A 144,179-nucleotide genomic window follows, 5' to 3' on the forward strand; every position below is an offset into this window, starting at 1 on the left:
GGAGAGAAAATATATGATGATATCATGAAGGGAACCATGCTTAGCAATGCTCTAGTGGATATGTATGTCAAATGCAATGCTCTAGTGAAGACAACACAAGTCCTTGATGATGATCTATTTGCACGAGAAATTTTGTTTTGGTCCTCACTTATAGTTGTTCAGGTTGATTAAGAGTAGATTCTAGAGACTCTAAGTTGTTTTGAGAAATTACAGTAGGAGGGCCACCCTCCAAATACAATCACCTATACTAAAAGCCTATGGCAACTTAGAAGCAACCAAGAAAGTTAAAAGAGAGCATATTATCATACATATTAATGAGAGCATTACTACTTTCTGAAACACCCCATACCTAGTTGAGCTTAACTTGCAATCAGAGCACTCCAAGAAAGGATGATAACATGAAGGTAGAGCAAGTTGCATCTCACCAAAAAATTTTCCTGCCATGTGAATAACCCAACTCCAATACACACAAGCATTGGTTGATTGATTTACAAGAATAACAAAGAGCCTGTTGGCCTCAACTAGCTTCAAATATAGTCTTGCTTAGAAAAGGGAACAACCGTCAACATACATGTCCATGAGAGTATTTACCTAGCACATTCCGATGCTTCAGCAACACTTCATTGAGATCTAGCCATGGAACTCACCTCCACTACCAATCATAACACAAAATAGGCAATCCCTACCTAGCAATCTCATCATGGATATACATTCCCTTGTCAATGGTATATACATCCACAGGAGTATCATATTTGCCACCAATGAGTTGCTCAGGATGAAAGAGCTATCTAGAATTAGTAATGGTTAGAACTTCATCAATCAGGGTGGGCTCCAAATCGACAAGCAAAGCTCAAGGAACATACTTTTTGTCCCTTGTATTACTGAAGAATGTGTTAAAGGCTTCATCACCATCCCCAACATCCTTTGCGTGTGAATATGTTAATAGTTGCCATATCAATCAATTTCCCTCAACCATAATAATTTCCCCCCAACATATGTGGGGCTCCTAGGTCTCAACACACGGAAGGCTTAATTGGTAGGCATAGAATCTGGGATTTGATTTCGACTTGAGTGAACACTCATGGTTGGGACCAATAAACTTTTTAATTGTGACTTTGATTTTTAGGTATTAACACCACATTAGCTAACGAGTGTCGTCGCCATACACGATTTGGGGTCAGAATCATCAATTAAAATTGACTTTGAGGGTGAAGGATCTGAGTTAAATCTTAGTACAAATGTGGGGAAAAACCATTCAGGGCCCAGTGGTACCCTAGATGAAAATCTATCCAAGGGAGCAAAAGATACAAGTAGTGATTCATCTAGTGCCTCTTCACTAGAGATCGGCCGTAATTGAAAATTAGACAAGAAACATAAGAGATATAAGAGGCGATGATATCTAGCAAATGTGCATGTTAGAATAAATGAAAAGAAATTTATCACAAAATGGCTTAATTATATAGGGGCATGTGATGCTCATCGAAAGCTAGTAGATAACTGGGATAAATACCTTCAAAGCGTTATGTGGTGTAGTCCACAACCCATTGACATCGCACAACTAGAGGCTACACAGAAGCCAAAGTTGAGCCGTACCGTAAGGAGACGACAAAATCAAGAGTTAGCTCAACAAAAAAAGGAATCGGAAGTGAAATCACAGTCCACAAAACAACAGGACCCCACAGACTTACACCTTGCACCTGAACATTTCAAATCCTACCCCACAGAGGAACGTAAGGTTGTGTATACAAAGGCTCAAAGAAAACCTATCGACGGAAGCAATGGAGTTTATGTCTAGTGATAGTTAAGGAAAGAGAGTTAGCAGACCCAGAAGAAGAGTCCAAACCTCTGTTTTCATTGCCCAAGATCTGACAGAGACTGAGGAGTGTGTACTTAAAGAACTTCTCAAGGAATTCAGAGATATATTTGCTTGGATATATCATGATATGAAAGGTTCCACCTTTCATGGTGCAACACACAATCCCCATGAATAGCATGACTAAACCAGTTCAGCAATGACCCTACCCAATGCATCCTAAATAGTCTAAGATCGTTCAAGAAGAGATTGAAAATCTTGTGAAATGCGGATTCATATACCCTATTGAGCACTCAGAATGGGTGTCTCCAATAGTGATTGTGCCAAAAAAAATGGGAAAGTCAAAGTGTGCGTGGATCTCAAGAAGGTCAATGCCGCCACTAGGAGGGATCATTACCCCTTGCCATATATCAAAACATGTGTTTGAAAGAGTTGTAGGGAAGGAATCTTATAGATTTTTAGATGGGTACATTGGCTACAATCAAATCACAATTGCACTAGAAGACCAAGCTAAAATAGCCTTTATAACCGAATTTGAATTCCTAAAAAACTATTGGAAGCCCAAGGCTACTTTGAAGGAAATGATCAAATCTGGGTGCCAAAACATAAATTGAGTTGTTACATGTCACTTGACCCATGTGAGCCCAATCCTGTAGCTCCAAAATGAATTGACGATTGAGGAAAGAAAAAATTCACAGAATGCTACGCACGTGCTCCAGAGCTAGTTTGGGTACCAAAGAAAGAACAATTTGTTCCACCTAGCTTAGGAACAAGGAATTCAAATCAAGCTTCTTGCTCCTCATGTAGTTCCTATACGAAATAGAAACTTCGACACAACCTCCACCTACCATTGTACATATCCATACAAGCAAGGAAGAGTTTGCACCTCCCGTTGTAAGTTCACTACCTACAACAACGTTGCAAATAAAATCATGCGAGAGTACCTTACTACTGTTCCAGATAGATGAAATGCATAGGGTGGTTGAAAACTATTGGTTAAAGCCTTCATCCATAACAACTTGGAGCAATTGGTTTCAAAAGGTGACGACATCATTCCAAAATGTATGATCTACCCAAGGAAGGGGGGAGTGTTTGCTGACATCCATCATTCATTTGCTTCCCTCTCAACCTTTCTTCCTGACATCTCAATTTTCAATCTTATGGAATGTATATATAAAGCCTTATACTCACAAAGACAAAAATAAAAAAGTAAAAGAGCAAGAGCCACCAAATAATAATCTGGAAACTTATAAGTTCTATACATAACACAAAATCATAAAAACACATTATGCAAAAGGACACGACCTTTTGACACGACCCTTGTAATATTTGCACTCTAACCATCATCTATCTGTGTGTACTGATATGGCTAGTTCGCTAGTCATCCACTCCTACCTTGGGTGAGAGGTACCCTCGTTACTTCTCACAAGTGTTTCACATGGTCTTTACGGTGCTTGCCTGTGAATGGGATTTGGTAGGTACGCTAGCATGTGAGATAAAATTTAACGAGTTAGAATGGCTTATACGTCTCTTGACCACAATTGATCCATACTTAGTAGAGAGTGTTTCTCCCATTGCACAAGCCTATCTTTTTGACCAAGATGACTATAGATGTCTAGTGACCTTCTTAGTAAACATTGGTACCTCTAATGATGAAGACAATTTACATGATTACATGGATGACACATATGGTCTCACGGATGATGACTTTGTTTTTCTCAACGACGAGGATAGGGGTTTAGCCTTATGATTCCCCCCCAAATCTCTACAGCATCCTATTTCCTTGACTCTCTAGGGGGAGTGCAATAATTAGGTTAGGGTTCCTTAAGTTTTTTAATTGTGTTCAATAAGGGTTGGTACATTTTCCCACTGATGTGCCTCTGGAAGGTGGATGTTTGGTGGTTACTATTGTGCAGTTTGTGACTACATAAGGAATTCTTTGAAGGACAACGACAATGGATGTTTACATGTTACAATAGATGTTCTCCATTATATCAGATATACTACTTCCTTTTATCTATGCCTTCCACAGTTACATGCTTGCATCTTGTCATTTGAGTTTCTAACAATGCATAAAATTTATGAAATTGTGACATTGCCAATTTAGATGCTATAATTTTTTCAAACTTCTAGTACCTTGTTCTTCTCTTTGAGTTTGGTCTATTAGTTGGCTTTAAGTAGGTATTAGGACCTTAGGCTAAACTAAGCCACTTAATTGCTGACTTTAATTCCTAAATAGTCTATTAGTTGTCGTAACTTTAGTAATGTTTTAGGCTACGAGGATATAGTTCTCTCTAGCTTATTCCACCTATGTGTGACTTGTGTTGTGGAAGTCCATGTGTTAAGCTACTATTTAAGACCTCGAGTCTCCCGGGGCTAGTTTATGCTCAAGCTAGTATTTGAGACCTCGAGTCTCCTAGCTACTGGTATTTGAGACCTCGAGTCCCCCAGTGACTTGTAGCAACTATGACAACAACAAAAATGAAAAAAAAGAAAAGAAAAGAGAAAGCAAATAGCACAAACTTCCTTGTATTTTAGGTTGATCACACTTAAGTGATATAAGTGATAAGATCACTAGTCTTTAGACCCCGACGAGCATTCCTAGGGTTAACTACTCTTTTGTTGACATCTTTTAATTAACGTTGGTCAATCTAGTACTTACTTTAGCCCTAAGTCTTGTGTACTTATCTTAGAATCTACCTAATAGACCTTAACTCAATTGCATTTTATTCAGATACTACGCCTGTTCTAGTTGGCAATGTTACAATTCATGAAGTTTTTTTTGCATTTCCTAGAATATCATGTATGCATCTCACTTATTGCACGCCTGCACATGCTACCTTTGAGCTTTCAGAGTGTTGTTTTTCTTCTGCTATAGGTACTCCTATCGTGGATCCCGATGCTGCACTGTAATATTCCGAGGATGGAATCTTCATCAGGAAGGGGGGCATGTTAACCATCGGCGTCCACTTCTAGTAGTCATGTGTTGGGCTTGTCGGTCCAATAGGAAAAGGGTAAGAGTGATCGTCAATGAGAGGCGCACTCTGACAAGAACATTCAAGGGTTAGTTGGCTAAGTATGGGCGCCCAAGTGTGAATGGGGCAAGCTCATATAAAAGTCATCTAAACCTAAAAATCACTCATTGTCTCATTTGTACAATTGAAGAGTGCTCTTGATCTATCTTCATCTTCTTTTTCATCTCCCTGTGTGTGTGTGTATGTGTGTATGTATGCGTGAGAGAGACACAGTGTGTGAGTGATCGAGCATTGCGACGGCACGACGGCAACGAGGCGGTTGAGCGCGGCATGATCGCGGCGAGGAATCCTCCACGAAGGTGAGCATAGGCCGATGAGTGACACACCCTTTCTCTCTTGAGCTTGCTAGATTAGTCTGGTTGTGTGCTTGCAGCCTTTGTGGCTTGCACACAGTGTACGGAAAGTCTGTTGCTTTCACACGTGCGACAGAAGTGCACATTTTTGGTGATGTTGTCGGGGAAATGCCCTGCATTAAGCTCGAATAGCACTCTATGCTGCTTTTGGTGCAATTTGAAATGTAGGAAAGGTAGAGAAAGAAGGTGTGTGGCTTGTTGAGAAGGATTTGTAAACTTTTTTCTTGTTGCAGTGTACTATTTTTGTTAATAAAGTGTTGCAATGTATTGTTTTTTCTATTCATAAGGTGTTAGAATTAAGGTTTTAGATCTATAATGTTAGATCTGTAAGGTATAGTAAGTAGATTTGTTAGTTAATTAGTTGTTGTAGTACTGTGTTAGTGTGTAACAGTAGCTCTGTTAGTTGCAAGTAGGTAGGTTGGGTGTGTGTGTGTGCTAGCGCACGCGGTGTGGCCATGGCGACCCACGCCCAAGCCCAAGAAAAAGATAGGAACTTATCCAAACCCTATAGAGGAGATCGAGCGAGTCAAGCAATTAAGGAGTTTGGTAGAAGATACCCAAAGGGATCTAGAACCAGCACCTAGGTAGATCCAGATTACAGACACAGTGTTTCCTACGCAACAACAACCTCACCAAGTCCATAGACCCTTAGCCATACCTAGTGTCATCCAAGAAGAGAGTGATTTAAATTCATGGGAAAGTGGGTGTAGTCACTTTTTTTTGGAAAGAATGTTTACAGAGGGACTACCTGACCCTATCAAAGAAATGGAGATCCCATATTCCCCACGTCAAGGATTGAAGCCCAAAAGATGTCGTTAAATATTGCCAAATGATGGATTTCATGGCTTCAGAATTCAAAACCACCATCATGTCCAAACTGTATGGAAACCCTGAGCTATTCTTAGCTCTTTGAGATTTCCTCAATGGAGAACTGAAGGTCGGGCTACCACAATTTTCACAGATGGATGGAGCTAGGGAGATGCCAATAGAGGAGGAACACTTAGATCCACAACCCAACCTAAATGAGAACCTTGTTGTAGAAATACCTGTTAACAAATTGGGACAATACTCTGAGGGCGATGGATCCAATGCAACCATACCAATCACTACCAAGAGATTAACTCTAATGGGAATCCTTGATGGTGGCACTGGGGTAAGCATTGTGACTAGAAATTGCTGGGAAACTATGGGAAGACCTCACCTTGGGACCACAACCATAGTAATAAAGATGGCCAATGGGTCTATTGTTAAACCTATTGGGATGCTAGAAGATCTCAAGATCAAGGTCTTTGGACATAAAATAAGAAATACCTTCATTTTTATGGATTCTTCCAAGCACACTATGGCATCTGAGATGATCTTAGGATGTCCTTTCATGAGGGAAGCAAAAATGGTGCATGACTGGTCTAAAAACCATGTCTACTTGCAATTCCAAGACTCTGTCATTCGAGTGGATCTTGTAACTGGTCGAGCACATCTCAAGGAAACATGTTTATAATTGATCATAGATCTGACACCACAACTCACTCGGCCCCATTGCAACATGTAAAATGGACACTGATGTTGGGGAAGATTCTCCTTATATGGATGTACTACCTGGGATGACTAAGTCTGACAATGTGGATTGTGGAACCAGTAGCGTCTCACAAGACAATAGCCCGCACGATTTGGGATCAGAATCATCAATTGAAATTGACTCCGAGGAAGAAGAATCTGAGTTAAATCTTAGTATAAATGTGGTGACAAACAATTCATGGCCCAGTGGTACCCTAGATGACAATCTATCCAAGGGAGCAGAAGACACAAGTAGTGATTCATCTAGTGCCGCTTCACTAGAGATCGGCCGTAATCAAGCACTAGACAAGAAGAGTAAGAGATATAAGAGGCGTCGATATCGAGCAAATGTGCGTGCTAGAATAAATGAAAAGAAATCTACCACAAAATGGCTTAATTATATAGGGGTATGTGATGCTCATCAAAAGTTGGTAGATAACTGGGGTGAATACCTTCAAAGCATTCTGTGGTGTAATCCACAACCCATTGACATCGCACAACTAGAGGCTACAGAGAAGCCAAATTTGAGCCTACCATAAGGAGACAACAAAATCGAGAGTTAGCTCAACAATAAAAGGAATCATAAGTGAAATCACAGTCCACAGAACAACAGGACCCCACAGACTTACACCCTGCACCTGAACATTTCAAATCCTACACCACAGAGGAATGTAAGGTTGTGTATACAAAGGCTCAAAGAAAACCTACCGACGGAAGAAATGGAGTTTATGACGGTCCAGTGATAGTTAAGGAAATATAGTTAACAGACCCAAGAGAAGAGTCCAAACATGTTTTCATTGCCCAAGATCTGACAGATAGTGAGGAGTATGTACTTAAAGAACTTCTCAAGGAATTCCGGGATATATTTTCTGAGACATATCATGATATGAAAGGTGTTCCACCTTCCTTGGTGCAACACACAATCCCCATGAATAGCGTGGCTAAACCAGTTCAGCAACAACCCTATCCAGTGAATCCTAAATATGCAAAGATCATTCAAGAAGAGATTGAAAAGCTTGTGAAATGCGGATTCATATACCCTATTGAGCACTCAGAATGGGTGTCTCCAATAGTGATTGTGCCAAAAAAGAATAGAAAACTCAGAGTGTGCGTGGATCTCAAGAAGGTCAATTCTGCCACTAGGAGGGACCATTACCCCTTGCCATATTCAAATCATGTGCTTGAAAGAGTTGCAGGGAAGGAAGCTTATAGCTTTTTAGATAGGTACTCTGGCTACAATCAAATCACAATTGCACTAGAAGACCAAGCTAAAATATCCTTTATGATTGAATTTGGAGTGTTCGCATTTCGTGTTATGGCTTTTGCCTTAACCAATGCCCTTGGTACCTTTCAAAGATTAATAAACATTGCTTTTAGAGAATATTTGAGGGAGTTTGCAAAGCTTTCTTAGATGATCTTTGTGTTTATTCCTCTTGGAAAGAACATCTATCGTGCTTACGGAAAGTGTTTGAGAAGTGCATATTGTATCGCATCTCCTTAAACCCTTTCAATTTCAATTTTGGGTTAAACATGGAGTCATTTTAGGGCATATAGTGTCCAAAAATGGGATTTCCACAGATGAGAGCAAAATTAAAGCCATTGCTGAATTGCCACCACCTACAAACTATAAAGGAGTTCAAAGGTTCATGGGCCATGTTGGTTATTGCTGACAGTTTCTTTTAAACTTTGCCGAAATAGCTCGCCCATTGTACAAACTTCTCATTGATTTTCACTAGACCGCGGAGTGTGACCATGCTTATGAGTTATTTAAAAAGACCTTGACTAGCACTCCTATTCTACAAGTGCCCGATTGGAATGTAATTTTCCATGTGCATATTGATGCATCAAACTTTGCTATTGGGTGTGTTCTAGCTCAACCAGGAGAACATGAATTGGAGTACCCCATTAGCTTTACAAGTCTTCAATTGAATGATGCCAAGAGAAACTACACCACTACAGAGCGGGAATGTTTAGCTATGATTTACGTAGTGAAGAAATTTTGCTATTACCTTTTTGCCAACAAGTTTGTTTTCTACCTGAATCATCAAGACTTATTGTATCTAGTAAATAAACCTTGTTCCACATGAAGAATTACACGATGGTTGTTAATTCTCCTTGAGTTTGATTATACCATTGTGGTGAGACCTGGTAAAAGACATGTCATGGTGGATCATTTGTCTCGCATACCCAATGGTGAAGCCTCTACTGGAGTCGATGATGAATTGCACGATACTTCCTTATTTCTAGTCGAGACAATGCCTGAATATAGTGAGAAGATTGTGAACTTTCTAGATAATGGTTTTCCACCAGAAAAGCTTTGTAAGGACATAGCTTGAAAACAGTTAAAAGAATGTGAATCTTATTCTCTCGTTGTAGAAACTCTCTACAGGCTAGGGAAGGATGATATTCTTAGACATTGTGCCTGTGAGGATTAGTATCTATACATATTGCAAGAAGCCCACATGGGTAAAGCCGGAGGACATTTCTCAGGGAACTAATAGCTAGAAAGATGTTGCATTCGGGCTATTGGTGGCCTACCTTATTTAAGGATGCATCACTTTTTGCAAAAGGATGTGATGAATGCCAACACTACAAGATCACACAACGAAAGGATAAGATGCCCTTACATCCTGTTAAAGTGACTCAACCATTTGAAAAATGGGGTTTAGACTTTGTAGGCCCAATTAGTCAGGCAGCTTGTAGCACTCAATCTTGATATATTATCGTTGCCACTGACTATGTAACAAAGTGGACGGAAGCCAGGGCGATACGTAAGGCTGATGCAAGGTCAACTTGCCAAGTTTCTCTTTGAGGATATTATTACAAGATTTGGTTGTCCCTTTGAGATTGTAAGTGACAATGGCAGTCATTTTATAAATGGAGTGATAAAATAACTCACTACCAACTTCATGATAGCTCACCGTAAGTCCACTCCTTATTATCTAGAAGCAAATGGCCAAGATAAGAGTACCAACAAAACTTTCATCTTCATTTTGACAAAGACAATTGAGGCTCATCGTACATATTGGGATTAAAAGCTTACCTCAGCTCTATGGGCTTATCGTACTTCTTACAAAGTGACTATTAATTGTACACCATTCAAAATGGTATATGGCCAAGAAGCAATTATGCCATGGGAGTTTGTAATTCCTAGTCTATGCGTAGCTTCACAAGAAGGTTGGGATGGTAACCCTTTAGTTGAGTGCTTATATATCCTTGAGAGGTTAGATGAAGAAAGGCAACTGGCTGTGCAAAACGCACTTTTGGAGAAAGATAGAAGGAAGAAATGGTTTGATCGTCATCTAAAGAACAAAGATCATATCAATGTTGGTGATAAAGTCCTTATGTATGGAGTGCGTAACGAAAAGAAAAAGTTGAAATATGCGGGAAAAGGACCACATAGAGTATGTGAAGACTCTTGATAAAGTTGAAACCATCGGATTTCTCAATGGAAGCAAATTTAAAAGATACTATGGTCCTTTAAGCCAAGAGGAGCTACGTGCCATCCATCAAAAAAAGACAGCCAAGGCACAAACAGAATTGAAGAAGATACAAGCTCAAGCTGAGGCTAAAGAGCGACAACAACGCATAAGACGCCAACGAGAGGACAACCTTGGAGTTACACATGCATTCCACGTTGAAATAGAGGATGATTGGTTGGACTCTGACACACCTCTACGATACGCTATTGAACTAAATAGTGCCTATGGAAAAGTGCTATATAACGCCTTTTTAGACACGGGTGCAAAATATAATCTGTTGTCATATGGGGTGTGGTGTCAGTTGGGAAAGCCACCTCTATCTGAGAGTATTATCCAAGTCAAGGATATCAACAAGAAAAAACTGCGGTTTTTGAAATCTGACACACTTCTGTCAGTTTTGACAATGGGGTTGTAGCTCAAGACTTTTTGGTCATGCCTGCTAGAACTATGGAGCGTAATATAAACCTAGGACACATGTGGATGCTAGCCACCAAATGCACTATTGATTGGGGGACAGGGGGTGTCACAACGCAGAAACCAACTCTTAGACCTGCCACTCAAGCCATAGTCCCTGAGATATTGCCTCTAAAGGAAATAAAACCCAAAACATTGCATGTCCAAGAGGTTGAACTATATGTCTCCATAGCCCAACTCTCTAGAGCTTCAAGTGATGTAGTTGAAATAAAGCTTGAGACACACAAGACCCATCCTAATATAACAAAGAAAACATACAAGGGGTCCATAAAGCTTCTTAGCGACCATAGCTAGTGCTAAAAGACAGGAGCCTAGTAAGAGACGTCCCATTCGCCCCAAAAAATGTAAAGAAACGTTCCGTTGGATTCCTAAAAAACTATTGGAAGCCCAAGGTGCCAAAACGTAAATTGTGCTCTTACTTGTCACTTGGCCCATGTGAATCCAATCTTGTAGCTCCAAAACAAATTGAAGATCGCGGAAAGGAAAAAATCACGGAATGCTACACACCCGCTCCAGAGCTAGTTCGGGTACCAAAAAAAGAACGATTTGTTCCACGTAACTCAGGAACAGAGAAGTCAAATGAAGCTTCTTGCTCTTCATGTAGTTCCTATACAGAAATAAAGGCTTCGACACAACCTCCACCTACCATTGTACATATCCATATAAACAAGAAAGAGTTTGCACCTCTCGTTGTAAGTTCCCCACCTACAACAACATTGCAAATAAAATCATGGGAGAGTACCTTACCACCCTTGCAACTAGATGAAATGCATACGGTGGTTGAAAACTATTGACTAAAGCCTTCACCCATAATAACTTGAAACAATTGGTTTTAAAAGGTGATGACATCATTCCAAAAGGTATGATCAACCCAAGGAAGGATAGAGTGTTTGCTGACAGTCATTGTTCACTCACTCCTCTCTCAACCTTCCTCCCTGACCTCTCAATGTCCAATCTAGGGAATGTATATATGTGGGACGCATGTCTAACCTCACCATTCTATCTTACTGCAGTATTAGCGAGAACCACGATTAAATCGTCAATCCATGGGACGAAGCTGACTTTACTAGTGCAAAGAGGCTACAAGAGGCTGTCAATCTCTCGGAAAACAACTAACAACTCGCATCTAACTCAAGCTACACTCAAGTGACTGAAATCACCAAAAGCCAATCGCTCATCGGAAAACAAATCACATCCGTTAAGAGAGAAAGCTGCCTTAAGCAGGGTTGATTTTTGATGGGTACTTTAGTCCCTTAAATTTTAAGGATTTTATGGTTTTTTTGCCCTATAAAAGGCCATAAAGAAGGGACGTGTTTGGGCATCGAGATCTTCCCCATCAAGATCTTCCTACCCAAGGTCGAGAATGCAAGTAACTAACCTCCTGCAGTTGAGAAGAGTACTTCACTTGTAAGCTTACTTTATTTTCTTGTGGCTCAAAGCTTGCGCCATCTATTGTAGATTCTCTCTCTTTCTTTGCATGATGTTAAATTAGCCACCATCACTACCTTCAAATGAAAGCCTTTTCTGTCCACACTTAAAGAGCAATAACGTTCATCCTCCGATAGATGATGCTTGTCAAAGTCCAATAGACCTACCTATTGCTGTTTATAACTTCAAAAGCACCTCAAGTCTATCGCCATTAGGTCATTGTGTGTGTGTGTGTGTGTGTGTGTGTGTGTGTGTGTGCGTGCGTGTGTGTGTGTGTGTGTGTGTGTGTGTATGAGAGAGAGAGAGAGAGAGAGAGAGAGAGAGAGAGAAAGAGAGAGAGATGCTGAGTAAAGAGAATCCCTTCGCCTTTGTTATATATTGATTGAAGAAAGTTTGGACAATGGCAAGTCTTCACCTTTATATGTTGGCATTAGGAACGATTGTGTTATGCAAAGCAACATCGTAACCTTCAGGGTCTGCAATTTCTATGTGTGCCTTTTCTATCCATTTTTAATTACAGGCTCTTTATCTAGCACCCCAGGGCCCAGCCATGGCAAGCTGCTTCCTCTATTGCAACACTTAGGTCGTGGTTTTGATGTGAAATATTATGTAAACCATGACCATCAGTATGTAAACCATGGCCATCAGCATGTAAAGCAGGAAGAACACATAGGGGGTTGACAAGAAGAGCCTGCATGCGGCTTTACTTTCCTCTCTCTCTCTCTGTCTCTCTCTCTCTCTCTCTCTCTCTCTCTCTCTCTCTCTCTCTCTCGCCTAGAGCCTCTCCATGCACTGTTATTGCGAAGAGCTCTTAACAACATAAGAGCATGTGTCTAAATGGCGCATGCATTCAATGACATTTCCCATGTACGTAGCAATAGTCTGATGGGTAGCTTCATACTTACCTCTACATTCATTAGACTTGCCATGACTTTGATCCTTCCATCTTGATTGCGCAGATGTTACCAATTGAATGGAGACTACTCGCTGATGATTATTGCACCCGCACTTTTACCGTTGACTATGCACAAACAAAGACATGCTTGAAGGTGATTCTCTCCCCCCTGATTGTGGAGGATGCATGCAGTCTCCTACAAAGTGATGCTTGAAGCAAATTCTCTCCCTTTTCTTGTTCATGATGCATGTCTTCTTCAAAGTGCACACAGCATATACCTCTCAAGGGTAGGCCTTGTGATTTTATCACTTGTTTTTATTAGAAATGGGATCTACTTGCGTGTAGGGCCCATGTGTTTGCAAGGCAATGACTTGCCAATGGTCACTGAAGCACTTATCATTACTTTAAAAAGGTGACTCCTAGGTCTGTTTATGCATGATCAAGAAGTCCAATGCCTTACCATGTGTGAAACTTGTGTTTTGTTTACATTCCTCTACCTCTGTGCATGTGTATATGGGTGGGAAATTAAGCACGCAGCCATGTGTTGTATTAATGATAAAGGTGATGGCATGGGGCCTAATGCCATTAAAAGCAAAAAGCAACGCCGCAATTTTGGAAAAGAAGAAGAAGAAAAAAAAGCAACCCTCCGCCTTTGAATCGTAGTCGAGCTTTTTACACGCCAAGAGAGTGAGTAGTTGAGCTTTTTACACGCCAGGAGAGTGAGTAGTCGTCTGCCTGAACCCGAGCTTGTTACAAGCCAGGGAGAGTGATTAGTCGTATGCCTGAACCGGAGCTTGTTACACGCTAGGGAGTGAGTAGTCGTAACCCGAGCTTTTTACACGCCAAGGAGAGTTGCACAACAACGTGCCATGGCTGAGCATGACGATCTCTACAGCATTCTAGATAGTAAGACTTCTTGCGCTCTATTTCACATTTGTTTTTCTTTCTCTCTAGTCATTACTCGCATATGCTTATCTTTCTTCACTATTCACAGGTGTCCTTAATGATTTTCGTGCTGTTGATGGTGGTGCATCCAATCCGAGGTAGCTGTCATTTGCATCTTGCTATGTTCTATTCGATTTGTTTTTCCTTCATGCTATTGTTTTTTCAGGGTGTCAGAGGAGACCAAGACCTTAGGGCAAGGTTTAGGGCTCGGGCTTCCTGCTTTGGGACCAAGGAAAAGAAGAGGAGTCTTGGCAAAAGCCAAATCAAATGGTAAGACCTCCTCTACCTCCAAAGAGGATAAGAAATCTGCAAATGGTGGACGCTTGTCGGAGACACTTGAAGAGCTCGCTCAACAAACTCGACAGACGTTGGAAGACATGGAAACGGATGATCAAGAGGCTATGGCGAACAAGCCGACTGAAAGCATTGTAAATCAATTCAAGGAATTGAGAAGCTCTAAGGTATAGTTTAAAGTATATTTCCATGTTCTAAAAGATTTTTGTATTTAACTTTTTGTATATGTGGTCACATGTGAAAGTTTGTATGAAAATGCATAGCTGTTATATTGATTGGTAGTTTGGTATCCTGAACGAGTTTTATGGATGTAGGCATAAATGTTTAATTCTTCTTAGAAAATGGTTAAGATAATGCTAATCGAGAGTGCTTATTTATGGAGAAGAGTATGTTATAAACGATTGAATATGTGTGATTTCCTTTTTTTCCTTCTGACGTTGAGTATGGTGGTTGATGTGCGCTAAATCTTGTAGATTGGAGTTGTGTGATGTTGGATACCTCTCTTTGTTCCAAATTTGTGCCACGTGCACATCTAACCCTATGTGCATGTGGACAAGCTGACTCCTATTTCTGGGGTTTAGGACAGCCTGGGAAGTGTTCTGACACCCTTGTGAGCCTGTACCAAGGACATGCATGTCCAGACACTTTAGAGTAGTTGGATTCTCTCTAATTGTCCATGAGTACATTCAATGTCTGCTAGGTGTAGGCATTTTGGAGTGCTTCCATACAGTTGCATTAGTATTTATTCTAGGTATTTATTTTCATGTGAAGCACCTCTTAAAGGCGAGTTTATTAACTCATTAATAAGTGACATTTTTAAAAATCGTGGATTTTTAGTTACATTGCCTGTCACCAACGTGTGACTACTATCTATCCTTTTTGTTGATTTCTTTCTTATTATCTATTTACTTTCACTTTTTGGAAACACCCCTCAGGAAATCTAACTGCCCTGCATTGCATAGCTAGTGTGGAACTGCCCAGAGGGAGTCCAGGCCTGAGGGCAAGAGAGCACTAAGGTTGGACAAGGACTATGGTTAGCCAAGTGGGGTCATTGACTAGCCAAAGTGGAATCCTTTGCTACAGAGGCTACATTTCAATTCTGGGTGTGGCCACAGTGTACAAAGAGGGTCGGATGACCTAGAAAGATACAATGGCAGCATCTCCTAAAATTTAGGGAACTGCTATTTTGGGACCTGAAAATGTGTTGACGTCATTACCTCCGGAATGACAAAGGGAACATTTTCTTACTCTGCCGTGAAGTCAACTGGGCAGCCGGTTGGGAGATTTTTAGGCGGCAACCCCGAAACGGGAAAATGCTTATAAATGTGCCAAGTGGCACCTTCTGGTGCACTTGCCTCATGCATCAAGAAGTGGCGCTGAATTTAGGAGGGGGAGAGCCTCATTTTCAGTTTTTGTCACAGGTTAAGAGCTATGGAGTGCTTGCTTTCCCTCTTATGCACAGTGCGGTGCCAGGAGTGATGCCCTGCACGCTACGCACTGCCCTCTCTCTCCCCTTTGGCAATATGTTATGCCCCTCTAGTGGGCTTTTCATTTGACCAATGTACAGTTGTGTGGGTTCATGCGCGATTGCCAAGGCAAGAGCCTCTTGCACAGGTACTGGATTAGCTAGCGGCTAATCCCCCCGCAGGTACAGGTGAATTCGGAGAGGTTTCACGCCAGAAATCTCGTCCGATTCAAAGGGCAAGTAGCCCTACAGGTGCGGGAGCTCGAGGACTTGCTACGGATGCGACCGGCACGCGAAACGAAGCCCGAAACAGTGAATTACAGCCTGCTGTGTATTTTTGCAGGTTTAGGGTTTTGGCCCTAAACGGACCCTAATACCCCCAGGAGGTTCGGGGACGCAAGGGGACCGCTGTACAGGTGATCTGGCGCATTTTCAGGGCTGAAAACAGAGAATTCAGCGTGCTGCAGATTCTCGCCAGGTTTTGCAAAGCGCCCGTATGCGTCGGGAAGGTCGGCCAATGCGTGGGAATACTGACTGTGAAGGGTTCTAGTACAGTTATGCTGCCGAAATCAAGCTGGAACAGTGGAAATTCAGCCGAGTTTGTGCGGGGCAGCTTGGAAAGAACCACAGCGTATATTCCCTCTTTTGAACAATAAAGAAATACCGAAAGGGGCGCCTAAGTTAGGGGCCAATCTGGTGTATGTCTTCTCATACAGGTGCATTCTAGCATCTGTATCCCATTCCCCTCTCTTGTGTCTTGAAAGTACAGGTAAAATAGACGACTAATAATGGGTGAAAGCTAAATCAAGGTTTGAAGTAAAGTCTACTGTCCTTTTTGGATTGAACAGGCCGGTTTCATTGCCTGATCCAGATTTAATTCCCTGTAGAAGTGACTTCTCAAGCTTAAGTTAGTGCCCTCAATACCAGCACCAAGTACCTACAGTATCCTCAAGCATTTTTGCTAGCAGTACTCTCATGGCGTTTTTGTATCAGCGTTTTCAGCCATGATTAGCAGAACATCAACGTTTTCGGCCATCAATAGCAGATTTTCATCGCCAACAATTTTTTTCTTTTTTTCCGAGAAAAAGATCCTTCTATTAGTTAATGAAAGCTACCCGTAGGGCTACAACCACCTCTGCAAGAGAGGGCTACAACAAACATGATGGGGAGACTCTCCCAATGAAAGAACAACATATATACAATGAGGCTAAATCAAGGGATGGGAGGAGGGAAGAGCCACACAGGTGGTCGGTAGTGCCATCTGAGCACACCCTGGAAAATGGTATAGAAAGGCCCAGGGCGCTAGAGTCGAAGGAAAGCCTCGCGGCGCTCCCGCATGCGGTCGGAGCTGCCCTATAGTCCCTCAAGTTGTCCTCTGAGAGTATGGATCAGCTCTAGCCAAAAGTCACGAACAGTCTCTGCTGGCGGCACAGAGCTGGCCTCAAAAATGCGAAAACAGCGGCCCTGCCAGATGAACCACAGTGTCAGGCCACTGATGAGCTCCCAGCACTTCTCTCTCTCACTGCACCACTCCTGTGGAGTAAGCTCTGTAGGAGGCTGGAGTGTAGGACGCCCCCCCTGTATCACTATCATCCTGCTGGAAGATAGCTCAAACTGAAGTGCCGGCCCCGTGAGAGTGGACCAAGCCGCTGCCCTCCAAGTGTACTGTCTAGCCGTGGAGAGAGTAGGCATCAGTCGAAGAACTCGCAGGTGTGAGTTGAAGAACTCGTAGCCACACCTGCTGGGCCGAGGGATAGTCCCAAAGACAATGATGCTGACTCTCTACCAACTGGTCACAGGCTGCACGCCGCCGAGAGACCACTATGCACAAGCCAGCTCCCTACTGCTGTAGCTTTGTGTGCAACCAGCCACTGAAACAAAGTGACGCGCCTCGGTGGTCTGGAGTCCCATAGCCTCTGCCAAAAGACTGCCAAGAACTCGACTGTGAGGCCCTCCTCCTGCCAATGACGTGCTGCAGCGGGGCGGGCCTCTCTCTGTGCTGCAAGTATATGACGTCCAAGCCGAACAGTGTACTGAAAGAAGGGGACTCCTGGGTGGTCTGCAGAAGAGAAGGGGTCCCTCCATAGCCACTCACCAGGATCCCACTGTACTTGTGCCAATGGACAACACTCCCAAGCCCATAGCCTCCAGTGTCCAATCTCAAGAGCTGCTGGGTCAGGGTCTATGATGCAAGTCCTCCCACAGATGCCCACAACTCGGATCCTCTGAAAACAACACTCTGCTACTTGTGGGGCCTTTACTGCAACTCGCTGTAATCGTCCCCCACCCTGAAGCTCGAAGAATAGGGCTGGGACAGTCTCTGAGCAGGCCCTGATTGAAATGAGAACCTCCAGTTGTGTGAAGTCTCCCATCCACCGGGGTGCTACTGGCTCGAGAGGCGTGAGCCACTCAGCTGGAACTGACTATGAGATGTCCTGACACATGCTCTGCGCCCCTCTCATGCCCTGCAGCTGGAAACCCTGCACCTCCTCTGACAAACCTGTGAACTCTAGCCAATCACCTAGAGAGCACGCTGGACCTGCTGCCATGGGACCCCAGGAAACATGAGGCCGACTACCAACCAAGTGGCCTCTCTGAGTGCTAACCATGGGGTTCCAGACGAGGGGCTTCCGTAGGCGCTCTTCCGTGCACATCGACTGTCGCTGCTCCAGGCCACGCCGTAAGAGCTCCCAAGTACAAAGCAAACTCACAGCGAAGCGGTCCTCCAGTCTTCTGCTCCAACCAACTCGGCGCATCTCTGTAAAGATCCATCTGGTCGAAGGTTGACAAGGGCCTCCTGACTGAGGCACCCTGGCACGAAGCCTCTGCAACAAGAACTCCTTTCAGGGCTCCTCACCTGGAAGAAGTCCTCTGACTATGAACTTCCCTAGAAGGGCTCTGCTCTGCTGTGCTGGATCAATGATCCCAAGCCCTCCTTGAGAACAAGGAAGCGTGATGACCGACCAAGCCACCTTGGCTCGGACCATCTAAGTGCCACGTCCTGACCAAAGGAAGTTCCTGATCAGCCTCTCTACCTGGCTGATACAAGAACTCGAGAAGATCCAGCAGGAAGTGATGTACCACATAGTCGCCAACAACACCTGGTTGGCAACTATTACTCTACCAGCCAGCGAAAGTCGTGCTGAGCTCCAATGTAACATCTTTCTCCTGATGGACAGGAGAAGAGGAGCAATCTGCTGCTCGGGAGACAAGTCCAAACCAACTTGACAACCCAAGTACCGAACTTTAGTCCCTGGGGGAATCCACCTGAAACCCTCTCCTGGCATCCAATTTGGCAAGGGAGCACTACCAACCGAGAAAGCCACTGTCTTTCTCCAGTTGATCAATGCGCCCGATGCACAACAGAAGGTCTCCAGAGCCTGCTCACATCTGTGAAGATTGGCCTCCTGGCCATCTAAGTACAAGGCCGAGTCATTGGAAAACTCAACGTCCAGTAGCTCCTCTCCCCGAATAGGGAGTGCTAAGCCTTGAAGACCAACCTGCTGTGACACCAAAAATCTGCTCATCGCCTCCGCATAGAACAGAAAGAGAAAGGGGGCAAGAGGACAACCCTGTCTGACTGAGCGTGTGAGCATGAAGCGCTCACCTCTCCCCCCTGCCAAAAGCACCTGACTGTGACCCTGTCTGTACAAAGCTGACACCCCTCTAATCCAAGCATCTGAGAAGCCCATCCTGCGAAGAGTGCCCTCTAGAAAGTCCCACTCAACTCGGTCGTATGCCTTCTCAAAATCGAGAAAAAGAATCACAAGGTCCTCACCACGGAGCCGTGCCAGGGCAAAAGCCTCCTAGAAAGTAAAGATGTCAAGGATACTACGTTCCTTGACAAAACCTGTCTGAGTCCCATGTATAAGGCTCTCTAAAAGTGGTTGAATCCTCAAACTCAGAGCCTTGGCAAGGCTGAGTTGAGGATGGTGATGGGGCACCACTGTCGAATCTCATCCAAGGAGCCACCCTCCTTAGGAATGAGGTAGATTAGGCCCTCACTCATGCTGTCAGGCATCACTCCTGTGTGCAAAATGTACTGAAAAGCACTACAAAGGTCTGGGCCAAGCAGGTCCCAGTACTCCAAGAAAAAGCTGGGAGTCAACCCATCCTCACCTGGACAGCTACCACGAGGGAGGGCCCTAAGAGTTGTGTGCAGCTCCTCAAGCTGAAGTGGCATCTCTAGCCTCTGGCGCATCTCCTCTGTCACAAGGCATGGCATATGTGCCCAAACCTGCTCCCTGCATGTATCCTGCCGCTTTGACTGAGGCCCAGCCGACAATAACTCACAGTAAAAGTCAGTAGCAACTGCACGCATATCCTTGGGCTCACAAGCAACTGACCCATCGGGCCGCCTCAACAGAATGACCTTGGCATGCGAGTGCCGAGGTCCCACTGTCTCAAAAAAGGCACCAGTCACTCTGTCACCCACATGAGTCCACTGAGATTCCTGTCGGTGAAAGGCAAACTCATGACGGCTCTCCTCTGTGCTAGCAAGCTCCTGTCGAGCCTGCTGTAACTGCTCCTCCAACCATGGACTATCTGGATGCTGCTCCTGCATCCTCTGTAGTGAAGCAATGCCTCGTCTGAGAAGCTGCTCTGCCTCCCTCACTGCAGCCCGGCGAGCCAGAGACTCTTGAAGGAAAAAGTGGCTAAGCTGAGCTAGACCTGAGGCCACTCTGTCTGCAGGTGAGACCTGGCTGTCCATGCCCTCTGTACAGAGAGCCTCTACCCTCTCTCTGAGTGTTGAGTCCAACAAGACCCTCTCTGGGATGCGAAGCATCGTGCTCCCAATCCTCTGCTTGTCTGCCACCGTGAGGATCACTGGAGCATGGTCCGAGAAGGAAGTCCCTGCCAGGATGCCCACTGAACTCCCCAAGTCACTGAAGTGGTCACTAGTGTAGAAGCGATCTATCCACGATAGATTCACTCCTCCCACTCTGCGGTCCGATCTAGAGAAGGCAAGACTGTCTGGGGGCCTCACAAAACCAGAGTGCTGCCAAGTATCCGAGACCCTCAAAATCATACAAAACCTCTCCCAAGTTGTCAACTTGACTACATGCACAGTAGCATGGCATCCACCAATCCTGTCAAAAGGGTCCTCCAACATGTTGAAGTCCCCTCCTATACACTAATGATCGGCCTCCGGCAAAGACTCAACAATCTGTGACCAAAACTCTACATGAGCACTCGCCACATTGGGCGCATAGATATTCAGGAAGCCCACAAGGCCACCCTGAACCTGCATAGTAGTCCACTGAGCCCTGCCTGGCACAATAATCCCTCTGCCCACAATGGCCTGCTGCAATGAGTCCGCAATAGTCATACATACCCCACCCTGGATGCATCCAGGTCCAAAAGCAGCTGACCAAAAGATATCATAACGTCCACGCAAAATCTGACCACATTGCTAAATGCGGCTCTCACATAGATGGTGCTCCTGAAGCATAAGGAGATCAATCTCTCCTCCCACAAGGCAACGCTGAAGCTCCTGATGCAATCGGCCCTGCTGTCGCTGAAACTGGGGCCACCTAGTCCCTGCACGTTCCATGAGACGATCCTCATGGGGAGCGAGAGAGAACAGAGGCTGCCGTAGCAGCAAGACGAGCTATCTTCGAGGCAGGCTTGGATGGGGAGTAATCCGCATCCGAGCGTCCTCTAGATAGGCGTGACTGCAGTGAGTGCCTAACCCAAGCCCAAGCAAAGCGAGCCGTGCGTAATGCAACCTCCTCTGTCCAGGAGTCCTCATGAATGTATACATAGCAAGGCAAACACTGCATATCAGCAAAGAAGTACACCACAATGTGCCTACATCTTGCTGAGTCTGGGGTGTCACCGCAAACTTGGCCAATGGCCACAAAGTCTGCAGCATATCTGTAACTCCAAGTTCTCCCATATGGTGAGAGAACTCTAAGACCTGTGTATGCAACCATCCCACCACTGAGTCAAGGGACCACTCTATCCCGGCCCTACCACAGAGGGGGAAGGAGAAACCAACTGCTAAGTTCAGGGCCTCTGTCCCCCTAGCGGCGAGGAACAAAACATGGACCCTGAAACAGGCTGCCTCATGGTCTGCTGCAGAATCGCCGAGAAAACGGGTGAACCCGTAGTCGAAGAAGTCCCAGCGGCGTCGGATGTCAATGCTCGCCAGCCCACGAGGGATGGCTGCAAGGGAGGATGTCTGAATCTGCAGAGGGGGCTGCAAGAAGGCTGACCCTCTCTCACTAGGCGACTCGCGGCAAAGGCGCTGCCAAGAGATCTCCTAGCCGCCGGAGAGGGACCAGTCTCCTGAGCCGACTGAGGAACTGGAGCAGGAGGGGGGGGGAGAAGGAGCTGGGGAGAGTGGAGGAGAAGAGGGGCGCGATGGGGCGACAAAGGTAGAGGGGTGAGGTGGAGAGGCGACGGGAGCAGAAGGCGGGGAGGATGAGGCGAAGGGGGGAAACTCTGGGGGGGAAGCGGCTGTCGAAGGAGAAGCGGAGGTGGGGGCTGGTGCGGGGATCTCCTCCTGCTCAAGAGGACCAAAACGGTTCCCCGTGGGAACCCACTACTGCTGAGTAGGCACCTGAGGGCCACTCTGAGTGCCAAGCTGACGCTGTGGCCCCTGGCGTCGGCGGCCACGGGTCTGCTGCCACCCCTCCTCTACTGGAGCCCCAGGCTCGGAGGGTGGCTCTGCATCTGTACGGTGTGCCGTTGGTTGTGGCTGCGGGCCAGCCCTGGTAGGCTGGGGCTGAGGCTGTGGTGCAAGTCGTGGCCTCCTCCGTGGACAGGCCTTTGCTAGATGGCCCATCTGTCGGCAAATGAAGCACTAGTTCGGGAGACCCGAGTACTCCACACTCTGTCAAAACCAACCCCCACTCACCCGAGGTAAAAGGATAACCTTCGGCAGCGTGTGGGTATCTCTGACCAAAACTCGAACTGAGGGAATGCCAGCCGCCTTGGCAGCTACTGATGCTGCCGTGCGAGATGTTTCCAAGACAGTCCCAATGGCGGAACCGATCCTGGAAAGAAGTGGTAGGTACTCCCTCCGTAAACCCGAAAAGCAGACTGAGATGGGGATGTCCGCCTCCTCTACTAGAACATCCGAAGCTGGGTCAAAACCATGTCGCCACTGTCGAAAGTGGGCACGTGATGCTCGAATGGCCAGTGGACTCATAGCTATGACCTTGGATGCCATCTCGGAGGACTCAAACTCGATCTGATAGTAACCCCGTCCGAGAATCTGGACATCCAAAATCTTTCCCACCTCTGCGAGAAGGCGGGCCTGGAGAAGGTCTCGCAGCTCTCCTCTGCTAGGTCGGATGCCGAGAATCTTGCAGATGACCGAGGTCGCCTGCAATCGCTCTACCTCTGCGGCAAGGCTCGCTTGCTCTGTAGGCAAGAGAGCAAGTCGAATGGTGGGCTCAGCGGGGTCGGGCGAGGGGGCTTCTGGCGAGTCCCTCTGTGGCGAAGCTGGAGCCTCCATCTGTGTCTACTACTGTGGCGTAAGAAGGGGACAACGGGAGGGCGTTGCAATTGGGCACGCCAACACTGCTCCAAGTAGTTGAAACAATGCCGAAAGTGCCAAACTGCAAGGAGTAACCGAGGAGAAGGACCCAAACGGGCGGGCGAACGGGCCGAGGTGGGGGGGGGAAAACTTTGCGGGTTGTGGTAAGCGGGCAGGTAGCGAAAACAAAAGCTGGGGCTGAGGGCGGGCTAGGATAGGGGCAGCGCGAGGGGGGGCAGCGGGGGCTGAGGGCAGGCGGGAGGGGGGAGGCAACCAGCGGGATGGCAAGGTAGCAGCGGGTAGCGCTGGGAGGGGGGGAGGAGGGCAGCGGGCAGCGCTGGGGGGGGGGGGGGGGGGGGGGGGGGGGGGGGGGGGGGGGGGGGGGGGGGTGGGTGGGTGGGTGGGTGGGTGGCGATGGCGCAACGAAGAGTTCACAGCAGCATCGAGCGCGCGGAGCAATCTCTCTCTCTCTCTCTCTCTCTCTCTCTCTCTCTCTCTCTCTCTCTCTCTCTCTCTCTCTCCTGCAAGCCTGTTGACTTATCGCCAACAAATTTTAGCCCTAGCGATTCCAGAAGTTGCAAATTTCAACCATAACACCAACGCTTTTAGATTCAACTTTGACATCAGCCAGTGTTTTTGAGTTTCCCGTCCATCGTTGACAGTAGTTCAGTCGACAGCCTCGTAGTAGTTGCAGATCCCATTTAGCATCACTAGTGTTTTGCATTTTCAGCCCTTAGCCTCGCAGATCCAAGAATCTACCGCAAGATCCCATTAGTATCTCAGCATCTTGGACCATTCTATCAGGATTTGTGCAATCTAAATCAAATACCTCCCTAGCGAGAGAGAGAGAGAGAGAGAGAGAGAGAGAGAGAGAGAGAGAGAGAGAGAGGGGGGGTCCCTTGGAGGGGGATTTGGGACCCTGTGTCAGGTGCAGCGGATTTCCTCGACCGTTATCTAGATCCAGATCTAGATCTAGCTAGGAGTAGATGCACCAGATCTATACATGTTGGAGGTGATGCACATGTGGAGACTATGTCAGTGCCCTCCTACTTAGCTTCTTGCTTTACCATACTCATAGCATTCACTTGAGGGGTAAAGTCAGAAGTTGATGCAGTAGAGGTTTTTTTTTTTAGATTCTTTCTTAGGACAATCCTTTTTCATGTGACCTATGAGTAAACAATGGAAGCGCCTACGTTCCTTTGAATACAATGCTTGTTCTTCTCTACTCAATTGACCAACTAAAACTCCTTGTGTAACAAACTTGGGCACCCCAAGTCTAGATTCTGTCACGACACAAGAGATAATCACTTAAAATACTTCACAACTTTAGAATCACAATTCAATTTGGTCGACATGGCCCGGCGTAGTTCCGTGCCAAGAGAGTTTGGCCCCAAAGACTGACGCCCCTTTCGGTATTTCTTTTATATTAATCTTTGAGCAAAGTACAACTCTCGCAGGGACCTCTGCTATCAGACTCTGCATCGAGATGCCATGAAGAGTGAGGCCCTGAGGGCTCTTTTATTCTTACAAGGGATGCCAAAAGTAGAGCCCAAAAATCAAAAGCTCTCAAACTTAAAAGCTTCTCAAACTAAAAGCAATTGTTCCAAAAGCAACTGATCCCAAAAATCTGCCCAAAAAAGCATCAGTGTGATTTGCGTAATTCCGTACAGCAGCCAACACAAAAACCTGGCCATGTCCGTACAGGATTGCCACGTCAGCATGTCAGCGGAATTTTCGGGGGTCCGTAGTACTTGCCGTACTGCTACGTCAGCATCCGTCCATACTGCCACGTCAACACTTTAGCGTATGTGTGTTTGTTCGAGCCTTGCCACGTCACCAGTTTGAGACATACCCCCTCTTGAAAGAATTGTAATCGCCCGTGATTACGCCTGCCAAACAAACAGAGGCTATAAACTGTCTTAGTAGACACTGATTGTTAGTACCGACGCACTAGACACAACACATCTAGCACATGTACAAAGATGACAGTCACATCACTGCACATGACATCATAGGACATCACATGACAATCAATCACAGAAACATTCATTCCAAATCTCAAACCATGACTGCCAGCAATGTATTTAGTAACCACATCTAGATCCATTCCGGACTCATTGATGTCGGGTTAACTAATCCCATATTGCAATCATGTCTACAAAAGTTTTCTTTTTCTTTTAATTTCCAACTGAAGCACTATCATGTGCGAGAATCTGTCGCCTCAAGCACTGTCATGTGCGAGAATCATTTCCAAGGATTCCAATGTCACGTAACACATCCCAACCCTATGTGTCCGTGGGCAAGCTACACCACATCAGGGTTCAGTCAGTTCATATTAGCCGTAATCTGGCACTTTTGTGAGTCTATTCATAGACCGTGCATGTCCAGTCACTTAGCATAGATGCATATCCTCCGGTTGCACACAGCATGATCGTCGGAATTCCCACCAGAATCCATTAGCATCAGTTAGGGGAATTTTCCAGTGCATTTAGCCTATTTTCCTATTTATTGGGATTTTCACTTATTATTTTTAAGTGACTTTTCAACAAAAGTAGGTAGGGCAATTTTGCTAAGTTAATATATAAGCAAACCAAAGTTCACACTTTCTGGCAGAAGAGGTAGCAGGAGCTTCTCGCTCAACAGGCAACTTCTCAGCAGTACCCCCCGCAGCACCATCGCCAGCAGATCCCGCTTCCATCCTTGGCGTTTTTACCAGATCCTCACCTTGGCGTTTTCCCCACAGCATCAGCCTCGCCAGACCAGCCTCATTATCCTAGCGTTAGCAGATCTCCACCATCGTAGGATAACTCAGCTTTGCTAGCGTTTTCTCACAGCAGCCCACTAGCATTTTTGGTCTCAACAGCCATCGTTTTTGGCAAGAGGTACAGATTCAGCCAGTGTTTAGTTTTCAGCACTAACCTACAGCATATCCTCGCAGTTTTCAGCCATGACACAGTAGCAGATTCCCCCCAAGAAGGTTGCAGACTGATCCCCCAATTTCAGCCATAAAAACGCAGCCAAAACAGTCATTTTCAGCCACCGAAACAGTCCCCGAAATCAGCGATTAGAAGACCTCAGATTTCAGCCATCAAGTCGTCGTCGTCATCGGCATAGTCACATTGCATCAGTCCATTGCATTCGCATTGTACACCTTTATGCAATCAAAGTAGACCACTCTCGCCGACGAGAGTGGGGCCTTCGGAGGAGGGTTTTACAACCTCTCGGTGTCGTATCTCTTCTCTCTCCTTCTCTCAGTCTCATTCACTTGCACGCACAATATCCAGTCACTTTGTTCGTGACCACAGCACTCTACAAGACGGAAAGCTCTCTCTTTCCCTAAAGAACTAAAAGGAATCTTGAGCAATAAAGATCACTAATCTTGAGAAAATACAACATTCATTCCGCTGCACCTTACACCCAATCCATCACTAAGTTCATCAAATCAGTCCTGATTTGTTATCAGGTTCATTCAGGAGCTGTCATTGCCCCATGTCATTCTTAATCCTATTCTTTTTCCAGAATTAACAGATTCTTTAAGAAAACATCAGTTTTATTTAAAATTCAAAATCTTCCAAAAAATAGTTTTGTTTCATAAATTTATAATGACTAATTCAAAAAGCTGTTCTGGAACGAGTATCGCCTCGTCCTGCTGTTCTTTCAATGTGCTAGTCATTCTGATTCTTGTGCCCTTTTAGGACACTTTGTAGCAATATGTCCTTGTTCTCCACATTCAAAACACTTCCCTGCTTTGAAATATTAATCTCTTTGGTCTTCTATGAGTGAAGGTCATCTATCTCTTCGTCGATTGTTTCTGCTCTGACTTGTTGAAGGTTCATCTGATGGATAAGTCAATTTACCCGAATGTATAGCAAATCCCCGCTTTGCGTGTCCCATCAACTGTTGTATAGCATCGGACTTCCTTTCGACACAATAATCTCGAATTTCTTTGGGAAGCCCATAACAAAATCGTTCAATCTGCTCCTTAAATTTGATCTTCTTAAAGGATGAAACAAGTAGAAAAATTTCCCAAAATCTCTTATAGTAAGAATCCAAAGATTCTGTCTTGACCATCCGAATGTGGTTCCAGTCAGTAATCATGTCTCGTTCGTACTCTTGTGTGTGCTTTTTCCCTTGTCGGCGCTTTTTCCCTTAACAACAGAGTGGACCACCATGTCCGTGCATTGCCTTTCAGAAAGGATGCCGCCCGTCTGATCTTGGAGTGCTTTGTATAGCGGCCTCCAAAAAATGCTATGTCAAACTGTTAGACAAAGGCTAAAGCCTTGGGAGCATCTCGAAACCCTGAAAAGTCCTCAAACTTTACAGTTTGTCCTCCCTCTTTGAATTCTTTGGGCTTTTTGCCCTTGTCATCGAGAAAATCATATTGATTGGCTTTGTAAAAATGCTTTCTTTTTTCATAAAACAAGTGCTTTGTCCGTCGTTTCTTGCCTTTCCTGTCCTCATCACTTGAACCAAAAGAAGATGAGATGTCCGAGCTATCTAAAGATGAGGACGAACTGGGCAATCCTTCGAAGCGTACACGCTTCTTCTGTTTTCTGGCGTTTTCAAAAGTGGATTTTTGACCCAAGAAACCGGGGAAATTACTTCACTTGTTACGTTGTTTCAATTGCTTTTCCGTCGGCTTCTTCGTATCCAGAATCTGATTGATTCGGGCTTGGACTATATCCTGGATTTCTTCTTGAGTAACATTCTTGGAGTAAGAGGCTCCTTGATCACCAGTTTTGTCACGTGACACATCCAACCTTGTGTGTTTGTGGACAAGCTACAGCATGATCAGGGTTCAGTCAGTCCAGTCAAGTCTAGATTAGCAGTCCAGTCACTTAGCATAGATGCATATCCTCTGGTTGCACACAACATGATCATCAGTATTCCCTTCAGAATCCATCTGATTCAGTCAGGGGAATTTTCTAGTGCATTTAGCCTATTTTCCCTATTTTTGACATTTTTCACTTATTAATTTAAGTGACTTTCCAACAAAAGTAGGTAGGGTAAATTGGGTAAGTTATCCTAGGCTAGCACTCTTGGGAAGATGAGCAAGGAGCAAAACAGGCCCCCAGGCAGCAGGTACTCCCTCTCTCTCAGCAAGAATCCCTCAGCACCCATAAGCACCTATAAGCACCTGGCGTTTTTGGACATACCCTCATCGCCAACATTCAGCCTAGCATTTGGTCATCGCCCACAACCCCTAACCCCTGGTGTTTTCAGCTTTGTCTTGATCGCCAACAGTACCCTTGCACCTAGCGTCCAGATCAGCCAAAACGCAGCAGTCGCATTAGCATTTTTCAGCCCCAAATGAAGCAGACAAAAACAGCGTTTTTCAGCCTAAAAACGCAGCAGCAAGCCAGTGTTTTCATCAGGCTATTCCAGCATTTTCAGCAGCATAAAAACGCAGCCATACCAGCGTTTTCAGCAGGCCGAATCAGTCCCAGATTTTCAGCCATAGCGTTTTTATAGACAGCGGATAGAAGGTCACAGATTTCAGCCCTTATGTCGTCATCGTCGTTCCCATCATCGTCACCGACATAGTCCCAAGTTGCATCAGTTCCCTGCATCGTCATTGTACCACTTTGTGCAATCAATAGTAGACCACTCTCGCCGACGAGAGTGGGGCCTTCGGAGGAGGGTTTTACGTCGTCTTTGGTGTCGTACCTCTCTTCTCTCTATCTCTCAGTCTCATACACTTGCACGCACAGTGTCCATTCACTTTGTTTGTGATCATAGCATTCTCTCATTAAGAACGGAAGGCTCTACCTTCCATAAGAACAAAAGGAACCTTGAGCACAGTTCGGAGCACTCATCTTGAGCAAAGCGCAAACATTCATTCCGCTGCACCTAACATTGGTATCAGAGCTTTGGCAGTGTTCTGTATCACTTAAGGAAAGAACCACAAGAACCACAAGAATTTTTTTGCTTGTTGAGGTCGCACAACCCAAGTTCGCTTGGTCGTGTCGATGCCTAATCGTGTATTTTGAAGAGTGACAGGAATCCCAAGAAGGAAGGGCTTGTCCAACCTCCCCTTGTGTCTCTTTTCACTCATTGAGAGAGGACCGTGCACTCAGTGGCCGGACAATCGACGTGAGGTGGGAAAAAGCAACCTTGGTGTGAGTGCAAGGCCGCCTAGGGATGCACCCGCGGAAAAGAGTAGAACTCGGGTGAAGAGAAGATCCTTCTCAAACGCGATTTGTAAGCAAAAGAAAACCTCAAGAACCCCAAGAACCCAAGACCCTCAAGAACCCAATTTCCTCGTGAACTTAAGAATCAAAGATCATAGTGCATGGTCGTCACCCGAAGCGGAATGGATATTTCGCATACAGGTGATGAGCATGAAAGAGGCGACGAAGGATTCTCCCCACCAGGAGATTTTTCCAACCCTCCCCCTTCGCCATCTACGCCACGAGTTGGACCCACATCTATGGAGGCGATGGTCAAGTCGATGTTGGACATGATGGAACAACAACAAGAAACGAATCGAGTTGCGTTGGCACAACTCGCAAGCAAAGCAGAACAACAAGAAGCTAAGGACCGCGAGCGCGACGAAAGAAACGCAAGAATTGCCGCACAACAAGAAGAAAATCGCATTGCTTTAGAACGCGAACGCGACGCACGAAAAGAACTAAGAAAGGAGGAAGCGGCAACACGAAGCACGGCCTTGGAGATCGAGCGAGAGGCTCAAAGAGAACTACGAACTCAAGGATTGGTTCGACAGATACTTGCCTCAAAATCCGAACCACCCAAGGATCATGGGAGTTCATCAAGTGGCGCAAGACACGATGCGGATTCCAACCATCCAGTCACAAAGAAGTTGACTTCCAGTAAGTATGATGGTAAGATGGATGCTACGGTTATTCATTCTTGGTTGCATCAATTTAATGCTTATTTTGCGACAACTAAGAAGATAGAAAATAGCAAAGTTTTGACGACAGCTATGTACCTTGCCGATGATGCCATTAATTGGTACCACGCATGACAAGAGGCACAGTTAGCCGCGCACCTAGAGGAAGCCGACGAATTCACGCCCGTTTCCTTCAATTGGGCTGATTTCCAAGACAAGCTCAAGACGCGGTTTATGCCACCTCAATACCTCGCACGATTGAAGGAGGATTGACGCGCTCTCAAGCAAAATGGTATGCTGGTTATGTCTTTTTCTAATCGTGTTTTGCAACTAGGTACCCAATTACGCCAGTCGGATGATGAACGCAAAGAGGCATTCCTCTATGGATTGGACGAGTATATCAAGTACGATGTCGAGGTGCTCGAGCCAATCAATCTCAACAAGGCGGTAGTGATTTCTCTCGCACAGGAGATGAAGCACAATAAGGGAAAGCCTAAGGAGAACAAGACTTCCACAAGTACCTCGCAGAATTCTCAGAATGGTAAGAACGGTAAGAATGGTAAGAATGGTAACTCTTCTAACCAATCTTCCACCAGTCTCTCAGAAAAGAATTCTTCCAATGAATCTAAGGGTAAGGCTAACACAATTGCTAAACTTAAGCTTACTCCAGATGAAAAGGTAGCACAAGGAATTGTAGGAGGATACATCACGTCGGAAGAGCAAAGCACTTATTCTAAGGAAGGTCGTTGTTTTCATTGTCACATTAAGGGTCACATAAAACGAACATGTCCTAAGCTTGAATCGAATGAATCTAAAGAATCCACATAATCCACTTCCTCTGTCAATGCAATTACTTATAACACGAGTGTGCCCCAAGTTTCTCATGACCCTCCCATTGATGATTCTCTCATTAAATGTTATGATCGTACGTCGGAGCAGCATTTTGTCATATTGTTTGACCCAAGTAGTATGCATGATGTGATTAGTCCCTCTCTTGTTGAGAGAGCCCGCCTCGAAGTTAGTCCGAGATCTCCTATCGAGGTCTCTGGCTTTCTTCCCGGTATGGACGCTCTCATCACGGAGGAGTGCCTTGATGTGTTGTTTGCAATTCAACAAACTGCCTTCACTAGAAGATTTGTTGTTTCTCCTCTCTCAAGATGTGATATGATTTTGGGCATTCGATGGTTTCGTGATAATGACGCTCTCATGAAATTTGTGGCTAACACTATAACTCTCAATGCCGACAATGATTCTCCTATTGTCATTCATGGAGAGGACATTGCTCATTCTCCATCTCTCATTGCTAATATGCAGGACAAGATTGAAAGAATTCAGGAAAAGGAGACTCTCTCAGTCTCTTTTTCTCCACAGCATGACACACAGGATTTGCATGATGATTTGGATGACAATGACAAGTATGATGATTTGCATGATCAAGATGTGATTTCTCACAAGCATGATGAGTTGCATGAAGAAGATGTGATTGTTCACCAGGATGATGTGTTAGTGGATGCTAACCTCGTTGCAGATTTGATCAATCATGAAGGATCGATCTTGGCTCTTGAACCTAGGTCTCAAGAACCCTCACAGGAAGTATTATGTGTTCGTATGATTGATACGCACGCATTGTTCGAATGTTTCATTCGTGATCGTTTCCTATATTTTAGTCAGCATCATTATGTGATCCCTTTTACTAGGCATGACATATTGTATGTTGAGCACGTTTCTCTCATGGATGAGCACGAATGTATGCACATTTTTTGTGAAAAGCTGAAAAGTATATATGTAAGGAAGTCACATTCCATGTCTCTTTCTTGGCATGACATAGTTTTCGAACGAGCACATGAAAGTATGAGCACCAAGCATAGGCATTTCCATTTTGATTTGCCACAGTTGATTGATTTCGATCAAACAAAAAAGATTCGATCTCATTGTTTGCATGTACGTGGTGAACGGTTTGGCACTCCTTCTATTTGTTCATCTACATTGCATGCACATTCTATTAGGCCGACAATATTTTTTCCACTCACTTTACATGGAATAGGATGTTCATGTTTTTGTGTTGGAAGTGGTTTCAGGAATTTTCAACCATGGAGATTCTTGAAGATGGAAGAAGCATGACTCTAGACGAAGTTGAAGCAAGGAAGAAGATTCAAAAGATTTTGTCGCTTTCGGAGCGGCCCAAAGAAGCAAGCATTGCAGACCTTTATGAAGTTCAAGTACCGCACGACCCACACATCAACGTGGGTCGGTGCAGAGTCCCTTCCAAGATTCCGGAGGCTATTGGCGATCTCCCTCGACGCCATACTGTTCGGTACCAGTACCTCGCTTTGAAAAGGAGGGGATGTCACGTGACACATCCAACCCTATGTGTCCGTGGACAAGCTACAGCATGATCAGGGTTCAGTCAGTCCAGTCAAGTCTAGATTAGCAGTGATCTGGCACTTTTGTGAGTCTATTCGTAGACCGTGCATGTCCAGTCACTTAGCATAGATGTATATCCTCTAGTTGCACACATCATGATCATCAGTATTCCCTTCAGAATCCATCAGATTCAGTCAGGGGAATTTTCTAGTGCATTTAACCTATTTTCCCTATTTTTGACATTTTTCACTTATTAATTTAAGCGACTTTCCAACAAAAGTAGGTAGGGCAAAATGGGTAAGTTAATATATAAGAAACCCTAAGCTAGCACTCTTGGGAAGATGAGCAAGGAGCACAACAGGCCCCCAGGCAGCAGGTACTCCCTCTCTCTCAGCAAGAACCCCTCAGCACCCATAAGCACCTGGCGTTTTGACATACCCTCATCGCCAACATTCAGCCTAGCATTTCGTCATCGCCCACAACCCCTAACCCCTAGTGTTTTCAGCTTTGTCTTGATCGCCAACAGTACCCTTGCACCTAGCATTCCAGATCAGCCAAAACAGAGCAGTTCCATTAGCATTTTTCAGCCCCAAACAAAGCAGAAAAACACAGTGTTTTTCAGCCTAAAAACGCAACAGCAGGCCAGCGTTTTCATCAGGCTATTCCAGCGTTTTCAACAGCATAAAAACGCAGCCATACCAATGCTTTCAGCAGGCTGAATCAGTCCCAGATTTTCAGCCATAGCGTTTTTATAGATAGCGGATAGAAGGTCGCAGATTTCAGCCCTTATGTCGTCATCGTCGTCCCCGTCATCGTCACCGACATAGTCCCAAGTTGCATCAGTTCCATGCATCATCATTGTACCACTTCGTGCAATCAATAGTAGACCACTCTCGCCGATGAGAGTGGGGCCTTCAGAGGAGGGTTTTACAACGTCTCTAGTGTCGTATCTCTCTTCTCTCTATCTCTCAGTCTCATACACTTGCACACACAGTGTCCATTCACTTTGTTTGTGATCATAGCATTCTCTCGTTAAGAACGGAAGGCTCTACCTTCCATAAGAACAAAAGGAACCTTGAGGACAGTTCGGAGCATTCATCTTGAGCAACGCGCAAAGATTCATTCCGTTGCACCTAACAGGTTTGATTGGTGGCTGGGTGGTGACCACAACTTCATTGCAGTGACTCGAGCAAGAATCCCAACTCTTGGCCATTGCGAGCGATGCAAGAACAAGCTATTTGTAGATGCATTATAAGCCAAGTTGAAAATGGTTAATAAATTGCAATTGAATTTGTATTCATTGCAATTGTGGTAATGGGTGCTAAATGTTAAATGTAAATCTTATCAAAGGCACCACCTTGCCTACCCTTGCAGACTGTAGTGGCAATAGGGGCGCCAAATAAGCTTGCTTGTAATATGTACCCTTATACTTCCATCTTCTCGGAAGATGAGCTTTGTCTTATCCAATGGTATGTGGCCTCTTGATGCCAGGTGGAATAGCTCATGACGAGAAGTGATGTGTTGTGGGTCTTACTGGAGCTTGTCTTCTTTTCCTCCGTTCTCTTCATATCCTCAGGATAGTTGTCTTGGATTGTCGTTTAGGAGGGAGGCTCATCCTTTACTACGTATGCTTAGATGGAATAGTTGGACTGATGATATTGATTGGGAGGTATTGGGGTTACCTTGTGGCCGGTCCTTGGATGTGGATAAGTCTCTCGTATTCTCTTCGCAACAGGATCACGGAGTTGCTCGAGCTTTCTTTGTGAAAGTTGTGGCAGGTGAGGCGAGGATTGTACATCCGTTTGATCCTCTCCTCTCTCAAGACACTTATCTTTTTTGGCTTCTGGGATTTTGAGCCAATATTATTGCTAAACTCACCATTGAATCACTCCTGTTCACATCGTGGCTGTTCGTTTCTAGCCCATGGGTTTGTCATCTCTCTTTCGGGAGATGCCCATATGGTAGAGGTCAAAAGTGCACTTCCATATGGAGTAATGATGGACCATGTGTTCTTTCAATGCTTCCTTTTCAGATCTCTCATCACCCCCTCACGTAATTACATAAGGTGCTATTGAATATGCAATTCAGTTTCCTCGTTCGAGGCCTCATCGCTACCCTACAAATTGCTCTCTCTCTTCTAGACTTAAAGAAAGATGTCAAATGCGATAAGATGCTGAAATGTATCGCAACTCGGTTGCTGCCATGCAGCAATGAGCTCTGTAAGGGGGGTCATGCTCTAAGGAAGATTGTGGCTACATGCAGGATTAAGGGAAGATTGATAAGACATTCGATTCAAATGGCCATTACTTAAATCCAGGAGGCATAGAACTATGCTACCAATGGTTTAGGAAAAAGATGTATGCAATTTCATGTACAAAGGAGTCAACAACATCCGATGGTTTAGGAAAAAGATGATGAAATTCCATGTAGAAAGGAGTCCTTCTGTTTGGTTATAAAGGAGAAATTTATGCTTTGATTATGCCTCAGCTTCCCTAAGTAATAGAAGAAATCAAGGGGGTGGTCAATAATACCAGACTTGACTGAATAGTACCATATTGATAACATAACTAATCAAATGCATTGTCTTTGAACATAAAGAAGTTTATGCTATTCCAAATCTTACGACATAAAATAAAATGCTCATCAAAAGATCACAACGGACTAATTGTGGAATTTATTGATAATGAACCCAATTAGGGAGTACATTGAGGTGTGTAGTAGATATAGTTTCACATTGCCTATTATTGCTTGGGCGCTCAAGCACTGTACGACCCGCTTATTATTGCTTGGATGCATTGTGCAAAGCTCGAGCACTCTTTACCACCTGAACTCGTCGACTTCATTCAAAATCAAGTCTGCATCAAATCACAGAAGTAAATGGATGTTACTACTGCTCTTACAAAAAATTACAAGATGCACCCTCCCATTAAAAATTTCTCTGATTAGAGAATAAGATAAATAGAAAAATCAGACAGTCAGAAAGCGGAACCTTGGAAGTCCTTGCTTACCTTGATAGCCACATTCACCGGGACTCAGATTGCATCGTTGCAGCAGGCGGGATGCCTTCTCCTCTACCCCAGCTTGCATGCCATTAAAGCCATATGTTTCTTGCATCCTGCCACCATAGACCTCCCTAAGGGCACGACATCTATCCTGGGAAGAGATGCGCTGCAGACTCTGGCAGCATTGTTGGCTGGGCTGGTCCCGTGGATTGTCTCCTGCTTGTTGCATGCTGCTGCAACCAGGGGCAGCCTCTTCAGGCCCATTTGTCTGGTGTTGACGCATGTCTTCATTACAGGAGCGAAGCTGCTGCAGCCACTGCTCGCGGCGAGGCTGCTGATTGGTGCACTAGGGGCCTCTGTTGGCGGAAGCCGCAACAGCAGCAAAGAAGAGCGTAAACAAGGCAAGGCCCAAAGCATGCATTAGCCTACAGGAAGCCATCTTGTGTATATTAGGCAGATGAAAAATTCTAGGGGCGCAGTAGTGAGGAAGGGATGGGAGACGGCTGCTGACATTTAAAGACGTCTGGCCATACGCTTCCACATACATACGCTGTCCTCCTCATTTGGAATCCACAACACGAAGTGGAGCTCACCCATTCCCATGCCTTCTTATCAATTAACTTTGCCGGCTCGGGAGTGGACATGGATGCCAACTGTGGTGCTCTTTGCCACACCCACAAATTTCTATTTTGGACCTTCAAAGCACACGATGGAAACTTCTAAATGATGCAATAAATATCCATGGTTAGAGTATGTGCCAACGTTTAAAAAAAAAAAAAGCAACATGCGAATCTTTGACGGATGCCCATTGTGGAGCTCGGAAAAGAAAAGAAGGGGAATGAAGCGCAGCCTGCACAGCAGGTCGTGCGAGGCGAGGGATGATCAAGAAGGATGTTGCAAGGTGGGGGAAAGACCAACAGAGGCTAGTGCTTTGAAGAGCTGGCAAGTGCAGAGAAGTTTTGTTTAATTTTATGGTTCAATGCTACACACAACCAGACGCGTCAGTTGATGTGGTTAGATGATGAGATCACAGTCGTGTATTGTCAAGGGTATGAGCTCGAATCCTGGTCCGAAAGTTTTACAATGCAACACAAAGGGTAAGGTTGGAACGGTGGGATCGAAGACGAATCTTCTCTAGAAATGAATATAATTTGGAATGAACAGTATGTGCCCATGATCATGAGAAAGAGTTTGAGCCAAATGTACTAAAAGCGATATTGTAGTGGTAGATGTTCTTGTCGACCATGCAAGCCCTTTATGAAGGGTGAGGGAGGGAAGAGGGGACAGGCCACGTGCAGGGCATGCCCCTCTCTTTCCCTTTGCCATGCATTTTTTTACTTTTTTCCCAATTTGGGTCTGTGTGTGTGTGTGTGTGTGTGTGTGCGCGTGCGCTCCCGCATTGCGTCTGAATCAAGCTCCATGAGGCTTCTCTCTCTCTCTCTCTCTCTCTCTCTCTCTCTCTCTCTCTCTCTCTCTCTCTCTGTGTGTGTGTGTGTGTGTGTGTGCGCTCCCGCACTTCGTCTGAATCAAGCTCCGTGAGCAGGGTGTGTTTGGTAGATGAAGAGAAGGAAAGAAGGAAGCGTTGATGAGTAGAGAGGAGGTGGGCGTCGTGCATTAGAAGAGCTGCAGATGGGGAGGGGGAAGGCAATCGGAGGCAAGGAGCAGCCTGCGTCTCTTCGCACGCGAGAGAGAGAGAGAGAGAGAGAGAGAGAGAGAGAGAGAGAGAGAGGTCGGGTCGAAGATGTTGGGGGGAGGGGGAATCTTTAGAGGAAGTGGATTTTATTTTCACTTCTACCAGTATGTGGTACCCAGCCGGAAAAAATGCGAAAAGATCCCCGTTTAAGAGAATGTTCGTTTTGTTTGCAGCATAGAGAACATTTTGTTTAAGGCCATGCAGCACGTGTGGTACCGAAGGCTGGCTGCTTTTAGAAGTTGCTTCACCTTTGACTCATTGCGTGGAATTGTCGTGGCAGTGCTATATGGGGCAGTCATTGCTTAAATCAATGCATCGCTCATCCACGCCAAATGAGCGCACCTCCTGTAATTTGCTGCAGCAGTGGACAGCGATAGGTCGACAGAAGAGCATGTTGAGGTGTTGCAGGTTTGATGAATGGAGCTGCTATTGCTATAGTAGCGGACACCGAAATGCAGGTAGAATAGCTTGCTGAGCGCTGCTGCCACCTGTTTGGTGCAGGCCTGATGAGTTTACCTACTGTTTGTTGCAGTAGTGGACATTGACACACACGTAGGATAGCCTGTTGACGGAAGTTGCGAGCTCTTTGCTACAACAGGACGTAGATTGTGCAGGCAAGCAAATTTATGGAAGGAGGTAAACATGCGTACCATGTATTCTTTGTGTATATTGGCTATGAATTGTTCCCGCATGGATAGTGATACTGTTAATGCATGTCGTAGTTAAGTGCGTTGCATCTCTAGGTTATTTTGAAATGGCGAGGATGAAGCATCTCGCCCGGTCAGGAGACGCTGCTCCCTCTAGTTCAAAGAGACCTCGAGGGAGGCCTAGGCTCTCAGAACAAGAGAGAATCGCTCGTACAAAAGGCAACAAGCCGAAAAAGATGCTTGAGCTGAGCATAACAGTGTCTACATGCGGTAGTGATGTGGACGTTGCTCTTTTTCCGAGGTTGAAAGCTTTTGTGGAGGAGGAAGTGGTCGCCGGAATGTGCTCGATCAAGCGTGGTGGCAGTGTCTTCCACCTCTACTTTCAGATGGTTGCTCGGATCATGGCGACGTCCATTGTTGCAGTGAGCAAGAAAATAAAGCAATACCTAGGGTGGGATGTTGATAGTCCCAATGGAGCGAACATTCTTTGTCGTGCCCTCAACCAGAAGAATATGCATACCTTTTACGGTATGCTAGGGTATTGCATGAAAGACATGGACCAACCACATTTTGAGAACTTCTCCCACAATGTAACGGTTGACGATATCAACAAGGGAATCGAGTTGTACACAGAGTACGGGGCAGATGAGCTAAAGAACAGGGTTTGTCTAACGCATGCGAATATTTTTTATCGTGCACTCATGTACTGGAAATTCCACTTGAAGCACCCAATTGGTAACAACTTCTTATGGACATTGCACCATATGCTAAAGTCTGGCAAGTACTATCCGTCTTCCTCGTGGATAACACCTTTTCAGGGGCGCGTGATGCTGTTGAAGAAGATCAAAGCGTTATGGCAAACCATGATTTTCCCTTCTTCTACCACATATCAAGATGTGGTTGATATTTTTGTTCTTGATGAGGCTTACATGAACGCGCAACCTCGCATCGATTGGTTTCTCAGAAGGTGGCAGGAAACCCACAGGTACATTTATTTCTTCCCCTTAATGTTACTTGTGCTGCAACACTAAATGTCACTACTAACGTTCTTAATTTTTACCAACTTATTGACAGTGATCAAGGGAATTGGCCAAGGTCTCCTCAATAGGTCAATCCTCCCAAGGCTTGCAGAGAAGAACGCAGTCGCCTCTCCAATAGATGCTTGCGAGGGGTTAATCGGAAATCCTTCAAGTTTAAAAGGCAAAGAAAAGGTTGTCGTACTGGACAGTGAAGACGAAGAGGATGCACCTCTCGACGCAGATGCTCGCTAGTGCTTAACCGGCAATCCTTCAAGTTTAAAAGGCAAAGAAAAGGTTGTCGTGCTTGACATTGAAGACGAAGAGGATGCACCTCTCGGTGCAGAATTCATTCCACTCTTCACTAGAAGAGGGGTCACTACTATTGCTAGTTGAAATGATGTATATAATATGTTACGATTAACTCCTTGGCAGGTAGCATTCTAGCATCCTTCTCTGAAACCTCCATGATGTTTTGCAGGTTCAATGGAGCAATCTATCCCTTTGGATAGTGCAAAAACACAGCCTCCGGAAGCGCATGCATTGGATGAGGATGCAACTCTCGAGAGACTCCACGACATACTCCTTCAAACATGGTGCCAGTTACATTGAGCAGATTGAATAATATTACTAATAAATTTCATTGCTAATACTCTTTGCATCTCCCTTCTTTAAAACCTGTCTCCTTCTCTTTTTATGTTAAGCTTTCTGTACGTGTTTCTTGCCAACAAATTCATTTCGATTCCTTTGGAGACATTCTATGCCATGTGTTATTCTTCCGTGCTAAATTGATGGATATGTTTTTCGTGTTAAGTGTCCTTTAGTCATTGTGGTCTTGCTTAAGGGTGTCCAATGTGGGTGAAACTTGCCACTTTTTAATGCTTGTGCGTTCACGTTCCTTCAACCTTATATAGGTGCCAAAGAATCTTCAATGTAATGCATCTCTTTTCTTCTCTCCCAGCAGGTGGGCTTTGAAAACAAAAGCTAAAGCTAGATCAAAAGAAAATCATGGGAAGCCTATGTCCATGAGAAAAATTTTGTGGCGCAAGCTCTTGGAGTACACAAAAATGGAGATGCAGAACAAGAATCTCAAGGGCACGCAAAACAAAAGATAAGGTGTGAGGGGAAAAAAGTGTTTAGTGAAAGGACTAGGGAACTCAACATGCTCATCACCACCCAGCCATGCCCTATATAGGCCCTTGGCCTTCTAAATATAGGGGCCCCCTTGACTGCATGTCCGTCCTGGCCCTTGGCCCGGACTGGTCCTACCCTTTTCCTGACATTACTCCCCCCTTGGAGAAGCGTTTTCATCCGCGAAAACACAAGTGATGGTATCTTCAAAAGAACACTAATGTTTTCTACCATAACATCCCACATGGATCCAACGGTTCATTTGAGTGAAACCCGATTCAGTAGGAGGTTCAATGAAACCAAGAGTAACATCTTGATTTTCTACATTGTTGTCCATTTGTAACCATCTGATGGTACCGGTTCCTATCCAAACCTAGTGTGTAGACTCCATTTAGAACTCTCATGAGCATGGTAAACAAGTTTATCACAACATAGGTGTACCAAAAAGAGTACCTCTTGTCACTTTCCATGAAAGTAACTTGCTGACATAACTCATCAGCCAATTTTAAGTCCTTGACTTGGCTCTCTTCTTCATCATCAGTACACAACCCCACCCTAACGAGTGTTCAAGGTTGAGAACCTGAGTTATACATAAAGAGACTACCTAGCAACATGCGTTAACTGATAGTAAGTAAACTCCAAAAAGAGCAATAAATGCTTATGAAGCTAATATACGCACTTTTCATATCCTTTAGCCCAAGATTACACTTTGTAATCTATCAATCTTCTTGGATACTGACAGTACTGAGGTGTGTTTCCCCCACGTTTACAGACAGTCTTCCCAGATGGCTGGTAAACGAGAAATCACAATAGCGTATAACATTGTTGAGGAATCAACAATGTGTGAAATAATTATCGTGGTTAACTTAAAAATTTCACAAACACCCAAACCAAGCCATGACCTCTATTGGTGATTAGTAGACTCAAAGGTAATCTCATAGAGATAGTGCACATAAAGTGCCAAATGCTTCATAAGCAACAACTTGAGGAATATGCATGTCGTTCCAAATCAGCCTTTGCTAAACACTAGGACCCATAACACCTATTGTGCATGCATTTAGCAAAAAACAGATCCGAACCTGTATTTCCATGGTAATTCTTGCCAATACTTATGGCAAATGTGATGCGCCTAGCACACATCAACAGGAATGTAAATAGTTCTGAAAAGAAACTAAATACTTTCATTTGCAATCTTTTGCAAGCTTTGCTTAAACGTCTGAACCATAATAGAAGGTGAAACAGTGATCACTCCTAGATACAAACAATGAAACTTTTTCATTTGCTATATGTATAAACAACCATCTATAATGTTGTTTAGCAATACTTGTACCTTAACAAGTCATTCTAAGTATCCAACAATTTCTGGCCACGAAATTGCTCCTGGTACGTCGTGCTAAAAATGGTCTAGAAAACAGATGTAACTAGCACACTTAGGGACTTTGTCGTGAGACATATTTGAAATAGGGGGCGCCAGTGTCAGTTCCAGAGACTCATATTCGCCACATGTGGAATATGTCTCAACTAAGGATGTCTGAAAAAGAACATCCTACAAGTACAAGATGTACTTGTGTGTGGAGGTATCTCTAAACACTTTACGACAAGAGTGAGAGGGACCCTCATTCATTGCTCTACACTGGCTAAACCGAACTCCTTGAGTTCCTAGACCAACCGAACATGCTCATCACCACCCAGCCATGCCCTATATAGGCCCTTGGACTTCTAAATATAGGGACCCCGTTGACTGCATGTCCGTCCTGGCCCTTGGCCCGGATTGGTCCTACCCTTGTCCTGACATTTAGACACATCACCACCATATTATGGTAGCAAATCACCTTTAGGAGTGATGCAATGAACATGAGTTGGCACTCATGTACAGGGGAATTCGAGACCTTGTTAAATGTGATTGGTCTACAAAGGCAATTAAGCCAAATCTTTGCAAGAATCCATTAGCCATTGGTCTCTCTGATCAGCTACCAAAGCAGGGAGCGACAACTTTAGAAGACAATATTCTTTGCCTTTAGAACGTGTTGCTGATAATGATATAGAGGTTTCTATTTTAGGTTGCTCTAGTGTGCAACTGGTTAAAACACCCATGGATCATGTTTTGCTTGAAGGAGGAATCTTTGGGATGGTGCAGATGGTTCATATAGCAATATGCACAAATCCACACATGAACTTGCAGACACGCTCTACCTAACCCCTATATCATGTTCTTCACTTTCGTTCCTTATTCAAAAATTTCTTGGTGTTTAGCCCATTTATCAAAATTTCAATAACTTCGTATATATATCCCTTTCATGGAGAAGTCTTGAGCATGATTTGATCTAGAGTATGACTTGTTTCCCCATGAAGTACAACCTACCTAGTCCCTAAATTATGTTATCCACTTTAGTTTCATGCTTGCATGTTGATGGCACTGGTGTTTTGCGCATTTTTCCTTGAGGGGGTCACTCACAATATGTAACATTTAGGAGTTTTTTAAATCAATATTCTACATGTCTCAGATATAGAAGAGCCTTATTTCAAGGGGGTACTAACAAATTGAACAGGTAAAGGGTATACATATTATTCATTAAAAACTTATAGATAGAAGTTTTTATATTAGGTCTTGATTGCAAGTGTTTATAAGTAGTGAAACCCCGAACGATAAGCACAAGGGATGTTACTTAAGACAACAATAAATAGACGAGCTTTCTAGCTCATTGATTTAAACAATAGTCAAGAGAAAGTGAAACTAGTGGTCTTCTTGTGATGGATCAAGTTTGCGATATTAAAAATGCCTCTCATTAAGAGCTCCGATTTGTGGGCTCCTTCATAAACAATACTTTTTTTTCCACAATTATCAAGTAATTAAATTGTCGGTTCTTTAGATAGGGGGATCTTGTCAAGAAATAGAGGAAAGAGGAACAAAAATAGAAATTTAGTGTACCACATGTAAAAGTGTGCAACATAAGGGAAATATGAGATCTCTCTCTCTCTCTCTCTCTCTCTCTCTCTCTCTCTCTCTCTCTCTCGATAAGCTAGCAATTCAAACTTTAAAATAATTTCAAAATGTTTTACATGTTTTCACCTTATCACATACTTATGTGCGTGTTGTTGCACCCTTGGTGTGTCCTACTTGCATATGGGATTTGTGTATGATAAACAAACATTACTTGAAATGTTTGATTCACCATCAGGTGTGCCCTACCCTAGAGGTATTCTTAGGATTGGGGTTTAGATATCATTTAGATATTACTATGGGTTCTTTTGGCTCTGCAAATTTTTTGACTGCCACAGTAATTTGGGATAAATATGAAGTTTGACACCTCGTTTTTGACTCGCCCATGGGGTTTCCCCAGTTGGAGTCTTATGATACACTGAGAAAAATTTATCGAGCGAATGGTAAAACCGAGCAAGACCCACCAGAAAGAATACAGTTAAACACTACCCTGTGTCCATGCTTAGGGGAGAGATCTATGGTTGCAACAGATCGAGTGCTTGATTTAATTACATAAGTTTTTTTCAAACTCTACCATACGAGTTGACAATAGGTCACTCTACTAGCACAAATGTAGCCACACCACTTACTGCCACTACCTCTTCTTGATTTTTCATGGATCTGCGACAATCAAACATCACATACATTCCCTATGACGCTCCTCCAAGGATCCTAGGGTCGTAATACTCGACCACTGCTTTAACTAGAGCTTTTTGAAAAAATAATCTTTAAGATATTATCACTATCTTAAAAGTCAAAAGGCAAACTAGATTTCAAGAAGAAAACTAGTTTAAAAATTGGATGAAATTAAATTTACACTTTTTTGTTCGATAACTGAAAAGTAGTTGCACTAGATGGTTGTGTGCCAACCCAATGAGGGATCTCTCTCTCTCTCTCTCTCTCTCTCTCTCTCTCTCTCACACACACACACACACACACACACACACACACACACACACACACAAACAATGTCACTCTATTGTGGAGACATCTTGGTATACATGAGAGATAGACATGAGCAGGTACCCAATAGTATATATGGGTCTTACTGGGAGAAAGAGATGCTAAAAAACATTACTAAACCCCACTCTAGATCAATAGTTTAAACCATGTTATAACATTGGTTACATACAAATTATTAACTTGAGGCACACTCATCATCTATGAAGAGACGACGTCTTTGAGGCCTATCTTTTGGACAACCATTGTAACATGGGTCCAATGTCATGCGTCTTGCCTGCACCTCGACGTATTCAGGTAATGCACTTCAACAAACAAAATACACACAAAATTTCAATTCAACAAAACAACCATGGCCCATAAATTCATACACAAAAAAACCTACAAGTGGTAATAGCAATGTTTATCCATGACTCATACAATGTTTTGGAAGACAAGAAAAAGATAATCCACCATAAATGTTTGCTAACATAACCCAAACAAAAGAAAAACACTATGAATGTCTTGTGGTAAGTGGGGAATGGGAATCTCACAAATCAGCAAAAGGGTTCCGACCCACAGGTCGGTCTCCATCGTCCACCACATCTATGGATGTGGTCGCATCCTCTCTCCCTTGCTTCTTTGGTCGAAGTAAGGGCTGCAGGCAAGCGGAAACAAGTGCCAATGTCACAAGGAAATCCTCCTTTGGTACCTATGGTGCAATATGTTTAGGTCCATGAAGAAGTGATTCTAGGACTAAAGAATTACATAAGGTTTTGGCAGAATTTAGGAGGTGGTATAAGTATGCCAAGGTACTATAGACCTGTGATAGATCATTGGAGTAAGGTGATTGAAGAGATTGGAAAAGACATCAGATCAGAAGCATTGTTGTATGAACATTTCTGGCCAAAAACTCATAAACATCATCAATTAAAAAGCAACTTGATGAATTTTCAACAAGGAACATAGAGATTTTTAGGTTGGAAGAGTTGAATGATCATTTTTGTGGACCTCAACAAGATAGACCAAGGGAAGAATTTGACCCCATGATTGACGTGTAACAGGGTGACTTTGTAATGCTACTCCCAAGTGACACAAGAATATATCATGTTTGGCTTGTCATGGCTTTGTCAAACATTGACCAAGAGCATACATCACCAAAAAATAGAAAGCTTTTGATTCAATATTTTGGCACCTTGTGCTGGAAAGAGTCGTATGACTGATGCTCAATCTTACACCACTTGTTGGAAGGGTTTTTGGGCTTAAACTACAAGGACCCACAAGTGTGGAAATATGTTGATGCAATTGCTTCGTCTTGGAGACGAAGCAAACAAAGGACATTTTCCATAATTAAAATTCCCAAAAGGCATGCTCTAAAAGCCAAAGCAGGGCTGACCCGTGCACATCAACCATGTTTGAATCAAAGGCTTCATATGGCATGAAATGAGGAATAAATATATGGGAGTTTATATTGACATTTTACTACTCAATTTTATAAACAAGATCAGTGGTTGTATCTTTTCTGCTTTAATTATTCATGGTTTTCTTCTAATTCCTTCTTATGTACTTTTAAGTTTTGGTGTTCATCAATACCACAATTTACAAGATTATCATCTATAGCTACCAACAGTAGATGAATATAGTTACCTCATTTTTTTGTGAAATTCCCAAATTACATGAATATGCTTGATTTGAAGATTCCCATAATTATGCGAGATTTTTACCATAATACCTAATATGGTTTTATTGGTTCCTTTATGATTCTGGTTTCGTATAGTTGGCATATTACATTTTACCATACCACATGACCTTTCGGGAATGAAAAATGCTCTTTTTCCTTCTTTCCTTGGATGTGCAAATCAAGGGTAGTCACATTTATGGGAAAAAATACTTGAAAGAACGCTTTGCAGAAACGAAACAACCTAATGCAACGCTGAATGTAAAGCTTGGCTTAGCAACAACCACTGTTAGCTTAACTTTGTTGTGGTTCAAATAGAGGAGGATAACGAAACAAGTTAGGTTCACAAGTTGAAAATGATTAATAAATTGCAATTGAATTTGTATTCATTGCAATTGTGGTAATGGGTGCTAAATGTTAAATGTAAATCTTATCAAAGGCACCATCTTGCCTACCCTTGCGGACTGTAGTTGCAATAGGGGGGCCAAATAAGCTTGCTTGTAATCTGTACCCTTGTACTTCCATCTTCTCGGAAGATGAGTTTTGTCTTATCCAATGATATATGGCCTCTTGATGCCAGGTGGAATAGCTCATGACGAGAAGTGGTGATGTGTTGTGGATCTTGCTGGAGCTTGTCTTCTTTTCCCCCGTTCTCTTCATATCCTCAGGATAGTGGTCTTGGATTGTTGTTTAGGAGAGAGGATCATCCTTTACTATGTATGATTAGATGGAATAGTTAGATTGATGATATTGATTGGGAGGTATTGGGGGTACCTTGTGGCCGGTCGTTTGTGAAAGTTGTGGCAGGTAAGGCGAGGATTGTACATCCGTTTGATCCTCTCTCCTCTCTCAAGACACTTATCTTTTTTGGCTTCTGGGATTTTGAGCCAATATTATTGTGAGTATTTTTTATCAACTCGCCATTGAATCACTCCTGTTCACATCGTGACTGTCCGTTTCTAGCCCATGGGTTTGTCATCTCTTTTTCGGGAGATGCCTATATGGTAGAGGTCAAAAGTGCACTTCCTTGTGGAGTAATGATGACCATGTGTTCATTCAATGTTTCCTTTTCAGATCTCTCATCATCCCCTCACGATTACATAAGTTGATATTGAATTTGCAATTCAATTTCCTCGTTTGGGGCGTCATCGCTACCCTACAAATTGCTTTTTTTCTCCTCTAGACTTAAAGAAAGATGTCACAGCCAAACCCTACATGTGCATACCGTTGTCATGCGATAAGATGCTGAAATGTATCGCAACTCGGTTGCTGCCATGCAGCAATGAGCTCTGTAAGGGGGGTCATGCTCTAAGGAAGATTGTGGCTACATGCAGGATTAAGGGAAGATTGATAGACATTCGATTCAAATGGCCATTACTTAAATCCAGGAGGCATAGAACTATGCTACCAATGGTTTAGGAAAAAGATGTATGCAATTTCATGTACAAAGGAGTCTTAACAACATCCGATGGTTTAGGAAAAAGATGATGAAATTCCATGTAGAAAGGAGTCCTTCTGTTTGGTTATAAAGGAGAAATTTATGCTTTGATTATGCCTCAGCTTCCCTAAGTAATAGAAGAAATCAAGGGGGTGGTCAATAATACCAGACTTGACTGAATAGTACCATATTGATAACATAACTAATCAAATGCATTGTCTTTGAACATAAAGAAGTTTATGCTATTGCAAATCTTACGACATAAAATAAAATGCTCATCAAAAGATCACAACGGACTAATTGTGGAATTTATTGATAATGAACCCAATTAGGGAGTACATTGAGGTGTGTAGTAGATATAGTTTCACATTGCCTATTATTGCTTGGGCGCATCGTGCAAAGCTCGAGCACTGACGTACGACCGGCTTATTATTGCTTGGATGCATTGTGCAAAGCTCGAGCACTCTTTACCACCTGAACTCGACCTCATTCACAATCAAGTCTACATCAAATCACAGAAGTAAATGGATGTTACTACTGCTCTTACAAAAAATTACAAGATGCACCCTCCCATTAAAAATTTCTCTGATTAGAGAATAAGATAAATAGAAAAATCAAACAGTCAGAAAGCGGAACCTTGGAAGTCCTTGCTTACCTTGATAGCCACATTCACCGGGACTCAGATTGCATCGTTGCAGCAGGCGGGATGCCTTCTCCTCTACCCCAGCTTGCATGCCATCAAAGCCATATGTTTCTTGCATCCTGCCACCATAGACCTCCCTAAGGGCACGACATCTATCCTGGGAAGAGATGCGCTGCAGACTCTGGCATAGACCTCCCTAAGGGCACGACATCTATCCTGGGAAGAGATGCGCTGCAGACTCTGGCAGCATTGTTGGCTGGGCTGGTCCCGTGGATTGTCTCCTGCTTGTTGCATGCTGCTGCAACCAGGGGCAGCCTCTTCAGGCCCATTTGTCTGGTGTTGACGCATGTCTTCATTACAGGAGCGAAGCTGCTGCAGCCACTGCTCGCGGCGAGGCTGCTGATTGGTGCACTAGGGGCCTCTGTTGGCGGAAGCCGCAACAGCAGCAAAGAAGAGCGTAAGCAAGGCAAGGCCCAAAGCATGCATTAGCCTACAGGAAGCCATCTTGTGTATATTAGGCAGATGACAAGTTCTAGGGGCGCAGTAATGAGGAAGGGATGGGAGACGGCTGCTGACATTTAAAGACGTCTGGCCATACGCTTCCACATACATACGCTGTCCTCCTCATTTGGAATCCACAACACGAAGTGGAGCTCACCCATTCCCATGCCTTCTTATCAATTAACTTTACCGGCTCGGGAGTGGACATGGATGCCAACTGTGGTGCTCTTTGCCAAACCCACAAATTTCTATTTTGGCCTGAAAGCCACGATTTGCGATTAGATATGTAGCCCAAAACATGGATGTGTGGACCTTCAAAGCACACGATGGAAACTTTTAAATGATGCAATAAATTTCCATGGTTAGAGTTTGAGCCAAATGTACTTAAAGCGATATTGTAACTTGTTGGATCAAAATTTTTGCAAATTGGGGATCCTTAGCAAATTCAATCATTTGTGTCGTTGCCTCGTCAACCTATTGTCGACGTTCCATCTCTTCAAGTTTATACTAAGTAGGCTGAGGTGGGCGTACTCTTCCTCTGTTTGATCATGAGAATCTTCTCCGCGATCTCCTCCCGCATTCCCAGATGCAGAAGGAGTCGATTGATCTCTGTTGGAATCCATAAGTATCATGAGAAAAGGATCGGATCTCTCGGTAGAAGAGAAATCGACCGTGCTCTGATACCATTGTAACAAACTTGGGCACTCCAAGTTTAGATTCTGTCATGACACGAGAGAGAATACTTAAAATACCTCACAACTTTAGAATCACAGTTCAATTTGGTCGACACGGCCCGGCGTAGTCCAGTGCCAAGAGAGATTGGCCCCAAAGACTGGCGCCCCTTTCGGTATTTCTTTCATATTAATCTTTGAGCAAAGTACAACTTCCACAGGGACCTCTGCTCTCAGACTCTACGTCCAAATGCCCTGAAGAGTGAGGCCCTGAGGGCTCTTTTATTCTTACAAGGGATGCCAAAAGCAGAGCCCCAAAATCAAAAGCTCTCAAACTAAAAGCAATTGTTTCAAAAGCAACCGATCCCAAAAATCTACCCAAAAAAGCATCAGCGCGATTTGCGGAATTCCGTACAACAGCCAGCGCAAAATCTGGCCCTATCTGTACGGGATTTCCACGTCAGCATATCAACGGAATTTTCGGGGGTCTGTAGTGCTGGCCATACTGCCACGTCAGCATCTTTCCGTACTGCCACGTCAGCACTTCAGCATGTGTGTGTGTTTGTCCGGGGCTTACCACGACACCAGTTTGTTACACCTTGAGCAATCTTTTCATCAAGCGCAACTTGAGGTTTATCAGATTTTCCTTTACACTTAACCTTAGATTTATCGCTCTTTTCTTGAAATTGAGATGGAGAATTAGATTGAGAAGAAGAACTTGAAGAATTAGTTATTGTTATTTTTTTTAGTTGTAAATTCTCGTCCTTGTCCTGTGAGGAGGGATGGAGAAAGGGAAGTTTACATTACCTAAGGGTCGTTGACTTACACTTAGTGTGTCATCTCTTGGAGTTGAGCCAACGTATTGCTTCTAATGTCTTCGGATGATCACATTAACTTTGATGGTGACCAATCCAAAGAGAAAGACCTTCAACCTTTCCGCACTGATTTCCTCAATTGCTTATTGACACAAGGTTAGCATGCGACATCAGGCTAGCTTGTTGAGACAAAGCTCGAAAATTCTGCTTCAATCGCTTCAGATACTGTGGAGGCAAGAAACGCATCTTCAAATCCTCCTCAAATTGCTCCCAACTAAGCTCGAGAGGGGAAACGAGGAGACACGCGGAGTGGGCCGCCTTGTGGGCTTCTCCTCCTCCTCCATCCACTCATCCTGCTAGGTGATGGTGTCACTCATGAGATGCATGGAAGCTAAGAGAACTTTGTTTTTATCATACTTGTGAATAACTGCAAAAGAAATGTAAATTGGTGCAACCAAGACTAAATGACAATAGCATCCGTCTTACTGAATGTAATATTCTCGGAATTGGTTCATTGGCTGATCGTGTAGCCTTGATCGCCTCTGCGATGGTCTTGACAAGCTTTTCATAATCTGGCTCTAGGGATGGGGTATCGGACATGACCACCAAAGATGCGATAAGATCATACATGGTTGCCCTCTCTAGTATACGAGCCTTGGCGACGCTCCTCACACTCCGCCACTTGTCGACTTGTTCTTGCCGCATCATCATCTCCATCGTATCATAGCAACCATGGGATTTGGTGGCAAAGATGGAGGGGTAGGAGGAGGGCTAACGGGAGGATCTGGTGGTGGGACTTGCTCGCCTTCTTGATCGGTGGAGGTCTCCATACCGCTACGATTCTTGACAATGCAAGGGTTTCTGCTCTTGGTTCAAGGAAGGTCACAGAGACTAATCATCGGGATACTATCTAGCTTCTCGTCGACGCACCCTGCATGCAACACCCGGTATTCAATTGGTTACTATTTTCCGACGCTCAAGGCGCATGGTCCTACGCTTAGCAGGCCTGTTGTTCCAAGAGAGGGAGGAGTATACACTGAAGGGCTACCAACACAACCAAAAACACGAGAAAGAAAAAACTTTTTGGGGATTAGCGGATTCGTGCAGAATATTCAAAGCTCTGATACCAATGTATTTGCAATGGAATTGAAATGGTGAAAATCTAGTTTTACACTTCCACAAATCCTTTCCTTTCTTTCCTCATTGATTCCTTTTAACTTGAATGATGGTTCCTTTTATCTTTCCTTGAAGAGAGGGAATGAGAAAGTGCAGTAGAGATGTGTAGAGGGAGAGAGAAAGAGAGAGAAGAGTAGAGTGACACCCGATGTCTCAAGGGCCCCCACACTGTTGCCGATGTGGTATTTGCTTTAGATTGCATAAATGGAATGTACACACAATGCAATACCTCATGTGCAGACTGTACTGACTTGAATGATGGCGGTTGCTATGGTAACTCCTTAATACGAGGGACTTCCGGGGCTGATTTGATGCACCTTTGGATCCTGCTTGATTTAGGATTATTGATGGACACCAAGGGGTAGATCTGGGGCTGATATGCGCTTCCGATGTGAGAGGAATGAAGGGCTGAAAGCTTGGCTGCAAGCATAAAACGCAGCAGATCTCTCACGTAAAGTAGGGCTGAAAATGTAGATCTTGATGATGCTGATGATGGACAACAATGGATCACTCAATGCCGGCGAGGGAAGGGCCGAGGGGAGGCTCAATGGGCCGCGGAAGTACCGGACCGCATTTGGGACGCTGGTGCTCCGTGGATCTCGCACACTTCCGGCGACGGAAGGGCTGAAAATTGAAAATGGTGGCTGATTTGCAAGAGGATGGCTGGCGCTAGGGCTGAAAACTGCAAACGCTGGTTTATTTGCTGCCGAAAACACCAAGACTGATTTGGAGTTGGAAAACGCTAGGGCTGATTTGGTACTGCAAATGCTGAGGCTCTCCTCCAACTAGCGCTCCCAATTCTAGCTTCAAATGCTAGAAGCTTTGCTCCCTTTATAGGCAAGGTTTTTGGCTTGATGCCCTCTATAGTGTACTAACTTTTGTCAAAATGTGTAAACAAACCATTGGTGCAAGAGGGTTTGAAAACTGGAAAACCTAATCCAATGGACTCGTCCAGACATGCAGATCCTGCGAACAGGCTCACAAAATTGCCAGTATAATCCTCCTAGGATTCTAGACGCTCATTTCTAGTTAGAAGAGGAAAATTGGCTTTGGAAGTCGATGAAGCATGTCCATGTGGCACATAGAGCCATGTGCACGTGACACCTCATCTGGTGTTACTTCACTTTCTCTCTCTCGTACACTCACAAAATCTTCACGCACAGTATCATTCTCTCCTCTCTAGTCGTTGCACATCTCTTATGAAGTAAGAGAAACCCTCTCATGAATTGAAAGAAACCTTGAGCATGCACCGAGCCCTCATCCTGAGCATTCACCATAAATCACTTCCTTTGCACATTACATTGGTATCAGATCTCTATGGCAATGTTTGGTATCACAACTCAAGAAAAGACCCTAAAGAAGCTCTCTCAGATTTATTTATCAAAGAATCTTCGTGTCCTTGCCCCATACTTGTTAGCCGCTCCCACCCTTAGTCCATCGCGCATCGGACGCGCTCTGTCTTAAGGGCAATTAAACCATAAAGATCCACATGATTTTTTTTTGCTTGTTTGAGATTGAACGTAGCCCAAGACCACTTGGATGTCTCTATCTCTCTAATCTATGTTTTTGAAGATTGGCAAGTAATCCAAAAAAGAAGGGTCTCCCCTCGTTCTTCTTTTCCACTCATTGAGAGCGGACCTTGCACTTAGCGGCAGACCAATCGACGTGAGGTGGGAGAAAGCAACCTTGGTGTGAGTGCAAGGCCACCAACAGGTGCACCCACAGGAAGGAGTTGAACTTGGGTTAAAGAAAAACCTTCTTAAATGCAGATTGCAGGTAGTACTAGATATCAAGAACCCCATGTACCTAAAGTATCCTAAGTACCCAAGAACACAAGAACACAAGAACTCAAGTATTCCAAGTACCCTAGTACTCAGTGTATGGTCATCAATAGAAACAAGATGGATACTTTGCATGAAGCTGATGAGAGTGAAATTGGAGAAGAAGAAATCCCTACACCAGGAGGACTGTTTCTGAATCCTCTTCCATCCCCATTCTTGCCACGGATTGCAGCAAGATTAGTGGAGGTCTTGATGATGATGCTATAATAGGAGGCTCAGATGCCCGTAGTCAAAAGGGAAAGAATGGCTCTAGAGAAAGAACACATGCAATACCTCAAGTGCAGACTCTACCTCGGTAACTCTTCAAGATGAAGCACCTCCGGGGCTGATTTGATGCACCTTTGGATCCGTCTTGATGTGGGAGTGCGGATGGTCACCAAGGGGTAGATTTCGGGCTGAATTGCACACCTAGTGTGAGAGGAATGAAGGGCTAAAAACACAGATCTTGATGATGCCATTGATGGGCAGCAATGGGAGCACTTGATGTGGCGAGGGAATGGCCAAGGAGAAACTCAATGGGCTACCGAAGTATTGGACTACAACTTCACCAATGCTTCTATAACGCGATGGCATCACATGCCAACAAAAAACATTGGAATAGACTTCCAGCACTTGAACTGGAGAGAGAGAGAGAGAGAGAGAGAGAGAGAGAGAGAGAATCCACATGAGACATGGCCTGGTGGATATCTACTCCATATGACATTGGCTCCAAACCTTCGCACTCCTTGCGGTAATCGTCACGTGCACATCTAACCCTATGTGTACGTGGACTACGTGGACAAGCTGATCCTACTTCTAGGGTTTAGGTAGCCTAGGAAGTGTTATGGAACCCTTGTGAGCCTGTACGTAAGCCATGAATGTCCAGGCACTTAGAGTAGCTGCATACCCTCTGATTGCACACAACATGATCATTAGCATGAGCATTTCCACCGCTGGATCGAGTTTCTGACCTCGCTTGTGAAACACCTCTTATAGGTCATTTATTAATAAGTGACTTTTCATTTACCGTCGTTGGAATGTAGGTAGGGAAAATCGCTAAGGGAACCTCTAAAGAAACCCATTGGGAACTTAGTTGAAGCAGAAGACAGAAGGGGAGCACATGCAATCATGTGCACAGGCCTCCCAGCGTTTTTTGAAGACAAGGACCAACGTTTTCAGCCACAGCCATCAGCATTTTCAGTTTTCAGCCCTTAGCCTCGCATGAACCCGCACCATCCCTTGCAGATCCTAATCGTCACGACCCTCGCACCCATCCCAGCATGGCGTTTTCTGTTTTCAGCGAACATGAGCCAGCGTTTTGCAAATTCGGCCCATATCAGCAAGCGTTTTGCAATTCAGCCAAGATCAGCTGGCATTTTGCATTCTCAGCCCTGGCGCACTCCGGCGGTTGCAGATCAGCCCCGCAATACCGCTACAAATGCAGATTCCATCATCATGACCTAGCGTTTCCAGTTTTCAGTCATTAGCATCTCAGATCCCGAACTTGACAATGACGCCATCGCCATCATCATCACGTCACCATCATCGTCATCGACATCATCGTCAAACATCGGCATCATCAAGTACCACATCATTTACAAGTATTGTACCAGACTTTGTACAATCTAAAGCAAATATTATCACAAACTGCTGACGTGTCAAGTCACTGAAGAACGGAGCTACTGGGCGAGGGGCCTAAACCTTAAGAAGCCGAAGCAATAGAAGAAAATGACGTGGTAGATTGTACGAAATCCCCCGTTTCACGCTGATTACTGATGTGGAAGACTGTAGCTAATCGCGCGTTTCACGTTGACTCCTGACGTGGCAAATTTGTCAAAGGTGGCAGCGGAAGATGCAATGAGGATAAGACCTGGCTCGTGATCCAGTGGGTACCTCGACTCCGATCTAGAACACCTGCAATGCCAAATACATGAGCAAGGTACACTTGTGGAGAAGAGAGATCACATAGGTAGAATGAGACAGGACATCTGAGAATGAGAGAGAGAGAGAGAGAGAAAGAGAGAGAGAGAGAGATCTGGGAAAGGCTCTCCGGTAGGAAGTAAGGCCTGCTGTCCATGATGTGCTGGCCAAGGAATACGCTAGGGCTGAACTGATGTGCGGGAAAGCGCCGGGCTGATCCAAGCTAAAAACGCTGGTTGATTTGCATAAAAACGTTGGGCTGCTCTGTAGAAGAAACGCTAGGGCTGCAAACAAAAAACGCTAGGCAGATCTGCCCCTCCTACCCGTCACCAATGAAAGGGCTGCCCTCTAGGGGCACCCTCCTGCCCCCAAGGCACTGCACATTGTAAAAGAAGTTGACTCTGTCACAAAGTGATGATGTGGCGGACAGCAAAAACCCTAATTTCTAACAAACACCCTAAAATTCTTGCAAACCCTAATTTCTGCCAAAAACCCTAATTTCCAGAAATCGCGGAGGCTGAAAAAAAAATTAAAAATTTAAAAAAAATGATGAGCGACGCGAATTTCTCTTTTTACTCTACGCAAGAGAAAAGGAAGAGAATGCTTTTTTTTAACAAAAAAAAGGAGAGCTTGAGAGAGAAGAGCTTTTGAGCTCTTATGATTTTAACTGGAAAGCTTTTGGGGCTCTGCTTTTGGGCATCCCTTGTACCTTTAAATAAGTGGTGAGGGCTTCACTTCTCAGAGCATCTGGACGCAGAGTCTGAGAGTGAAACCCTAGCCACTCTCTTGTACTTTGATCTGATTAATATAAAAAGAAATACCGAAAGGGGTGCCAGTCTTTGGGGCCAATATCTCTAGGCACGGAACTCCGCCGGGCCAGTGCAAATCTATTGTGACCTGTGAATTGTTTTGAAGTGGTTATTTGGTGCTGTCGTGGTTGATTCTTGACTTGGAGTGTCCAAGTTTGTTACAAACTCCCCCCTGCTCCCTATATAGGGCCATCCGTAAACTGCCCGACCAGCCCTCAGCCCTCACGACCTCGGTAAATGTGGGAAAATAGGGGAAGGGTGGAAAGTGGCACCAGATATCCATAGGCTCAAGGGGGAAAAATACCTAGGGCACTAGGAGCATGCAAGGACATGGAGCTGAGCCAAAACCCGAGCTAAACATGGGTAGACATGACCAACATGAGAGAACAACCTTACACTGGCCGGGCACAGCCACAAAACAGCCCTCACTTCCTAATCTGCTCTTGGGAGATGTAGGATCTACCATCAGACAGGAATATGAACTCTAACACCCCCTCTCAAATCTTGGACGAGAAATGGGTCCAAGGAGCTGGAGTGAGCAATCTGCAACTGTAAAGAGAGGGTTTCGTGGACGAGGATATCTACTACAAACTGTACATTGGGAAAGTATCCTGCAGTAAATACGATCCAACTGCTACCCTCGAAAGACGTCTGGGAAGTATAATGTTGTCTGTGAAAGTAAATCCAGCTCTATCAAGAATCTCCTCAAGCCAACCGACTCACAAGTCGCGCAACCAGCATCTACAGAAAGTACTGTTGCTGACCACTCCAAGAGTATACAATCAAGCTGAGGGTAAAAGGCATAAAAAATTGGTATCCGGATCATTTTCCAACTCTAAAGTACTCCACCCTCAAGGAAAGAGTCGGAAATCTGCACCTCCGGTCATATACCACATGCCAAAAAAAACTCCAAGTTGCAACAGAAGTCCAAGGAAAGAAACAATGCGAGGCTAATATGGAACTATATATCCGATGATGAGGAACCAAAGAACTGCACCAACCACCATATAGAATGATAATCTGCTAACTATATCTGAAGAAACTTCATCGGAACTGAGAGTGAAACTATAACTGTTCTATCTTGAACACCACCTGTGAGAATATCACCCCACTCTCAGAGTGAATCAGCAACAAACATCCAGCAGAAAGGGAAACACGCATCAATACTGAGACTGCAGCTAACACGGCAAGATCAAAGGAAGATCCTGCTCCCAAGCTCTGTAAGAAAAGAACAGGGTGCTATAGGAAGCAACCAAATAGACTGTCAATCCTGTCTGCTGCACATGGAACCACAAGAACTGTATGGAGGCAGTCCATGGAAACTGACTCCCAAGCTGGCTCCATACCCCCCTCTGAAGGGAGAACACTCAAACCATGGATAACTGTCATAACTCTCCAACAGTCTCTGCTTTTGTAGGTGGATCACCAAGGATAGGTGTATCCGAAAGGAAAAAAAAAATGTTAATGATATACCTGTGGAACCTGGAACCAAATCTGGGAGAAGCAAGGAGATTGTCTCCCCTCTTTGAAGAATGCCATGGATAACTGTAGCTAGTTCCTAGTCCGAGAAGGACCACTATCCACCTGTACAAAAGAGAACATGCCGGTCTAAGGATAAGGGAAGTAGGTGTGTCCTGTATAGTACAGTCTCCAGGGATCAATCTGGCAGAGGAGACATAGGTACTACTGCTCGGGTGCACTGTGAAGAGCAATCGTCACACCACAAATCCGAAAGACGGGGCAACCACCGAAATGGCTAAGGAAAAACATCCGCCAAGATAATAACTGCACCGTGGGCTCAAGCACACCATCTAAAACCGCAAGAAATGGGCAAGGGAAACCTCGGACGGAAAAACACCATGCGTGGTACTCCATTGAATGGAGCACCGGTGGTCGCCTAAAGATAATAACCTGGAAGCCCCCTCTGAAAGAGAAGCATCCTCAAAAGTATGCTATGAGGTAGCAAGTGACTCAACCCATGTCGGAATAGAGCAAACACTGACACTGAAAGCTCAAGAGCTAAAGTTGAGAGCTTCCCTAAAGATAGGAAGTCCCCTCCGGCTCAATCCTAGGAAATGAGAATAAGTACCACCAGAAATAAATCTGAGACAACGTGGAGTAAAACTGATTCCTTTGAAAATGAATAGCAAAGCCTGAATCTCATGAAACTCGAGACTCAAAGAGAATCACAGCATCGGTAAACTCGGACTGCGAAGAACAAGAAGGCCTGAAATGGTCGTCACCTGAGGATCATGTTTGCCAAAGAAGCCGTCGAGGTCCAAAAAGAACCTAGCTACTCAAGCAAACTCCCTGAAATAACCAAATGTCCGTCATATCTCTGCATATGCCAAGATCAAACCGGTTGGTACAATCAAATACAATATGCCAAACTGCATACAGACTCGGAAGAGCACACATACTGCCACTGTTGTAACTTGCTTCCTTAAAATCTTCATTAGAAAACTGTCCTTTGTACTTGTGCTGAAGAGATCATACCCACAACTGAACTGTGCAATCAACATCCAGTACACAACATAACTCCAATACTCAAATGGAGAGTGAAGGAACCGGCTCGGGGAACTAGCCCGTGGAGGACGCTGAGCTGATTTGTAACATGCCAAAGAAGCTGGACAAAAAACTGCAAGGTAAGAACCTGCTATACTAGACATCCGCTGCCAAATCTGTACACCGGAAGAAAGGGCTGCCCCCAAGGTTGGAGCTCTCCAAAGAGATGTATGGAAGAAGCATCCAAATGTTGCTAACTGCACCAGTAGGAACTAGATGTCCCCACTAACTGCCGACACTACGTGAAAACTTGTCATCCAAAGGATCTCGACAAATCTGTAGTCGATCATCAAGAAAAACAATCCATAAAGGGTTGTAAACCTGTCCCAAAACTGGTGTAGGCTAGCTGACAAGGATCGTAAACTGTCCCACAACTGATACTGACAAGCTCACAAGAGCAAGGAAGTGACCAGCTCTATAGGGCCACACTACCACTGGGGAAAGGAGAAAACATGGAGAAAGGAAGGGTCCATACTCCAACATAACCTCCTCATACTATTGTCATTGTTGGCTAAGGGTCTGGCACCACATGCTTCACCTCTAAACCTCATCCAAGGAAGTCAGATGATCAAACAAGAAGTGGTTCTGGAGGTAGAAGTATCCCCCTTTGCCTGTTAAAGCCAACTCCAACACATCCACTGGAACATGTACCTGAACTGCTGCATACCGGATAAACAAGAGTCTATTGAAGACGGAACTGGAACTTCCATCCTTAGATGGAAAATGAAAAATCATGTAACATCCGTTGCTTCATTAAGGGAAGAAATCCCCCTCTGTCATCCATAATCCACAATCTAGAAAAGAGTACAACCGAATCATCAACCTGCTACCCAAAGGATAGGAAGCTCCATCGACAATTACAAGAAAGACGTGCATTTGCAAAAGGCAAAGCAAATCTGCCAATCTATCTTCTCGAAGAAAACACAACCATAGAAAGCTCCTTCAAAAGGGATGAAGAAGGTCCTACTGCCGTCCAAACACTTCTCTTTGAAGAAGAAGACGGAAATGAGTAGCTCCCCCTCTGGATCCAACAATTGCATGCTTGCTCTCCTTGCGGGAAAGCACGGGAACATGATTCCATCTTGGGTAACTAAAACAATCCAGCACTACTACACATCCTCGAGTCTTCATCGGGTTCCCCTCAATGAAGAGAGGTTGGGGTAATCAAGGGTAAAGGCAGGGAAGTCGTAGACGAGGATCCAAGGCCTCCACATACCCAAAGCTGCCCCAAACTTAGAGAAAACCAGAAAAAAAACAGCAAGCTTCTTCTCTCTCAATCATGTCCAAGACCACACCGGATAAGCCATATCCGAGCACTCAAGTGGTCGTAACACCATAGAGCTCTGATACCATGTCAAAGGTGGCAACGGAAGATGCAATGAGGACAAGACCTGGCTCAAGATCCGGTGCGTACCTCGACTCCGATCTGGAACACCTACAATGCCAAACACATGAACAAGGCACACATCTCGAGAAGAGAGATCACATAGGTAGAATGAGACAGGACATCTGAGAATGAGAGAGAGAGAGAGAGAGAGAGAGAAAGAGAGGGAGAGAGATCTGGGAAAGGCTCTCCATGATGATAACAATCTACTCATACAAGGGACCAAGGGTGGTCCGACATAGAACGGACATGCCAATAGATAGACCCGAGGACACACACTATTGCGATTGCTACTGACACTGCCAACTGCTTTTGTACACGAGACCACTGTCACCGTCTTCACATGGACTGAACTGAGCTGCATCTCCTCGGGGCAGCAGGATGGATCTGGAGAGAGAGGAATCAAGGCTCAAGGCTGCCGTCGTATGGCTGTCCTCTAGAGGAAGAAGGAGTCCTCTGCTCTCCTATACCTGCATCAGAGATGCAGGGCCTCTGCAAGAGATCGTCCACCATAGGGATGCCCTGAGGAGAAAACGCTAGGAAGTAAGGCCTGCTATCCATGATGTGCTGCCCAAGGAAAAACTCTGGGGCTGAACTGATGTGCGGGAAAGCGTCGGGCTGATCCAAGCCTAAAACGTTGGATGATCTGTAGAAAAACGCTGGGGTGCTCTGTAGAAGAAACGCCAGGGCTGCAAACAGAAAACGCTGGGCAGATCTGCCCCTCCTGCCAATCACCAGTGAAAGGGCGGCCCTCTAGGGGCGCCCTCTTGCTCCCAAGGAACTGCACACTATAAAAGAAGTGACTCCCCCCTGCTCCCTATATAGGGCCATCCGCAAACTGCCCGACCCAGCTCTCAGCCCTCACGACCTTGCTAAATAGGGGAAGGGTGGAAAGTGGCACCAGATTTCCATAGGTTCAAGAGGGAAAAATACCTAGGGCACCAGGAGCATGCAAGGAGATGGAACTGAGCCAAAACCCGAGCTAAACATGGCTAGACATGACCGACATGAGAGAACAACCTAACACTGGCCGGGCACAGCCACAAAACAGCCCTCACTTCTTACTCTGCTCCTCGGAGATACCGGAGCTACCATTGCACAGGAATATTAACTCTAACAAGACTGTACTAATTTTCATGATTTGCACTGACAGGTGCGGACGTGGCACTATACGGATTTTCGTAATTTGTGTTGGCAGCTTTTAGACAAGATGCTTTTGCACTGGATGCTTTTGAGTTTAAGGCTTTTCATGCAAGCTGCTTTTGGGCCTAGGGACTTTAGATATGAGGCCATAGGCTCATTCTTTGCCATGCTTCTGGACGAAGGTGCAGAGGATGGAGTACCGGCTTGTACTCTGATGATACAATATAAAGAAATACCGAAAGGGGCGCCAAGGTTTGGGGCTAATACTCTCTGGGGTGGAATTCCACCACTCCGTGTCGCGTGTCGTCTCTCTCTCTCTCTCTCTCTCTCTCTCTCTCTCTCAGTTCAGTTGTTATTAAAGTGCTAAAAGTCTGTTCAGTTTGTTCTTTTCTATTGGCACGTGGTGCCCCTCTTGTGACAAATACCTCTCTAGATTCAGCCCATATTAGCCAGTGTTTTGCATTCTCAGCCCTAGCGCACTCCGGCGGTTGCAGATCAGCTCCGCAATACCGCCATAGATGCAGATTCCATGAGCATGACCTAGCGTTTCCAGTTTTCAGTCATTAGCATCTTAGATGACAAACTTGACGACGACACCATCGTCTTCATCATCATAGTCACCATCGTCGTCGTTGGCATCGTCGTCAAACATTGGCATCATCAAGTACCACAACATCTAGAAGCATTGTACTAGACTTTGTGAAATCTAAAGAAAATATCTCTCTAGCAATAAAGAGGGGGGGCCCTGGAGGGGGGTTCGGGACCCCATTTGGTGTCGTCTCTTCTCTGTCTCTCTCTAGCACTCTCTTGCACTTTCACTCACAGTTTACATTCCACTCTCTTTCTTATTTTGGTCATTGCATATTCTCTCAGTAAAGCACGAAAGGCTCTTCTTTTTGCTAAGTAAAAGGTTTCTTGAACACCACTGATCACTCATCCTGAGCCATACACCATCATTAACTTCCGTTGCACATTACATTGGTATCATATATTTTTGGCAGTGTTCGGTATCATCACTCAAGGAAAGAAGCATAAGAACTACAAGAATTTTTTTTGCTTGTTGTGGTCACACGTAACCCAAGACCACTTCGGCGTGTCGATCCCTAATCTGTGTTTTTGAAGAGTGGCAGGTAACCCAAGAAAGAAGGGCTTGTCCAACCTCCCCTCGTTCCTCTTTTCCACTCATTGAGAGCGGACCTTGCACTTAGCTGCATACCAATCGACGTGAGGTGGGAAAAAGCAACCTTGGTGTGAGCGCAAGGCCACCAAGGGGTACACCCGCAAGAAGGAGTTGAGCTTGGCTAAGAGAAAAGCCTTCTTAAATGCAGATTTAAGGTAGTACAAGGTACCAAGAACCCCAAGTACCCAAGAACACAAAAACACAAGAACTCAAGTATTCCAAGTACCCGAGTATTCAATGTATGGTCATCAATAGAAGTGGGATGGATACTTTGCATGAAGGTGATGAGAGTGAAATTGGAGAAGAAGAAATCCCTACAGCAGGAGGACTGTTTCTGAATCCTCTTCCATCCCCCATTCTATCACAAACATGTGACGTGGCAGGCCCCCGGACACACACACACACATACCCGGCTGACTGCCCGTGAAATGTGCCGATTGGCTGACGTGGCAAATTGTACGGATTTTTGCAAATTGTGCTGATTGCTGATGTGGCAGATTTCCGCAAAACATGCTGATTTGCTGACGTGGCAGTACATACGGATTTTCAAAAATTACGCTGGCTGAATTTGGTAGCTTTTGGTTATAGTTGCTTTTGAGTTTGAGAAGCTTTTGAGTTTAAAAGATTCTGGGGCTTTCCTTTTGGGCATCCCTTGTAAGAAAAAATACGTCCAAGGGCCTCATTACTCAGAGCATCTGGACGTAGAGTCTGAGAGTGAGTACCCGCGGACTCTCTTGTATTTTGCACACATTAATATAAAAAGAAATACTGAAAGGGGCACCAGTCTTTGGGGCCAATACCTCTTGGCACGGAACTACGCCCGGGCCGTGTCATCTTTTGTGAACCATTTTAAAGTGAATCTCTATTGTGTCGCAATAGAATCTTGACTTGGAGTGTCCAAGTTTGTTACAGTGGTATCTTAGTGCGGCCGATTTCTCTTCTATCGGGAAATCCGATCCTTTTCTCGCGACAGTTATGGATTCCAACAAGAATCGTTTGACTTCTTCTGCATCTGCTGATGCGGGAGGAGATCACAAAGAAGATTCGACCGAATTAATGGAGGAAGAGTACGGGCCACCTCGGCCTACTTAGTACGAACTTCAAGAGATGGAACGTTGATAGCATGTTGACGAGTGCATGAAGTAGATGATTAAATTTGCGAAGGACCCTCAATTTGCAAAATTTGTCTCAGCAATCTATCACCGAAGTACACACTCAGTGGCAGAAAGCCATAGAACCACCAATCAAAACCGGCACTCAAGAAACCTCCTTCTCTGAGGATGTTTACAAAACAAGAACTTCAAGAGGTGGTTCAAACGCAAATCTGTCAGCATTGATGCAAACAATCAATCCAAAAAGGAAGTGAAAAAGCGCAAGAAGGGGACTGACTACCCTGGTTATTTGGGCCATCAATCTTCTTTTGCTTCTGCAAGAAAGCAGAAGAAGCGTGTACGCTTTGAAAGACTACTCAGTTCTTCTTCTTCCTCTTCTTCTGACAGATCTTCTAGCTCTTCTGACTCAAGCGAGGAGGACAGAAAAGGCAAAAAGCGAAGCAAAAAGCAAAGCATCGAAAAGGGCAAGAAAAAGGCAAAGAAACCTAGATTTCGCCCAGTTTCTGACAGTTCTATAGAGGAGTCATTCTCTGACAGTTCGGACTCTGATGACCATATGTTTTATGCAAAGAAGAAGCATTTTCACAAAGCCAACCAATATGACTTCCTCAAAGACAGAAGCAAGAAAGCAAAAAGCGTCACCACAAGATGCGGGTTTTCAAATGTGGTGACAAGGATGTCAAGTTTGACAGTTAGATAGGACGGAGAGACATCTCCAAGGCACTGTCTTTTATCAAACCATTTGAAGAGCAAGGAAAAGTAAAAATAACTCTTTGCGCTGAATGAAAGCAGGGATGTCTCTATCTCTTCTCCATCATACTCTTCTGATTATACTACTGCTTCCACTTCTTATACGGTATCTAAGCCTTCTTCCAAGACGAGGAAAAGATGCAAAAATTTGAAACAGGCCTTCAACCACCGCTTTGAAAGAGCATGAAGGTGTATCCCCATGATACCCGTTAGTGGATGATGGAGTCGACAACCATTACCTAGGATCTACATTCCATTGGTACCCCCAGATGGATGGAACGTGCTCCAAAGCATACATCATGCAAGGCAAGAGCGTTCAATGATGACCATGGCGACCAAGGCAAAAAGCATCCCCCTGAGGACCCGGATCATCGGTTTGGGCTTCTCCTTAGTATTACGTAGGGAAGTAGTAGGTGTTATCTTCTTGGAAGAAGGCTTGAATATTGTATTAGAAATGGATGTAGTAGTATAATCAGGAGAGTATGATGGACAAGAGATAGAGACATCCTTTCTTTCATTTAGCAGAGAGAGTTCTTTTTTCTTGGCCATTTGTTCCGATCCGGAGATCCCTTGTGCGCCTCGGCACCTCTTTCTGTGTTTCCCTCCTACGGATTGTTACCACTGGCAAGCTTTTCCTGACGCCCACCGGCATCTGTTCCTTCCTGATTCTCGATTTCGTCCAAAGCCTTCTGGACAGCCGGCAGTGTGAGAAGCTGCTGCAATTCCGCAAGTTGAACTCGTACTTGCTGAAGTTCTTCTTTGGCAGTTCTCCCTTGACTCGTCATGGTTCTTTCCATTCCTTCCCGGAATCGTCCTCCTTTACAGAAAAAGAGAGGCGACTAAGCTATGATACCATTGTCACGAATGGGAGCGCACATGGATAATCAATAAGCTGAAAATAAATAGATTTTTGACCAAAAGAGATGAGGGAGAAGATTGACATAGTATTGGGGACCAAAAGATGGGCTAGCCCCCCCCTAAAGAGAAGCTTTATTCAGGGAGAATCTTTTTACAAGCACAAGAACCGAAGAAAATCCCTATGTTTTAGATCTTAGACTCGATGGTCGTTTCCTTCCTGTTGGGGAGATCCAAGAGAGGAACTCTCAATTCCTTTTCCATCTATACTAAGAGCATAAAGCTCCGCAGACCATTCTGGATTCCGTTTCCAAAATCCCCAAGGAAGGCCAAAGCCTCCTTGCTCCTTCTCCGCGATGGAGTACTTGCAAAAAGCACAAACAACAAAAGCAACAACTCGTAGAGCGTATTCACAAGCTTTACCTTTCACTTGAAGTACGGAAAAGTGGCCTCTACACATCGACTTCACGCGATCACTTGCAGATTCCCAACGGAAGAATCTCTTCTAGGTAGCGCTAGCAAATCTGTGTGGAGAGTGAGGACTAGGGCTAATTTTTTAGGCTCCGGCAAGCGCAAGGATAGCTAGCAAAACTTTAGTAGTTTTAGCAGAATAGCAGGAGAAAAGAGAGAGTTGGCGTTAATTTTCTAGAGAGAGGAGAGAGAGATCGCTGTTTTCAGCCTGCAAAAGGGGTGCCTTCTATTTTATGATTTTTAAAAAAAGTGGGCAGGCAGTCACATTTTAAAAATAATGTGAACCTGTTCAAAAACTCAATAAAAACTCTATGAGCTGAAAAGTTGTGCTGCACAGCACTTCTCAGGCGTCCCTGAATGCAACCTCATGCACGGATGCAATGCAGACATAGATTTCCTCGCACGAAAGCAGCTGCTTCTCAAAACCCATCTTTATTCCTGTGCCTACGTCTTTACGCGTATCATTTTTCTTTTCTTTTATCTGGAAAGGGCCATAATACCTCATGCTAAGCTTTGGAAAAAGCCGCTCCTTTCCCTTTTTCTTTCTTAGGCGTGCCTTCTTAAAACGTAAGAGCACCTAATTGTCTTCCTTTAATTTTAAATCACGACGGTATCAATCTACTGCCTTCTTGTGTCGTTCCTCAGGTTTCGTTAAAGCCTCCCGGACCTTGGCAAATGCAGTGTCCAAGTCCCTTGTGTACACTGGTCGGCTTCAAAAAAATTATCTTTTGTGCTAAGGAAGGGTGAAACCTTCGGAGCACTTTTAATGATCTCAAATGGCGCCTTCCCCGTCGAAGAGTGGATCGTGTTATTGTAGGTAAATTCCACCAAGGGCAAAAAAAATTCCCATTGAGTCTTCTGATCAGAAATGTAAGACTTCAATAAATCTAGTACAATTGTCTGCGGCTGGAAAGATGACGAGAACTACAACTGTATGCCAATGTTCTCCCAAATAGCCCTCCAAAACAAACTCGTGAATTGGGGATCTCTATCAGAGACTATTGTCTTAGGCATGCCATGTAGTCTAAAAATTTGTGCAATGAACAGTCGTGCTAAATGATCCGGCTTGAATGTTTTCTTCACTGGAATGAAGTAAGCCCGGTTCCAGGAATCAGATCAATGGTGTGATCCTCAAGTCGAGATGGAGGCAACTCGCCTGGCAGGCCCTCAGAGAAGCAATCGACATGAGTGTGGAGAAAATCTTGGCGTCCTCTATCAAGTTCAGACATGTTCGTTCTGTGTTCATCATTTAACTCTTTCAAGTAGATCGAGTAAACAAAGAGACTGGATTTCATTAATTTGGAAATGGCCGAAGCCAATACAATAGGGACGGACTCGCCCTTTAGTTTTACATCAAGTACAATTTTTCGGCCCTTTTCATTTTTCAAAGTCGCTTTGTTTGCCCGTTAGTCGACCACGGTGTTGTTCTTATGGTACCAAGGGACTCCTTAGGAGGACATCACAACCTTCCAAGAGCATTATGTAGAAGTCCTCGTGCCCTAAATACCCCTGACAATGCAGCCGAAGTTTGCCAATGACAGGTGTAATGGCTATGTCCCATACGGGTGCCGCTAAAACTGCCTTTGCTGGTGGTCCCATCCTGTAAGGTGTAATCTCGAGCCACACCGCCAATTCAGGTGAAATGAAGTTGGCCTTGGCTCCTCCATCGAATAAAATCAGGGCTTCTTGATCTTTCACTTTGTCCCAAGCTCGGAAAAGTTCTATGCTTTCATCGATCAGGCTTGGGTCAGTACCCATGCAATCTGGCACCGATCCCGCTTTCATCTTGCCTCTTCTGCCACATTTCTCTGCTCCTCCTCTCTGGCCTGTCTTCAGTTTGTTCTTGCTGTGTATTTTTGGGACACTTTGAAGTTTGCGGAGATGTGCCCATGTTTCCCGCAACCAAAACACTTCCCCTCTCTGATGTAATTGGCTCTTTCTTGAAGAGTCAGACGGGGTCGTGCATCCTTATCCTTCTTTTCTTGGGAACTCTTTTTCTTTCTACTTTCATTGTTGGAGGTCTGTCGGGTTCTCTGAGTCAGAATCTCATCAGTGGGGTAAGTCAAATTTCCCGAATGTATCGAGAAACCCCGTTTCGCATGACCCATCAATTCTTTAATAGAATTTGACTTTTGTTCAAGGCAGTAGTCTCGGATCTCTGTAGGGAGTCCGCAACAAAACCGCTCAATCTATTCCTTAAAAGAGACCTTCTTAAATGAAGAGGTTGGTAGAAAAGAGTCCCAAAATCTCTCGCAATAAGCGTCCAAAGAATCTCCCTTGGTCATCCGAAGATGGTTCCAAGCAGTTCGTATATCCCGTTCGTACTCTCGAGCCGACTGCCCCGTTCGACAACAATGGCAAGAACAAGCATCTTCAAATAAATAACAAGCGAAGAAGAAACCCGCTCCAATGAGCTCGAATTCTGTTCGTGGTGTTCAAGGGAATACGAAAACCGAGAAAGGGAAGTGTCAGCTTCTAAAGGGTTGGGGATCTGAAACCGGCCCGTAGGGCGGTAGACTTTGGCTTTCACCCAAAACTTTACTTGAGACTTTAGGACAAAGAGAAACTTTGCAAATAAAACCTGTAATTGGAATTAACACTTCAAATGAACAAACGCCGATCGAGTTGCCCAAACCTATCCGTGACTGTAATTGTAGGTTTTTGACCCAATGTCGCCAGCATAACGGCGTAAAACCCCTATAGGTCAGAATTACACGTCAAAGACACTTTTCCTTGTGGTTTGGAAGCTCTCCAGTGAGCTGCAGGTCAATTTCAGCGTGTTGTAATTCCCTGTTTTGTCACTATCAGATGTCCAAAGCCCTGTCTATGCATCCCAAGGCTTTCTTGAGGCTCCTTGAGCATTGCCGTGCAGTCTAGGTGTGAAACCCTAAACCTACAGAAAAACACAGCAGGCTATAATTCTCTGTTTTGGATCGTTTTGGGCGGAGCGAGCACGCCTACGTGTGTCTCAGGTGCTTCCTCACGTAATGGGACAGTTCCCCTATGAAACGGACGAATTTTCACACGAGAAAACTCTCCGTTTTTGCAATCCCTACTGTGCGTACCTGTGGGGGATTAGCAATTAGCCAATCCGGTTCCAGTATAGAAGGCTCTTGCCTCGGCAATCGCGCATGAACCCACACAACTGTACATATAGATGAAACAGATGAAAAGCCCTCGAGTGGGGCATCACGTTTTTGTGTTCAAAGGGGGAGAGAGATGCACGAGAGCGGAATCATCGCGCTACATAAGACAAGGGAGAAGGCAAGCTTTCCATTAAAGCTGCGAAACCTGCACCCACTACTCACCCACACTCTGTAGTCACTTATGGGCAAAAATCAACCCCCTCATTTTGGGCGCTCCATCTTCATGCAGACTTGGCAAAATCATCTGTGGCCGCCAAGTGTTCACTTTGCCTCTTTTGAGTCAATTTCCTAGTACCCAATGACTTATAAGTGTAGTGAGGGGACCTAAATGACTTTGAACTGAGCCTAGACACCCTTTTACTGCTTCGATTCCAGTGCCGGTCAGCCCGACCAACCCGTCTCAACAAGGCTTTTTCGTTTGCGGGTGAAACTCTCAACCATCGGCCGTTTCACACTGGCTACACAATGTCCAGCCATTTGTGACTTCAAAAAGAGGGTCCAAATAAAAATCATTGGAAAGAAACCAACAACTAAGGTTAGCAGTTGCCACGTCCTCGTGATAGCAGTCGCCACGTCCTTGTGACAGGATCTGTGAATAACTAGCGGGTATTGATTCTCTATGATCTTGGATCAACGGACAACTTCATCTCATTGGATACTACAGAACGCTTGGGTCTCGCACCGGCTCATCTTCGAAATCCGGGCACTTTCGAATCAGCATTTGAGGGGACTACTATCAATGCAACTCTCGTGCAAGGAAAACTCAATCTTTGGATTAGCGAGCACAAGGACTACGAATCATTTTTGATGTCATCCATTGAGGAATGTGATATCATCTTGGGTATGCCATGGCAATATATGCAACCGATCCCAGATTATGTATAACGGGAAGGTACAACATGCCGACGGAAAAGAACAGACTGAACACACTTTGGAAGCTTCAAAACAATATAACTCAAAGAGATGCACGGCACATGAGACACGAGATGGCATAGTTCCACCCCAAGAGAGCACTGGCCCCAAAACTATGACTCCGCTTTCGGTATTTCTTTATATTGCTTCACCATAGTAAAACGTTTGTGGCTTTGCTCTGCATCTGCTCGCGGTAGAATGCTAGAGAGAGAGAGAGTCCACAGTTGATATTTAAAGGTCACTAGGCCATCTAAAAGCAGTTTACATGAAAATCATTAAACCCAAAGCATCTGGTCTAGAAGCTGGTGGCCAAAAGCTTCCAGCATAAAATCCAGAAATCCTGCCACATCAACAACGCAATTCGCAAAAGTTTATACAGTCTTCCACGTCAGCGTGTCAGCGTGAAATCCAGGTCATCATCAGTTTTTATGCAAGGAATTTTGTGTGCGTGTGTGTCCTTTAATTTTAGGCCCATCGGCCAGGGTCCCATAAGTTAGCTGGGGTTAGGATTATTCATCTGAAACCTTCTTTGGGCCACTCGACTAGGAACTGTATACTGGTAAAGACTTCTTCTTCTTCTGCTTTTGCTTCTGCTAGGGTTTAGGCCCCTCGATCAAGATCTGGAGGTTAGCTAGGGTTAGGCTCGGAAAGCCCTAACCTAGTCCGTCTTAAGTGGCTTGACACATCGGCAATTTGTGACCTCCCTGCTTCTTGAAGAAGAGTAGTCATCCGCGATTACATTATATCTGCAAAACAACTCAAGTTAGCTCAAAAATATCCGAGGGTCAATCTCGTGGGTCATTCAATTTTCTTGTTTCATATCGGAGCTCTTAATATTTTGGCATAGCAAAATTAGCCATCACACCCAGACTGCGCTGATCCGTAACGGGTGTCTCAATACTCTAAAATTACATACCCAGGCAATCTCACCCAATTCCTAATGTTTAGTGGTTGGCTGTCACAAATTAATGACATGGCAGTGCAGCCCGGACACAACACTGGCTGACGTGGCTGACTGTATGGACGTTCAGAAAAGGCATTGGCTGTAGGATGCTCGAAAAACGTGCTGGCTGGTTGACGTGGCAGTGTATGGATTTTTCATGTTTTATGCTGGCTGCTGACGTGGCGTGGTTGTACGGATTTCCATAATTAGCGTTGGCTGCTTTTGCTGGCAGATTTTAGCCAAGACGCTTTTGGAGCTCATTGCTTTTGAGTTTAATGCTTTTGGGGCTCTGCTTTTAGCAACCCTTGTAAACCTTTATAAGTGACCCAAGGGGCTCATTTCTTAGAGCATCTGGACGCAAAGTCTAAGAACGAGCACCTGCGGGCAGTTGTACTTTGCTCAAAGATTGATATAAAAGAAATACCGAAAGGGGTGCCAGTCTTTGGGGCCAATCTCTCGTAGCATGGAACTACGCCCGGCGGTGTCAACTGTTAAATTTGTAGAGTATTTTGAAATGAATCTCTGCTGTGTCGCGACATATCACAAGGTAATATGGATGTTTACATATGCATGTTACATCACAAGGTAATATGGATGTTTACATATGCATGTTACAAGACACATAAACATATAGTCGTCAATGAATACCCCACCCCACAAATAACCATCCCGGTCTAGGCCATGAGTTGTTCAGCGACTCTCTCATCACTCTTCCCACAAATAACCTAAAGAGGTTTGGGCCATGAGATATAGAGGCCTTTTACATCCAAACACTCCCCAGACCGCAACCAATGTCGCTTGGAGGTGCTGAGAGTAACCACTACTCAGACTCTTCTTCAATACTCCCCCCGTAAATAACCATCTAGGTCCGAGCCATGAATAAAACCAACACTTTTCAAACATTCAATACTCCCTCTGCAAATAACCCCAAGGGTCTGGGCCATGAGCATGTGTAGACATTATCAAGCATCAATTCTCTCAATACCCCTCCCGAGAGAAAATAACAAATCATTGAAACCAGTATCAAAACCAGAGTTAAGCAATTTTCAAAGCGGCACCACGACAAGTTTAAAACAGATAACATCCATTTCAAACAATTCCAAACAGTATTTCAAACAAAGCTCAAAAAGTAGACATACAAAGCACTTTAAAAAATTCATTCAAGATTTTGTTTGGACAATCGAACTTCAAGGACGATTGGCTTGTCCTTTTAGATCAAAGTGATCCTGCAATTCCGAAATTGCAGTCTCGCGTCATTCTTGTCGTGCCAAGGCATGCCCAAGAGAGCGTCGCAATTGCCCAACTTCATGATATGAAAATCTACTTTCCCATGGTATCCTTGGATGGTTACTGGAAGAGCACCAATGAGAGGTATCACCTTCTGAGTTTTTCATGATATGAAAATCTACTTTCCCATGGTATCCTTGGATGGTTACTAGAAGAGCACCAATGAGAGGTATCACCTTCTGAGTTTGCCCACTGGCTAGCTCGGCTTTAATTTCTCGTCATTGGGAATCGTAATCAAAGTCCATCTGCTTGAGGAAGTCGGGATGGATGAAATTCTCGGTAGATCAGGTAAAGGAGGCTTTGTAGAAGTCTCAAGAATGGCATGAGAAGGCAGTAGACAAGCATCGACGTGATGTGCAAGGGGAGTGATTGGGTGCTACTCTGGTAAGAGAAAGCACGCCTACAAAAGCAGGAGGGTAAGGAGAGGCTTTTCCCAATGCTTAATATGTGATACTATGGGCCCTTCTAGGTACAAGAAAAGATAATTGATGCATCCTTTCCACTGAAGGTGATTCTCGTTTCAGAACAGGTTCTAGCACATACGGAAAGTGAAGGTAAGCTGGTCTGCCATTATTTGGTCAAGTTGAAGAACTATCCGGCTCTTGATGCTAAGTGGATGGAGAAGGACTTAGCAGATTCTTTTGTGATACTAGAGCTTCACCTTGAGGCTTTTGGTTTAGTATCGACGATTCCAAAAGAATCAACAGGTTGAATCTAGTGCGGTGCCAATCCACTCTTTTGTCAAAGATTACCTCAACGGAAATTAATTGATTGATTTCTCTCCGGAATTTTAGGGATATTGGCAAGCTGAGAGTGTTTTGCCGAATGACTTTATGAAAAGATATATATATTGAAATGGAAATTTTTAAAATGAACTTGTTAATGTTGTGTCAAAAAGATGAAATGACTGCAACATTTTATCTAGTCACCTATAGTAACAATTTTGTAGATCAAGACATCCAACAAAAAATCAGCCTTGTTTGGATGTGATTACTAAATAAGTTACGATGATCATGATTCTCATTTGAGATCTCAACGGGGATAATGATGTGAATGCTTAGTGACTATTGTCTTTGTGCAAGTGTTGGATGTGTGCATAAGTACTTAGAGTATGTCACAAAATTTGTGATGTGGCATGCCCCAACTGAAAAGATTGACCGACCGAGGGACCAAAGGGTTAGGGTTTAATAACCTAATCCTCCCAACTTATCAAAAGATGGCCGAGGGGCCCAAACCCTAGAAATAAAATCAAAGTGCAAGACCTACGATGTGACTGTTGTACGGACGATTGGAAAGCGCGGAAGCTGCTCATGTTGCCAACTGTACGAATTTTTGCCAAACGCGGAGAGTCCTTTGGGCGTTGTCTTTTCAGGCAACAGCTTTTAGAAGCAGTAGCTTTTGGGGGTGCCCCGTTTTTGGGCCCCCTTGTACTCTTTATAAGCACAGTCTTCTCTAGCAGATTTGCTTGGGAGCACTGTAGAGAGGACCTTCGAACATTGTACCTTGTGAATCATCAATAAAAAAGAAATGCCGAAAGGGGCGCGAGTCTTTAGGGCGAGTGTATCTGGACGCAGAACTCTGCCGCTTCGTGTTGGCTCTCTCTCTCTCTCTCACACACACACACACACACACACACACACACACACACACACACACACACACACACACACACACACACACACACACACACATACACACACACACACACACACACACACACACTGACGAAGGAAATTTGGAATGGCGGCCTCTACACCAAAACAACCTCCATTGCGCCACAAGGGAAATGAGATGAGGGAACCACCTAGTCTTGGAAGCGTGGACTAGGACCGCTACACAAAGAGAGAGAGAGAGAGAGAGAGAGAGAGAGAGAGAGAGAGAGAGAGAGAGAGAGATCACTATGAATGAAGCATTAACCGTAGTGTGTGTACAAGGAATGGATGACTTTAAACACTCCCAACACAAATAGCATATAGATTACCAAACAATCACTCAAGGATTAGCCAAGATCACATCAAGGACTCTCACACGTATATAAAACATTTCTCTTAATTAACATAAGTAAGAGGAGGAGAGGTTACTAGCATGAAACAATTTGCACTCTAGGATGTGCAAGAATAGAGTGAATGAATGAGCTTATGGGCTCATGGTGAGTGATACAAAGGCTCAATGGGGCTGAGGGAGGCTTGAAATTGCAAAGGGGAAGGCCTCTTTATATAGGAAAGAGAGTGATTAGGAGTGAGGTTAAGATCCAAGTGTAATTTGTACAAATGAAGCTTGATTAGGGACATTCAACCAATGAAGAAGCTCCTTCCAAGTGATTTGTTGACCAATTAGCTCCATCATCACTTGTGTTGTCTTCACTCCTTCCTCCATAGCTTGAGTCCAAGAGCTTCCTTATTTTAAAATGTAAAGAATCTACATAAAATCAATACATATCTAGTAATAATAGAAAGGGGTTGAATGAGAACTTATGAATTACAACAAGATTAAGCATGACTTGAGAGGTGATTAGAAGAGGAACTTTGATGGGTTTTTGAGCTTGAGAGAGAGGAGGAAGGAGAGGAGGGTGAGAAGACTAATGGCTGATTTTAGAGAAGGTCTCAATGTGGAAAAGGAAGGGTGTGTGTGTGTAAAGGTAGAGGGGGTGGTCTCCACCACAGTTGAAAAAACTGGCGTCCACCATTTTGGCCATATCTCCTCGATCGTAGATGCAAAAATTATAACAAAAATATGGCCAGAATCTCCAGCTCATCAGCTACAACTTTGATGAAGACAACTTTTCTTGGATCGGAGTGGAAGTATTTTTTAAAAATTCAGCAAAATCATGTGTCTAGTTTCTTCCTTTACCAAGTCTTCCACTTGGGTCCCATTTGTTTGAATCATCATATGGCTCCAAAGCCATGATGATATGAGCCACTCATGACCCTTGAATCATGGGTGCATGGCTCCACAACCACATCATATCTTTTCTTTTCACATTTACATATTTTCCCTTCCCTTTACCACTAGGTTCTCCCTCTACCTTTCACCTCCGGTGAACTAGTCAAGAAAAAATCATTTTTTTTAAAATTTTTCCAAGAGGTTGTTCTCACTCTTTCTTTTATTGTAAAACTCTAGAAGCAAGGAAAACCAACAAAATATGATAAACAAAAATTTGTGATAGGCTCGGATCATAGCCCCCCCAAACCTGGCTAGGGGTATTTATGCCTCTAGCCTACTTTCTTCGATCTTGAGCTGACCTTATCCTGATGTGATAAGGCTTCAGACGCCGTCCATTTGTCCTGGTCTTGTGCACTTTACCATCAATGTCTTGAAGTCTGTAAGAGCCATTTTTGAACTTTTTGGTGACCAAGAACGGGCCTTCCTATCGGAAAAGAAACTTTCCATCCTTACGAGTGTCGAAGCGATTGTCATATCGAAGCACCAGAGATCCCTTTTTGATGTCTTTGGATGCTAGCTTTTTGTTGAACTTTTCTCTGCGCTTCTCTGCTTCTTGAGAATAGTGGTTGATGGCTTCTTCACGATCCAATTGCAGCCTCTCTAGATCCATGATCCTTTGATGTACTTTCTCCTTTTGAGAGCCTACCTGGCTACCCAATATTCGAAGACTTGTTAACTTCACTTCAATGGGCAAAAGCGCCTCCTTTCCATAAACCAAATGAAAGGGTGTGTACCCTAATGTGGTTTTGAAGGAGGTTCTATAGGCCCATAGAGCTCCATTCAGATGTTTGTCCCAATCTTGGCGCCTGGATGTACCTGTTTGGTGAGAATTTTGCAAATGATTCCATTTACCTTTTCCACCAAACCATTGCACTGAGGGTAGTAAGGAGTAGAGTGTTGATGCTGAATATTTAGCTTCTACATGAGTTCTCCTACCAAGTCTGCTCTAAACCCTGGTCCTCTATCAGATAGTATTTCAAGAGGGGTGCCAAACCGGCAACAGATGTGGTCAAAGATGAACTGACTCACATCCTTAGCAGTAATTCTATTGGTAGGCATAGCCTCAGCCCATCTAGTCATGTAGTCTACTCCCATGATGATGTACTCTTTACCTGACTGAGTGCGTGGTAGAGGCCCTATGGCATCAATTCCCCACTTCTCAAAGGGCCCATATACCTTTATTGGGTTCTGAGGTTCAGCTATGAGCCGTCGTGGTCCTGCTTTCTGACATTCATCACATGTTTGACACCAGTATTTGACATCACGATGAAGACTTGGCCAAGTATACCTAGCTTGTAGAACCTTTCTACTAGTGACGTCGTGTGCAAAGTGTCCTCCGCACATATCATCGTGACAAGCTTTTAAAATCTCTTCAATTTCACTCTTCAAAGGAACTCTCCTAAGCACACCATCCTTACCAAGACAATATAAGTCATCGTTTACTATGCGATACCTGGTAGCCTTCCTAGCTAACCATCGCCTTTCCCCTGCATTCAAGTGTTTAGGAGCCTCTCCTTGCTCCAGAATGTGCATAATATCTTCCAAGTCCTCCTTGCCTTGCTGAAGTGGAAGTTTGATGGCCACTGCTCCCACTATTGACTCATTTAACTTTGATGATGCTAGGTGGTCTGCATCCTTGTTCTGGTCTCTTGGCACATGATGTACTTGTGCCTCCCTAAATCTCCTCATAAGAGCTTTTGCTTCTCTCATTTTAGTAGAGAGACGGCCATTTTTGCAAGCCCATGTACCTTGCATTTGCCTTACCAAAAGCATGGAGTCACCAAAAGCGTTTAATCTCTTAATTGAATTATCGAGGCACCAACAAAGGCCATGAATTAGAGCATGATATTCTGCTTCATTGTTGGAGTGGACATCTTCTAGAGTGATCCCTTCACCATGGATCCTCTCTCCCAATGGGGATAAGACCACGATGCCTGCAGCTGCCTTATCCTTGGTTCTCTTGTATGCTCCATCAAAGTAGAGGCTATAAGCATTGACCAAAGCCTCTGGAGCTGGAGGTGGTGGAAGTTCCTTTCTCTTCAAATGGAAAACTTTTTCATAGCACTTGTTTGTTAAAATGTCGGCTAAGCATGCTCGAGTTGTTCTTTCAACCTGTATTGTATAATCAAACTCTTGAAGTCGCACCACCCACTTTTGCTATTTTGTCAGAGATTTCCATATGTTGTAGTGCATAGGGAAACATATCCTCCACAGTGATAATTACAAACCTCTTTGGCAGCAAGTATGGCCGAAATTTGGTTACCGCAAACATGAGAGCTAACACTAACTGTTCCATCAGGGTGTAGGCCTTCTCTGTGTTTTCCATGAGGCGGCTAGCAAAATACACAGGCCTCATAAAGGATGTTTTCGGATCTTTTTGTAGGAGGGCAGCACCAATGGCCTCTTCTCCCACACTAGGGTTTACAAAGAATGTTTCTTCCCAACAAGGTTGGAGGATTACAGGGAGTGACCCTAACATTTTTTTAATCTCTCTAAAATGCCCATCACTTTCTTCACTCCAAACAAGAGTCTCTTGACGAGTCAGCTGTTGTAGAGGAAATATCACTTGGGAGAGTAAGTGTATGAATCTACTCAAATATCTTAGCTTTTGCAAGAAAGAGATTAATTGTTTGATGGAAGTTGGGGAAGGTAGATTTAGCAATGTTTCTATCTTTTCAGGATCTACCTCGATTCCATCAATGGACACTACATGCCCTAATAGTGTAACCTTGCTTTCCCCAATGTGACATTTGTCCTTGTTTAGTTGTCCACCCAGCTTAGCTAAACGAGTAAATCCTTCATCAATCTTGCCGAGATGCATACTTTTGGAGCTGTAAATACAAAAGTCATCTATGAAAACCCTTATGGACTTACCAAAGTAAGGTTGGAAGACCATGTTCATGAATCGTTGAAAGGTGGCTGGAGCGTTGGTGAGACCAAAAGGCATGACTCGAAATGCAAAACATCCCCATGGTGTGATGAAAGTAGTCTTTTTCTGGTCCTCCTCTGCAATGCGTATTTGAAAGTAGCCAGAGTAGTCATCACACACTGTGTATCTCTCATGGCCTGCTACTTCATTTAGAATCTCATCTTGAAATGGGAGAGGGAAGTGGTCCCTCTTTGTTGCAGCATTTAGTGGCTTGTAATCCACGCACACTCGCCATTTACCATTCTTCTTTGGCCTCACCACTACTGGGGAGACCCATTCTGAATCTTCTACTGGGTATATGAATCCTGCTTCTAAGAGTCTCTTCACCTCAGACAACAGTGCATTTTGTTGCACAACTCCTAATCTTCTTAGTTTTTTGCACTATTGGCTTGCTCCCTTCTTTTAGATGGATATGATGCTTCACTGCAGTGACACCTGTAATGTGAGTGTAATCAGAAATAAACAATGATGCATGCTTCTTGAGAACATTTACATAACCCTCCTTTTCTTCTTCCTTTATATCCTTGGATAACATCTCCTCTAGGCTGGCATCCCACACATTCTCCATTTGGATCCTTGGGTTGTCTTCTGATGAGGTAGTTTCCTTTATGGTGACGCCCATGACTTCGAGAGTGCTATCACTCTCTTCACTTGAACTCTCTTCCTCGTCCATGGATGAGGAGCATCCACTTGAGCTCCACTCATCAGCTGACGTCTCTAGTTCAAGGTTCTCTTGTCGCCCATTCTTTAGGTTATAAACCACCTTCCGACTATGGCCACCCATGCGAGGCCTCAACTCCAAGTCTCCTGTTGCCCAATCTTGCCTAGCCCCTATACCCATGAGCCAAGGTCGTCCTAAAATAAGGGGGTATCCTTCTCCCTTTACTGGCATCACATAAGCATCAACCTCTGTAGTGATTCCAAAGACAGAAACTCTCAAAGCTTTCACTACACCCACAGAAGTGACAGAGACATTATTGGCCATTTTTGCCCTAAAGTTTGATGATTCCATTACCTCCAAACCCAATTGATGCATTAGCTTTTCTGTCATGACACAAACCTCTGCTCCACTGTCAATGTAAGTTTTTGGAATCCGTTGTCCCTTGATTTGAGCCTCCACCAAAGGCACTATATCCTTGAGACCATATTCTTTGATTACACTTACTAGCTTACTTCGCTTTGCCCTCGTGCTCACCATTTTTGACCATTGTCGTCGAAGCTTTGGGGAGATATGAAGTAGTTGTGGCCAAGTAATCTTTGGTCCTTGAGAACTCACATCAGCTGTCAAGTCATAAGGTTGTGTCCGAGATCCCATAGGGAAATCAGAGATGTCAATTTGAGACCTAGTACGGGTCTTTCTCTTCTTGGCTTCATCTTTAGTTGCCCGAGATGTACTTGCTTCATTGCTTGCATCCTTGCTTGTTTCTTTACCTACTTCATCTTGGACACGCACACGTTTGATAGGCATTGTAGCCACTTCATCTATCTTCATCTTCCCTTTAGCTATTTCTTCCTGGTTGCTTCTGCCCTTGAGGCCCTCCTCCATCCTTATGATGCTCACATTTGGTTGAGTAGCAGGGGCTTGAGCTTGAGCACGAGGTGGCTGCAAAATTTGAGGTTGCGGTTGCTCTTGTGCTTGAGCTCTAGCACGGGGTGGACTTACTTGTTGTCGAGGACCTCTGACAGGGTAGTCATATCTTCTGGGATGAGGGCAATTATACATGCCGTGGCCAATTTCCCCACAGTTGTAACACAACATTTCCCTTGCTTGACGTTGCATTGGTGGCCGATTCCCACCATTTCCCTCAATAGGCCTTCTTGCACCCTGCACAAGATTTACTCTCAACCCCTCTAGCTGGTTTGTGAGATTGTTTATTTGTTGGAGCATATCTTCTTGTTGACCTCTATTGAGGTCTGGTGCATTAGGCACATTTGGAGGTATGTGAGAAGCTTCCATAGTTGTGATATTGCCTCCCAAAGCTAGCTGGCCAGCTTGGGCTTGATAGAGAATCTTTCTATTCTTTTCCCTAGCAATTCTTAAGGCATCTTCAAAAGCATTTGGAAATTTTCTCTTTACCTTCTCCCTTAGCAAGGGGTACAAACCTGAGATAAATCCATCCTTTTGGAAGCAATTGGGAGCTCGCTCACCAGGGTTTAGTGAGTCTGACCATTGCTGCCAAAGTTTCAAAAAACCTTCCTCATAGGTTGCATAACCATGAGGGTCAACTTGATGAAGGGCCAGAAGCTGTTGCCATAGTTCTTCTGCCGAATTGGCTCGTTGAAATCTTCGTAGGAAAGCCACCTTCAATCCCTCCCAATCAATTCTTTGGGTTGGATCTAGAGCCTGGAACCATACCCTAGCTTCTTCTTTGAGCACCAAAGGAAAAGCTCTCAATTTCAATGCTTCGTCATCCCTCCCGGAGACAAGGAAAGCCATCTCCAAGTTATCCAAAAAAATTTGGGAAAGCCATCATAAAAGTGGGTTGCCTTCCTCTCAATACAGCACAAAGATGAAAACATCTAAGCCCAAATCATATCTTATTAAGGGTAGAATAAATGGATTGATAGATGCATTAATCTCAGCTAGACGACGAGGGCCTAGTAAGTCCCTTATGATGTTTTGGAACCTAAGCTTTGTGCTAGCTATTATATGCACAGTTTGTCTAGCAAGAGGTTGGAAAGGTCCATATAAATCCTTATGATTCATGGAGTATGCTTAAAGCAAGATGAAGATGTGAACATCAAAAGATACATTATACTCCAAAATAGGAAATATTATAGGGTCAGGGGACAGCAATATCTCTCTCAACCTCTCAGCTCCAAAATAGAAGACCAATCTTTGTTGGAAAACAATCTTTCTATCAATGCGCACATTCACCCTAATATTCTGAACTGATTGAAAGTTGTAGAAAATGGGATTATTCATTGGTGCATTAATTACAAACTTCCATGAAGCACTTCATTGAAGTTGAGCTCTCTCGGATCCCACCATTTGAGAGATGCGAAGAATTTGCTCACCAGTGATTAGCCTAGCTTTGGTGTGACCATCTTCAGCTTTGTAGAGTTCATAGGGTTCGATGGCTACCCTCTCAACCACCTTGAGCCTTCTTGCTAGTAGTAGTTGGAGTGCATCACCATATGTAGCCTCTTGCCAATACCGCACCCCATTGATGTGTAGCTCCCCCTCCAAAAACTTGTTAATACCCGAGTTTGAGAGTGCTTTCACCACCTGAAGTCGAGGCTTCAAAGGAAGTGTCTTCACACTAGCCACAAAGCACTCAACACAATTTTTTGACCTAGGGACTTGATGACTACAAGATTTTCCTTGAAGCAAAGAAGGGTGTGTGTAGTTAACTCTCTTTACCCGCATACGTGCCGTTTGTCGATAAAGACGCTTCTTTTCTCGAGCTTCTTGGGGAGACCATAGTGGAAGTCTCGGAGAATTTGATGGATCTTCCTTCATAGGATTGATAGAGTGTTTCTTGAGAACTCCTCAGTGGGGGCACCAATTTATGACGAAGGAAATTTGGAATGGCGGCCTCTATACCAAAACAACCTCCATTGCGCCACAAGGGAAATGAGATGAGGGCACCACCTAGTCTTGGAAGCGTGGACTAGGACCGCTACACAAAGAGAGAGAGAGAGAGAGAGAGAGAGAGAGAGAGAGAGAGAGAGAGAGAGAGAGAGAGAGAGAGAGAGAGAGAGATCACTATGAATGAAGCATTAACCGTAGTGTGTGTACAAGGAATGGATGACTTTAAACACTCCCAACACAAATAGCATATAGATTACCAAAGAATCACTCAAGGATTAGCCAAGATCACATCAAGGACTCTCACACGCATATAAAACATTTCTCTTAATTAACATAAGTAAGAGGAGGAGAGGTTACTAGCATGAAACAATTTGCACTCTAGGATGTGCAAGAATAGAGTGAATGAATGAGCTTATGGGCTCATGGTGAGTGATACAAAGGCTCAATGGGGCTGAGGGAGGCTTGAAATTGCAAAGGGGAAGGCCTCTTTATATAGGAAAGAGAGTGATTAGGAGTGAGGTTAAGATCCAAGTGTAATTTGTACAAATGAAGCTTGATTAGGGACATTCAACCAATGAAGAAGCTCCTTCCAAGTGATTTGTTGACCAATTAGCTCCATCATCATTTGTGTTGTCTTCACTCCTTCCTCCATAGCTTGAGTCCAAGAGCTTCCTTATTTTAAAATGTAAAGAATCTACATAAAATCAATACATATCTAGTAATAATAGAAAGGGGTTGAATGAGAACTTATGAATTACAACAAGATTAAGCATGACTTGAGAGGTGATTAGAAGAGGAACTTTGATGGGTTTTTGAGCTTGAGAGAGAGGAGGAAGGAGAGGAGGGTGAGAAGACTAATGGCTGATTTTAGAGAAGGTCTCAATGTGGAAAAGGAAGGGTGTGTGTGTGTAAAGGTAGAGGGGGTGGTCTCCACCACAGTTGAAAAAACTGGCGTCCACCATTTTGGCCATATCTCCTAGATCGTAGATGCAAAAATTATAAAAAAAATATGGCCAGAATCTCCAGCTCATTAGCTAAAACTTTGATGACAACTTTTCTTGGATCGGAGTGGAAGTATTTTTTAAAAATTCGGCAAAATCATGTGTCTAGTTTCTTCCTTTACCAAGTCTTGCACTTGGGTCCCATTTGTTTGAATCATCATATGGCTCCAAAGCCATGATGATATGAGCCACTCATGACCCTTGAATCATGGGTGCATGGCTCCACAACCACATCATATCTTTTCTTTTCACATTTACATATTTTCCCTTCCCTTTACCACTAGGTTCTCCCTCTACCTTTCACCTCCGGTGAACTAGTCAAGAAAAAATCATTTTTTTAAAATTTTTTCCAAGAGGTTGTTCTCACTCTTTCTTTTATTGTAAAACTCTAGAAGCAAGGAAAACCAACAAAATATGATAAACAAAAACTTGTGATAGGCTCGGATCATAGCCCCCCCAAACCTGGCTAGGGGTATTTATGCCTCTAGCCTACTTTCTTTGATCTTGAGCTGACGTTATCGTGATTTGATAAGGCTTTAGACGCCATCCATTTGTCCTGGTCTTGTGCACTTTACCATCAATGTCTTGAAGTCTGTAAGAGCCAGTTTTGAACTTTTTGGTGACAAAGAAAGGGCCTTCCCATCGGAAAAGAAACTTTCCATCCTTACGAGTGTCGAAGCGATTGTCATATCGAAGCACCAGAGATCCCTTTTTGATATCTTTGGATGCTAGCTTTTTGTTGAACTTTTCTCTGCGCTTCTCTGCTTCTTGAGAATAGTGGTTGATGGCTTCTTCACGATCCAATTGCAGCCTCTCTAGATCCATGATCCTTTGATGTACTTTCTCCTTTTGAGAGCCTACCTGGCTACCCAATATTCGAAGACTTGTTAACTTCACTTTAATGGGCAAAAGCGCCTCCTTTCCATAAACCAAATGAAAGGGTGTGTACCCTAATGTGGTTTTGAAGGAGGTTCTATAGGCCCATAGAGCTCCATTCAGATGTTTGTCCCAATCTTGGCGCCTGGATGTACCTGTTTGGTGAGAATTTTGCAAATGATTCCATTTACCTTTTCCACCAAACCATTGCACTGAGGGTAGTAAGGAGTAGAGTGTTGATGCTGAATATTTAGCTTCTTCATGAGTTCTCCTACCAAGTCTGCTCTAAACCCTGGTCCTCTATCAGATAGTATTTCAAGAGGGGTGCCAAACCGGCAACAGATGTGGTCAAAGATGAACTGACTCACATCCTTAGCAGTAATTCTATTGGTAGGCATAGCCTCAGCCCATCTAGTCATGTAGTCTACTCCCATGATGATGTACTCTTTACCTGACTGAGTGCGTGGTAGAGGCCCTATGGCATCAATTCCCCACTTCTCAAAGGGCCCATATACCTTTATTGGGTTCTGAGGTTCAGCTATGAGCCGTCGTGGTCCTGCTTTCTGACATTCATCACATGTTTGACACCAGTATTTGACATCACGATGAAGACTTGGCCAAGTAAACCTAGCTTGTAGAACCTTTCTACTAGTGACGTCGTGTGCAAAGTGTCCTCCGCACATATCATCGTGACAAGCTTTTAAAATCTCTTCAATTTCACTCTTCAAAGGAACTCTCCTAAGCACACCATCCTTACCAAGACAATATAAGTCATCGTTTACTATGCGATACCTGGTAGCCTTCCTAGCTAACCATCGCCTTTCCCCTGCATTCAAGTGTTTAGGAGCCTCTCCTTGCTCCAGAATGTGCATAATATCTTCCAAGTCCTCCTTGCCTTGCTGAAGTGGAAGTTTGATGGCCACTGCTCCCACTATTGACTCATTTAACTTTGATGATGCTAGGTGGTCTGCATCCTTGTTCTGGTCTCTTGGCACATGATGTACTTGTGCCTCCCTAAATCTCCTCATAAGAGCTTTTGCTTCTCTCATTTTAGTAGAGAGACGGCCATTTTTGCAAGCCCATGTACCTTGCATTTGCCTTACCAAAAGCATGGAGTCACCAAAAGCGTTTAATCTCTTAATTGAATTATCGAGGCACCAACAAAGGCCATGAATTAGAGCATGATATTCTGCTTCATTGTTGGAGTGGACATCTTCTAGAGTGATCCCTTCACCATGGATCCTCTCTCCCAATGGGGATAAGACCACGATGCCTGCAGCTGCCTTATCCTTGGTTCTCTTGTATGCTCCATCAAAGTAGAGGCTATAAGCATTGACCAAAGCCTCTGGAGCTGGAGGTGGTGGAAGTTCCTTTCTCTTCAAATGGAAAACTTTTTCATAGCACTTGTTTGTTAAAATGTCGGCTAAGCATGCTCGAGTTGTTCTTTCAACCTGTATTGTATAATCAAACTCTTGAAGTCGCACCACCCACTTTTGCTATTTTGTCAGAGATTTCCATATGTTGTAGTGCATAGGGAAACATATCCTCCACAGTGATAATTACAAACCTCTTTGGCAGCAAGTATGGCCGAAATTTGGTTACCGCAAACATGAGAGCTAACACTAACTGTTCCATCAGGGTGTAGGCCTTCTCTGTGTTTTCCATGAGGCGGCTAGCAAAATACACAGGCCTCATAAAGGATGTTTTCGGATCTTTTTGTAGGAGGGCAGCACCAATGGCCTCTTCTCCCACACTAGGGTTTACAAAGAATGTTTCTTCCCAACAAGGTTGGAGGATTACAGGGAGTGACCCTAACATTTTTTTAATCTCTCTAAAATGCCCATCACTTTCTTCACTCCAAACAAGAGTCTCTTGACGAGTCAGCTGTTGTAGAGGAAATATCACTTGGGAGAGTAAGTGTATGAATCTACTCAAATATCTTAGCTTTTGCAAGAAAGAGATTAATTGTTTGATGGAAGTTGGGGAAGGTAGATTTAGCAATGTTTCTATCTTTTCAGGATCTACCTCGATTCCATCAATGGACACTACATGCCCTAATAGTGTAACCTTGCTTTCCCCAATGTGACATTTGTCCTTGTTTAGTTGTCCACCCAGCTTAGCTAAACGAGTAAATCCTTCATCAATCTTGCCGAGATGCATACTTTTGGAGCTGTAAATACAAAAGTCATCTATGAAAACCCTTATGGACTTACCAAAGTAAGGTTGGAAGACCATGTTCATGAATCGTTGAAAGGTGGCTGGAGCGTTGGTGAGACCAAAAGGCATGACTCGAAATGCAAAACATCCCCATGGTGTGATGAAAGTAGTCTTTTTCTGGTCCTCCTCTGCAATGCGTATTTGAAAGTAGCCAGAGTAGCCATCACACACTGTGTATCTCTCATGGCCTGCTACTTCATTTAGAATCTCATCTTGAAATGGGAGAGGGAAGTGGTCCCTCTTTGTTGCAGCATTTAGTGGCTTGTAATCCATGCACACTCGCCATTTACCATTCTTCTTTGGCCTCACCACTACTGGGGAGACCCATTCTGAATCTTCTACTGGGTATATGAATCCTGCTTCTAAGAGTCTTTTCACCTCAGACAACAGTGCATTTTGTTGCACAACTCCTAATCTTCTTAGTTTTTTGCACTATTGGCTTGCTCCCTTCTTTTAGATGGATATGATGCTTCACTGCAGTGACACCTGTAATGTGAGTGTAATCAGAAATAAACAATGATGCATGCTTCTTGAGAACATTTACATAACCCTCCTTTTCTTCTTCCTTTATATCCTTGGATAACATCTCCTCTAGGCTGGCATCCCACACATTCTCCATTTGGATCCTTGGGTTGTCTTCTGATGAGGTAGTTTCCTTTATGGTGACGCCCATGACTTCGAGAGTGCTATCACTCTCTTCACTTGAACTCTCTTCCTCGTCCATGGATGAGGAGCATCCACTTGAGCTCCACTCATCAGCTGACGTCTCTAGTTCAAGGTTCTCTTGTCGCCCATTCTTTAGGTTATAAACCACCTTCCGACTATGGACACCCATGCGAGGCCTCAACTCCAAGTCTCCTGTTGCCCAATCTTGCCTAGCCCCTATACCCATGAGCCAAGGTCGTCCTAAAATAAGGGGGTATCCTTCTCCCTTTACTGGCATCACATAAGCATCAACCTCTGTAGTGATTCCAAAGACAGAAACTCTCAAAGCTTTCACTACACCCACAGAAGTGACAGAGACATTATTGGCCATTTTTGCCCTAAAGTTTGATGATTCCATTACCTCCAAACCCAATTGATGCATTAGCTTTTCTGTCATGACACAAACCTCTGCTCCACTGTCAATGTAAGTTTTTGGAATCCGTTGTCCCTTGATTTGAGCCTCCACCAAAGGCACTATATCCTTGAGACCATATGCTTTGATTACACTTACTAGCTTACTTCGCTTTGCCCTCGTGCTCACCATTTTTGACCATTGTCGTCGAAGCTTTGGGGAGATATGAAGTAGTTGTGGCCAAGTAATCTTTGGTCCTTGAGAACTCACATCAGCTGTCAAGTCATAAGGTTGTGTCCGAGATCCCATAGGGAAATCAGAGATGTCAATTTGAGACCTAGTACGGGTCTTTCTCTTCTTGGCTTCATCTTTAGTTGCCCAAGATGTACTTGCTTCATTGCTTGCATCCTTGCTTGTTTCTTTACCTACTTCATCTTGGACACGCACACGTTTGATAGGCATTGTAGCCACTTCATCTATCTTCATCTTCCCTTTAGCTATTTCTTCCTGGTTGCTTCTGCCCTTGAGGACCTCCTCCATCCTTATGATGCTCACATTTGCTTGAGTAGCAGGGGCTTGAGCTTGAGCACGAGGTGGTTGCAAAATTTGAGGTTACGGTTGCTCTTGTGCTTGAGCTCTAGCACGGGGTGGACTTACTTGTTGTCGAGGACCTCTGAAAGGGTAGTCATATCTTCTGGGATGAGGGCAATTATACATGCCGTGGCCAATTTCCCCACAATTGTAACACAACATTTCCCTTGCTTGACGTTGCATTGGTGGCCGATTCCCACCATTTCCCTCAATAGGCCTTCTTGCACCCTGCACAAGATTTACTCTCAACCCCTCTAGCTGGTTTGTGAGATTGTTTATTTGTTGGAGCATATCTTCTTGTTGACCTCTATTGAGGTCTGGTGCATTAGGCACATTTGGAGGTATGTGAGAAGCTTCCATAGTTGTGATATTGCCTCCCAAAGCTAGCTGGCCAGCTTGGGCTTGATAGAGAATCTTTCTATTCTTTTCCCTAGCAATTCTTAAGGCATCTTCAAAAGCATTTGGAAATTTGCTCTTTACCTTCTCCCTTAGCAAGGGGTACAAACCTGAGATAAATCGATCCTTTTGGAGGCAATTGAGAGCTCTCTCACCAGGGTTTAGTGAGTCTGACCATTGCCCCCAAAGTTTCAAAAAACCTTCCTCATAGGTTGCATAACCATGAGGGTCAACTTGATGAAGGGCCAGAAGCCGTTGCCATAGTTCTTCTGCCGAATTGGCTCGTTGAAATCTTCGTAGGAAAGCCACCTTCAATCCCTCCCAATCAATTCTTTGGGTTGGATCTAGAGCCTGGAACCATACCCTAGCTTCTTCTTTGAGCACCAAAGGAAAAGCTCTCAATTTCAATGCTTCGTCATCCCTCCCGGAGACAAGGAAAGCCATCTCCAAGTTATCCAAAAAATCCCCAGCATTTTCCCCACTACGCCCAAAAAATTTTGGGAAAGCCATCATAAAAGTGGGTTTCCTTCCTCTCAATACAGCACAAAGATGAAAACGTCTAGGCCCAAATCATATCTTATTAAGGGTAGAATAAATGGATTGATAGATGCATTAATCTCAGCTAGACGACGAGGGCCTAGTAAGTCCCTTATGATGTTTTGGAACCTAAGCTTTGTGCTAGCTATTATATGCACAGTTTGTCTAGCAAGAGGTTGGAAAGGTCCATATAAATCCTTATGATTCATGGAGTATGCTTAAAGCAAGATGAAGATGTGAACATCAAAAGATACATTATACTCCAAAATAGGAAATATTATAGGGTCAGGGGACAACAATATCTCTCTCAACCTCTCAGCTCCAAAATAGAAGACCAATCTTTGTTGGAAAACAATCTTTCTATCAATGCGCACATTCACCCTAATATTCTGAACTGATTGAAAGTTGTAGAAAATGGGATTATTCATTGGTGCATTAATTACAAACTTCCATGAAGCACTTCATTGAAGTTGAGCTCTCTCGGATCCCACCATTTGAGAGATGCGAAGAATTTGCTCACCAGTGATTAGCCTAGCTTTGGTGTGACCATCTTCAGCTTTGTAGAGTTCATAGGGTTCGATGGCTACCCTCTCAACCACCTTGAGCCTTCTTGCTAGTAGTAGTTGGAGTGCATCACCATATGTAGCCTCTTGCCAATACCGCACCCCATTGATGTGTAGCTCCCCCTCCAAAAACTTGTTAATACCCGAGTTTGAGAGTGCTTTCACCACCTGAAGTCGAGGCTTCAAAGGAAGTGTCTTCACACTAGCCACAAAGCACTCAACACAATTTTTTGACCTAGGGACTTGATGACTACAAGATTTTCCTTGAAGCAAAGAAGGGTGTGTGTAGTTAACTCTCTTTACCCGCATACGTGCCGTTTGTCGATAAAGACGCTTCTTTTCTCGAGCTTCTTGGGGAGACCATAGTGGAAGTCTCGGAGAATTTGATGGATCTTCCTTCATAGGATTGATAGAGTGCTGCTTAAGAACTCCTCAGTGGGGGCACCAATTTATGACGAAGGAAATTTGGAATGGCGGCCTCTACACCAAAACAACCTCCATTGCGCCACAAGGGAAATGAGATGAGGACACCACCTAGTCTTGGAAGCGTGGACTAGGACCGCTACACAAAGAGAGAGAGAGAGAGAGAGAGAGAGAGAGAGAGAGAGAGAGAGAGAGAGAGAGAGAGAGAGAGAGAGAGAGAGAGAGAGAGAGATCACTATGAATGAAGCATTAACCGTAGTGTGTGTACAAGGAATGGATGACTTTAAACACTCCCAACACAAATAGCATATAGATTACCAAAGAATCACTCAAGGATTAGCCAAGATCACATCAAGGACTCTCACACGTATATAAAACATTTCTCTTAATTAACATAAGTAAGAGGAGGAGAGGTTACTAGCATGAAACAATTTGCACTCTAGGATGTGCAAGAATAGAGTGAATGAATGAGCTTATGGGCTCATGGTGAGTGATACAAAGGCTCAATGGGGCTGAGGGAGGCTTGAAATTGCAAAGGGGAAGGCCTCTTTATATAGGAAAGAGAGTGATTAGGAGTGAGGTTAAGATCCAAGTGTAATTTGTACAAATGAAGCTTGATTAGGGACATTCAACCAATGAAGAAGCTCCTTCCAAGTGATTTGTTGACCAATTAGCTCCATCATCACTTGTGTTGTCTTCACTCCTTCCTCCATATCTTGAGTCCAAGAGCTTCCTTATTTTAAAATGTAAAGAATCTACATAAAATCAATACATATCTAGTAATAATAGAAAGGGGTTGAATGAGAACTTATGAATTACAACAAGATTAAGCATGACTTGAGAGGTGATTAGAAGAGGAACTTTGATGGGTTTTTGAGCTTGAGAGAGAGGAGGAAGGAGAGGAGGGTGAGAAGACTAATGGCTGATTTTAGAGAAGGTCTCAATGTGGAAAAGGAAGGGTGTGTGTGTGTAAAGGTAGAGGGGGTGGTCTCCACCATAGTTGAAAAAACTGGCGTCCACCATTTTGGCCATATCTCCTAGATCGTAGATGCAAAAATTATAAAAAAAATATGGCCAGAATCTCCAGCTCATCAGCTACAACTTTGATGAAGACAACTTTTCTTGGATCGGAGTGGAAGTATTTTTTAAAAATTCAGCAAAATCATGTGTCTAGTTTCTTCCTTTACCAAGTCTTCCACTTGGGTCCCATTTGTTTGAATCATCATATGGCTCCAAAGCCATGATGATATGAGCCACTCATGACCCTTGAATCATGGGTGCATGGCTCCACAACCACATCATATCTTTTCTTTTCACATTTACATATTTTCCCTTCCCTTTACCACTAGGTTCTCCCTCTACCTTTCACCTCCGGTGAACTAGTCAAGAAAAAATCATTTTTTTTAAAATTTTTCCAAGAGGTTGTTCTCACTCTTTCTTTTATTGTAAAACTCTAGAAGCAAGGAAAACCAACAAAATATGATAAACAAAAATTTGTGATAGGCTCGGATCAACACATACACACATTATTCAAGTTCAGTTCACTTGTTTGCAGTTCTCACGTGTGTTGCTGCAGATCTCTCGCTTGGAGTGTCCAAGCTTATTATACCCCATATGTGTGTCTCTTCTCTCTTTTTCTCCCTCCATCCCTCTGATTCTCTCTATGAGATCAACACCTACATACATAGATCTATCAGGGTGTTTTCACACAGCCATAAAATAGTATCAATGCCCAACCGAACAGTGGCGCTCCATCTTCGAATTGCAGCCATGTTGCTTCACATGACTGTTACACGCTGCCAAACACTACTGTTACATGCTGCCAAGGAAAAGAGATGGAAGAAATGAACCAAAAATCTGGCTCAACGCTCTGATTGGCTCTTAATACTAAAGCACAGAGAACACCATTGTCGGGTGAAGTCAAGTTCTCGTCCAAAACCCTTCCTTGATTTGGAAATTGGCGCAGATCTAGTGTCCAGCAAGGAAATGGTGTATGCTGCATATAGGCTGTGTGTAAACACGAGGCTGCCGAATTCTGATGTGGGTCGCTCTCATAGGCATTTCAGAAAGAAATAGTGGGGCATGCAGTGTTTTACGCAACCAGCCTCATTCTCTATAGCAGACCTCCATCTCTTCGCATAGATCTGCTTATCTGCATTAAGCGATATATATCCCCATTAAGTTCTCTGTTGATTTTGAGAAAGGAGCCATCATTAATGCAATCCCACTCACTAAATGATTGTGATTGTGTTAGTGCTCGATTCTGTGTAATCTCTCAATTCTGCTGCATCTGACACGAATTGGAAGGGACACAAAAGTTTGGAGAGGGTAATGTAGTGTAGTATATGGTCGTAACCTTTATCTTATCAAATTCTGCATCACTTTATTTTCTTTTGTAATCGTAGTTGTATTGTTTCCTTATCCTTCAAGCTTTTGAGCACTATGAAAGCCTTGTTAGCTCTCTGTGTGTGTGTGTGTGTGTGATACAGGATATGCAAGCGATTATGGACACTATGATGCAACAGCTTTTGTCTAAAGAGGTTCTCCATGAACCCATGAAGGAGTTGTATGAGAAGTACCCAAATTGGTTGGAAGTGAACAAGTCTTCACTTAGTGATGAGGATTTTCGTCGGTACTCAAGGCAGTATGAGTACATTAAAGAGTTATGTGGTGTCTATGAGTCAACTCCGGACGATTTCTCTAGAATTGTTGACATCATGCAAAAGATGCAAACATGTGGACAGCCCCCAGATGACCTTGTACAAGAGCTTGGACCTTAAAGGAGATGGCTTGCCCTTGTATGTGTACGATTGAACATGTTTCTTTATTTGGAGTGTCCCTAATTGTTTACAAAAATCTTATCGTTTCATGTGTTTTGTGCAGTCTCTCAGACTTGGTATTCAGAGTGCTGGAGCAAACCAAATTTGCAGCATGATGTGAGCGGAGACACATATTTGCAGCAAGCCCTCTTTGTTTCACTTTTCCTTGATTGTATTTTCCAAGCCCTAGATATGCAGTTAAGTTAGCTAAGATATGATGCGTTTTGTATGTGTATGTGCATCAATGATCTAGGTGGATAAAAGTATGTAAAGCAAAGCTTACAACTACTCTCTCTCTCTCTCTCTCTCTCTCTCTCTCTCTCTCTCTCTCTCTCTCTCTCTCTCTCTCTCTCTCTCTCTCTCTGGCTTATGCTATTTCCCTCTTGAATAAAAGGTCTTGAGTTCAACTCTTCGTTGGCTAGATCTCTCTCTCTCTCTCTCTCTCTCTCTCTCTCTAGCTTATGCTATTTCCCTCTTGAATAACAGGTCTTGAGTTCAACTCTTCGTTGGCTAGATCTTTAAGGTCTCTTGAGATAGTTTCCTATGACGTTAAAACTCTCCTTCTCGCGCGTGTGTGTGGGTGTGTGTATGCTAATAAAAAGAGGAAAATGGTATAACCTTTCTATCACCCAAGTGTGGTAGATTGGTCATGCCATTTCCCTCTTGAATAACAAGTCTTGAGCTCAACTCCTCGTCGGCTAGATCTTTAAGGTCTCTTGGGATAGTTTCCTACGACGTTAAAACTATCTTCTTCTTCTTGTTATTCTCTCTCTCTCTCTCTCTCTCTCTCTCTCTCTCTCTCTCTCTCTCTCTCTCTCTCTCTCTCTCTCTCTCTCTCTCTCTCTCTCATAACAGGTCTTGAGTTCAACTCTCCTCGTCGGATAGATCTTCAAAGTCTCTTGGGATAGTTTCCTACGACATTAAAATTCTCTTCTTCTTCTCTTCTCTCTCTCCCTCTCTCTCTCTCTCTCTCTCTCTCTCTCTCTCTCTCTCTAAATATACAAATAAGAGCTCAAAAATCATCTTGTTTGAGCTCTCTACTTGATCTTTTGAGAGAGCACCAAAGAGGACAAGAGAGCTCTCCCAATCTGATCTTTTGGAAGAGAGGGAGAGAGAATCTGGTATATCCATAAGGGTGGTAGGTGGTCTGTGTCCAACCTGTGTTATTTGAGCCATTATGTCGTTTCTACCATGAACAAAAAAGATGCTATGAACAATATCTTTCCAAAACCTCATAGCATCTTGTCCAAACAAGTTTCATGTATACAAGGTGATTGATAAAAAGCTTGTTTTCCCTCGATGCTTGAAAAAGCACCTGGAGATGTTGCTTGTGTTCCTCCAAGGACTTGGAGTAGATGATGATATCATCAAAGAACACTTCAGTGAATTTACAGTAGGGAGAAAAGATATGCACGTATGTGTAGGTGGTGTATGCATATGTGTACGCAAGTGTGGCTGAAAAATCAGCTTATGGTTGATCTGAGACGGAGAAATAATTAAGAGAGAGAGAGAGAGCTCAGAGAGAGTGGGTAATCGTGCTTGAGAGGGAGGGAGAGAGAGCTCACCATTGAGAGAGATAAGCTAAGAGAGAGAGGTGTATATGTATGTGTGTGTGTGTGAGAAGAAGAAGTGAGAGAACCATTGATTTTAGAGGGAGAGAGAGAGAGAGAGAAAACTTTCAGCCATGGAGATCTTGGGAAAGACATGAGAGTAAGAGAGAAGAGTATGTGTGTGTATACTTTGTGTGTGAGTGTGCGGATGTGTGTGTGTGCAAAGAAGAGAGAGAGCTTTTTGCTGCCCAGAGAGAGAGAGAGAGAGAGAGAGAGAGAGAGAGAGAGAGAGAGAGAGAGAGAGAGAGAGAGAGAGATTCCATGAGGAGGGAGAGGATGAGAGGTGGTGGTCCTCCCTCCTTTGTTAACTTCTTGTGTGGTGGCCGTGGCCCTCTATGCCACCCCCTTTTCCAATAGATATACATATATTATGCTTAATAAATTAAGCATGGAGCCTTATGGGAGGAAAAGAGAAAAAGGGGATGCTTTCAAGGGTGGAGTCCCGTGGGAAGAAAAGGAGGAAAAGGAGATGCTCTTGGCTCCACCAAATAATGCAACTCTTTTTTGACCATTCGTTCATTGGCTTGACTTTTTGTGAGAGATTTTTTCGCAAAGCTTCAAGTTTTCCTGAGTGGCTATTCATCTGTGAAGGCTTGAAGTCTTGCCATCGAATGCATACTGCAGGTGGGAAAAAATTAAAAAAGAGACCCTCATTAGCCCTCCCCTTTAACTAGAGGGATAGATGTCTCTAGTTTGATACTTGAGTCTTCTTCAATTGAGGTGGAGGAGTCTCCCTCCTCACGAATATCCATCATTGGTGTTTGATCAAACCTCAAGAAGCACTCCTTCAATCTCTAGCCGTTGGCACATGTTTTGTGAATCCTACCATTTGCATCCATCAGTTGGTGATTGCCATTGTTGTAGCGCTAGTTAATAAAAAAATGGGCCCTCCCATCTGGGTGAAAACTTATTATTTTTTCTAGTGTCGAACATGTTGTCATAACTTAGAACCAACATACCTTTCTTGAGACCTTTTGCCTTGAGTCCCTTGTTGAAGGTAAGTCGACGTTGCTCTGGCTGTGTTGCATAGTGGTTGAAAGCATCCTCTCTATCTAGATGATGCCTCTCTAAATCAATAATGTGGTTATGGAGATGAGCATTAGGGTGTTCTATTTGCCTAGTTAGCACCTTGTGACTAGCCAACTATACTTCAATGGGTAAAATGGCCTCCTTACCATACACCAAGTGATATGGTGTGAATCTCAAAGATGTCCTGATCTTTCCCTTGGTCCATTGATATGGTTTTTGTATGATTTGAACTTGATTAGGTCAAGCAATTTTAAAGATCATCCATTTACCTTTCCACTAAACCATTGCATTGTGAATAGTAGATAGTTGAGTGTTGACATGAGATGCCCAACTTCTCCATTAGCTCTCCTTCAAATCCTAGCTCCCTATCAGAATTTATATCAAGAGGAGTGTCAAAATGGAAACAAATATTTTTAACTACAAACTTTGTCTCTTCCTTGCTTGTAATCCGGGTGGTAATAGCTACTGCCTCGGTCCACTTTTGCGAGGGTGAATCACACCACCCATAAAGTGCATGCAATACTACCTAGATCAACATAATGTCAATCGAGGACACAGATGACATGATAGGCGCACGGAGGCAATGTCTTTAGCTTGTCAGGCTGAGACCATCCCACACATACAACACTTTGGAGGGCCAACTAAACCACAATCAAGAATATCATTGTTCCCAACTACACCACCCAACCCACATACACACAAATGGAAGGAAACTCACCAAACCATACGAAAATCGTAGGAAACTTAAGGAACACTGTCCCAAAGCCTCTACACTCAAAATCCTCACTCCAATCCCATCTGTAGAAAACGCGTATGTAGACAGAGCAAATTTTTTGAAGTGCCTAAAATTGAAATCTATGATTACCTATGCGCAGCTTATGTCGCCACGATTCTAACGACTACTTGCACGCAAAAAACAAACATCATTTGATACATTTACGGCTACAAAAACTACAACACTACATGGAGATATCGACGCGCGTATATCGACGAAATTAGCGGGCGTCGCTATATGCGTCGATATACGCGTCGCAATGTGCGTCGATATACACGTGAAAAGGCTTTATTTCCCACGCGTATATCGACGCGTATAGCGACGCAAAAAAAATTGGGGGAAAAAAGCGAAACCCACGAGCAGCAGGGGCCATTTTTGCCTGCGCTCTGCTCAAATCTTGGCCTCCACCTGCTGCGCAGGTATTATGCCCCCCCTCCCCCCCCCCCAACCCCTCTCTCTCTCTCTCTACATCGTGTGTGTGTGTGTAGGAAAGAGAGAGAGAGAGAGAGAGAGAGAGAGAGAGAGAGAGAGAGAGAGAGAGAGAGAGAGAGAGAGAGAGAGAGAGAGAGAGAGAGCGGTGTGTGTGTGTAGGAAGGAGAGAGAGAGAGAGGTGTGTGTGTGTGTAGGAAAGAGAAAGAGAGAGAGAGAGAGAGAGAGAGAGAGAGAGAGAGAGAAATGTGTGTGTGTGTGTGTAGGTAATCAAAGAGAGAGAGAGAGAGAGAGAGAGAGAGAGAGAGAGAGAGAGAGAGAGAGAGAGAGAGAGAGATAGAGAATTAATGTATGCTTAGGAAATTAAAATTAAAGAAAAATAATTAAAGAGAGAAATGAAATGAAATGTTATATTAACGTCTTCGAAAGGCCAAAGTGACCTATGAGACATGAGACAAGAAAGTTACAATGTGATGGATCTGATACAAAGTCAGAGTAAGAAGATGACAAAATAAAATATTATGGAATCCTAAACTGCTGGGTATGGACTAAACGGCTAAACCAGCTAGCTAGGATAGGTAGATCATAGGAGATCCAGTAGCTGTCGCTGGCGGATCTCATCAATCTTCTCCATGGTCAGTAGTCTGACCGGGCGTTATGCATGTCGAGCCAAAGTGACCTAGCTAGATCCTTTGATGCAGCCTCTGTCGATGTTGTGTAGTCCTCCGTAGTCGTGGACGTCTAGATCTCCCTAGCTCAGTCTCTCGTTCAATCAGTAGAGAGATAGGGAAGTAGAGAGCGAGAGAGAGAGAGATAGGAAATAGAGAGATAGAGAAAGAGAGTTATATATATATATATATATATATATATATATATATATATATATATATATATATATATATATATAGAGAGAGAGAGAGAGAGAGAGAGAGAGAGAGAGGTAGGGAAGTGAAGAGTGAGACAGAGAGAGGCAGTACATCCTCATCTCCGCAGCACAGGCACACTCGCCGATCTCGGTGATCGTCAGGTGGAGATGGTGGTTACTGTGGAGGAGGGTCCATAGATGCTTCAACCCCTCCTCGCTCACGACCCCCGTCTTACCCAGGCACACCTCTCGGCACACCTCTTGGCAAACCTTGGGGGGCACACGATCCTAGTGCCTCCAAGCTCTATACTGTATGGGGAGATGGTTCTGTTGACATGGATGGAGTTGAGACTGAGATGCTACAGCGGATTCGCCAGCTCGTGGAGCTGCAGTTTTTGACCAGCATTCTGATGTCTTGGGATCAACAAGAAAAGGAAAAAGTCACTTAAATAGTGGGGACCATCCTGAGAGAGTACCAGCCTGCTCCGGGTTCTTCCGTTGTTTCGGCGCGGTGGATCAAGGGTGTTGAACGGGACACCATCAAACATCGACGAGATGCAACTCAGAAGGCTTTCAGGACCGGCTCGCCGAAGCCTTCGGGCATCCCACTCGAGACGTGGCCGCAGATCAGGGAAGATGAGCGGACAACGGCCACGCGGTTCAGACAGCAGCGTGAGGCCGCGCAGGTACGACAGATGACTAGGGGGACATCTCATCTTGGCAGCGGAGGCTTCGACACCTTTCGCTATGAGTTTGTGAGTTTCTAATCCAATCTTAACTATGGCGTTTTTTAAAATGCGATGAATCATGTATTCTTATTACTTTGATTTTTGTATAAACGTAGAATCTTGTGATGCATCGAGCTCCATCACACGAGGAGGAGTCAGATGGATATCGCAGAGGTATCTATGAAGTACTGAATGATCTTGAAGCTTCATGAGAGCCTGTAGACTGGGAGGCCTTACAGTCTCGCTGATCGCTTGAGGTGAGACGTTAATATGTGTGAGTTGATTTAATTAAGTCAGTATATGTGAAGTAATATCAATACTAATTTTGTGAGTTTTCCTATGTGCAGGTTGCGATGCCTAGTCATTAGTGGACCAGATTTCATCTATATGCTTTGTGAGACACAGACACGCTTCTGTGTCTCTTTTTTGTACAAACAGTTAGTGTTCAGACAGTTATTGTTTCCCTTATGGTTATGATTATTGTCATTGTCATTGTATAGACAGTTATTGTTTCTCTTTCTGGTTATGCTTATGGTTATTGTTAATTTTGTTTATGGTTATGGTTATGTGCATTATGGTTTTGATCAAAGTGGTTATAGCCGGTTATGGTTTTAAGTTATGGTTATGCTTTTAAGTTATGGTTACGGTTCGTTATGGTTATGCTTTTAAGTTATGGTTATGGTTCGTTATGGTTATGCTTTTAAGTTATGGCTATGCTTTTCAGTTGGTACGGTTGTCTTTCATTGGCCTTAAATCTCATGTGAGATCCTACATGGATAGCATGTAGGAGGCGTATACATGATATGGTTTTTTTCGAAAAGTTTATGTAAAAACAAAGGGAACTCTGCCGAAATTTCTACGCGCGGGAGGTTGATATTTTGGTGCTGCTCGCTTTCTTGGGCAGAGGGCAGGAAGTCTGGCTGTGGTTGTGTCCATCTTTTAACTTGGCACAGGCCAGGCTACCTGCCCTCTGCCCAAGAAATTTTTTTTCTGCTATGGTCGTCGCTATATGCGTCGCTATGCGCGTCGCTATACGTGTCGCTATATGGGTCGCTATACGTGTCGCTATACGCATCGCTATCCGCACCGCTAATAGCGACTGGTTTCACAGCGACGCGCATAGCGACAGGCAGTGTTGATATATGCGTCGATAACACCTTTTTTTGTTGTATTGAAATAGCTCATAAACGCATTAGCACGTGTGTTTCATTCCATGTGGATGCTTGGCATTGTTGTGTAGTTCTCTCTGAGCCTATCTCAATGGTGTAGTCGAATCTCTAATGCAATGAGCGACCAGGATGAAGCTCACGCTCTCCTCTTTCTCTCTCACACATAGTCGACGACAGCTCAAAACTTTGATTATGATAAAATTCTCCTTACAAAATGACCTAGGTGCCTTATATACTAAGGCTACCATAGGTTAAACCTAAAACATAGTTCAATGGGTCAAATCGCTTTGTATTTATAATCTGGAAGTGCCATTGCACCCCGACTTCTGCAACTAAGCTAGGTACTCATTACAAATGATGTTTATAACCATAATTCATGGCATTTCATAACTCTCAGAAAGTAAGGCTTTGTTAAGTTCTGTCGTATTGTTGATCCATGGGTCAACACTCCCCCCCTCTAAATTCAGGTCGTCCCTGACATGACCCGATTGTCAATGTCGGTGCCGTCTTTGTTATCGTTTTGCTTTCTTGTGCTCCACTGCTTGTACTTTTTCTTTTGATGTCGGTCTTACTATAAATTCCGAATGACTAAATGCTTTGAGTCTTCAATTGTCTACCTTTTGTGTCCACTCTTTTTCATTGGGGACTTCTTTGTTCCTGCATCAAGGTGATCAAAGTTGCATTTGCCAATGTTAGCTTTTGTGTGCTGTGTAAATTATTATATTCCTTCTACTTGATACATGACTTAATTAAAGCCTGACAAACCCCAGTTAATTTCCCAAGTTAGTAACTTGATCAGCAAGACCTTATCCGACATCATTCACGATAGATGACCATCTATGAGCTATCATTAGCCATTTGTCTCCAAAACTTGAAGGAACTGTGCAGGAGAGAAGAGGAAGGAGGAGAGCACACGACACACAGATATGGGTGGGGAGACTCAAAAGAGTGGGCAGCCCCCTATACACTTATGCTATGTATAAGGTATACAAGTCACTGGGCGCCCAGACTCTGGGCGGCCGGGCAAGGCATAAGCGCCTATACCCCAACAACCTCCCACTTAAAGGCGACTGTGCCTTTAAGCAAGGGAACCTAGTCTAAAGACTACAAAAGGCGAGAGAAAATCGCTCTCAACCGATGACCACTAGCTGGCTTTGATCGTGTGCATCCGGCTGTCCTGCTCCCGTGTAAGTCCATACACCACCAGACATACCGCACACATACTGCAAGTATGTACGCAATACCTGCATATCTCCCTTGTGAACTATGCCATCATCAATCAACAAATGATTGACAACCCCAACTGCAAATGCTCCCACTGCAGCTGCGATATCCGGTCTCAAGATCCGTATCTCATACATGAGACCACCGAATGCCGATGCAATGCTAACGGGCCCTGCTAGCTCTACGAAGCATGCATCAACCTATATATCCCTGGCAATAGGCATCTCTGACTGACAAGGAGCATCAGCCACATTCATCTCCTGACTGTCCGTAAAAGATGCATCAACCTGTCCTGCAACCTCAGAGCAAGCCAGTTGCTCTAGGTGTGTGCTGGAAGACATATCCTGCACAACTATATCCCCATGCTCATTGTCGAGCATAGAAAGGAATGACTGCATAATCGCTCGCATCTCAGCCTCCTCTGCAATCATCCACTACAAACATGACCACATCAATCTGCTGTGACTCACTAGAGCTCTCATGCTCTAACTCCTTATGCATAGACTCTTGCACAACATCCTCCTATCGTGACTCAGTAGAGCAAGACCGCTCTACGTGTCTATCTTGCATAGAAGTATCTCGCACAACTGACTCTCTGCTTTGCTCAGTCAATAGCAAAGCATGCATGTCTGACTCTGTCACCTCTTTGTGTGACTGCTCAAGTCGTGCCCCAACTGTGTGCACAACGAGCTCACTACTCTGCACTCCATGCAAAGCACCCTGCAACCCATGAGCAAAAGAGACTGTCCACGTCTCTCTCTCTCTCTCTCTGTATGGCTGTAACAAGATTGAGACTTGACCATCTCGCACCAGTACTATGTACAATGGGTACCATGTGCCAACTCTAGCACCTCTCGCAATCACTAGCGAACCCAGATGCAACGCAAAATTTTGCTCAAGCAGCGATACCCGACATCCACTATCCCTAAGCTGACCAACGGAGATCAAACTCATCGTCAAATGTGGCACATGACACACATCTCTGAGCACGTACAATGCACTGCTCGATAATGACAGTCTCACATCTCCTGAACCAGCAATCTCATGCAGTGACCCATTTGCCAATCGCACACTACCATGCACTTTGCTAGAATAGCTACTGAACTAGTCACGATACGGAGTGAGATGAAAAGTAGCGTCCCTGTCTAGCATCCACTGCAAAAGAAGTGCACTATCCTCAGACGTCAAAAAATCAGGAGTAATACAGGAAGCAAATGTGACCTCACTGTCACTAGGGTACTCAGACACTGTATCTGATCCTGCAACTGTCAAGTCAACGGAGCCTATAGCATCTACTGCATCCTTGAGACTAGCCTATCTCCTGTGCTGTCTCATACGACAAAAGCATTGCTGTCTAATGTGCCATGTGTGACCACAATGCCAACATCTCAAGTGTCGAAACGAACGAGAACGCCGTCTCTCATGAGTCATTGTCCTAGACTCGAAAGTCTCACACATATTGACTACTATAAGTGAATGTCAAAAATAACCAAGAGCTATAACTCTACTCTAGGTACGGTAGCAATAAAATGCACTCAACTAATCCAAAAGAAGCAACTTGCAACGCAAAAATGCTCTCAAAAAAAGAGCTCACCAGCACCTACAATGCTCATGCAAATCCACGCATAAAATCTCTCCCAGTAGTGTAACCACACTGTGCTCCACAAATGGCAATGATGCAAATCCCAAATGCCAAGTGTACGAGGCTCCTGTAGAGTAAACCAAGCTCCTGTATGGCTGTATAATATGGCTACAAATCAGCCCCAAAACAGCCCCAAAATTCAGCTCTTAAACAATTGCATAAACAAGTCACAAATGTGTCCCAGATCAGCCTACAACTGAGCCATACCTGGACACCTGCAAAGAGGAAACAATGGCTGAAAATTCAGCGTCCAAATAAGCCCTCAAACCTACCTGTAAACTTGTAAAGCTGTAGCTCAAATCCGGCTACCTAGCTCGTAGCCACACAAGCATACATCACAATATTCACTCCTGTGAGTATGCCAAGATAACCGTACGTCTATCAAACCGTGAGCTAATCACCAAGCCTACACTGTGCGGTATCGATGCATACATGCACTAAGCTCCCACCTGCAGAGAACACCGCACGTAATCACTGAGTGCAATCGCAACCACAACCTGGATTGCATCAAGTTATGCGCATAAAACTCCTGGGAAAATTTCACCAGAGTTTCGACCCATAATGGCTATCAACACAAAATAACCATTGTCCTGCAAGCTCAATATAATGAGCAATCAATGCGCATCAAGCTACACTCAACATACATGCATAAGCTCTGCAAACCTGTGTCTAACAAATACTCACAAAGAGTACCACAAGTGACCATATGTGTCATCCACAACCAACCTCTGCACTTGCTCACAAGATCTACTGCTCACCACATAAGCATACATAGAGCATTACCCGCTCAAAGACCATGTATGCAAGCCACAACGCTGCAGAAGAACCACTCAACTGCAACTGGCAACACCTGTGGGAGTATTAGACTCAACATGTACCTGGGAGTCAAACCCAATCTTGTAACACCTGCAAATGCTCACAATCGAGCAAATCAAACCAATCCACCTCATATGTGCTTGCTACTTGTAGTGTGCACGGGTAAGATGTCTGCAGCAAAGAAAACAACACAGCCCAAAACTGTCCTGAAAAACAGTCTCTGTGTTTTTAATTTCAAACCCACCTGCACTCCGAATCAGAAAACGATTCCTTCTACAAAGTCGTAGAGCTTGAATCCAGATCCATTTTGAACCAAAAAGTTTTGGAATCAAAGCTTTGTAGCTCAAGTTATGAGAAAAACAGTAGATTGTTGTCAAACTGCCAAAAACTGAACGACTTTCTTCTGTGCTTCTTTGAGCTCATAGAAAGTCTCAAACTCACTTCCCACCTCGATGCATGAGCTGAATGTATCAATCTCACAATGCTTCCATGTCTATGGAAGCTCCAAGCTCCAATTTGTCGCCGATGTAGTCGTTGCAAAGCTTGCCGAGAAGAGGGAAGATGTTGTACACAGTGGGCTGATCTGTAGAGGAGATCTGTAGAGGAGATCTGTAGAGGAACTGTGGACTGATCTGTGAGCACTAGGAAGCTCCTGAGAGCTCTCCTGCAAGCCTCTGTATGGCTGTCCACAAGACTCCTCTATTTCTTTGCTCAAATCTGTGACCTCTCCGCCACAGCCGACCAATTCATCGTGAAGCTGTCCATCTACGCTCTCACACCTGTCGCTCTGATACCAATTGAAGGAACTGTGCAGGAGAGAAGAGGAAGGAGAAGAGCACACGACACACAGATATGGGTGGGGAGACTCAAAAGAGTGAGCAACCCCCTATACACTTATGTTATGTATAAGGTATACAAGTCAGTGGGCGCCCAGACTTTGGGCGGCCAGGCAAGGCACAGGCGCCTATACCCCAACAAAACTCATATGTACATCATGTACAAGGTATGTAGATGGCTATCATGGCTTCGGGTCTAAAAATTTGCATCGGCTAGGGGTTAGACTTCTATCCCTTTTAATTTTATTTTTCTTCACCCCTAGCTGGTATTCTCTATTCATAGCCTACTGACAAAGGTTGGCTTGGTTTGGACTTGTATTTGGCTTTACAAGCTAACTTTTAGTATTTTAGTCTTGTAAACGACTAATGGGTATTTCTTGCACCTTCTCACTGCCAAACACATATAGAACCAATGATGATGACCAAAATTTGGCTTGATCCCTGGTTGCTTCCATAGACATCTATCATGATAGATGATAAAATTTTCATTTCTGTCCCTATTGTTTTTGTCATTACTGCTAGTCTCTTTTGTTTGTTAGGCTTCATTAAGTCAAATACAAGAGTTTCAATATAAAGATCTACTTCTTATATACGGACTTGTAGTCGTGTGAAGTGTCTGATAGACAACTTTACAGTTGGTGGGTGCTTTTGTTTAGTCGCGTCACCAACTTTCTTTGTCCGTGTAGACCATCCCTAGGTTTTATGACCATTCTCAGTCATTTTTGGCCTCATATTGTTGTTGAAGCCTGATCAACATTCTTTTCTTACCTTTTACATTATCCATTGTGCATATGGCTTTCAAGGAATACCTTGTGAAGTTTTGTCATTTTCTTGTACCTTCTTCTCTTTGTATCGCTCAAGCATATCTTCAATCTTTTCTTCATCTGGATTATGTAAAATTTTTTCCCCGTTTTTTCTCAAGAAAATCTCAAAAAATAACTAAATAAAACAAAAAATCAACTCAGTAAAAAGAAAAAAACATTCAGACAAAATTTTAAATGCTTAAACCGCTATGTACACTATACACATGTCCCTAGGGGCTCATATGTGGCTTTTGTCCCCGTACTCCTCTTGTAACGCTATTATATGAGGGCATATATTTTGAATTTTGTCAAAAAAATTGTCACAATCAAACACAAAAATTCAATACAGCTCACAAAACATTGACCTCTAATATTCATAATATTAGGTCCGCATTTAGAATGCATCCCCCCTCCTATTTAGAGTCCTCCTCGACGACATGGTATCACCAAGGTATGTGTTGTGCTGGGGCAATTAAGAATTGTGTCAATGCAGGCCTAGTAATGCAGCTCCATTATGCATACACAGTCAATGCATGGAAAAATTTATGTTGTGCAAGATGTGGGTATAAGCAATTTTCTTATTGGCATTTGTTGGCGAGGCTTCCTATCCTAGGCAATGTGATGGTCTTTGAAGCTCTTGTGCCATTTGCTTGATTGAAGGCTGTAGAGAGATTTGGACTTTCTCTTTGGTTGTCTCTTGTTATTTTGCTGCCAAGCTTTTCTTGTGCCTTCACTTAATCTCCTGATCCGTAAGCCTTGTGCAACGTGCAGTGTAAAGTGAGCAACTTGCTCTCTTCTTAATGTATTATAATCGTAAGAGGAATTGAAAGAATTCAAGCGGCGGTGCGTTGACATTAGTTTTATTGGTTTCATTTGGGACCCACTTCTTTATGATTACTGGCTGTTTTGTTGATGATGCTTGTTTGGAAACCCATACTTGTCTCTGCACCATTTGTGTTTAAAGAGACTTCTTTGCGATCCACCTTGTCTTTGTGTGATTCACGTTCCCTATGTGCCTTCATCCTAGTCTTTCTAGCTTTCCAATTATGTTGTTTGCTCTTGGGTTTTTGACTAGATGCATCCGTCTTTGGTTCACCCATATCTGGACTCGCACCAGTTTTTGTTTTGTCTGTCTTTGGATTCTCATTAGCTTTCTTTTGAGCTTGCAACTACTTGAACCAATACAACATTTTTGTTTTCAGAGCTACTGGGTAGCTGAACAATGAGGATGAGTCGTCATCTTGACTCTTACAATCCTTTTCTTTATATTCCTCATAGTTATGCACCAGATAAAGATCTTCTTTTATCAATTCATTTAGCGTCATGCTCCTTATCATATGCAAATCCTTTTGAAGACCTACATGTCTCATTCCCTGGATAAAGATCAACATCAATCGTGCCTGCGTAGGTAGTTTGACTCTTGGATAGAACTTGACATATCTCTTGAGCTGTAATGTTGGCTTGAACATATTAGTGAATTGGGAATTTTCCAATTCCCACTTTCAAAACAAGCTTAAGATTTGACCACATAGACTAATCTTAGCCAAAGTTTTGAGAGCATGGCCCGAAAGAGCTTTTCAGGCACTACCTTGTGGAAGTCTTTGGCCTTAAAAAACAATTTGAGATTCGTTCATATGGCCAAATCTTCAAGACATTGGTGATTCCCAAATCACCTCTAAAGTCTCAAACTCTCTAATATGGTATTCTTGCGCACTGATTCACCCTCTTTCTGCTTGAATCTGTGAATTTGCAAGACCGTATTGTGCAATATGCCTTTTCTGCAAGAATTCTTGGATGGATTCTTCAAATAGCTCGTCTAGAGTCTCAAAATCGCGTCTTTCCATTGAGTCAAACCATGTAGCCGCGTAATCGTCTAGAGTTAGTCCACATCCCGCAAACAGTGCTACAAAATCTAAAACTTTCTCTGCTTTAATTACTCTTCTAAAAGCTGTTACCTGATCTCTAGGATCTTTATCTCTGGAGTATTTTCTTTTTACCCATTTTTGGACTTGGGACGGTCTAACTCACCGATTGTATACAAGTCTAACCATAGACTAGGTTCTTCTTTGAAGGGAATTTTTGTTCTAATGGAGATTGGAGAAGGCATGTCTGCCATATCTGTAATCATTTCATCTCTTGTTATCTCTCTAGGAGGAAATCCCTTTTTGGAATTCTTATAGGAACTCTTGTGTTTGGTGGAGGTATTTATGGTCCTTCATTGACCAGGTATCCACCTTTTTCAAATGCAGTCTATGGAATTGTGCTTTCTATAGCTCTGTATTCTCTTCCATACTTGTCAACAACTATAGATTTCCATTATCAGTTGACTCCGTGTGTATAGACATATTAGAGCTTATAATTTGTCAGCTCTTTTGGGTATGGCTCTAAGCACCTATAAGGTTGACCAGACTGTCGTCAATGTATTTGTACAGTCCTTCACTCTCATGATCTGCCATCAAAACTCTCTCAATAAATTTGGTCTTTTCCAATTGCAAATTTGGAAGATCCATTGTGGGTGGATGTTCCTCTATTTTTGGGATCTCAAAGCTTGTGTAAGCTGAGTTTGAATCTAAAGTAGAAATGACTTCTGGGCTTAACAGCTCTAGCTTGATTATAAGAAGACTTATACCAATGTGTTCAAGTGCTTTGGTTAGGAGAAATTGGAAAGTATGCCCAAAATTGTGACCATTTTTTCATAATTCTCTCAAATTGTCACTTTTAAACACCCCTAACTTCTGGACGCACTTTGAGGCCTCAAACGACGATTTTTGGGCGCTGACAAAAAAGAATTAACCAAAGGGTCTCTGATTGTTGTTCAAGGGTCACACTAATCCTTGTAGAGATACTCTTGAGCTTTGTTTAGATAAAAAAAGTTTATGAATTCGATATCGGGAGCTCAAGTTATGGCCAAATGAGTCTTTTATTGCATTCAACCTTCCTATAGGTCAATTATAGAAATTTCAGAGTTTCGACACTAGCTGCTTGCTTTGGTCCACTTATAGCACTTATAAGTGTCCAAATTTTGTTTTGGATTGATATTTGGGATTCTAGGGTCAAAAGGAAGTCCTTTTACTAGTCAAAATTATTGTTTGGCCTCAACCTGTGTTTGGAGACTTCATATGCATATGATGTTTCCTGACTCAGAATTGCTCCAAGCTTTAATTGTACACTCTCCTGGATGTACTCTAACCACTCTAAGTCTCGGTTTGTGATTATGACACTTTTAGTCAAGTATATCACTCCTTTTTCTGTTTGGTTGCTTGTAACTTTGCTGGGAGGTTAGATAAGCCAAAAGTGATCCAAATTGGATGAAACTTGGTTTCTAGGCTTATTTTGTGATGACAAACACTTTTGTAAGCTCAGATGTAAGTTTTGACCTCTAATTTGACACTTGAGACATCATATGCGTATGATATCTTTTGTGGCAAAATGGAGTGACTTTTATCCCAAAGACTCTTTATTATTCAATTAGCAACTCTCAACAACTTTCAAAATTCAATTTCAACATTTTTTGTGCAAGTTATGGTCAATACAAGCATGAACCTTGCCTGATTTCCATCTTTCGACACTTTTTAGCCCAAATGTGCTCCAAATACAATGAAATTTTGGCTAGGGACTTCTTTTATGCTCTAGGACAAGAGGGTATACTCAGATGTCTAATTTGACCCAGATTTGGCCTCTAAGACATCATACGTGTATGGTGTCTTTTGGCTCAAATTTCAAGAATACGTGCTCATGATATCAAAATTTCTTAAAAATCACTACTTTTTTACCTTTACCTTCTTGGATCTGCAAAAATCTCCTTAAATTCAAAGATATTTTTCCAAATGAGATGAAATTTTTTCAACAAGCTTAAATCATCATTTCCAACCCTCCTGTGTGGTCAAAAATGCAATTGGACTTTCAGATCTTGACTTGAGACATCATATGCGTATGATGTCTATGTGCTTAGAATTAGCCCAAACTTGGTCTCTAAGCTTGTCTTGTGGTATTAAACACCCTCGTAAGCTCTAATGTCAGCTTTGGTCCCTAAAATTTCCCTTTAGACATCATATGCATATGATGTCTAACTGGTCAGAATGAGGTGAAACTCAGTTGCAAGTTATGGCCAATTCAAGCATTCACTTTGCCTAGATTTGTCTTGTGGTCTTTACAAGCCCAAAAATGCTTCAAATTCAATGAAATTTTTCCTATCTGCTTTCTAAATACTCTAGATCACAAGGGTGCACTCAGATGTAACTTTTGTTAAGTATGGAGCCTGATTTACCCCTTGTAATTTTTCGTATTAAAAATGCACATTTGTAAGACCCCCGTTATGAGGAGAAGCCATAGTGCGTGAAGAAAAATCACTCACCAAAAATTGAAATTTTCATGGCTCTAGAATATTCCTTTTCCCTGGAATATTATGACCGGATGATAGCCAAAAAGTGGTCGAAAAACGGTAGTTTGGCCGGTGGCCAGTAGTCAATGGCCAATGGGGCTAGTTGCCGAATTCAATGGCAGACTTGTCTTCTCAAGGGCATACTGGTATTCTCAAGGATGGCCATACATGGGCGGATTATATTTAGGGATCCAATTTGGACTTGTCTACACAAGGGCGGCTACACATGGCTGCCTCTCATGAGAGAGGACAACCCATTTGGCCTATAAAAGGAGGCCATTTCTACACACATTTTATAGTGTGAAGTTGATGCAACAAGGTGGGTGTGAGGTGGTGAGAGTGAAGCAAGGCTGGAGCTCTATTAAGGGTATAATCCCTTTGTAACCTACTTCTTGTTTGAAGTACTAAAGCCATTAAGTGGCTGCTTTCCCGTGGATGTAGCCCACATTGGGTGAACTACGTATATCGTGCTCTCTCTCTCTCTCTCTCTCTCTCTCTCTCTCTCTCTCTCTCTCTACTCTATAATCTCTTGTGTGTAAAAATCTCTCTCCATTGAGTAAGCTACTCAAATATCTATTTAGACACATTTTATAGTGTGAAGTTGATGCAACAAGGTGGGTGTGAGGTGGTGAGAGTGAAGCAAGGCTGGAGCTCTATTAAGGGTATAATCCCTTTGTAACCTACTTCTTGTTTGAAGTACTAAAGCCATTAAGTGGCTGCTTTCCCGTGGATGTAGCCCACATTGGGTGAACTACGTATATTGTGTGCTCTCTCTCTCTCTCTCTCTCTCTCTCTCTCTCTCTCTCTCTACTCTACTCTATAATCTCTTGTGTGTAAAAATCTCTCTCCATTGAGTAAGCTACTCAAATATCTATTTAGCTACGTATCAAAGCAAGGTTTTCTTGTAGCTAAATTATCTCAAGGAAAGGATTTCTTGAATTGAGTGGGAGTAATGATAGAGGAAGGGAAGCTCAAGATCAATAAGCCCAATGGAAAAAAACTACCAGCATTGGTAGATGCAGATTGAAGACTATCTCTATGAGAAGGACCTTTATTTGCCACTAGGTGGTCTTGCAAAGAAGCTCGCAACAATGGCAGACAAAGCATGGATTGTCCTTGACCAAAAGGCATTAGGAAAAATCTGGCTAAGCTTGGCATCAACAATGGCCTTCAATGTTTTAGAGGTGAAGACGACGGAGGACTTGATGAAGTCACTTGGTGGCCTCTACGAGATACCATCGGCATCCAATAAGGTATTTCTCATGAAGCGCTTGTTTAATCTAAAGATGATAGAGAATGGTTCAATTGCAGAAAACCTAAATGAATTTATCACCAACATAAGTCAACTTCGATTGGTGAAAATAAATTTTGATGACGAAGTGCAAGCTCTCCTCATATTATCATCTCTATCGGATAGTTGGGACAGCCTTGTGATGGCTGTAAGTATTTATACCTCTGACACAAATACGCATAAGTTTGATGATGTTGTGGGTATTCTCCTAAGCGAGGAAATGTGAAGGAGAAGCACAGGAGAATTATCAAGGGCTGCACTATCAATGGAAACAAGAGGAAGACCTAAGAAGAAGTTCAAAAACCAAAATGGTCATGATCGCTTAGGACGGAGCAAGTCACGCACAAAGTCAATTCTTGAATATTGGAATTGCAGCAAGAAGAGCGACGTCAAGAAGGATTGGTGGTCCAAGAAGAAGAAGGAGTCGGAGTCTCAAGACAACAAGCCAACATTGAAGGCCAATGTGGCAGGTAAATTAGAGAAAGATGCTCTAATTCTCTCATTAGACAATGTGTCTAATTCCTGAATAGTAGATTCCGGGGCTTCATTCCATGCAACACCACACAAGCAAAGGGATGTAACGTGCAGATATGATGCATCAAATTTGCATGGTTGGATGTTGTCAAAATTATATTTTTATATCATGATTAGTTGCTGGTCGGACTCTTTTTATGCATGAAAGAATCGCGTCTTAAGAGTCACATGTGTGTGGACTCCGATTGATTGTAGGGGTTATGTCAAACTCCAAGTGTAGGAGCTGCTTCAGTGTGATTATGATTTGTGGTTAAGGACTGAGATACCCTCATGGATTATGGTTGTGATTTTATGGTGGAATCCGGTGTGGCTCATGTTTTTTTTTCTGGATTTGGTTATGCTATCAAAATGCTGCCGAAATTTTTGCAGCCATGTTATGTCCTAAAGTGGTTATGTAGGATTGGTCTTGACTCACCCAAGTTGGATAGAGTGCTCACCCATGTGATATGATTGGATTATGGTTTATGGGTTTTGGGATTGGATCATGAAGTGATCTGGATGGTTCATGGTAGACGTGTAAGGGTAGAGACCTTGTACAGTCTAACTGCTTGGAAAATATTGTTTGTGCATATGGAGAGTGCTATTGTGATTGGACTCACGTGCTATGTTTCTCATGGCGGTGTCTCTACAAGACTAGGATCACCTACATCGCTTAGCCTTAGATTAAAGGGTCGTTGACTTGGGGCTTTGCTGGATCAGGGGTGTTGCCTAAATGTTCTTCTTTTGTTAGGTTCATCTACACGGTTAGTGCGTCGGGGGTTGGATGACCTACACGGCTAACATGTCGGGGATTTTGTCTTGACTTTGCCTAAACACCCAGTGCTGGGCATCGAAGAGACGTGGCACCTAAACTGGTATAGTTGGTGTTGATATCCTACCACCTACTGGTACTTGGGATCCTTTCAGAGCTCGGGTTCATGGAGGGAGGCAAAGTGTCCTTAGCCTATGTCTAGCTTAGGTAGGTTGGAGATGTTCTGGCTCGCTCCCAGTGAAGTGAAATTCTCTGTCCGTAGTAGAGCGGATGTGGATGGGTGGACCGGTCGATCCCTACACATGGTCCGATGCTCTACTAGTTATTTTGTCATAAAGTTTTTGATGTTATGGTATACCCAAATTTTGTCATTGCATTAATACATGGTAGCCTGTTTCATTTAGAAGGGGCATTTAAAGATTTTCTGTTGTCATTTTTTCATGTCTCTGTGCACTTTATTTCACCCTCCACTATATTCTTTCTTTCTCTCTCTCTCTCTCTCTCTCTCTCTCTCTCTCTCTCTCTCTCTCTCTCTCTCTCTCTCTCTCTCTCTCTCTCTCTCTCTCTCTCTCTCTCTCTCTCTCTCTCGTCTCTTCCAGCAATGTGGTGTATACATATATTCACAATGTTATACTTTTTCTTGAGTACGCTTTCATCCATAACACCCATTCAGGGGTAGCACTAGTCGCTAGGTACCTCTGGATGCAGTCCAACTCATGGCCTAAACTCCATGCTTGGTGGCGTGCTAAGAGCTCCTCCCCTATGCAAATGCTTTCGCAACTCTGATGTATATTGTAAATTGTAAGAAAGTGTAAAATTGTATATTCTGTGCATAGACTCCCGGGGAGGGGTATCTCTCATAGTGGGAGTTGTAAGTAGGTTCATTAGAAACCCAGGTAAAGAGCAATGTCTGGACAAGGCCAGACATTGCACATGCAATGGGAGTTGTAAGTAGGTTCATGGACAACCCAGGTAAAGAGCATTTGCAAGCTGTGAAGTGGATGCTTAGGTATCTGAAAGGGAGAACAAAAAATGCTTTGTATTTTAGAGAAACTAGTTTTTTTCTTCAAGGGTATGCTGATGTAGATATGACAGGTGACAAAGATACTCAAAGGAGCACTACTGGCTATGTCTTATCACGGTTGGAGGCACAACAGTAAGCTGGGCTTTAAAACTGCAGAAAGTGGTCTCACTTTCTACCATAGAAGCAAAGTATGTAGCAATGACAGGAGCAAGCAAAGAAATTCTGTGGCTTCATAGATTCTTAGAAGAGCTTGGATTCAAACAAGACAATTGTATCTTGTACATTGATGGCTAAAGTGCTATCCATCTTGCGAAGAATTCAACCTTTCATTCAAGGACAAAGAACATTGAGGTGAGATATCACTTCATTTTGTTGAGTTATGTTGTGTTGTTGACCCAGCACTCAACACTCCCCCCCTCTGTATTCATGTCATCCCTGACATGACCTGGTTGTCGATATCCGTGTGGTCTTTGTTGTTGTTTTGCTGATGTAAAGAAAGTATAGGTTGTAGCCTTTGCACGAGCTCGTCCTGTTCATCCAATTTGACATACATAGTCTTCACATGATTTAGAAAAATCATAATTGATGATGAACTTTATGTCTTTCATATCCATGCTTTGAACTGCAGCATCTATTTTTGCCATTATAGGTCTATTTTCAAATCTAAATTTGGAAAGAACCCAATCTCGTTCAACTTGACTCTTATCATCATGGATAGAGAAAGATCCATCCATCACTCGCTCTAGCAAATTTGTCAATTCTAAGTATTTGTGATTCTCAAAAACAACTTCTACAATCTGTAGAATTGAGTGATTGGCTTTCAAATCTTGTGAACCAATGTTAACTTTTTAAGGATTCTGTAGAAATTGTATGGCTAAACCTTCAATTTCTTTAGGCCAATGCAAGTCTGTCTGTTGGGTCAAATCAAGGAGTTAATTTTTTCTTAGTTGAGGTTCCAAACCCATGTTTAACATTCGATCTGATTCATCAGGGACAAGGTTTTGAGATCCTCTAATTACCCTTATGTTTGGTCTCCATCATTGGGAACTTCTTTGTTGCATTTGCCATTGTTAGCTTTTGTGTGCTATGTAAATCATTATACTGCTTCTACTTGATATATGACTTGATTGAAGCCTGACAAACCCTAGTTAATTCCCCAAGTTAGTAGCTTGCATGAAAAGGGATTTATCTGACATCATTCGCGATAGATGCCCCTCTATGAGCTATCATTGTCCATTTGTTCCCAAAATTCATATACATGATGTACATGGTATGTAGATGGCTATCATGGCTTCAGCTTTGAAAAAATTGCATCTTTGGCTAGGGGTTAGTTTTTTTTTAATAGAACCCGTAGCTTGTATTCTCTGCTCATAGACGCACTGACAAGCTTGGCTTGATTTGAACTTGTATTTGGCACTTTTTGGATTTCAAACTTGGAAATGACTGATGGGCATCTCTGGTACCTTCAAGCTATCAAATACATGTAAAACCAATGATGATGATCAAAATTGGACTTGATCCCTGGTGGCTATTGCAGGCATCTATCACGATAGATGACTGAATTGTCATTGTTGCCCCTTTTGTTCTTGTTGATATTGTTAGTCCCTTTTGTTTGTTAGGCTTCATTAAGTCACATACAAGATAGAAGATTAGAGTATAAAGATCTACTTCCTATATACGGCCTTGTCATCAAGTGAAGTGTCTGATGGCAACTTTACACTTGATGGGTGCTTTTGTTTAGTTGCATCACCAACTTCCTTTGTCCTTGTAGTCCATCCCCGATTTTTATGACCATTATCAGTCATGTTTGGCCTCATGTTGTTGTTCCATTCTGTTTCTGATCCACTTGAGCTTGGCAGAATCCCTATTTTATTCATGGTTGCCTTTCCTTTATTTTCCGGGTTTTTTGGGTAGTGTGGAATAAGATGGTCCGTCGTGCATCCGTTGCAGAGTCCAAAAAATTTCATCCGCTCCCCTTTGTTTGGACACAATCTAGCCCAGTGATCACCACCGCATTCATAGCATGGTCCTACAGGTGGTGGAGAAGCTTGAGGAGCTCCCATTGGTTGTCCTGTTCTAGGAGGGTAGCCTCTAGGTTTGTAGCCCTGATTTGCCATAAACATTAGCATATTCTCATCGACCAGGTAATGATTTTTGGTTGGTTGTGCTATGTATGAGGGCTCAGGCATTTCCTCTTGAATTATCCATGGATTATATCCCTCTGGAGCATATGCATTCCTATGAATTTCCCTCTCATAAGTACTGTCTGAATCTTCTAGGTGTGAGATTACTTGGATCATACTCTGATCAGATGGTGGTTCTATGGGTTGAGAAATCCTTACCATAGCCCTATTTTCCTGGGGTAAAGGAGGTTGATGTCCCAACACCGGTTGAGCTTTTTCCTGCCCCAAGGTTGCATTATTTGGCCCCACTTGGTACCTTGGAGGGGGTGGATTTTTTTGTCCTCGAGGTGATCCATATTGTCTCTCTCTAACATAGTTCCAATTGTAGAAACATTCGTGAGTTTCATGGTTTGTCCATTTTTGTTTTGCAGCACACCATTTCAATATCCACAGTGCGTTAGCTCCTGGCCTTTGTTGAAGGTTGCACCACTGGGTTGGATGGTCACCCCCACAAGTATCACATTTTTGGTGGGCGGTTGTCTTGTGTTTGGGTTTGTCCTGTTTCCTTGGTTCATCCTCCTGATCACTTCCTCGATCACTCAATCACGTTCGATACAGTTGGGTTTTTCCCTCCCAATTTTGTCGTGGACTCACTCATAGTTCAAGAGGTGTTACTAGACCCCTGATCTATGTCTTCAGTCACCTCCCCATATGCTTTGCAGTTATCTACAAGATACAATGCCTCTTTCGTGACTTGCTCAAAGGTGACACATGCTTTTAGGTGCAAGTCCTTCTTGAGCGTGTCATTTCGCAGTCCCTCTATGAAAAGGACTGACAGTCTTTCATCCTGAGGTAGTTCTTGAGCAAGGCATCTTTCAATGTATTGCCTGAAACAAAGTGATGCTTCTTTCACTTTTTCCTTTTCCTTTTGCCTAAATGCATAAATCTGGGAGACAGTGTTATGCTTGATCTCTCTTTTTGAGAATTCCTCAGCAAATTCTTGGAGAAGTTTCTCAATACTTGGGAATTCTAAGCTATTTGATGGTTGAAATCAAGTCAGGGAATTACCTTCCAATGTCAACCCAAATCCTTCATACTGAGTGTGGAAATTAGTCACCTGTTTCGCTCTCAATACTTGTTTGAAGGTCGAAACATGGGCATACGGATCGCCAGATCCATTATACTTTTTGGGTAAGCATTTTTCCACTTGAGATGGTCGCATACGCCTGGCCTCTACAACCATTCTAACAACCTATGGTTCCTCTGGGATGGCTTCTCTTGGTTCGTAATCTCTTCTTGGTACTAACAGTGGTATCCTATCCGCCCTACATTCATCAATTCAATCTCTTGTGATAGTCGGAGGGATTCCAGTGGTGTAAGTGAATTCAGGAATAGAGATGCCCCTATGTGTGTTCATAGAAGCCCTAGTCGCCATTGACCCTAAGGGTTCTGCTCTCGGCACTCGTTCATGTCCATAAGAATCCTCCACTCTTGTTCTCAAGGGACTCTCAAGTACAGTCTCAGGTTTGATGTGAGTGGTCTGTGTTAAGGCGCTCAGTCTATTGCTGCATCTGAGTACCGCATTTTGTTTCTCCATTTTGGGTAGTGCATCGGCCGGTTCATTATCTACTTTGTCCTTGGTGCCGGTCATTCCCCATCTATCCGCAATATACGGGTTATGAACCACTATGTACATCATTCCCTCTCGGTTGAAATACCTATCCCCGTCATAATCAACATCTACAAGGTCTCTGAACTCGCTCGGCCTATTTTTCAACTTAACACAGTAGCGGTCCATTCCATCCTTATAGATTTTGGCTTTAAGCACATTTTCAAATTGAAACTTTAGATACAACAACTTTACATCAGATGTGGGCTGTGAAGGACCTGCATTCATTGAATCTGTTCCCTTAGGGTTTGACTTGTTAGAATCTTCAGTCATGAGGCCATATGATCTCTCAGACGAAGTGTCAGAGAAATTCTCCTCCAAAATGGGTTTCAAAGGAGGTAGTGGTCTCTGATTCACACTTTCTTCTGTTGAGTGATTACTTCCTTGATCAAAGATGTTGTGGTTCCTATTCTGGTACAATATTCCTGATCGCAGATTCATGAATAATGGGTAACAAGAAAAATCCAAACCAAGTTACCTCATTAAATAGTTTGAATCTCCCGTTTGTTCTTTCTTGCTGGAAATATCTTATGGTACCTGTAACCTGCCAAGAATGTGCTTGATAGCTGTAAGCTTACAAACTTCCTTGTCAGTTCTTGCTTTTGTTCGACAAAACTTGGCACACAATTCCCTACACAACCTCAACAATTTTGATCCAATTTCAGTTTTGAAAGAAGCACCTGGTTGCTATGGACTAGCTCCTTGTGTGGTAAGTTTATGTCTTTGTTCTGGCTCAGAGGTACATGGATCGCGATCCATGTTGGGAAGCCATTTGAACTTTTGTTGATACCCTCAGCTTCAGCATGGTTAAGGGATGTTATGATATCAAAATTTTTAGAAATGAATCTCTGGATTGGAAGCTAAGTTGATTTTGTCACTTTGCCTGAGCTCCTGCTAGTTCTGAGCTTTTGGAAGGGTTTCTTGCACCCAATTTCAACTCTGGAAGGACCACTATACTCTCTGTGATACTCTCTAGCTATGATACTAGTTTGATGTCAATTTGTGTCAGAGGAACATGGATCGCGATCCATGTACCTTTGTGTCAAAATACATTGAATTCTGTCCTATAGCTAGTCCTTGGCCTAGTGATGCTGCCTATATGGTTTTTGAATGTTTTAAAGCTTTTTAGGACATGCAAAAGTCAGTTTTAGGGTTTATGTCAGTGGTTTCCTCCCTTGACCTGATTTTTGCCACCTTTTGCCCTCTTTTTGAGATTTCCTGATAAGGGTCCTTTAGGAGAAAGTGCTCCAATTGTTATCAATTCCCTGCTTGTCTTTTATCAGCTCAAACTTCCAAAAAGGAACATGGATTGTGATCCATGTTTGGCATGATTTTGGACTGACACTTGGTGAGATGATCACACAAGCTATGATGATGCTATTCCCCAAGTATTTTTGGATTTGGTCAGTTTTTTCCAAGTGAAAAGCAAAGTTTTGTGTTTGTTTTGCGGTTTTTTGCAAACCACTCCTTTTTTGGTATTTTGACCAGCTTTTTTCACTTTTTGTCTATGGCTCCTTTTGGAAAAGTTGTTCACCTAATAATCAGGAGTACACTGGTCAAATATTGATGTCAGATGCCTACCTGGAACATGGATTACGATCCATGTTAGGAAGCACCTGGGCATGAAATTTGGTTCATTGGATTCCTTGCTTCTAGTTGGTCCCAATTCTCATCTCTTTTTGGATTTGGCCAATTAAAAGTTCAATTTTTCCTTGTTTTCCTCTTTTCTCCAAGGTTTTTGGTCTGATCACCCCAATCTTGATTTTTATGATCTTCTGGTCCTCCTCTTCTCACCAAACTCAATGTTCTGATGCCTGAGAGCCTTTTCTAAGCAGAGGAAATAATTTTAGCACATTTTGCCAAAAAGGAACATGGATCGCGATCTATGTTTGGCATGATTTTTGACAGGTTTTTACACAGTCTTTTTCAACAAGTGTTTTTATCCCCTTCTTGAAAGTTTTACTGGGTTTGGTCCAGTTTTGAAGCTCTGACCATCACTTCTTCAATTTTCCCGAGTTATGGTCTTCAACACCAAAATAAGGTTTTCAACAGTTTTTCCTTCGATCCTTTTGGCCACAAATGATGGTGTAATTTGTTACCTAACCTAATCCTACAACTGAAATGAATGTGAAATCATAACTGAACTTAACCGTTGTGTGTGGTGGAACAGCTGTTTCCAAGCATGTGAAAAATCAAAGAACGAAATACTATCTTGTACCTCACTCACAACTTTCTTTGCTCTTGAGGAACAGCACTGGCTAGTCTCGGACTCCAGTTGCTTTTAAGCACTAAACCTATGTCTACCTGCTTCACTGTCTATGGGTAAACAAAACGGTTATCAAAAGCTTGAAGGGAGATTTCTCTTTTTTTTTTTTTTTTGTACACTGAGTCACTCACCACCTAAGGATCGGTTTCCCAGGCAACGGCGCCAATGTTAGCGGGGACGTCTGCAGCATAGCTCTTTTGTACTAACATAATGTCAATATGCAAGGAAGCAACTTGGGGTGGGGCACGGGGACTTAATGAGAGTTTCAATCTCACCAAAGTGAACTCAAAGACTACTCGTTCTTACAAAAAAAGAAAATCAACCACTTCCTAGTCAGACAACCAGTATGCGTCCATTCTCAACACTCAACACAATCACGCCGTTTCGATATCCAAACAAATCCGGAATGTCATGAAACTTAAGGAGAGGTATTAAAACACTTATGGGCTCAATCCTACCAAGTTTTGTCACCATCTGGGAAGGTACATAAATCACGATCCATCACAAAAAATGTGCAGAAAACTGAAACAGAAGTACTTGAAAAGATTCTCCTTAAGCGTAGAAACACTTATCCAAGGTCAAAACATAAAAAAACAATCATTTTAACTCCCAAATCAATGCATTTAGCTCACAAACAACTCGTCATGAACCACAGCAGAATTGGAAATGATTACACTTAGATTGAAGAACAAGAAACAAGGAACACTATGTACTATTGGGAATAGAATTCTGATTACCCTTTCAGGAGAAATGATGATTACAAATTTTAGTCACAGGAAGCTTTAGCAGCATACGTTTTCTTCTCCAAGCTAATGATAATAGTCCCTTCAAAACTAAGGGTTTTGACTTTAAAAGTTAGGGGGCTTTCCCATGCCCAACCGGCCTCTTACAAGGGGTAGACTCAGAGAGCATAAAAAGAATATGGTCTAATCTTCTTCTGATTACAACTCATTTTAGGCAAAATTATAGGTTTTTTGCCGAAAAAATAGAGTATCCGCCGGGTTTTGTGTGCATACGCCTGCTCGCTCATATCCACCAAACAATTAAACCTTCATTTGCTTCTCACAACTAAAATCTATGTGTGCATGGAGTGAAACTTGTGACTGATTTTTAAGTCACTTGCCCACAATGCCCTCTCTAGATACATATTCCAATCTTTTGGAAGCTCTTCCACGAGCTTGCATAGTATATTTTTCAAGACTCCATTGAATGCCTCTACCGACCCATTGCATTGTGGATGATAAGGGGTAGCATACATGTGTTTGATCTCCAATTTCTCTACCAATTTAGTGATATGATCATTTATAAACTATTTTCCTTGATCGCTTACAAGTTCCAATGGAATTCCAAATCTACTACATATGAAATCAAAGATAAAGTTGCATACATCTTTGCTTGTAGCTTGTCTACTAGCCTTTGCTTCTAGCAGCCATCTTGTCATGTAATTCACTACACTAATTACATAATGCTTCCCATTTTTGGTTCCTATTACATCCACACCCCACTTTTCAAAAGGCCCATAGCTCATATTATGCCTCAAAGGCTCAAGAATCAACTTCCTTTTTTGATACATTTGGCACTCATAACAGCTCCTACACCAATGCACAACATCCCTATTGATATTTGACTACATAAGCTACAAATTCAAAACTATTTTTCTTATAATTTTCACCCCCAAAATGACCTCCGCATCCTCCTCATGACAAACCTTTAAGCAATCAAAAATCTCATCATGGTAGAGCACTCTTCTCATAACACCATCAATCCCATGCATGTCTTTGTTAAGAAGCCAACTCTTTTCTTCTAAATCCCATTTGTAGTACATGATGTTCTTCATGAAGGGACTCCCTTCTAAGATATCTTGGCTCTCTAATTCTCGTTGCATGCACATCCTCAACGAACACCTATTCCACAAACTCACGAGCTATTACATTCATGTTTTAGGGTACATGCCATATTTGAAAAGAAACAAAAGACTTTAACAACTTTATTACTTTGAAAAAGTAGCCCTTTATGCCTTCTTGATTCACCATCCACGTACTTTGAACTTGTTATACAATAGCATCACCTGATGGCACCACGGGAGCATGTTCATGCACATGTGTGTGGGTGAAATGCAATAGAAAAAACACACAATATGATGGAGCTCAAGGTAAGAAGAATATCTCACCACTCCTTATTCTTCATTATTTCCAAAGAATAGGGTTTGCAATTAGTGATGGGTGGCTGTTAACGGGTCATCGTGACGAATGTCTGTAGCATAGCTATCTAGCACTACCATAATGTCCATACTCAGGGAAGCGACTTGCATGAGGCACGGAGACTCTTTGAGGGTGTCAACCTTAGGACATGATCCTATAGAACAAAGCCATCTCTTGCACTTGCAAATCCATCGCTCTCAAATTTGGAAAACTACCTATGTCCTATGTCACTGCACTCAATCTTCATGCCATTTTGGCACTCAAACAAATTCCAAATGCAATGAAACTTTAGGAGGAGGTCTAAGACACTTAGGGGCACTATCCTACAAGGTTTGGTTTCAATCCAACAAAGTACCAAAATCATGATCCATCATGATCAAGGTCTTGAAAACTGAAAATAACATACCAAAGAAGTCGCCCTATGGTTTAGGAACACTCTCTTGTGGTCAAAACGTTACAAGACAACCATTAAAGCACTCAAAATAGCCCATTTAGCTTGCTAATGTGTAGTTGCAAACCATAACAGAATTGACAATGATTACACTTAAATTAAAGAGCAATAGGCAAGGAACACAATGCAAGTTTTGAGATCAAAATTGGGTTTTCAAAGCTCAAGATAAATTGAGTACAAAGTATGTGAGAGTAGTCACTCTCAATCGTATGCTCCAAAACTCATAAAACTTTTTGATAATTATAATGTGTCCTTTTTCACTTACAAAAATTGAGCTTTATACCTAGGACTTTCTTTACTAGTGGCCAACTTTACAAGGCTCATACTCAATTTTAGACATTAAACTCACATTTTAAATAAACTGGCTTAGACATTGTCTAACTAAAATGAGAGACTCTCATAGAATTAGAAGGCTTTTCCAAAAAATAATGATGGGATATCAAAATTTTAGGGCTCATGATGAAGGGGTTGACTAGGAGGGTGTGCGTTTGGTCCATCTGCCAACATTCACCCCTTCCTAGTCTTTGCACACCCTAGTGCAAGCTTTGTCTTCATCGTTGTCTTTCTCTTTGGTGTTAGCTTTGGTAGTAGTTGGTCTTTACTATGATTTTTTGGTGTCTAGTAGTCAAATGTTGTTTTCTCTAGCATCCTTCTTAGTTCATTGAACTTCTCTGCTCTTGTCGCTATCTGTGTTTGGATGGCCAAATCCTTGAAAGGATTTCTCATTAAAGCACTTTGATAGGAGATATGTTGGGCAGACAGATCCTTCGTCATGAGGTTCAAGATGGTATAATCCATCTGAAGAACTTGGTCATGAATGCCTCCTCAAATGTTTGCAACAGATACTCTTAGGACAAAAACATGACGCAAGCGTACAACCCCATGATCACGTTCAACTTAGAACCTCTGTTTACATGTTCCAACATAAGCCTGTTGTGACCTCTAGAAACACCTTCCATGGGTGTTCTACTGCTTTGATGTCCTCAAATGTTGCGATATAGGTGATAAGAATTTGGCAATCTTTACCACTATCGGACAAGTGAAATCTAGGACATCTTGTATCTATGTTATTACTCCTCGTAGTTTATGAACCATATAGTGTTCTGACAATGGGAAATTGCTAGTCGGCTTTGATATGATGGGGTAGTTAAGTATCGAAGGCCTTCTTCTTTAACAATAGTAGAAGCTATCCCAGGATCGTCTTCTATTCATGGGATAGGATATAGGGTCCATCTTGAGATGATGTGGTGCATTTCTATAGATGGTCTCATCCTTTGGTTGCTTGTCAAACAATCTCTTTTTCCATAGGGGTTGATTCTCTAGAATTGCTAATACCTGGTCCACTATCACAAGAACATCTTTGTAATCCCTTTTGAGTTTTGGCCCAAGAGTGGGCAATAATTTCTTCTCCCATAGGAGAGCCTCTTGTTTCATGAGTGATAGTGGAATCATGTCCTGTCTGAGGTCTTTACCACTTCATTTGGCTTGATCATCAAGAGGGCCACTAATCCAGTGTACCTTTAGTTTGTATTCCATGTATCCCCAATGAGAAGGATATTGTACTTCCAAGATCCACTTCTTGATTTCATCTCTAGCATTTGGTGTCTCTTCAATGGCTTCAAAGTCATGGAACCTCCCTCAATAGATGTGCTTGGTAGATCTATTGGGGGTAGGTCTACTCGTGTAAACTCTGTCTCTGTTGTATGAGTTGATGGAGCTGGTACCACTGCTTGGGCTTGGATGGCACTGATTTGCATATTTTTCTTTTGAATCTCCAATGCATATATCTGTCTTTTGAGCTGCTAACTCTGTCTGTGCCTTTTCCAATCGCTCCTTTAGCTGCATGATTTCCTGATCTTTTTGGGCTTGGATAGCCCTATGTCTTGCAATTAGGATCTATCTGTCATATTTCTCTTGTGCGCACTCCTCTTTGACTGCTTGCAGTTCTTCTAGAATTACCACTAGGGCTGATGATGTTGAGGTTGGGGTAGTGCGTCTTGCATTGCTAAAAGTTCTGATAGTGTTTTTTTACTACACCATAAGATTCCCCAAGCTTTGCATTCTTTTGTTGCTTCCTTTCTAGCTCCTCTTCCAGCTTTTGCTGATCCACTTGCATCTAATTGTTTGCCTCATTGTAAGCTTCAACCTCTTTACAGTAGTAAGCCACATCTTTCCTTTCTCTCTTGAGCTCTTTGTTTAACTACGTACGTTCTCTTGTAAATTTTTGACTCGTTGCTGGAGCCTTTGATTTGCCACATCTTTCCTTTCTCTCTTGAGCTCTTTGTTTAACTACGTACGTTCTCTTGTAAATTTTTGACTCGTTGCTGGAGCCTTTGATTTGCCTCTTGCAATGTCCGTGCTTCCACCTTGGCATCTCTCATATCTAATCCTCATAGGTTGATGATGGCTTTCTGACACTCAAATTGCAGTTTGATGTGTGCTAATTGTTCATCCATGTCAAAGTCTTGAAAGAGCCTCGCACCATCCTTGATTATAGCTCTAGTGTGCGAAGAGACTGGTCCTCTTTTTTATGAAATCATTGGTGAAAGGTGCTAGCTTCGGGCTCTTTCTCTTTGGGTAGCTCAATCTACTTCTCTTGTTCTTTGGGTGGAGCCTACTTTGTGCTTTCGGTCTTCTTGTTGCTTTTTAGACTCTTGCTATTTTGGAGTGGTATGCTATTGAGTGGCTTCTTTTTCTTGGGAATTCTCCTTCTCTTTGTCTTCAAGATTGTGCTTCTCTAGAGGTTGTTGCTCTTGAATTTTGTCTTGCCTTTCAGATTCATCCTTTGACTCTTGAGTATGAGGAGGGGTGGTTAGCTTGAGGGAGAGGGGTGGCATTGTTTTTGTGTGGATTTCTAGAGGTTCCATACCCGTCCTCTCTCAATATTTTTCTTTTTGGACTCCTACTAAGCTCTATGTTCCATTAGAACATTGTGGATATGTTCCTGCGTGCTAGAAAGATCCACCTTATCATCCATTGTTCTTCTCTTCTATTGCTTAATGTTTTCTAGTCTTTCAACTTTTCTTTGCTTGAGGGGCTTGTCCAGGTCATCTTCTTCTTCCTCAGCATCCATGTCAGCTCCCTTTGGTTCTGTCTTCCTTTTTCTTCAACCAACTTTTGCCTTCATTCCTCTCCAAGATTTTGGGCCTCTTCTATCGATCTCTGAGTCTAGGAGATAGGAATTTTTATTGTTTGGCTCGATTGACTCATACTAGAGGTACAATGATGTCCTCCTCTTCATCCTCATCCTCTTCGTCAGTTGTGGCTGCACATGGTTGCCTCTCATGAGAGAGGGCAACACTTTTGGCCTAAAAAAGGAGGCCATTTCTACACACATTTCATAGTGTAAAGTTGATGCAACAAGGTGAGTGTGAGGTGGTGAGAGTGAAGCGAGGTGGGAGCTCTATGAAGGGTATAATCCCTTTGTAAACTACTTCTTGTTTTGAAGTACTAAAGCCATTGAGTGGTTGATTTCTTGTAGATGTAGCCCACACTAAGTGAACCAGGTATATTGTGTGTACTCTCTCTCTCTCTCTCTCGCTCTACTCTATAATCTCTTATGTGTGAAATCTATCTCTCTCCATTAAGTAATCTACTCAAATATCTATTTAGCTACGTCTTATTTCCTAACAATGGATTGAAGCTGTGGATGATTACTTCTCCGCTGCAAGGACCATACCTGCAAATTAAATGATGATAGGGATATTTCGTCTCTCAGGGGAAGTGAAATTATCGTGGAAACAACATTTTCGTGACATGGGAGTGTTGGAGAACTCTCAGAGTTGGTGGGAAATCAAACAAGTAGTGAAGGAAAGATACTTACCCCCTGCCCATGAAGCGATAAAGATGAATGAGTTCTTTAGCTTGAAACAATACAATTTGTCCTTGGAAGAGTATTACTCAAAGTTTGTGAGGCTTATATGTTCTGCACCATCAATGACCATAGAGTAGTAGGTAGCTCGCTTTTGTCAAGGTTTAAGAGAACCAATCAGTTCGCGATTAGAAGCTTTAAAACCTACAATTGTACAAGATGCTTTACTACGAGCTAAACCTTTGATGAAGGAACAAGGGATTATCAGAAGAATTGAACAGGATCAAAGATTCAACGATAGACAACCACAAACAGCTTATGCCACCAATGCGCAAAATCCTCCACGCTTGAATGTTTGATGCTTTGAATGTGGAGAATTGGGACATTATCGAAACTCTTGTCCACGACTGACTAATGGAGTAGTAGTAGCAAGTGAAGCAGACTAAGGACATCACCCTTTTAGACACAATGATGGTCGTTAGTAATTAGAGTAGGAGTATCCTCACTTTTCCTCGAGATGAGGACATCTCAAATCCCTAAGTTGGGGAGATTGTAATGTAACCAATATTTTTTAGTAAAAGTATTTCATTTAATTTGCAAATATTTAAGGTTCGCATTTTTTTAAGTCTTAAAGCGTTCCAACGGAACGATCGAATAAAAAATTGGACTCTTGAACTATGAAATATGACCCTTATTTACTTGAAAACTATAGGTTGATGGAAAACTTAAGCCTCAAGATTGTATCTAATGATATGAGTTTTGACCCTTTAGGGAAAGAGAGATCAATTTTAGAAAGAGGAGGGAGTTAAGTTTAGAGTTCTTTCCTTGAAAGTCAAGCTTCTTCTTATATTAGAGAATCGAATTCGCACATCAGAATTCTTGTCCACACAAAAAAAAATTATAAAGAAGCCACGAACGTGTGCGAACTTACCTCTCCTTGCTTCCCTCTATTCTTAGCTGGCCTTGAGAGCCTTATAAAGACCCCTCCCCCCCTCACTTTCAGACAGAGATAGACACTCTCAGAAGCAAAAGCTCTCTTGCCTTGACGCCGGAGTTACCTTCTCTCACTCAAGCTCTCTTCCTCAAGCTCTTACCTTCAAGTCATCTCCATATCCAACTCTTTCTCTACCATCGTCGTGTTGCCCTTGGAATTCTTGAGTTCTCTTTCTCTCTTTTCCTCTTCTCTATATCGATACAATGGCCCCGAAGCGAGTAACTCGAAGCTCGAAGGACGCTCATGTCACTCCACATCCAAGGAAGGTGCAAAGGAAAGCATCAACTACTCCAAATTTTGCTCAAGCAGAGGTATTGGTAGCGAAAGAAGTCGAAACCATCCAACCTCAAACACGGGAGGTAATCAAACATGTCGCTAATCCGGTAAGATAAATTTATAATTCTGCATTGTTATTCATGTTGACCTGGGAAGTCAAGCATAGGGAACCCCTTAAATCATCCAAGAAACATGATTCTATCACAAGAGACAAGCATATGTTTTCATAGATTAGTGAAAGAATTGTTTGATAAATTAACACTGTTTGCTAAATTGTTATTGCTTGATAGATTGTTATTGTTTAATATGTTGTTACTACTTGATATGAAGAGTTGGTTGATCATGTTTGCAGAATTATTTAAAGAGAAGAATTATTGAAAGAATATCTCTTGCTTCTCGCGGGTAGTGAGGTGATTCCGCAGTTAGCGGAGATTAAGCTGAGTTTATCGGCTCTCTTTTGTTCCTTTCGGTTAGCGGGATGCCTCGCGGGTAGCGGGATGCCTCGTGATTAGCGGGATGCCTTGCGGGTAGCGGGATGCCTGGCGGTTAGCAAGATGCTTCGAGGGTAGCGGGATGCCTTGCGGTTAGTGAGATGGGAAGGTTGCACAATTTGCGGTTAGCAAATAAATCCTTTGCAAAGGTTAGACAAAGGAAGTCCGCGGGAGCGACAAACTCATGAGCAATTGGAAAAGTTGTTTTTGTTGAAATATAGGGCTGCCTTCATTAGGCCTTGTTTGAATTGTTTGGCATTGTTTGAAGGGTTGTATTAAAGAATCCGTGTTTGTAATTAATTAAGGAACACTGTTTGTGTATGTTAAATAGTGTGGTAGTAATTAGAAAACAAGATAAAAAGTGTGAGTGTGGGGTGGAAAGTGGGGGTTGGCTTAGGTTGCCAGTCAAGGATGGGTGGTCTCCATTAGTCGAGAAACTCTCCACTCCCTCTTATTAAGAGAAGTGAAATTAGAGACTCATTGTGCCAAGAGTCGAGATGTCCCAAATCTACGTGCCTACAAGATTACTAGTTAGTTTAGATTAGGTCTCATATCATATTTATGGTTTATGGATGGCGGTCGTGCCTCTTAAACATGGGGAAAAAGGCATTGTTTATGGATTATAAATATGTCAATGGGATTTCATCTTTATGATAGGAAACAACTTGATTAGAATCCTAGATTTATTGACCTAGCTTGTGGCGTATGACCCTTATAACCACGTAAACGATGGATGGAGGACTTCCTCTCTTCTGTTGTTTGTATCTCTACTTTGTGGTAACATAGTAGGGTATCGTCAACGAAAAAGGAGAATAAAGGAAGCCCATCTATCAAGTCGCCCCAATCTTCTTGGGGTTGGGGACCTCACATGAAGACCATGGCACATGCACACAACAAAGGAATTATACGCTGTGACTTGCACCCATGGAACATCATGACTGACTTCACTAAGGAATGTGTGCCACATGTGGGTGTCATTGATTGGGGGTTGGCACTGCGAGTTGGCATTGAGAAGCAAGCAACCAACATCAAGGACCCCACAGAGCATGCCCTACGTCCTTGCAGGGCCCCCGAGCTTTGCAACCCAAAAGCTGCTTGTCCGTTATTTGAAAGCCACTGACACCTATGCAGTTTCTTTCTGCATTGAGAAAATATGTTATTGGTGCAAAGATTTTTCAGATCATTACAATGTGTCAAGGCAAAAGCAAAAGAAAATTGATTGCGCATGCTTGCCAACATAATGTGGAAAAACTACTTACAACAAGGGCCTAGATAGAGAAAGACATTGCTAAATATGAGTGAGCATTTAGATATGTTAGAGCTCAACTCGGAGATGTGTTTTCGTTTGCTTAGTGAGATGATGCCTAGATTTTAGTTTACTCTGATTACCTTTGTAAACAATAGTCTCTTTCAAATTATCTGACATATGTAAATGGAGCTTTTTGTATATTCATGGACCATTGACTTAAATTGTACCATTTTATAATGATGTAGTCATGGGGCAAAGCAATTAATACACAATGAGATGTGTCGTGATATTTTCTGTTGAATTTGTGAATCTATATTCAAAAGTAAAATCTTTTTGTAATAATGGAACAAAGCAATCAATGTGGTTTGTTGTTATAGTTTTAGTTGAAAGCTGGACACTGTATTTGCAAATAAATTCATGGTGCACAATGATTAATACAAAGTGTGGTGTGTTGTGATAACTTAAACCAAGGTAGACCAGTGGATTTGCAAACGTATCTATGATGCAAACTTAAGTTCTATCGCACATTGAGATATTGTAATTGTGATTGTGACAGGTATGGACGAGCATGAAAAATCTAAAAAAGCATATGATCGCTTGCAGGCACTTGGTGATGCAACTTGCTTGAACGACCAAGCAAGAGTTGTTGCAAGGACCAGTGAGTGGGCGTCGGCAAATGGAAAACAGTGAAAAGACATCAACAGAGACGTCACCACATAGATGGTGAAGGAAGCATGGCCAAATGTGTCTGACTTTTGTATCCGCAAGGGAAGATGGAAGTTGGATAAGTGTGTTGTGCCAGCCATACGCACGCATGTCGAAGCTATATACCTTGCCTAGACCGGGAGTACACTAAACCACATAGAATGTCCCTTGATCAAACATTTTTTTGGCTCTGAAGGAGAGTTCAAGCTCTCCTGAACATTATACCAACCCATGTACACCTTTCCTATATTGGGTAATTTAAGATCAAACTGACGCAAAGATGTCATCACATGCCTCATCACTAAGTATGTGTCCCCAACATCAGACCAAAAGTGTCTATCGTCTATAAGCACTTTCACATATCGAACCTTTGTTTTTACTCGTACTGGTTGCTCTGCTTCCCACTCATAGAAGCCTGCACAAATAAATGTCTCCAAAACAGCATTTTTATTTTGCAAAAGACTCTCCACATTGTAGAAGTTAGTGCAAAATTTGGTTTCACATGGAAGCTTCATTTTTGTGGACATACGTTGCTGATACATGTCCAACACACGTTTTCTCTTCAAAATAAACTTCACCACCTTTCTTACATTCTCTATAATTATCTTGAACCAATCAGTGTCCTCTTTCTTATACCAATCTTGCAACCCAAGATTCAAGCTATGTGCATTGCAACCAAATGTGTACAAGCTAGGAAAGTGCTCCTCCAAGAGATGACCCGTTTCTCTACAATTTTTGGCATTGCCCATCATCACCTGTACTACATTTTGGACACCAACTTGAATTATGAATTATATTTCTAGTGATTTTATCCACTATATAGCTCCCTAACTTTGATTTCCCAACTGATATGAAGCATTTAATGAAGCAAAAATATCATAACATTGATCAACCGCTTGTTGGACAGTTGACCATCCATCGTTGACTATAGTGCATCTTGTTTGATCAACTATTTTCAAGATCAATCTATCAACTTCTTTTTGGGTGTCGCCAAAGCATTTATCCAAGAAAGTTGTCCTCATTTGATGATATGATGGAGGGGAAAAGCCAGCACCATACTCACCAATCTTCTTCCATGCATTCTTCCATGACTCTTGTGTGACCATCAACATCGAACCTCCTGTAAGACAGATAGCTTGTGCAAGAGCAGACTGTGCCTCTTCAAGAGCAATTGATTGAAAGCTTTGCTCTAGACTTACTTGCCTTGTTCTATGCATTTCAACCCTAAACTCAAGCAATCCATCTTGAGTGCTAGCTCTTTGTGTGTGTGTGTGTGTGTGTGTGTGTTGGTCGGCATGGAGGGTGAACCACTATTTTGTCCGCCTTGTGTTGAGGTAGCACTGCCTTGGTGCTTTGAAGCATGACGACTTGGAGTCGGTATTCTAGGTCTCCTTACATTGGCTACACCTCCTAACAACTCTCTCAAGCGTTTTGTGGCACTCTCATGACCTACACCATTACATCTGCCTCCATTAAACCTATTAGTTGTTCCATTCCCTGATCCAAGGAAGCGTCCCTAATACAAGGTGCACCTCCTGATTTTTCTTTGCCACATAATCTGCAATGAAAATCTATATACGATCTTACACTGTCAAAAAATTGCCACTTACGCCATGGCACCTTACCACCGACGGCCTTGCGCTTCCCTTTATTGGAAGCTCCATTGTTTGATACTTCACCACCAGATGATGGGCAACTAGAAGTAGCTGCAGTGATGTTCTAAGAGCAACCATTGGCATCCATGACAAGTTCACAAGCCACCTATACATTCCTACAAACATAAAAATAATTAGTTTTTGAAAAATAGAATTTAATTGAACAATTGTATAATAAAGTAGAATAATATACATATAAACATAAAGCAAAAAACGAACCTCAAGCAGTTGCAACCACCTATACCCTTCGCAAGATGCTCCCTACCCAAACCTGTTTCCAGGCGGATAGACACCCAAGGGAGGTAACTATACGTGACAAACAATATGTAGGTGTAGTAATAAGCAGAACTCCATTCCAACCATATAAATAAGCCCCAAGCACTTGCACCACCTATACCCTCTGCAAGGATGCTCCCTACCCAAACCTATTTCCAGGCGGATAGACATCCAAGGCAGGTAACTATATGTAACAAGCAATACATAGGTGTAGTGATAAGGAGCACTCCACTCCAACCATAAAAATATGCCCCAAGCACTTGCACCACCTGTACACTATGCAAGGATGCAACCTACCCAAACGTGTTTCCAGGCAGATGGACACCCAAGGGAAAGCCAGTCATAACAAATTGTGTTGCTAAAAAACATAGGAAGCAAAGCTACTTGAATGAACACCAAGACCTCAAATAAGCCAACAAGTGTGCCAAAACAAATGGAGGCAAGTATGAGACATTGTTTATATAGTCAGCTCCAGAAATGGGGGGCTAGCGGAGGATATAGCCAAGCCCGCCAGGTATGATAGCTCGCCCCCTGGGCCCCATTAGGCCAACCAAAAATACCACTGGGCTGACAAGAAAGGCCGGTTCCAACAGGTGCTTATGAATTTTATGTTATAAACACTCTCATTGAGTGTTAATAACATGAGGTATTACCACTTTGCACCTCACGTGAAGATGTGAATGAAATCCGTACCCCCAACTACAAAACTATGTTCTTTGCTGAAAGGGGAAACCATACTCACACATGCTTGAGTCAATCTTCTTGTCCGTGATACACACTGTCGCAACCATTCGGCTTCGCTCCCATTACCTTCGATGCGAGACATGGCATTGGAGCAATGGAGAAGAGTCAAATTAACTGTGCACATTATGCTCACTGCAAGTTTGAGAGTCTGCATACCATACACTACTAGTGTGCTTAGATTTTGGTCACATAAGAAACTGCTTCTCTCACATTTTCAGCCATGACTTAGACCTACACACTTTCCTCTCCTAGCCACAGTGTGTGCTCTCCATTGCGACTCTCATCACCACAATTTTGGAGCGAGAGTCACTCATTAGCCATATACATGGTGCATCACATGTAACTTTGGTCCCATAGGTCATGTTTGACCTCCAAGGATGACCAGAGAGAGATTGAGAGAGAGAGAGAGAGAGAGAGAGAGAGAGAGAGAGAGAGAGAGAGAGAGAGAGAGAGAGAGAGAGAGAGAGAGAGAGAGAGAGAGAGAGAGAGAAGAGAGAGAGAGAGAGAGATGAGAGATAGATAGATGAGAGAGAGATGAGAGAGAGAGAGAGAGAGATTCAGATCTGAGAGAGATAGATAGATAGATAGATAGATGAGAGAATTCTCTCTCTCATTTGAGGCTCTCTTTCCACCTTCTCCCTCTCCATGCTCTCTCTCTCTCTCTCTCCTCTCTCTCTCTCTCTCTATCTCTCTCTCTCTCTCTCTCTCTCTCTCTCTCTCTCTCTCTCTCTCTCTCTCTCTCTCTCTCTCTCTCTCTCTCTCTCTCTCGTCGAACCCTAACCCTGCCTGCAGCAGCGCTGGGTGCGAGGGCGGACCTGGCTTCACATGGCTGCTTAGTAGCTTCGCCCAACCTCGCCAAGGCAATGATCCAACCCTGCACTCGCGGTCTCCTTGTGTCTGTGTGCGACCCCGCTACCCTGCCACTCTACAGTCTCGACTCCTCCTTGCTCTGCAGCCGGCCCATCCTAGCTCTCTGTGCGACCCCGCTACCCTGCGACCCTCTGTAGTCCCTTGGAGCCAATCAAGTTGGTTCCACAAGGGAGGTTTCCCACACAAACAAAATCTGTGGTGCAAGTTCCATGATGGCAGAACGCAAAGGAGTACCCCCGACACCAAGACATACTCGCTGTTTTGTCGTCCCCCCTCGGGTGGATCCAATGGACCACATCCAAGCCGAACTCAAGGAGTTGAAGGTAGAGAATGCCGAGCTCAAAATGCGCCTCACCACCCTCGAAGCCCAACTCCAATCTTTCGAATCCCAAAAACAAGCAGACACAGATCGCATTTTAGCCAAGGCCAAAGAAGTAGAGCACACATTTACCCAAAATGTGGCCTCATTAGCCACTCAAATCCAAGAGAATGCTGCCAGCGTCTCCTTCAAAGTGGAGGAGTGCTTACAGGAGCGCCGCCGTCGCGAAGGTCTTGCATTGACCGTTCGCATTGGTGGCTTTCCCTCCACTGGGTGGGAAGAGGGCGACAACTTTCCTGACACACTAGTCAAGCTTAACGAGGCCATCCAACCTGTCAAGTTTGATACCTCGACCAGCAAATGCATACACTGTGACCACCGCACCAACCAAGGGAGCCTTGTCTTCAAAACCAAAGAGGACCGCACAACACTCCTAAAACAAACTCACCTTCTAAAGGGGACAACCATCTGGATAAGTGAAGCTCTCGCACATGCAACTCAAGATGAAGAAACAAGAGTTGCAAAAAGTAAGAGAAGCATGGGCTGCAGGTAAATGGGCCGTCTACCGTGGTGGTAGAGCCATCATTGAGGAGTTTCAGACACAAAAATCCCCATAGTATTCTCTTGGATATTCTCCCCCCCTTTTTGTTTTTCCCATAGCCACCTTTATCACATAAGTGACATGTGTTGCAGTTTTGTTGTAAACATCCCCAACAACTTTTCTTCCCCCTCAGTTTTTTGTCTTGCCACACTTGCCTTAGCCATTGTAAATTTGACACCCTCTTTGTTAGAGGAGTGCTTTTGTATGTCCGTTTTTCGGTCCCATGGGTCATATTTGACCTCCGAGGACGATAATGAATCTATCTATCTATCTATCTATCTATCTCTCTCTCTCTAAAGAGAGAGAGATAGAGAGAGTGTGTGTAACATTTAATGCATTAGAAACTTGTGTGTAGCAGAAAATGATAAGATAGTGAGCATTCCATTAAGAGCAAGTTCCAAATAAACATAGAGAGAGTACTTCATTGGAGAAATCAACATAGCAATTTACACCTAGCTAGTTTGGCATAGACAATACTTGAAAACAGAGAGAAATAGAACAATTGACAATAGTTGAGGACGGAATTTATATGGAGACACCCCCCAAAAAAAAGGCTCTATATTATAGCTTCTCCCATCAAAGGAGACTTTTGTACAATGAAGATGGAAGCTTCATGCACCAAATTATGCTTGAAAAACACACCTAGTGGGCCTAGCCTCAGTCCCAAGACCTCACACACCTTCAAAGATGGTGAGAACTAGTAGGGAATGAGAAAATATTGAGAGGAAGAAGATGTATCTTACGTGAAAGAAGTATTCTCCTCACATAATCACTCTAATAGCATAGATTAGCTTAGTAATTATCATGGTAGAGAAGATGAGCATGCCACTGAAGCTTGGGTCTTGGTTGGATTTGCAATACATAGCCAAAATTTGTTAGTGTAGGCCTCTAATTCTCAATGCTTGGAGAAGGAGATGGAGTTGTTGCTCCTTATATGAATTGTGTGTGTGTGTGTGTAGCAAAAATTGGTTAGTCTAAAATGCCAACTCCTCTCTCTTCTTGGTCGACCCCTCTTCCCATTTGCTCTTGCTAGCTTCCCATTGGCTCCCACAAATCTTATTCAATAACAATTAAGAAGTATAGTTGATAGCCTTGTGACAAGTGTTCTCCTTTCCCCTTTTGTGAGAGCTTTAGGTAATTAAAATAATTTATTCAAACTCTCATTGGATCTTTTAGTCTTTTGGCCAATAGGAATCAAGAAAGCCATTGGGTTTCTAGATGCTCATTGGACACCTTTGCAAACTGTCCAATAGTCTTCTAGGGAGCTTAACTTCTATTGGTTCTTTTATCAAGAATTTTGAAATTGATTAGACTAATTTTACTCTAGCCTAATTCTCATCGGTCCACCTCTATGACCATCCGATAGGATTTGAGGGGAGATTGGGGGCATCTGGGCGAGGAGCCTATCATGTCTCCATTATTCCCTTTCTGTAAAGGGAGAGCTTGGGAGTGTGTGTGTGTTTCTCTCCCTTTAGGACTCAGCCCCTCCTTCCTAGGGATGTGGGAAAACTTTTTAGTCTTCCCATAACCATCCACTTTTCCCCCTTTGGCCATTGGATTTATTAATTTAGGTTTTGGAACCTTAGCCTATGGAAGTTTTAATGGAGCTGAACCTTAGGTCTTTTAAGATCCATTGATGCATTGCTCTTTTGCAGAGTGTCCCTCTTTGGATCCCTATTTCCCCTCCTTTGGATCCTTGATAAGATCGGTCTGGCAACGTTATCAATATTCTAGTTTTTACTCCCCTGGTACCTCCCATATTAAATGATGAGCTTAACATGAGAGAATAATTTGGGAGAATTAGATATTAGTTTTTATGAAATTATCTCTCTTGAAATCATAATCGTCCTCGACTATGAGATAGAGAAGATAAAGCCTAGTCATTAGTCCATTTGATAGCGGCTAGAGGATCCTTATTTTACCCTACGACACTATTCTAGAATGGATGACTAGTCCATTTGGTGCTTGAGAGCCTTAGTTGCCACTAGCATGTCTGCACATTAGTCCAAGTCAATCTTCCATAGTAGAGTGACAAGCTCTACTTGGTGTATGGGAGAGGTCGTCTCCACAAACATGATCCTAAGCATGCATACTTATTAACATTTGTGCACAATAAAGAAAAAGAGAGTTTTATAAGACAAAACTTTGTTTATTTGTACATATTTACATTTTGCTTACTCTAGGGAATCATTGTAAGCATTGACATTAAGGGTTAGGTTATTCTTTAATTGTATGCCTTGCATCTATCTAGCATCTTCACAAAAGGATAATTTTTAAACTTGATAAGATATCATTAGATAGTCTTACGACCTCTCAATATCTTGTCTTCGTGTCAGAGAATGGACTCGGGCTGCAGCACCTCTTCTCGGTCCTCGATCTCCGTTGGGTCTTCAATGGTTGCTTCTTGAGGTGATTCTCCTTTGTAAGGCTTTAGTAGGCTCATGTGTAAAGCATTGTGTATGAGCCAATGGTTGAAAGACTTGAGTTGATAGGCCAACTCATTGATTGGCCTAAGAATTTGAAAGGGACCATAGTACCTTTAGTACTTTTGGTGTCCCGTAGGATTCTTGCCCGTTGTGTGCCTTAATGGATCCTTGGGAAACTTAAGCAAGACCCAATAATTTGGTTTAAAGGCTAGATCTCTTTTGTGCTTATCAATAGCAGCCTTTTGCCTTTGCTGAGAGATGGATATATCATCCTTAATCTTTAGGAAAGATTCTTGTAGGTCTCGGATATATTCATCTGTAGCAAAGATCCTCCCATGTACCTTGAGTAGCAAGGTACTTTTTGATCTTCCCTCCATGACCTCAAAAGGTGATTTTCCCGTGGAAGTATGTACATTGTTAGTGTAAGAATATTCCACTAAAGGTAAGTACTTCTCCCATTGGGAATTTTGATCTACTTCTGTTACATAAGCTTTTAGTACATCAAGAATTGTTAGGTTAGCTATTTCACTTTGGCCATTCCTTTGGGGGTGATAGGACGAAGAGAAGTTTAGCCTTGTACCTAAATTCTCAAAGAGACCTTTCCAAAAATTACTGGTCATTCTAGGATCTCTATCCAACTCTATGGACTTTGGCAAGCCGTGGTAATTGAAGATTTGTGATATAAAGAGGTTTGCCATTTGATGGGCCTTAATAGTCTTTTTGATAGGTATGAGATGTGCTTGTTTGCTAAATCTGACCGCTATTGTCCATATTCCTTTATTCCCATGGATAGACCTGAGCAATCCAAAGATAAAGTCCATGGAGATGCTCTCCCATGGTGAATTAGGGATTGACAAAGGTTGAAGCAATCCATGTTGCTTCCCTCTATCAAACTTTGTCTTTTGACATACCACACATTTTGAAAGATCCTCTTGTATGTTTGTTTTCATGGCAAGCCAATAGAAGTATGTTTCTATCCCTTTTAAGGTAGACTGAATCCCTCTATGCTTGGCATAAGGAGGAGGATGAGATTCATACATTACTTTCTCATGTAGTGAGTTAGTAACACATAGCATGTTGCCATAGAGAAGATAACCTTCTTGTAAGGTAATTGGTTCTTCCTTCTTCCCTAGTGCAAGGGATGAAATCACATCTTTAAAATCAGGATCGATAGCGTACTCATCTATCATAGAAGATACATCATTGTGAGTTGCTATGGATGCCACATTCACTCTCGATCGTTTTGAGAGTGCATTGGCTACTTGATTATGCCAGCAATGTGAGAAATATGAAAATGAAATTACAAAAGGAATTTTTTCCACCTTATTTGTTTTTCAAAGAGCTTGGTCTGTGTCATAAAGTACTTAAGGCTTTGGTGATCCGTGCGTAGAATGAAAGGAGTCCCAAAGAAATAGTGCTTCCACAACTCTGGAGCATGTAGAACTGCTAAGAGTACCTTCTCATATATACCCAGAGCTTGTTCAATAGGGTCGATCCTTTGACTCTTCTAGGCTATGGCGTGCCCTTCTTGGAGCAAAGCAGCTCCAAGAAAATCACCATTGGCGTCGCATTGGACCTCAAATGGCTTTGAGAGATCCGATAGTGTAAGCATAGCTTGAGAGATAAGCTTCTCTTTAAGCTTTTTAAAAGCATTGTTCTCCTTGGTGGACCATATATACCTAACATATTTCTTTGTTAGGTCATGTAATGGTCCAGGGATTTGTGAGAGCTTTTCTATGAAGCGTCTATAGTATGCACACATACCTATAAAGCTTCTTAATTCATGCACATACCGTGGATCAGGCCATCCTTTTAGTACCTCTAATTTTGATGGATCCATTTGGATGCCATCTTGAGAGATAATGTGACCTAAATATTAAATCTCTTGTAAGAAAAAATCACTTTTCATTCGATTTATATAAAGATTATTCTCTCGTAAAACTTGAAATATTACTTGGAGGTGCTGCTTGTGTTCATCTAATGAATTAGAGTAGATGATTATATCATCAAAGAACACTCTAGTAAAGCTTTGGTGAGGCCTGAATAGCTTCTCCATCAGACGGTTGAATGTTGCTGGTGCCAATGTAACATTTAATGCACTAGAATCTTTCCTAGGTACTCTCTCTTCTTGGTGGGGAGTTTGGAGAATACCATGGTGCGCATTTGTTGTAGCAATTCACCTTGGAGAGATGGAATTCCTAGGGCTTGTTGAAGCCTAGAAATAAGATAGTGTACAAGAATAGGGGCATTATTAGTTTCTCTTTCATTAGAAAAATCAAAGCTATCAACATTCATTTCAATCTCTTTTCCCTTGTCAGCCATACTAGCAAATTTTAGATGTAAATTTTTACTTGTACTTTGGCACTTCAAGCCCTAGTTTCTACTCCTCTTTACCTTTAAAGATAAGCAATCAAGCATCTATACCCGTGGCTCGAATATTATTAATTGCAAGGAATATAAGAGAGGGTTTCACAAAGCCAAGACAACACCAATTCCTGTCAAGCTTCTAATAGCTCAATAATGGTGAAGCCATATGCAAGCCCCGTAGGACTCCATTATTAAGACCATAGCTCTCGACGGTATCCCCGTTACCTACATAAAGTAGGCGTGATTCAAGGATGAAAAATCCCTATTCTACTTACTCTTTTGAAATTAATAACACCAACCATTTGTAGCAAGCTTGAGGACCTCTCTTCTTGAGCAAGAAAAGAAAAACCAGTAGCTTATATACCAATGTAACATTTAATGCACTAGAAACTTGTGTGTAGTGAAAAATGATAACATAGTGAGCATTCCATTAAGAACAAGGTCCAAATGAGCATAGAGAGAGTTTCTCATTGGAGAAAGCAACATAGCAATTTATATCTAGCTAGTTTGGCATAGACAATACTTGAAAAGAGAGAGGAATAGAACAATTGACAACAATTGAGGATCGAAAACGGCTTTGTATTATAGCTCCTCCCATCAGAAGAGACTTTGGTACAGTAAAATCTTTGTGTTCCTTGACAAAACTCATTGGTGCCATGAAGATGGAAGCTTCATGCACCAAATTATGCTTGAAAAACACACCTAGTGGGCCTAGCCTCAGTACCAAGACCTCACACACCTTCAAAGATGGTGAGAGCTAGCAGGGAATGAGGAAAGATTTAGAGGAATAAGATGATCTTATGAGAAATAAGTATTCTCCTCACGTAATCACTCTAACAACATAGCTTAGCTTAGTAATTAGCATGGTAGAGGAGATGAGCAAGCCATTGAAGCTTGGATATTGACTACGGCCGCCGGGGCATTTTTTCCCTTTTTTGGAGGTTTTTTCCCCCGTGCATTGTATATACGTCCATCACTCTAGGGCTATCTATGTTTCCATTGCACACTAAGTAATACACTCTCAGTTGTGTGCCTTGAGCTTCCTTCGTCTTCTCCAAGTTGTGTGCATTTCTTTGCAATCCTAATTCCAACAATAAGTATTAGAGCCGGCTGCATCCTCTCAGGCTTAGTCGTCAGTAGCTCCAGCACACGCCTACTCATTATCTTTGATTTCAGTGATCTTTGGCAAGCGTTTGTAGGTTGACAAAATTTTTGGGTTTGTTAGTAGAGCTTAGTCTGCTCAGATTTTTGATTCGGGCTCATTTCGACCTCCGTTTCCACTACAGCCAGGTCTGCACAGGCAGTTTTGTAATTTTGTGATAATTTCTATCAGCACTAATTATTGCATAACAGATCCCATATAGCTTGCTGCGGGTTGTGCTATATATCATGTGTTGATCTCACTGAGTTTCTTTCATTTTGGGCAGTTTTCATATCAAGTGCAGGCATTTTCCATGGCTGACAACAACACAAATGCATTCAAGATGTTTGTTGCTGAGGACAGATTGGATGGGGACAATTACCCTATGTGGGCTTACATGATGCAACATGTTCTTGTGTCAAAGGGAGTCTGGAATATTGTGCAGGGCATTGATGTACGTCCTGGTTCTAAGGATGTAGTTGATATTGAGGATGTTGTGGGTCTTACTGCAAGGATTGCTGCTATTAGAGTTGTTTTGCCTACGGTAGAACAAGCTCGTTGGGATGTAAAGGATGCGCAAGCTCATGTGTTGATTGTGTTGTCTATGAAGCACACCATTACTCCTCACATTCATTCAACAAAATCTGCAAAATAGGTTTGGGATATTCTAGCAGGTCTTCATGCAAGCCGCAATGAGGCTTAAATTACTTTGTTGCGTAAAGAGCTGGAATCGAAGATTATGCATGAGGAAGATGATATGGACACTTTCCTTGCTGGTGTCAAGGATATCAATGAGCAACTTATTTCTGCAGGTGAAGTCATTTCCGAAATCTCCCTTGTGCAGACTATTCTTGATGCCTTACTAGATTCTTACCAGACTTTTTCTAGTACTTGGACACCTATGACCCAAGGAAATCTTGAAGTTGTCAAGTTTGATGCATTATCCACATTTCTATTGCAAGAGTCACTTTCTAGAAAAAATAGGACTAGGCAACGTGCAGTTGAACAGGCTTTTATTGCTTCTCGAAGAAAGGGTGGTAACAGCAATGCAACCACTTCTTATGGTTTCGCTGCGAGTGGCAAAACTTTTGTTCCTAATGCTTCTACTGGCAGTAATTCATCTGGAAATTCTGGTGATAAGGGAGAAAAGAAGATGCGTTGCCATTATTGTAAAGATAATGATCACTTGATCAAGCAGTGTCCTAAGTTGAAGGCCAAAGAGGCTAAGAAGAAAGAGGGTGGTTCCACTGCAAATGCTGGTTCCACTATAAATGTAACCATTGTTGAGTCTTCTGTGAAAGTAGACTATGATGTTGATGCTGATGTAGAATGGGCTTTTAGTGCAGAGTGCACTTACAATCGTGCTGTCCATGATGCATGCATGTCAGTTGCTATAGATTCACATGTATGGTATTTTGACAGTTGTGCTACAAAGCACATTACCTCACATCGTGAATTGTTCACCTCTCTTGAGTCTCTCCCTCATGGGAATTCAGTCACTTGTGCCAACAATGCCTCTTACTTGGTTCAGGGGGTTGGAAAGATTGTGCTTACTACTACAAATGGCAGTTCTTTCACACTTGTTGATGCACTTTATGTACCTGGAATCAAGAAGAAGCTTTTTTGTGTATCTGCACTTGCTAGACTTGGACTTGTAGTCAAATTTGTGGATGATAGATGTAAAGTTCATGATCTCAGTTTTGGTGATAGAATTGTTGCATCTGGCCTTTTGTGTTGTGGGCTGTATAAGCTCACTTTGTATGACAAGTGGGGACAAAATTTTGCAAATGTAGTTGTAGATTCAAGGGCTGTTTCAGATGCAAAACTATGGCATTTTGGGCATTTGAATTTGTCAGTTTGTAGTGTTTGTAGAAATCTGATATGGTTGCTTCGTTGCCGCCTCTTGAAGCACCTATCAAACATGTTTGTGAAGGCTGTATTTTGGGTAAGATGCAGCGTTCAAAGTTTCCAAAGGATGGTTCACTTAGGGCCACATGCAGGTTGCAGCTTGTGCATAGTGATGTTTTAGGACCCATGCAAACTCCGTCCTTGGGCAATTACCTTTACTTCATGAATTTCAATGATAATTACTCCATGCATGCATGGGTATTTCCACTTACAGCGAAGATCAAAGTTTTTATGTGCTTCGAATAATTTTTGGCCATGGCTAAAAATGTATCGAAATGTACTATGGGCACCCTTCATTCCGATTGAGAGGGGGAGTATATGTCTCATGAATTTAATGCATTCCTGGCTAGTCGTGGGATAAAACACCAATGTAGAATGCCTTATACACTCAACAAAATGGTGTTGTTGAGAGGAAAAATAGGTCACTTACTAAAATGGCACGATGTATGGTCAAAAGTCAAGCTTTGCCTCATTCTTTTTGACTTGAGGCCATCATGTGTACCACTTATGTACTTAACAGGTGTCCTACAAAAGCTTTGCAATCTATTACTCCATATGAAGCATGGCATGATAGAAAGCCTTCTATTGAGCACATGTGTGTTTTTGGCTATTTGGCATATGCTTTGGTGCCACAAACACAGCTGAAATGGATTTTTGTTGGTTATAGTGCTGAAAGCAAAGGTTACAAGTTGTATCATCTGCAAACAAAGCGTATTCTGGTTTCATGGGATGTAGTGTTTGTGGAAGATTCGGTCCAGCCCTTGTTGTCATGTACTAGAGACAGAAAGGTAAGCTCACAGGACATTTATGACACTTTGTTGCCTCTTTTTAGTGGTGGAAGTTTGAATGTAAATTCCAATGAGGCAAATGTACATCCTATGCGGGTTTCCAAAAAATTTACAGATCGGCCTATTACCAATGCAGATGTACATGATGTACTTAATGAGAAAAGGGCTGAAAATGAGCAGGCTAGGGGTATGCCAAAATGGTTGGTGCATACATTGCGTGACAGTAAATTGGATGCACCTTTGTCTAGTCATACTCGTTCACGCTCTCGCCATGCATCTTATGCATTAGATTATTATGCTTTGACTGTGTCTAGCTTACATGAGGTTGAGGAATCTCTATCTTTTGATGACGCACATAATTCAAAAAATTGGATGGCTGCCATGCAATCAGAACATGATGTACTTATAAAAAATGACACATGGACTTTATGTGATTTGCCTCTTGGAAAAAAGGCCATTGGTACGAAGTGGGTTTACAAGTTGAAACGCAAGGTGGATGCTGAGATCGATTGCCATAAGGCTTGACTTGTTGCAAAGGGTTATGCACAGCAAAAAGGCATAGATTATGAAGGACCTTTTCTCCCACTTGTCGCATGATTGATGTGCGTTTTCTATGTGCATTGGCATCTCACTTTGGTTGGGATGTACATTAATCAGAAATTGTTACTGCTTTCTTGAATGGTGACATATTTGAGGAATTTTATGTAATGCAACCTCGCGGTTTTGTCAAGAAAGGACAAGAGGACAAAGTGTGTAGATGTAAGAAGGCTTTGTATAGGTTAAAGCAATCTCCTCGTGCTTGGTATGAGAAAGCTGGCACTCATTTGGTCAAACGAGTCTTTTGTAACAGTCCAGCAGAAAGCACATTGTATGTAAAGCATGAGGGTGATGCACTTCTCATTGTGGTTCTTTATGTAGATGATTTGCTAATCATTGGACCAAATGAGAGACATATTACAGAATTTAAGACTGATTTGAATGCTATTTTCAAGATGAAAGATTTGGGGCTATTGCATCATTACTTCGGTATACAGTTCAAGCAGTGTGATGGTGGTATTGCCTTGTGTCAAAAAAGTTACATAGAGACATTGGTATGTAAGTTTGGACTGGAGGATTACAAACCTATTGCCACTCCCATGGAAGGAGGTTTAAAATTCATGGAAAGGAGGTTTAAAATTGAGTCTTCATGATGCTCGTGATCCTGCATATGTCACTCTTTACCAAACTGCTATTGGATGCCTCATTTATGTATGCAACACGAGGTCAGACATTCAGTTTGCAGTCTCACAAGTCAGTAGATTTGTGCATAGCCCAGGGTCTAAGCATTCACACTCTGTCACTCAAGAGGATTTTCCACTACCTTAGTGGCACTTTATATCTTGGCTTGTTTTATACCAAGGGGGGATCATTGTCGCCAGACATACATGCTTTTTCGAACTCAGATTGGGCTAGTTGTTTTGATATGCGAGTGTCCACAAGTGGTTTTTGTTTCATGCTTGGAAATTCATGTATATCGTGGTTGAGCAAGAAGCAACCTACTGTTGCCACTTCTAGTTATGAGGCTGAGTACAGGGCAGTCTTCACAACTACGGTTGAGTGTGTATGGCTCAGATGCCTTATGGTTGATTTGGGTGTTGGATAGGACACTACCAACACTATCTACAACAGTGACAGTCAGAGCGCATTGGCAATTGCAAGGAACCCAATTTTTCATGCTCGTACAAAGCACATTTAGGTGCATTACCACTATGTCAGAGAGAGGCTCTCAGCAAGAGAGATGAGCTTGGCTTATGTGCCCATGGGACAACCTTGCAGATATTTTCACAAAGGCATTGTTTCGTGAGAAGCTTGAAGCTTTCCGCAAAGCTTTGGGCTTACTCCTCTTTGTGGACTAATCATGTCCTTAGAGCATGGCACTTCCCTTTACTCATGTGTCATCTCTTGTTCACCGCATCACTCTAGAGGGGATTTGTTACCATATACATGTGGTAGTGATGTGTGTAAACACACTAGGACCGCCAGGGCATTTTTTCCCTCTTTAGGAGGTTTTTTCCCCCGTGCATTGTGTATACGCCCATCACTCTACGGCTATCTATCTTTCCATTGCACACTAAGTAATACACTCTCAGTTGTGTGCCTTGAGCTTCCTTCATCTTCTCTAAGGTGTGTGCGTTTCTCTGCAGCCCTAATTCCAACAAGCCTCTACTTCTCAATGCTTGGAGAAGGAGATGGAGTTCTTGCTCAACACATGCGTTGTGTGTGTGTGTGTGTGTGAAGCATTGGTTAGTCTAAAATTCCAACCTCTCTCTCTTCTTTGTCGACCCCTCTTACCATTTGCTCTTGATAGCTTCCCATTGTCTCCTACAGAGCTTATCCAATAACACTTAAGAAGCATAGTTGATAGCCTTTGATAAGTGTCCCACTTTCCCCTTTTGTGAGAGATTTAGGTAATTAAAATAATTTATTTAAACTCTCATTGAACCTTTTATTCTTCTGGCCAATAGGATTCAAGCAAGCCATTGGGTTGTTGGATGCTCATTGGACCCCTTGGTGGACTGTCCAATAGTCTTCTAGGGAGCCTAATTTCTATTGGTTCTTTTATCAAGTATTTTTAAGCTGATTAGACTAATTTTACTTCAGCCTAATTCTCATTGGTCCACCTTTATGGCCATCCAATAGGATTTGAGGGAGATTGGGGGCATCTGGGCTAGGAGCCTACCATGTGTCCATAATTCCCTTTATGTAAAGGGAGACCTTGGGAGTGTGTGTGTGTGTTTCTCTTTCTTCCCCTCTCTTTAAGGATTGCCCCCTCCTTCCTAGGGATGTGGGAAGACTTTTTAGTCTTCCCATAACCATCCAATTTTACCCCCTTTTGGCCATTGGATTTATTCATTTAGATTTTGGAACCTTAGCCTATGGAAGTCTTAATGGAGCTAAACCTTAGGTCTTTTAAGCTCCATTGATGCACATTTCTCTTTTGCAGACTGTCCCCCTTTGGATCCCTATTTTACCTCCTTTCGATGCCTGTTGGGACTGGTCTGGCAGCCTTACCAATATTATAGCTTTTACTCCCCTGGCACCTTTCCATATTAAATGATGAGTTTAACATGAGAAAATCATTTGGGAGAATTATATTAGTTTTTATGAGAGAGAGAGAGAGAGAGAGGAGAGAGAGAGAGAGAGAGAGAGAGAGAGAGAGAGAAGAGAGAGAGAGAGAGAGAGCATAGAGAGGCTTCTGAAGGGTGGAAAAGAGAGCCTCAAAATGAGAGAGAGAATTTTAGCCCTCAACAAAAACAATATAATGAATTTTTACTTTCGTAAAATCTTGCTTTCATAATATTATATCTATCTGCCTCCCACTCTTCCACTCCATCTATTTCCCCCCCTTCTCCCCCCCCCCCCCCCCCCCCCCCCCCCCCTCTCTCTCTCTCTCTCATTTTTGAATTGGGTGCTAGCACTCGTTTCACCAAACACATTAGAGAGAGTGAGAGAGGGAGAGAAAGAGAGCAGGCGGGAGAGTGTGCTTAGAGAGAGATAAGGGGAAAGTTAGAGAGATATATAGAGAGATAGAGAAACAAGGGGAGGAAGAGACAAATATCGGAATTAAAATAAAGAATAGTGATAGAATATATGGAGAGAAGGAGAGATAAGGAGAGGGATAGAGAGAGGGATATATGTATATATATGTGTGTTTGTGTGTGTGCGTGTGTGTATACACACACACACACAAAGATCATTAATTGATGCACGTCAATGGAGAGAGAGAGGGGAGAGAGAGAGACAGAGACAGAGAGAGAGAGAGAGAGAGAGAGAGAGAGAGAGAGAGAGAGAGAGAGAGAGAGAGAGAGAGAGAGAGAGAGAGAGAGAGAGAGAGAGAGAGAGAATGACGGGCCCTGTTCGAGAGGTGTCTTGCTTGTGCTACTGGGAAATGTCTTTTCTTTCTCCCCACGCCCAAGCCTCTGCTCCTTGTGATACGCCCCGCGCCTACA

General features: G+C 43.1%; 2 protein-coding genes and 2 pseudogenes across 3 annotated transcripts; 2 read left to right on the forward strand and 2 right to left on the reverse strand.

Annotated features, from left to right (window-relative positions):
• The first annotated feature begins 13,903 nt into the window (after positions 1-13,903).
• On the forward strand, positions 13,904-91,073 carry LOC147428815 (peroxisome biogenesis protein 19-2-like; annotated as a pseudogene).
• On the reverse strand, positions 35,088-36,100 carry LOC147428816 (uncharacterized; annotated as a pseudogene). The gene is made up of 2 exons (XR_015186043.1): positions 35,447-36,100; positions 35,088-35,293 (listed from the first exon to the last, which is right to left on the reverse strand). The product of XR_015186043.1 is annotated as an uncharacterized LOC147428816 (transcript).
• On the forward strand, positions 37,897-39,051 carry LOC147428817 (uncharacterized). Its single transcript, XM_086497767.1, has 2 exons — positions 37,897-38,765; positions 38,889-39,051. Exons 1-2 carry the CDS (start codon positions 37,897-37,899, stop codon positions 39,049-39,051), a joined length of 1,032 nt encoding a protein of 343 aa, XP_086353893.1.
• Positions 47,241-48,088, reverse strand: LOC147428818 (uncharacterized). Its single transcript, XM_086497346.1, has 3 exons — positions 47,798-48,088; positions 47,618-47,738; positions 47,241-47,464 (listed from the first exon to the last, which is right to left on the reverse strand). Exons 1-3 carry the CDS (start codon positions 47,951-47,953, stop codon positions 47,430-47,432), a joined length of 312 nt encoding a protein of 103 aa, XP_086353472.1. The 5' UTR covers positions 47,954-48,088; the 3' UTR covers positions 47,241-47,429.
• Positions 91,074-144,179: the final 53,106 nt, after the last annotated feature.

This window comes from Adiantum capillus-veneris, chromosome 23, assembly GCF_014529385.1.
Source record: "Adiantum capillus-veneris isolate H3 chromosome 23, ASM1452938v2, whole genome shotgun sequence".
Taxonomy (NCBI): Eukaryota; Viridiplantae; Streptophyta; class Polypodiopsida; order Polypodiales; family Pteridaceae; genus Adiantum; species Adiantum capillus-veneris.

What these genes read in the sequence shown, in the direction of transcription:
- LOC147428818 (XM_086497346.1), bottom strand. Translation starts at nt 47,953, where the DNA reads ATGCGTCAACACCAGACAAATGGGCCTGAAGAGGCTGCCCCTGGTTGC. An exon ending in GATGTCGTGCCCTTAGGGAG is followed by an intron (nt 47,739 to 47,797) that starts GTCTATGCCAGA and finishes GCCCTTAGGGAG; the next exon opens with GTCTATGGTGGCAGGATGCA. An exon ending in CGGTGAATGTGGCTATCAAG is followed by an intron (nt 47,465 to 47,617) that starts GTAAGCAAGGAC and finishes GATTTGATGTAG; the next exon opens with ACTTGATTGTGAATGAGGTC.
- LOC147428817 (XM_086497767.1), top strand. Translation starts at nt 37,897, where the DNA reads ATGAAGCATCTCGCCCGGTCAGGAGACGCTGCTCCCTCTAGTTCAAAG. An exon ending in AGGTGGCAGGAAACCCACAG is followed by an intron (nt 38,766 to 38,888) that starts GTACATTTATTT and finishes TCTCCTCAATAG; the next exon opens with GTCAATCCTCCCAAGGCTTG.